General features: G+C 37.7%; 2 protein-coding genes and 2 pseudogenes across 2 annotated transcripts; 2 read left to right on the forward strand and 2 right to left on the reverse strand.

Moving 5' to 3' along the window:
* Positions 1-15,602: 15,602 nt before the first annotated feature.
* Positions 15,603-47,324, reverse strand: RASSF9 (Ras association domain family member 9). The gene is made up of 2 exons (XM_065934165.1): positions 47,033-47,324; positions 15,603-21,845 (listed from the first exon to the last, which is right to left on the reverse strand). The coding sequence occupies exons 1-2, from the start codon at positions 47,077-47,079 to the stop codon at positions 20,585-20,587; spliced, it is 1,308 nt and encodes a 435-aa protein (XP_065790237.1). The 5' UTR covers positions 47,080-47,324; the 3' UTR covers positions 15,603-20,584.
* Positions 47,086-86,519, forward strand: NTS (neurotensin). The gene is made up of 5 exons (XM_065934166.1): positions 47,086-47,125; positions 75,356-75,438; positions 77,209-77,270; positions 83,073-83,297; positions 85,776-86,519. Exons 2-5 carry the CDS (start codon positions 75,366-75,368, stop codon positions 85,926-85,928), a joined length of 513 nt encoding a protein of 170 aa, XP_065790238.1. The 5' UTR covers positions 47,086-47,125; positions 75,356-75,365; the 3' UTR covers positions 85,929-86,519.
* Positions 86,520-104,617: 18,098 nt separating this feature from the next.
* On the forward strand, positions 104,618-105,951 carry LOC136167511 (sal-like protein 4 pseudogene; annotated as a pseudogene).
* Positions 105,952-127,640: 21,689 nt separating this feature from the next.
* On the reverse strand, positions 127,641-128,198 carry LOC136167512 (protein lin-28 homolog A pseudogene; annotated as a pseudogene).
* Positions 128,199-144,179: the final 15,981 nt, after the last annotated feature.

The following is a 144,179-nucleotide window of genomic DNA, read 5'->3' on the forward strand; positions in this document are numbered from 1 at the left end:
TTGGTATGTGACAACCTCCTCAACCTTACACAGATATGTAACCTTACACAAAAAAATAAAAATAGTTTTATAGCATTTGCTTGGAATATTCAAGCAAAAGTAATTCAGTGAGTTAAATTAGATAAAATTACTTAGTCATCTTTACTAGTGCCATTGTTTTGTTAATTTTATTTATTGTTTCTGCTTTTAACAACAAATTTGCAAAGAATTAAAATTCTAGTCACTATAAAAAATAGATTTCTTTCCTTTTTGTGTACTTATGTTTATCCAACAGAGAGTAAATCAATAGTGAAAGAGAGTGAGTCTGTCAATATGACACTCCAGGATACATAATTGATTCTTAAGCTTTTGACATTTGCCCTAAGTATATATTGAGCATCATTCATCAAGACTTTTAAAATATTTTTTAGTTTATTATAAATAAACAGTGAAAGTTGAGATGAAGCAATCTTCCAAAATTTTCTCTGAGATAGGCTTCTCACAGATTACTTGGTGAGAAATGAAATATTTCAGAAATATTTGTAAATGTTTTAGTGTTAAAGCTATTAAAAATTCTACATCAGATAAAGCGCTTGTGAAATTTAAAAAGACAAAATTCTTTTTTTTCAGTAAAAAATATTATTTCCTTTAAGAAACCTAGTTTAAGCTGTTTATATGAAAATTTTATCAGTAATATTAGGGATTAATTTTATGTTTAATTAAGCATCTGCAAAAAAAGAAAAAACAAAACTTTCTTTGTTTTGCTTATACACCACATCTAATTTTTTAGTAAAAATTCACCACACATCAAAGTATACCCCAAATTTGGTCCCTTTTCACCACCTTCATTTCTGTCACCCTTGTTTAAGCCACTGTTTCCCACCTAAACTGTTTTGGTGGGTTTTTACTGTCCTGTATACCCCATGTCCAGCTTTCTGTTCTATATACAATATCCATAGGAAAAGCATAGCTTTAATTTTGTGCCTCCTATGTCTTCCCAGTTTACCCAGAGAAATGGTAACCTGGATAATGACCTACCAGGCTTACACAATACAGTAGCTTCCTCTCAGATTTCCTTCTCACCATGTTTCTAAGCATCCTCTCTTCTTTCTGTTCTATAAACACATCATATATGCCCGTAATTCAGGTCATGCACCTTCTCTTCCCTCTGAAGTGCTCTTCAACCTGTTATTTTATAATTCATTTTACTTATTTTCTTCCTTCAAGCATCTTCACAAATGTCACCTGTTCAGGGAGACGTGGATTGACCATTGTACATAAAGTTAGACATACTTTTATAACATGCATAGCAAGTTATGCCAGCTAATATATTGAATATTTTTCTATCTCTATTAACATAATATAAGTTGAATGAGCAGGGGGACATTGTTTTGTTCACTGATATATCCTCAGAAATAAGTGAGGGTTCAAAAATAGATTGTGAAAGAATAGGTAAAAAAATCAATGAATCAGTGAATGAACAGAGTAATAGCATCTAAAATGTTCTGTTTCTAACTATTGTCATTGCTTCAATCATTTTCATTTCAAAGTTTGCAATTTTTATTCCAGATAATTTGGACAGATTCTACAGTTGAAGTTAGATGTGTGACTTTAAGGTTACTATGACATGTATTTCTTCCAAGTTAGTGCTTGAGGTCATAATCCTTCCTAATTTGAGCCTTCAGATGAGACCACCTTGATCATAATCTTGTGAGAGTTTTTGAAGAAGACCTAGCTCAGCTATTTCTAGGCTGCCAACCTATAGACACTGTGAAATAGTAAATTTGTATTGTTTTTAGGTTGCTAAGCTTTGAGATAATTTATTATGTACCAATAGATAAATGATCATATTAGGTAATTTTACGTGAATTTCTTTGTGCATATAACTTGAAATATTAATATAAAGGTTTCTGGTGTGTTCTCTAGACATTTTTTGTTCTTTTGGCAACACGGTAATTTATCATTAGCTAAGTATAGCTTCTTCATCACTCAGGTATCATCACTGAAAGTGAAGTCTCTCAGTCGTGTCCAACTCTTTGTGACCCCATGGACAGTAGCCTGCACCAGGCTCCTCCATCCATGGGATTTTCTAGTCAAGAGTACTGGAGTGGGTTGCCACTTCCTTCTCCAGGGAATCTTCCTGACCCAGGGATCGAACCTGTCTCCTGCATTGTAGACAGATGCTTTACCATCTGAGTCACAAGGGTTAAGGTCTAAGAATAATCAAAACTTCTTGAAGCTTTTCATTTTTTTAGTAGAAAGGACCTATTAGAGATTTCCCCGGTGATCTAGTGGTTAAGACTCCACGCTTCCAAAGCAGGGAACACAGGTTTGATCCCTGGTTGGGGACTAAGGATCCCACATGCCTTAGGGTATGGCAAAAAACAAACAAAAAAGCTAAAAGTGATGTTAAAGAAATGATTTCATCTTATATTATATGTAAAGATTAAATGTACTCTGATTTATTTATTTTGCTTAGTTTGTTTCTCACATATTCTACTCTGTTGTTTCTAAGGAAAGCTGCTTACCTGTGCAACTTTCCATTCCATAGCTCTCGTAGAGTCTTGATTATTTGGCTTTTGATTTTGGCACGTCTCTGAGATTTCTCTCTGCCTGCATAATCTGTCACCTAATTTCATGACCAAGTTTTTCTTTGTGGCTCACTACCATTTTTTTTTATTTACTGTATTTTTTTTCTCACAGTGATATCTTAACATTTCTTTTTTTCACTCTATATAATTAAGAACTTGTATTCAAACACAACAAACCAAAACAAACAACAACTGAAACAAGCAAACAAAAACGCCGCAAAGGCTTTATGGGTTACTATTACACTTCAGCAAACCAGCTCAGTATATTTGTGTTACGACACAGTAGCAGATCATTTGTAAAAACAAGAGCAGCTTTAAAAAAAAAAAAGTTGAATGCAGCTAAAGTTAATAGAGTTTAGAAGTCATAAAACCAGCATTATTAACCTATAATTTCTGTCTCTAAACCTTCATGAAAGAAGTAGGTGGTCAATATCTTGACTAGGAAGAGGATCATGGGATTGAATAAAATATGCTTAGTTTTCAACAGGTGAGGATTGAAATCAGGGAGAATCTTATTGTTTTAAGACAACTTCATTCTAAAAAGAAAGCAATTGCTGTGCCCTTTTCTCCTGTTGGTGAGCTACATTATATCTCTATGTAATTAGACACTTACTGTAATTTGGCCTAAACCCTTCATCTCATTGTTTACTTAGGCGCTCAGTCATGCCTGACACTTTGTGACCCTGTGGATGGTAGCCCTCCAGGCTCTTATGTCCATGGGGATTCTCCAAGCAAGAATACTGGAGTGGGTTGCCATGCCTTCCCCCAGGAGATTGTCCCAACCCAGGCATCGAACCCAGGTTTCCCTCATTGCATGTAGACTCTTTACCATCTGTACCACCAGCAAAGGCTATCATTTCATTAGATTCCTGCCCATCACTTGTAACGTGTTTCTGTGTAGAGCTGCAACCTGTAGCTTAATTATGTGTCTTAAATACAGTACAAATCAAACTATTAATTATTTGCCCTTGGAAGTCCTTTCCATCAGATACAAGGAAATAAGAAAAGGAAAACATCAGAATGACTTTTCAATCCTAGTTTAATAACAGTAACTTTATATTGCTTTACCTACCTGGATACCTGAGGTTCAATAATTCTTTTAAGAAAGGTTAACCTGTGTTTGGATTATTGTTCACTTGAAAGGAGTTATTTTTTCCCACATTGTTTTTAAAATCCATTGAACACCTTTGCGTGTGAGATTTTATCTTTCCCACACTCATTTATAATCATATTTTTCAGCATAAGTCTAGATTTGAGACACCACAGTATTACATATAATACCACTAGATTACCTCTCGACCCAGGTGTGGACCTGCACTGGTGCAGGCTTACATTTGTGTTTCAGTTGTCTGTAACTTTCTATGAGAATGTGAATTAGCCTTTTAAAGCTCAAACTGAATTTTTCTTGTGATCAGTGGAGCATTTGGTCAAGGAGTTATTTTTTTTTTGGTAGATGTAGTATATGCTTATGATAAAAAAAATTAGAATATATAATTGGACCAAATGGAAAAAAATTGAAATCAGTTTCTCTAGAGTTTAGTCCAAGGGTTTGCAGAGAGTCAGACACTACTGGGTGACTGAGCGTGCACACACACACACACACACACACACACACACACACACTACTATTCTAACATATGTTCTTTTAATTTTTCTTAAGCCTATGTTATATTTACATGAATCAATATATACACTTTCATCATTATTTTTTGTATGTGCATGGCATGTATGTATATACAATTGCATGGAAAAAAATAAATGGTTGATGGATCTGTTAATATGTTCTTCTTATGAGTTTTTATTTTTGTAGTATCCTCTATTCCTCTGTATCTGCAAATATTTTGAGGCCAACACTAACATATTAGTAATAATAATTCTTTCATATTGTTTTAGAAATATGAGTATTTGTAGATTCCTATAACACCAGTACACAAATGTGTGCTCCAATTAATGTAAAATCAAATATTTGATAGAAGCATCAATAGAAATGAAGCTTTGTTTACTGAGTTAAAGATAAAAGAGAAATTAGTGGGCTACTTATTTCAATAAAGTAAAATTAGAAAAAGATTCCAGAATAATTTACTTTCCAATGAATGTGAAAAAATACTTGTTAAGACTACAATTTAATTTGTACTAGGCAAGCCAGTGTTTCCCCAAATGTCTCATAAAATGCTACTTTAGTGGATGCTTTGTAGGTGTAACAGAAAAAATAGAGTTCAGAAACCAAATAATCTTGGACTTAGTTGTCTTAAATGAAGCAGGTTGTTTGTTGTTGTGTTGTTTCTTATTGTGTATTTTTGTTTGTTTTTAACACAGATATTCTCAGATATTTTAGCATGCTAATATGCATTGCAAATATCCAATGATAGTAGGATACAACATTTCCCCAAATTTTGGACCATGGAATGCCCCCATTTCTTTTTTTTTTTTAAATAACTGGCAAGTGTTTTAGTGAAAAATCCCTGGTGAATGCTCGTGTAAAAAGATCAGAAATGATTTGTCTTGAATATTTAGCATGTTATTTCTTTTAGTAGCTTCCACTTTGTGCAATTTTTTTAGACAATAGCCTCACAAGGCTTCAGACTCTTTAAATTCAGTGATCTTTAACTCTTTTGACTCTTTAGTCCTCAAGATATTTAGATGTTAATTTCCACTTAAAAAAATTTTTTTTTGCTCATGCTCTGCAACATGTGAGATCTTAATTCCCTGATTAAGGCTCAAACTTGCATCCCTGGCCTTGAAAGTGCGGAGTATTAACCACTGGACACCCAGGGAAGTTCCTTCCATGGCTTAATCTTAAACTCTGAAATATTTTTCCCATCCAAGTACTAACCAGGCCTGACCCTGCTTAGCTTCTGAGATCAGACGAGATCTGGTGCGTTCAGGGTGATATGGCCGTAGACTGAAATATTTTTCTCTTCTCATCTCCTCTATTATATTTCTTTACTTACCTGAGCAAATTCCCATTTATTAAGCATCACAGTCAGTATTTCAATAAACCTCTTCCTCCTTTCTCCTACTTTGGTTTTATCAATATAATCATCAGAGCTCTTCTTAAAGTCATCATAAGGAATAGCCAAGGCTCAAGGTTTGGACTGCAAGGAGATCCAACCAGTCTAGCCTAAAGGAAATTGGTCCTAAATATTCATTGAAGGATTGATGCTGAAGCTGAAAATCCAATACTTTGGCCACCTGATGTGAAGAACTGACTCATTGGAAAAGATCCTGATGCTGGGAAAGATTGAAGGCAGGAGGAGAAGGGGATGACAGGATGAAATGGTTGGATGGCATCACCGACTCGATGGACATGAGTTTGAACAGACTCCGTGATGGACGAGGAGGCCTAGAATGCTGCAGTCCATGGGGTTGCAAAGGGTCAGACATGACTGAGCAACTGAATTGACTGAAGACCACTGCTCCCATGAATTTTCTCTTAGTGATAGCAACCAATTTTTAAATTTTAATGAAACCTCAAAATCAGCAAATCAGAATTTTAATTTTTTATCTACTCTTGGTTCTACTAAATCCTAATCAATTCACAATTTTTGTCTCCTTTCTCAACCATAACCATAACCATATTTCAAACACTTTCCTACAGTTAATATTCCTGAGTATCTCTCCTGTTTTTCCTTTTATAACCCCAATAGCAGCCACCCTTTAGTACCTCATTCCCTCCTAACCACATTTTGCTATACCATCTTTTCAGTTTATCCTTCCAGAATGGTAATCTAAAAACAGTTTTGATCATGTTAGTGCCAATTTATTAGTTATTTAAATTAAATACAAACAAACACAACAGTTGTTTATCACTCTCCCCAAGTCTGTTTCCTTTAGCTAGGCTAGACTATTCAGATCTCTTTCTCATTTGTTAATCTTTGTATTCCTTTGTTTACATTTTTTTCTCTCTACCAACTATCACCACTTCCCTAAGGGTAAAGAGTCCGCCTGCCAATGCAAGAGACCCTGATTTGATCTCTGGGTAGGGAAGATCCCCTGGAGAAGGACATGGCAGCCTATTAAGTATTTCTTGCTAGGGAAATCCATCCCTAGGGGAGCCTTGCAGGCCACAATCCATGGGGTCATAAAGAGTCAAACACAATTTAGCGACTAAATAACAACAACAACTTTCCAAGTCCTTCGGGGTCCAAAATAAGATCTTTGGCATCATGCAGTTAATTTCAAATCTGACTGTATTTTCATGGGAAATGCGCTTATCCTCTTTTAGTCTCAGGGTTTTTTGTTTTTTGTTTTGTTAATCTGGATGGTTGAGATGATAATATCTATCGCAGGCTTGTACAATTGAAATGAGATAATGATTGCAAAGTCCCTAGTTAAATATAGACCCTCAAAAATGTGAAGTTTCTTTCCTAACTGATTTTCCCTTCTCTACAGATTTTCCTTAAAATTCTGCCATGTTACTTTTTAATTATAATCATCACTTCCTCTCTTTTCATGGCTGTATGTCTGTCTTGCTTTGAGACTGCACCCGTCATGAATCATACTTCTTTTGTCTTCACCACAGTGCTAAGCATGTATTGCTTTCATTGTTAGGATCATCCAATATTAGTTGAATGGATTTTGCTAAATAAGTTATACATTCTTCCACTGAAATATAATCTAAAATCTTGAAAATTTAAATTGTGAAGAATTTCATGTGTGCTCCTAATTTGTAGATGGAAAAAAAAAAAAGCCATCTAACTTTTGGTATTTAAAAAAGAACACAAGAGAGGAAAGAAGGGAGGGAGGGAAGAAGAGAGGAAGGAAGGCCAAGAAGAGCAATTAAAATGTGGTTTTTTAAAAAGTAAAATGTGTGTACAGTTTAAGATAAGAAACTGATATGAGAGAACTAGAAGACAAGTTTTATTCTCTGCCTACCACCTTGGACGATAATGCTTGGAGAAAAATACTTTGATTTTGTTTTAGCATCTCTAAAATGCAGTAAATTCACTTAACTCTCTTCCATGTGAGTTATGATGGTAGGATAATGTCATATATGGAAATATTTTGAGATTTTTGGAAAGTTTCAATTACTGCTATTTATAAAGTGGGGTCATCATTGTGTACACTATAAATATTGTGTAGATGTAATTCTTCCAGATTTACAATATTAGTTTATCTTTATAATTTCTTCTTAGTGATGATTTCATGTTTACATAGCATTTGTTTTACCTGATATGATCTACACTTCCTTCCCTCCCTCTCTTGCTGAATATGCTCCCTGAAACTGGGACCTACCTAAGTTCAGCCTCTTCAGTCATCCCTAAAGGTTGTGTACCTTAAGTTTTAGGCTAAAGCTCAAAATGTTTGTTATTATAATTAGAGTACAGTAAGCTCTCAATTATCTATGATAATGGGTTACTGGGAGAGTCTATATAAACAGATTGGTTTGGAGATTTTTCACCTTGAATAAACTCTCCCAGGGTGTCCCCTGGGAGTGGCAAAAAGGGTAGGGTGAGAGGACCAGGCAGGCTGACTCCGCACAATGTCTGGAACTCCAGAGGGTGGCTTAACAGCTAACTTTGGGAATGTTCCTGTGTCATTTATCCCTGTAGGATGAAAGGACTGACAAAACTGAAAGCCTTTAGCAAGAAACATTTGTTGAGTAAATGAGTGAGTGAGAGGATTTACTTGGTGTGGCTCCAGCAGAGAAATCTCTTTTATTTCCATCACAAGTTTGGAGTAAATAAATGCATCCACGGAAGAAAGACTGTGGCTGTGCAAACTTTTGTCTCAGGAAGATAGACTTCAACAAGAGATACTCTGTCAGGCTTTCTGTAAAATATATTCATGGCAACAAAGCAACAAATAATAATGAACTATTTTTAAATCTGCTAAATATAAAATAGTAATTTTTAAAAGATTGTCTAATATTTATGACATTCAGAAACAACATTTGTTCTGCCCCTTTGGAAACTGCTGCTGATTTTCCTGTAGTTATTTTTATTCAGTCACTAAGTCATGTCCTACTCTTTGTGACCCAGTCGACCACAATAGCATGCCAGGCTTCCTCGTCCTTCACAATCTCTTAGAGTTTGCTCAAATTCATGTCCATTGAGTTGGTGATACCATCCAACCATCTCATCCTCTGTCACCCTCTTATCCTTCTGCCCTTAAGCTTTCCCAGTATCAAGGTCTTTTCCAACAAGTCAGCTCTTCGTACCAAGTGGGCAAAGTACTGGAGCTTCAGCGCCAGTGTCAGTTCATCGAATGAATATCCAAGGTTGATTTCCTTTAGGACTGACTGGTTTGACCCCCTTGCTTTCCAAGGGACTCTCAATAGTCCTGCAGTAGATACATGGAAAAACATTAACTGTTTATTGAGATAGGGAGAAGGTACATGTCTTGGAATTGTATAACCAGTTGTGTAAAATGACTAGTTCATTTGAATTCAACCAATATTCATGAAATACCTGTCAGGTCTAGCATTTTCTAGTAATTAAGGATGAAAAGGTAAATAAGACACTGCAGTTGTCTATTTGTTGCTTCTGTGAGTATGTGGTATGAGTTACAGAGGGCTTTGATCCCAGACTCTAGATCTTCCAGGACTTAATGAGACTTCTCTATCAATACTGTTTTTTGTTTTTGTTTTTTTTCCCCTCACAGAAGGAAAGGATACTAAGATAAATATTCTTAGAATATTAGAATTTGGACAGTAATTGGTAAGTTGATACAGAGACTGAATAATCCACTTTCCTAAAGGCAACATGAAGAAAGAGAGAAAAAAGAACTCTATTGGGAATTCAGAGGTCTGAATCTCAGTTATAATTCTGCCACTAACTGTTTTTAAAACATCAGGTGTCTGGAATTTTGTTCATAATATGAGAAACATGAAGCACAGGAACTCTTAAATTTGTCTCAGGCCCTAACTGCAATAAGACCATAATAAAGAAATATGGGATTTTTGAGAACTATGTGGATGACCAAAATAATGGATCATTTAATGTGAGGATTTGATATAGTGAAGAGTCTAAGGAGTTACTGAGGTTTCCAATTGGATAACCTATGTCTGGGTAAATGTTTTAGTTAGTTAGTTTAGTTAGTTAACTGTTAACTCCTTCCTGATACACCTGAAATGAGAAGGGTGATTCATATACTTGACAATTGAGCACTGATTGCCTAAGAAAACTATAATCAATCTTTTTTCTTTTCATTTCTGTGACTTGCATGTTCTTGTTCTACCCATCTAGAAAAATTCCCCTGGCATATGCATTAAAAATTCATTACTCACTTAGCATAGAGTAAGCATACACTCTTCAAGCTTCATTTAATTTGTATCTACAAGGAATGATGAATGCTAAGCATGGGCTGTAATTATAATTTTAAGATAGTGGAGTAAATTTTAAAGAAGTGACCACCCATGATCCCAGTTAATGGTGGTATTAAGTACAATAAGGTGGAGACGGAAACTTACAGAGCCAGTTTCAGCTGAGCTTCCATGGTGACTGAAGCCTTTGCACAGTGCTTGTAAAAGTCTATTCGGGATGACAAATCACTGCATCAAGACTTTAAAGTATTCAACTCACATCACATCCTTCAATTCCATTATAAAAAAAAAGTTGCTGACTTATTTATGTGTGTATTTATGAAAAGACAAGGTTTCAGTTCAAAATAAGTATATAGTTAATCTTTTTATAGCATTTGGGGATTCTTCATCTTTAATCATTATTGATACTTTGGTTATATTGTAATAGCCATGTAATTTTTTTCCTGTAGTATTTTCATTACTTGAATCTCGAAAAGAATTGTTACTAATTGCTAAAGTAGTCTTTTCTTTTTGTTAATGTGACATTGAGATAGAGGTCAGAGTTGGTCTCTTTCCAGCTGTTTCATAACTATCATCTATTTCCTCATGTGCCAAAGTCACATACGGCCTCCTCCCTAGCTCAACTACACTGAAGTAACACTAGAGAAGGATGGTCAGCAGCATTTTATTTCTTCAGAAATTGGGATTTTCTTTAGAAATTATGTCTTTCTTGATGTTATCTGTTATGAAATAATAGTGGTAAAATAAAATGTGCTATAGATAGAATAATGTGTATTTGCTCAGTAGTGTTTTTTGAGGAATAAAAGAAACACTACATGTTATAACATTTTGACCAACAATTGTATCACTAACTTTTCTGTTATAACAAAAGTGTAGGTCAGTCTTCCTCTTAAGAACTCCTAAATTGTTCTAAATCACAAAGTATTGACAATTATGACTACTTCATATGTACATAAAATGCTGGTTTCATAACAAATATTTATGACCTTGATCTCATTATCTTGAGAAACAGAGAATGTGTAATAGTTTGATTCCTTAACATAACAATATTATTGGAAATTAATTTTTTCATAACTGATGTTTTTGATAAATTGTCATTTGGTGTCTGAGAGATATTCTGCACCATACATGATTTACTCACACCAACATTTCTTAACTGAAAATTTTGTGGTCTATTTTCAGATTCTAGGCAATTTTTCTGCCTTTAATTGTCTGTTCTGTGAATACACAGTCCCTTCATAATTGTCTCAATGCCCAAGTATAGTGCAACTTTATCTTATTAATTTCATTGAAATTTTGGTCGTTGCTTCAAATTAAGTATAAACATAGTAATTCTCCAGGAAAGGATATATATATTGCTTATAAACTTGCATTTATATTTCAATTCATAGCTCTATATCCATTCTCTTTTTTTCCATACAAAATTTTAATTTTCATGCTGGATTGTAGTGAAGTATGTTAAGTGAAATTTTATGATGTAGTACAAACTGTGTAAATACATAGCTGAAATGGTAACGGGATGAATAGATAGACACTTTGTAAATAATGCCCCCAAACTGACAGCAAAAACTGTAACATAACCTATTCCTCAACCTGATGGGTATTTAAATTTTTTGACGTAAATGAAATGATATATGATTATTTCATTATCCTTAACATATTAAAAAGTAAAAAGATCGAGAACATATGTAGTAGCAATACTACAAGTAGTATACTTGCTGCAATTAAAAAAAGGCCTACAGGTACTATGCCAGGTATTTTTCATGCTACATCATTTATCCTTAAAGCGTTACAAAAATTCAGATACTGTTATCTCAATTTTTTAGTTGAGAAAATTCAAGCACAAAATGCTTGAACAGTTTGGCTAAAATCATGTAGGAAAACAGCCTGAAATCCAAACTGAACAGAATTGACCTGGCTTTTTGAGTGAAAACTCTTAGCGATTTTATGATAGAAGAAATCATATTTAATTTGAGCTAATAGAACACAACAGGTTGGATAGTTTATTATTCTCAGTGTGCAAGCCTCCTTACTCACCTCTTTGAGGAACAGAATATAAACACACAAAAAATACTGTTACATGTCAACAGTAGCCCCCACAGTAGTCTAATTTCTTCTATCATTTTTACCTCATTATGTGCTGTTTGAAAGTGATACAATAAAGGTTCTGTCTTTGGGCACCTGCCATCTCTGGAGCTGCCTTTTAACAAATTTAGTGTCTGTTTTCAGATTGCCTTTGGCTTCAGACCCTAGAACTGTTTGTATCTTTCCCAAGCCAATGATCTCTTAGTCAACACGAGAATTCTTGCTCTTCACATCCTTTATTTTAGCACAGTGAAGCCTTCAGTTACTCACCAGCTCTGCTAGAATTAATAAACCACAATTGAATGTTGTTGCTTTAGAAACATTGGAGTTACTCTTTAACAGCACAAAAGTTGGGGCTACAATCTAGATCTCCTTTAGTCCAGTTCTCCAGGGTGAAGTTTAGGAATTTTTAACAAGCACTCTTTGTGAGTCTGTTGTGGAGATAGGTTTAGGAATTACTGCAGAAAGCTTCACAGCTCAGAATGCCTAAAAATTTAACTCTCCAACCCAGGGCATGTTCCTCCCTAGTCTGACATACTTTTGAATTATAAATCCCAGTTAGCATTACCATGCTTCATCCCAAGGAAACTGCTGTTGCTCTCAGTATTGACATTTGTCATGATGTAGTCCTTTGGAAGATGACCTCAGGAGTGGATAGTGTGGGTAGATGCTGAAAAGGGGGTAGTTAGCTTTCCTGTCCATCTTTGGGCTCTTTCTCCTTAAGGTAGTTTAGCTTTTTGTCAATACTTGGAAAATCAGAAAAAATATTGGCAATCACTATGTCAAACACTCGCACTTGCTAGAGGAGTGATTCATGAAACTCACATACATAAAAGGTAAAGCTAAGAAGCATTTCAAAGCCTTAGTTTCAGTTCTGAAATGGTATGAAACTCTCTCCATTCTCATGTGAGGTATGACAAATGCTACTTAGAATGAAAAATAAACTTTAAAAATAGGACTCAGAAGGGAACAACCTTACCTTGAATGTGCCTCTGTATAAGTGCCAGTGTAGACAGTTATGATATAATCTTTCCAAGATACTTAAATTATAATCAGAAAATTATTGGATAGAAATTTCATTTTTTGCATTACTTACAAAATAATAGTTAACATGTATAAAACAGCTTTTATGGTCTAGGAACTATGTTAGAACTCTGTTAACAAATCTGATTTTACTAAAAATTTTTTGATAAATACTAGGTGCTAATATCTGTTAGACTCTGGAGCAATATAAATATAAATATAAATAATACAGGCTGTTTTTCTCTCCAACTCTATTTCCAGCATAGTTTTTCTGTTCTGGAAACATAAATGATGTTCTTTTTCCCTGGCCATGTATTGTTTAACTAAAATAACCATGACTCCTTTGTCTATCAAGGGCCAAGCTAGCTGCCCTACCACCCTGTCCTAACTAATTTGGAAAGAGATAAGAGTGAAAATGTTGGGAAAGGCGGAATTTTTAGTTTTAACTCCTCCTTTTGTCAGTGAGTTACTTTGATTTAACCTTGCATAGCTGCTGCCAGAGATAAAAGAAAAAGAACAGAGCCAAAAACAAGAAATATATCCAGTGTGTGTTGTCATTTACCAAATTCATTGAATGCACTATCTTACATAATTTAACCAAGCTAGGAAGAACCATCGCTCTTGTGGTTTTGTTGCTGTCATGTCCCACTCTGCAAAATGGACTCTGGCTCACCAGGCTCCTCTGTCCATAGGATTTCCCAGGCGAGAATACTGAAGTGGCTTGCAATTTCCTTCTCCAGGGGATCTTCCTGACCTAGTGTTCAAACCTGTGTCTCTTGATTTGGCAGGTGGATTCTTTACACTCAGCCATCAGGGAAGCCAAATGTGGATTAACTAACTTATTTTTTTTAATTTATTTTTCACTTTCCTTTAAAAAATTATTTTATAGGTAGGAATTTGGTATTCTGGGATTCAGATGGTTTGCTTATAGCATTCAGGCTTTCTGTTCCCAGTTGGTTAAACTTATCATTATTCATCATTCTAGCTGTTTGATGTACATGAAAGTCTCTAAAAAGTCTCAGAAAAAAATATTAAAAAGTCAGAGGGATATTCTATCATGCACAGAAAACACTTTTAAAGTCTTTAGGTTATGATATGTATATATGAAGTATATTGTGAACCAAATTTTCACATTAATATAAAAACTTAGCAAAACATATGCATCTTTTTTTTTTTTTGCATCTTCATTTTTATATGAATTTGCTATTTAGTATGTATTTTTTAAAAAACAGAATTGGTCAATATACATTTTGACAACATATTAAAAAACAGAGACATCACTTTGCCAACAGAGATCTGTATAGTCAAAGCTATGGTTTTTCAAGTAGTCATATATGGATGTGAGATTTGGACCATAAAAAAGGCTGAGTGCCAAAGAATTTATATTTTCAAATTGTGGTACTTGAGAAGACTCTTGAGAGTCCCTTGGATTGCAAGGAGATAAACCAGACATTCTAAAGGAAATCAACCCTGTATATTCATTGGAAGAACTGATATTGAAGTGGAAACTCCAATACTTTGGCCATGTGATGGGGAGAGCCAACTCATTGGAAAAGACCCTGATGCTGGGAAAGATTGAAGGCAAAAGAAGAGGGTGGCAAAGGATGAGATGGTTAGATAGTATCACCAACTCAGTGGACATGAATTTGAGCAAACTCTGGGAGATAGTGTAGGACAAGGGAGCCTGGCGTGCTGCGGTCCATTAGCTCACAAAGAGTTGGACATGTCTTAGCGACTGCAAGAACAACAACAATGGATGTTTGTTTTTTTTTTTTAAACAGAATTGGTCAATATACATTTGTAATTCCTTTCTTTCAAACTAGATTTCTCTGTTGTATGGTCTTATAAAAACATCAGTATTAACGTTTATAAATTTCTCACACAAATAACACCTCAGAATTTACTTAATTCCTATTATTGGGATTTTAATTTACTATTATTCATAAAAACTTGATAAATACCTGAATGCATATGTGTTTCCACAAATTTTGGAATACTTTCTTGCCATTTATTATGAAAAATAGGAGCACTGACTGAAAGCTGTGAATAATTGGAGTCGTTGATAGATACCAGTATTTCCAAGTTACTTTCTAATGTTAGTTATAGCAATCACCAGTACAAGGTAAAGCACAAATTCTAATAAAATACACGTCTAAATCAATGGAATGCTATACAAAGTCCAGAAGTAGACCTGAAATACATACCAGAGATTGGTTCACCAAAAAATGGTGGGATAGATTTATTTAGTAAGTGATGAGGGATAACTGGTAACTATCAAAAGAATTCTCTTTCTAATAACTATCAAAAAAATTGTCTTTCTACCTTTGAACATTGTAGTAAACTCAATTTCAAATAGTTCAGATGTTTAAAAATAAGACATGAAACAAATACAGCATACAGAAGACATGATAGAAACAGTTTTAAAATCACTTATCATGAAATGGAAAGGTGGTTTTAAAGAATCATCCCCCCCCAAAAAAATACTCATGTGTTATTAATGAGAAAAATCCATAAATTCAAAATAAAAAAATTTTTTTAATTTTTACATTCAAATAAACAAACAGCACACACTGTGGAAGGAATGAGTATGTTTCCAATTCAGTTCTTTTTTTTTTTTTTTCATTTAACTCCAATTCAGTTCTTAAAGAGTTAATTTCCTTAAAGAGTAATTAGCTATGTTCATTAAATTTTTAAAAATCCATTTTTCATTCTTTAACACAGTATTTCTATATCTAGCAATCTAGCCTAACAGAAATGCATTGATGAGATAACAGTAAATGACTGTTAATAATAATAAATGATTGGACTATACCTAAATGTCCATCAGAAGAGGACTAGTGAAATAAAATTATAACTGATATAGTGGAATTCCCTGCTACCATCAAACCTCTACATGAATAATGTAGGAATATATATATGTGTGTGTGTGTGTGTGTGTATGCATAGGTTATCTCTAAAACAATAAATAACAGTGATATTTCTGAGGAGGATATCTGGATAATTAAGTCATGGGATAGAAGGGAGACTTACTTTTCCTGGTACACATTTTTTGAATATTTGAATTATAGTAATAATAATAATTTGAGTATCGTGTGTGTATTTTACTTGAAAACAAACTCAGTGGTATTACACATACATTATATATATACATATGTGATGTAGGCAGAGACAGTAGTCTTCTATAAAAATGTGTCTGATATTTGTATGTAGGAAAAATTCAATAAATTCCTTTTTTAAAAAATATGAAGGCATTTGGTTTTTCATTTCCTTACATGAAACTATTCATTATGGACCTTACAAACTGTGATTCTCAATTCCAAGGGTTATTGAAAAACACAAATTAATTTTAGGTTAAGAAAATGACTACTGTGTATTTTCTCTCACTATTGAGATACACTGGCTAAGAAAACAATGTTGACTTATTTCTATGTGTCACTACTAAGTATTATATACAATCTTTTAAGAGCAATTTCATGGTCATTTATAGAATGAACAAATGAGTTTCCTTATTTTACAAATTGTTATTTCCTAAATTGAAGGTAATTAAAATTACTGCTTTTTGAGAAATAAGGGTAGTGGCAAGCTGAATAATAGCAGGGTAGATATATACTTGAGTATTTTTATTTTTAACCGGATTTCATTATAGAAAGCAAGATAGCCATCTAGTATCCATCTAGTGTAAAACCAGCCATCTAGTATAAAAGTGAGGACATTCTTTCATGATAAGTTGAAACAAATATGTATGAAACCCAACAAAAAGTTTTGTTAGATCATTTTGCTCTATATTAATATTGTCATGAAATGATGCCTGATATCAACTTGTGTGAGTTAGCATGACAACTATATAATTTCAACTGATAAAAATTTGTTTTTAATATAGACAGGTAACACACCCAAAAAGACAAACAATATCACATGAAAGTATACAACTATTCCTTTTATTATTTTGGACTGGTTACACTCGAAGAAATTGTTTGTATTTTGTACTTGTCACAACAAGTTATTAAACCAATCAGGTAGTATGAAAAGAAATAGTGTAATATTTAAAAGAAATCTATATCACATTAAAAGATATTCCTTTTGTCTCAAGAAAAATACATTTCAATTAAAATAATGATCCTACTTTGTAAAATTATAAAATGCAGCCACAGAAATCTATTTTGTCATGTACAGTAGATGTTTAAATAAATATAAAAATAAAATTTTAATGGATTAAAATAGCTTCTAACACCAATGAAAGGCCATTTATTTATATTTTTAGTGAAAAAGAGAAAATAAAATAGTTAAGATATTTCAAAGTTATTTTGTGTATTCCTTAAAACCTAGTTCTATAAAATATTTTTTATTAAATGCTTGGATGCAGTGAAAAACACCATAATTTAACCATTGATGAGCTTTTATAAAGAAAATATTCCCATTGTTTGTAATCGGTAACTCTGTGAATTAAAAATAAAATAGAAAATCGATACTACAGTAACAATTTTTCATAAGGACACTAAGACATAGTCTCTCTTCCAAAGGATTTATAAGTAGAATTGTAAATGTTTTAAGTTTGCTAAAATGCATATTTTATGTATAAAATGCACTGGTATCATTTACCAGGTATAGAAATATTTTTTTTTTAAGTTACAGTCTTCTAAAATTTAGCAATTCAATTCCAGAATTGAGTAGGGGCAAAATGATTGATTAGAGGCAGTAAGGTTAACAAGATAGACCAAGTAACAAGACAATAAAAATATGCTGAGGGAGGGAAGTTAGATAAGTACACAAATAAATATAAGCTAAACCAGAATATAAATGCTCCTTTATGAAAAATACACCTAAAATAATTGTGGGTTCAGAGATAAAGTATTACAGAGATAAAGTATCAGAGATAAAGTATTACAATGGTTGAATAGAAAAACATGTTTCATAGAAAGGGATAACACATTGAAAAGCTTCAAATGGATGGTATTTCAGTATACAGCAGATGGAAGAAAAAAAGAGACATTTCAAGTGGGAGAATGAACACAGTTCTGTGAAAATCTGTCTTGTTATAGGGGAAAATAGTCAGCTTTTGTTTGCTACTTCTAGCTTCATATAACAATTTCATAGTTAATCTGTTAGGTTACTCAAGAATTTATAAACACTTTATTTTAAAGCTTCTATAAATAATTAAAATACTAAAGTTTCTATCAAGTTCTAAATTTAGAATATACATTCTCATTTAATTTTGCATAGCTCAGTATCCAGAGATGAGGCCAATGCATTTTAGTATTTTTATTTGTATTAATATATTATTCTAAATTAGAGATTCACCATGGAAAATGATGATTTAATACTGCAATGAATCAAAGGGACAAATACATTTGTATAACAACAGAACAAGTTGAAATTCTAATGCTATTTTAAAACTCAATGGCCTTGCTTTCTGACAAGAGTTTTTAACATTATTTACTGTAAAAATAGAAGAATTGGCCCTTAGAATGCATCACTATACTTAATTGTATAAAATCAGACATTAATGCAAAGCTTCTAAAATGGCATTATCTAACTAGTTCTATTTCTTATCAGATTTGGATTCAGATAATCAAATTATATAGCAGATAACAATGTTCTTTTCTCACTAAAGAGTAATCCAAAGAGATCTAAAGAGATTACTTTTGAAAAACAACACTACAACTGTTTTATATTTGATGATGATCTTCTGAGTTTAATCCCCAGAAGAGAATAATAAATATGTCAATAGCTTTCCATAGTGCTGAATGATTAATGAGATATTAGGCAAATAAACTTCCCTTTCTTAAATGACTATTCAATTCCCTTCTTACTTCTTTTAAATTAAACCCATGTTTGTGTTATTATTTATTAGCATACTTTTCCCTACAGTGGAAATTCCTACTTTTCTTACCATGCAACTTCAGATAAGGTGTTTACCATGCAACTTAAAGTAAGGCCTTCAACAGTATCTTAGAATGAAAAATGGTAACATTAGATACTCCCCAAAACTGAAATATTAAGAAAATTTAAATATCTTCCCAAAGGTTGGCAAAATGTCTGGAGGATGGAGAAATTTTAAAAAAGATTAGGAAACTGAGTTAAAACATATAGTACAGTAAACATAAAGGTAAAAAGGGAAGAAATGAGAAATACTGAGACTCTTAACCAATATCCACATATTAAAGCTAAGTAAAATAATCATCAACTCACATGTGAGAAAGGTGTTAGCTAAAGGAAAAATGAACTGCAGCTGTATTCATGTAATAGTACAACAAAACAGTTTTTAATATGATTATGTCATGTATTCAATAGCAAGAAATAAGGCAGGGAAAGAAGGAGATAAGAGAGAGAAAGAGAAAAGAAAGGAACTTCCTAACTAAAAACCAAGCCAAACCAAGCCTCTTCTGGCTCTATAATGATTGTCAGTCAAGACAGAATCTAAATCATCTATTCAATTTGTTGGATATTTACTTTCATGCTTGAGAGTGGGATACAATAGAGCTACTTTTTTTTTTCAGTTTGCACCTTGGATGAAGGACCATAAAGACAATCTGAATTATAGTGTAGCAGAATAAAAGGTTTTTGTTCACATGAGTTCCTATCTCTATTTTCAGAAGAAAAATATTAATATTTATGGGTGTTTTTTCGTGTGTGCCAAGTTGCTTGTTGTGTCTGACCCTTTGTGACCCTATGAACTGTAGCCTTCCAAGTTCCTCTGTTCATGGGATTCTCCAGGCAAAAATACTGGAGTGGGTTGCCATGCCCTCCTCCCGGGGTACTTAAGGTACATGGAGCTCTATTTTACCCACACAAAGGACCCCAGGCTACATCCCTTCAACTTTTTTAGATAAGGTATAATCAAATAGGACTATGACCCTGTGATTCTTCTCTGTAACCCACACCATATCTCACTCGAAGAATGAACCTGCACAGATGACTGTTTTGATCTAAAGGTTTGCATATCAGATAGAGAAAGCACATACATATCTCTTATTAATTTTTAGCTTCTTTAGAAAAGTTGCTGTTGTCTGCAAAACTTGGCTTTTCTTATTTATACCCCTGTCTGATACACTGATGGTATTTGAACGTATCCCAGTAATGACCCTTCCATCTCCTGTAACCTAAACCTAAACAGGTAGAGGGGTTCAGGAAGTAACAGAGATGATGTACATTCTAAATAGCAAAGAAATGAACAAGGATTTGAATTAATACAGTTACAATATAAGAGTTATCATGTACTTTACAGATTATTAAATACCAATGATACAGTGTTGAAAACTCTATAACAATACATCTTAATTTTACTTGTTCACATATGTAGTTTCAATATATTGATGTCTAATATTAAGAATTGAAGTTTGAATAAATCACTTCTCATAGAAACAGATTAAAATTCACATCAAATTATTTCTCTGTTATATACCTACAAGCTATTTTTGCTGCATTCCTAATAAACAGCTCATTGTTTGAACTTGTAATAATTAGATAACACTGGAACTCTTAAATCAAAAACAAACCAACAAACAAGATTCTCTAGTTCTTATTAGCTACTGAATTCCTTAACATTATTTACATTTTTCTCCAGAGTGGAATATTTAAATTTTCCTATTAAATTAAACAAACACGAACAATATTAAAGTAGGTCAGAGTGAAGCCATTTAAATTACGTTGATAACAGCACCACATCTCCGGCAGTTGTTTCCGAATCCTGACTGTGGTTAGAGCTGATACCAGTGTCTGAGTCCGTGTCATTGGTATACATGTTAAATATTCTTTGAGTAAAAGGAGAAACCACTCCATTGCTGGTGGGCACCTCGGATTCCTTTCCTCTGGTTTCCTTCAGCTCGCATTCATCTGCATTGCTGATATGAAGGGAATTGAACTCCTTGGCGAGGAGCTCATATTCCTTAGCTTTCATCTGAAGCAATGAGTCACTGTATTTAATCTCTTTCTGGATGCCACTCAAGTGAGAGTGAATTTTCAAACCAGCTTTCATGCTTTTCTCCAAATCACACCTAACACTCTCTAAATTAGAGCTTTCAAGTTCACTGGCAGCTGCCCCTTCTGCATCTTCATTTATCTCCATGCAAACACTTTTTACCTCTTTTTCTATTTCGGCAGAGAGCTTATCAATGAGCTCTCTGTAATAGGTTAGTCGTTCCTCCAGCTGTACAATTCCATCACTTTCCCTCAGGTCCTCCAGAATCTGCCTTTCATCATATTCCAAGCCTAGTTTTTGTTCAACTTCCCTGAAACTGGGCATCATATATGCATCCTGGACATAATTTTCACCATTATTTTCCACCCGATCAAGATGAAATTTAGCTTCACACTTTTCAATTTCCAGATCCAGCTCTTTCATTCTCTTGACTTGTTGGTTAATAGTGTGATCCTGGGAAATAATCAGATGAACTAATGTCTCCATACTATCTCGCTCTTGGGAAACTGTGTCCTGCTTAATTTTAGCCAGTTTCCGGAAAGTTTTCCTGACAATTCTTTTTTGTTTATCTGGTGGTAATGTCTTCATGTAATTTGCTGGGCTGAGCTCCCACAGTTTTTCTGTATTTTGCACTAATTTGGTCTCAGCTGTCCGCCACAAGGGAACTGGAAGAAAAGCATCTGCTTTAACCAAAACAAACTGCATATTAGACTGCTCGTCTCCCCATGCTTTCCAAAGCTTCAGGATTCTGGTGAGGGGAGGAAGAACCCGTTCAGAGCCTCTCCACTTTTCTATGATGCAGTAATCACTGGGCTTTCCCAGAAGAAATCGTTTCTCCCCAAATGTAGTCTCGTGTTCCTCGAGCAAAGCCTGGATGACATCAGCAGAGGTGGTGCGTTTGGTTAGCCCACAGACAATCTTCTCTTCTTGGCAAACCCAAACCACAATTTCCTTCTCTTCTGGATCCATTTCTTTAGTTGGGGATCTAGAAGAAAACAAAGTGCATTATACTACTGTCATCACTTGTGTAAACTCAGAAAGATGGTTTAATTTTAATACCCTCTCTAAATTTTACCCTGAGTGAGAGATGCATTTTGAGGTGGGACTGCATAAGAATCAGACATTTTATGGTAATAAAGAAAATTTAAGACCATGAAAAATATCTTAGTTTTCTTTTTAACTCCTACTGGGCTCTGGAACAAGCAAATTGCAGTCAAAGATAATGAAGGCTATTTTATCTTTAGAAAGCCAGACACAATATAACTGGAGTTAGAATTGCCAGAGTTAAGACAATAATCAAAGTGGTGATGAATAAGAGGTAGAATAAGACTATTCTGAGGCTTCCCAGGGTGGTGCTAGTGGTAAAGAACCTGTCTGCCAATGCAGGAGATGTATGAGATGCCAGTTCAATCCCTGGGTCAGGAAGATTGCTTGGAGGAGCACGTGGCAACCTACTCCAGTATTCTAGCCTGGAGAATCCCATGGGCAGAAGAGCTACAGTTCATAGGGTCACAAAGAGGAGGACACAACTGAAGTGACTTAGCATGCACACACAAGACTATTTTGCTGGAGACATAGGGCTAGGAAATAACCATGAAAATGTAAATGGAATGTTATTAGAGTAAAAGAGTTGAAAATACTCCATTATTTGAAATTAGTGATTATTTCATCCTGCAAATATTTACTGTATGCCAACCACATGCCAGATATGTCTGAAGATGCTAGAGATATAGCAATAAGCAAAGGAGACAAGGATGTGGACATAAGTGTGTAATTAATGTAAGATAGCGGTAAATGCTAGGAAGAGAATTAAAGAGGGTGAAGTGATAGAGAATGACTTAGAAGAAGGAGAGGTCTACTTTATTTAGACAGCTCGGGAGGGACTTCTCTAAGAAGGTGACATGTGAATAGGAGCAAAGTCACACAGTTAGTAGTGACACAGTGAAGACTCAACCTAAGCAAAAAAGCTGACTGGAGAGTACTTTTAACTGATGCATTGTAAAAACAAGTTTACGAGTTTAATGGCTTAGACACATGGATTAAATTGGAAGAAAAATCAAAAACTACTTCTTAAAGAGGAACTTTATCATATAAATTCTTTGATAGCAGTGGAACCATAGTGCCTCATTACAGCACCCAACTGGTCAAGGAAGGACATTTCCCAATAGCCAGCCATGGAGAAAAGTATGTGGAAATGTATTACCTTCAATGCCTTTTTCTTAGTAATCTTGTTCCTGCTTTCATTCAGCAATAAAGGATTTTGACTGGCCTGGATGCCTCCCTCAGCTGACAAAACCCTCATAAATATAAAAGCCCTACTGCTAACTCCTTAGAGTAATCGTCACGTCCTGTTCCATTTTCTAGATGGGAAACATCAGTTCTGGGTCTGTAGCTAAGGATGACACAGGACTTATAAACGCTTCAGCTCTACACTGCAGCTGTGAAGAAGACTGGAAAACAGGGATGAGAGAGTCTTTATATACGCTAGAATAATAATGACGTACATGAGAAATCTCCAATTCTTCCATGATCCCTGCTCTAATTGGGATTCTCCTGTTTTGGAAGGAGCAAGTGTTTATATGTTATGGCTTCCACTAGACACCTGATAGTTTTCAACTCATGTGGATGATATAACCCTAACAGTCATTATGCACAATCAAGAAAGATAAATTATTTCCATATTACATATGAGAAATTGAGTGCCTTTATTAATAGTCTCACAGGCTAACTGGTTCCAAACACTTAAAAAAGTTTGCTCTAAATGTCCTTTTATTTTCTTGAGTCAATTATTCTCTAAATATTTTGAGGAATTTTTATTACCATCATTCAAACCAGGCAATTTTCAAAACTTTTACCACTTGCCTGAGCATGTTTTAAAGTAATGACCATTCTTCATTGAATGTAGGCAGTAAATCTTCCATATCTAGTTAACATAAGCTTCATTATGTTTAATTCTACTTTGTAGCAGGCTTAGGATTTTGCAAACTATGCTTATTTTATAGTATGGCTCCAATTGAGTTTCTATTTACTCATTCATTCAACAAATATTTGCTGAGCATCTCTTCAGTGGTTGATACCATCATGGAAACATGGATCACAGAAATATTTATATGATTTATAAAACATTTGCTGTTTAGTTACTAAGTCATGTCGGCCTCTTTTACCACCCATGGACTATAGCCCGCCAGGCTCCTCTGTCCATGGGATTTCCCAGCAAGAATACTGGAGTGGGTGGCCATTTCCTTCTCCAGGGGATATTCCTGATCCTGGGATAGACTTGTCTCGCATCTCCTGCATTGGCAGGTGGATTCTTTTACCAGTGAGTCCCCTGGGAAGCCCAATATATAGTATACTGCATCTATAATTATGTAGTATGAAAGTGTGTTAGTTGCTCAGTCACGTCAGACTCTTTGTGACCCCATGGACTGTAGCCTGCCAGGCTCCTCTGTCCATGGGATTTCCCAGGCAAGAATACTGGAGTGGATTGCCATTTCCTCCTCCAGAGGATCCTGACCCAGGACTGGAATCCAGGTTTCCTGTGTTGCAGGTGGATTCTTTACCATTCTTTAAGCCACCTAGGAAGTTCTTATTATATATACATAATATATACTACATAATTATTTAGTATATATTATGACATTTCCCATACATACACTTTAAAAAATTACATATGTATTTTATACTTTATTAAATTTGATATTATTCAATATATCCTAAGATTCTCATCAAGTATTGTTATGTTTGGGATCAAGATTGCTGGGAGGAATATCAATAATCTCAGATATGCAGATGACACTATCCTTATGGCAGAAAGTGAAGAGCCTCTTGATGAAGGTGAAAGAGAGTGAAAAAGCTGGCTTAAAACTCAACTTTCAAAAAACTTAGATCATGGCATCCAATCCCATCACTTCTTGGCAAACGGATGGAGAAACAATGAAAACAGTGACAGATTTTATTTTCTTGGGCTCCAAAATCACTGCAGATGGCGACTGCAGCCATGAAATTAAAAGACATTTGCTGCATGACCAACCTAGACAGCATATTAAAAAGCAGAGACATTACTTTGCCAACAAAGGTCCATACGGTCAAAGCTATGGTTTTTCCAGTAGTCATATTCTTGGCTGGAGAATCCCATGGATAGAGAAGCCTGGTAGGCTAAAGTACATGGGGTCACAAGAGTCAGACACGACTTAGAGGCTAAACCACCACCACCATGTTTGGATGTGAGAGCTGGACCATAAACAAGGCTGAGTGCCAAAGAATTGATGCTTTTGAACTGTGGTGTTGGAGAAGACTCTTGAGAGTCCCTTGGACTGCAGGGAGATCAAATCAGTCAATCCTAAAGGAAATCAGTCCTGAATATTCATTGGAAGGGCTGATACTGAAGCTGAAACTCCAATACTGTGGCCACCTGATGCAAAGAGCCGACTCATTAGAAAAGACCGGTGTTGCTGGGAAAGACTGAAGGCTGGAGGAGAAGGGGACGACAAAGGATGAGATGGTTCGATGGCATCACTGACTCAATGGACATGAGTTTGAGCAAGCTCCAGGAGATGGTGAAGGACAGGGAATCCTGGCGTGCTGCAGTCCATGGGGTTGCAAAGAGTTGGACAAGACTGAGACTGAATAAAAACAACATGCTCTGTTTATGTTTTCAAATAGTTTATAATCACAAAATATGCTTAAAAATTATTTACGTATATAAAAGAAAATAAAAAACACTCATAGTACCACAGTATCCATTTTTACTTGACGCTTTAAATTCTTTTTTGCCTTCTGAAACATTAACAAGATTTACTTGTAAAGATTTGCTAAAAAGGAATAGTAGGAACAATACTTGATATTTTAAAATATGATTCCATCTTAATTTTCACTAACAATTCATTTTCACTAACTAATTCTTCTTGAATTCTGAAAATTATTTTTTTTCTAATCTTCTGTACTCATCACTGTAATACTGCAATACACACACACACACACACACACACACATATATACACATCTGACACACATTTCTCACAAGATTGCTTCAAATATCAGATAAGAGAAAGAGGAAGAGTGCTTTGAAAATTGTGGAAAATGTACTGGGTAAATATAGGTTATTAACACTAATGGTAAAATTACTATTATTATTACTTACTGCTGAGAAGGGTATGGTATTATTCAGTAACATTATTGAGCTTGCTATAGTAGTTAACAGTATTATTTTCAAAATATTTTCCCATCTACCCCACAATATTTTTTCACCTGTTTTCAGCTGGTCAATATTTTTGCATGTACACTCCCAATATAATACAACTGTTTGTCTAATAGAAGATGTTTAAAAGGATCACTAATATAATATTTGGATCAGAGATGAGCTGAGAATCCTTTTAATCTTTCTCTGATTTATAGCTCTCTGATTTTAACACTGTGGTAATAAAGTTTATTACACTGAAAATAAATCTATACATATATTTATACTTTATCTGACTACTCTTCTATAACTATTTTATTATATTCAGTTTTTGCCTTTTAGAGTATCTTCTTCAAATAAGAAAATTTATATGCCAAATGAAACTCTTCAGTGACATGTGTTAGCCCCACAGGTACTTTTCCAGATTTATTCTGAAATAGAGTGAAAATTATATATGAGAATTTTTGCATTCACCCTGTATTCAATCATGAACTTAAAAATGTCTCCACTGATAATTAGTTTTAATACCACAAAACACACAGAATAAGATGAATTGACTTGGAATTACATATGGAAATTCATACAACTAAATATTTCTTCAACAAGTTTCCATTGAGTAACTATGGTGCATAAAGCAGTAGGGAATAAATCAACTATTTAAATATGGAAATCTTAAGTATTAAATAAGACATCTTAATGTCAACTTGAAGACCTACAGCATAAGCATTTACAGAAAAAGTAAATAGATAATATTTGGCTATCTTTATTAAGTTGTACAAAAAAAAAAAGAGAACTTGGAGCCCAGGAGAATAATTCAAAAAATGACATTTCTTCCTAGTATGGTAGACATTGAAGTTTAATCGAAATTTGATGTATAAAATTTATCAGGACAAATATTTCATAATGAGCCCTACTTTCAAAAAAAAAGAATCATTAAAATGAGAAATTATTAAGAATAATTACATTATAATATATGCTAAAACCATTGCTTAGTCATGTCCGACTCTGTGACCCTGTGGACAGTAGCCCACCAGGCTCCTCTGTCCATGGGATTGTCCAGGCAAGAATACAGAGTGGGTTGCCATTTACTCCTCCAGGGCATCTTTCCCACCCAGGGACTGAATCTGCATCTCCTGTGGCTCCTGAACTGCATGTGGATTCCTTACTATCGAGTCACTGAGGAAGCCCGTTGAGGAATCCTGATCCATATACACAACAAAATATACTTTCATCACAACTTTGTCTATTCCGTTTTTTCTTACATCTTGTGGGGAATCTAACAGTAAAATATATTAAAACAAAAATAACAAATAAGTGAGACATTTCCAAAATAAGTGATGCAAGTTGGCATTCTACTTAATGGATTGCCAATGGAACTTTTTCTCCTTTCACCCTCATGGCCAGTCTTTATGATTATTATTATTAATCCTGCCCAACTGGGCTTCCCTGTTAGTCCCAGAACTGGTCCTAAAGACTATTGATAGCTGCATTAAGATGCTATAGAAACACAAGTATTCAGAATAGGATTAATTTTAGTTCAGGGGGAAAAAAAAAACCTGCATTCATAGATTTCATTAAGAAATAGTAAATTTTCCTTCTTCATTAAGAAATAGTATTTGAATATCTGATCATTAAATGGGGACTGGACAGTGGGAAGAAAAGATGTAGGGAGGAAAACACAGGATAGAAGTGGCCAAGGAGACTAGGGCAGCGCCAGGGGCATGGTGAGGGTTGGAAGTCAGCAGAAAGGGTTTCACTGTATTTCTCCCTGACTCCTTCTTTGCAGGTTTATTCTGCCCTGTGACAGAGTAGACAACCAAAGACCAGAATTAGGAATGGAGGTTTTGAGACACCTTCAGTTTAGGAAAAGAAGTAGTCAAGATAATATCTGCAGTCTTTACAGGACCAAAGGAAAATTCCCGGAGATAACCAGGGGAAATGAGAAAAAAAAAAAAAAAAAATCTATCATTTAGTTAAGGTTGTGGACAGTACAGGCATGTACGACATTCCTAGACAAGTTAGAAAGTGTCTTTAAAAATACCTTAGCAATAAAACTACACTAAATATAACATTTTCTTGCTTTGGTTATTCAAAGGCACCCTGGAATATAATACTGTCTTGAAGTCACATTATTCAAATGAATTGGAATAAATACTGTATTTTTTAAAATCTGGTTATTTGTGTTTTTCTGATTGCTGAGTACAAAACAAGGGTTGCTATTATTCTAAATTCTATCAGACTTTTGGTCAAACTAAGATATTGTCAGTAATTTTTTTTTACATGCAGTTCAAATTAAATGAATGCTTTCCAGTCAAACTTCTCATTCTATAGAGAAGTATGAATTATCTCCTTAATATTTCTTAACACATAGTAAAATGAATTCCCTTTGAAATTTTGATTAAACCTCAAAATATATTTAAACTCCTCAAAAGACAAACATTTATTTTTCCCTGATATCATCATGCAGTTCAAAGCCACAGCAAGGACCACAACCAGAATTAATACAACATATGTTATTCATTTATGTATCCTGTAATAAAAATAAGAATACAGAAAAAAAAAAATACATGTTGCACTGAGATTCTGATCCAGCACAGAGAACAGATTTCAATGCCTCATAATAGTCAGATTTTTCCATGGAAAACATAGATGCCTGTGGAATTATAAAAAGCCTTCTTATGAAGTCTGTTCTCAAAATATCTTGACCAAATAAACTATCACAGGGAATTAGATCCAGTCTATAGAACTCCTCAGTGTATAACCCACTACATGTGGCACTCATATTTAAAACATGTCAGTAAATAACACTTGGAGACAGACTAACTCAACAATGCAAGATTCCGAACTAATGATTAGGGGTGAAAGCTATAATATAGTAATAAAAGAAATTCAATCTCAGGATATTTATCTCAGGCTCAAATCTAAAATTACCTTGTAGAAGTTTACACTGTCTTGAATAAAAGCATATAATTAAATAAAGAATAAAGATAGGTGATGATAAAGGGCAAGTTTACTAAATCACATTCCATACCAAAGATTATAAACTGGTATTTGAATTTATAAACCCAGCTCTATACCAATTATGAAGTTCAAAATACTGAGGATGCCATAAGTAACTAGTTTGCATAGTCAAGGTTTAAATTACATGACACATCTCTTTTCAAACTAAATGGTCAAGCTTCTAAATTTAATAGCATCTTTTCCCAATAATCAAAATTATCAGAGTACAAACACTGGCTTGGCCATAACATCTTACAGAAAAACTCAAACGAACGTTTTATCCAATCCAATACAATGAGTTTAGCTAATTAATTAGTTAACATCACTACTATTATGTAAGAGAAAAATTTATATTTTGTGTACTATAATTGGGTGACTTGTAATAAGAGAAAAAGAATGACCCAAACACAAATTGCAAGACAGACTCTGATAAAAAGTTTAAATATATGATTGAAAAAAGTTCTATGTAAATCAATTAAATCTATCCTAAGTTAGTTATCCCCCAAATAAATTGTCCATTTTTAATTATAGCATACATATTTTTATAGTTTGATTCAACATTCATTTCTTAACACATTACTGACCAGAGGCATTAGTTTCTGCAAAAAATCCCCCGGTCAATAATGTGTTAATAGAACTATGATTTTAGTAAATGTGAATAAATGATGAGGGTAAAATTCTATAGAAGATAAGATGATCTTTAAGTTCAGAAATGCGTTATATAGCTAGGAAGGAGAAAAGATATGTTTAGAGAGAAAGAGATTTTAAAAATTCAAGACCATCTTAAATATTATTGGAAATCATGAGGTATTAACACATTCTGTATAAAAGTGCTACAAAATTTTTTTAAAAAGCAATAATAATCAAAGCTAGGTAATATGTAATAAACCATAATAAGACATAGAAGTTGACCCCAATGTCTTCAAGACATTCTCAATTTCCATAACCCTTTAAAGTCAAATTAGGTAAAAGAGCCTCATGAGATTTCATTTGGGACAGGATCTTGGATCCTGGATCTAAGATCCTTGGATCTTATCTGTGAGGCGGACTCTTTCAGTTTATTACTTAATATGATGATGTTTAGGTTTGGTAGTTAAGGAACAGATACTTAGAAAATAAGTTAAGGTGACTGGGAAAAGAACAGTGGGGTGTGTGTAAAAGGAGACATTAGATAACAATAGCAAACATTTATTGCATGTTTAATATGTGCCAGGAACTGTTTTAAGTGCTTTATATATATCAACTCATATAATTTTCATCACAACCCTATCAGCTAGGTCCTATAATTCATTTCAAAGATTAAAAAACTGAAGCACAAGAAATTAAGAATTTGTTCAATACCACCCTCAGCTAGTAAGTGGGAGAAAATATGGATCATGTAGAAATAAGGAAAATAAGAATAATTTGGATTAAATGAATTAGAATTAAATCCATACTGATGAACTCCCTATTGTCTAATACAATAATCAACATATTTTATTAAGGTTTCCCTCTGGAAACAAGATACTAAATCTGAGTCAGATATAGTCATCTACTGAGGAGGGGAAAACAAAAAAAAAAAACCTTTTGTGATATTATGATAAAAGTATTTTATATACTTACTACCTGCTTCTATACATTGTCAATACATACAGGATCATTTATCAATGTGATATTTAATGACTGACTTTCTTGGAAATCTGGAGTCTTGTCAGTACACAGACTCCTAATTGTTTCATCTGTTTAAGAAGCAACTATAAAATTATTTTATAGTTCCTCTAGTAGACATCTGGATAAAATGCTGAATTGCCCATTGAATTCAGATTTTTTAAAAGTACTTTATTCATTCCAGCACCTAGAGATAATTAATATTTATATTTTTTCTATATACATACTACATTTTTAGTAAGTTCTAAAGGATGACATGGTCCCTAATCATTTAAAAGCTATACTGAGAACCTCCCTGGCGGTCCGCTTGTTAAGAATCCACCTGCCAACGCAGGGCACACAGGTTCAATCCCTGGTCTGGGAAGATCCCACATGCCACAGGGCAACGAAGACTGAGCCACAACTGCTGAACCGGCGCGCTAGAGCCCACACTCCAGGACACGGGGAGCCACCAGATGAGAAGCCCGCGACCGCAGCTAGAGAAAGTCTGTGCACAGCAGTGAAGACCCAGCGTGATCAAAAATAAACACATATTTTTAAAACTAAATTGACTTTCAAAATCGATTTTGTTTGGGCTATTTTCTGTACTTAAACACGGATCACCTTAATGCACCATGAAGACATGTGAAGTAAAGCAAATATACTATTGATGGGATTCAATACATGATACTCCAAAATATGGTACCTTGAGTATTTTAAGAGGAAAGAGTTCTAGAAAATGGGAGAAACGGGGAGTTCACGTGGATATTCCATCCAAGCCTCTCCCCTGAAAGTGATCCTAGGACCCTTGAGTGAGAGATGCCCTTCCTCTATCTGAAGGAAAGGAGCATTCTTATCTCTGAATACAAAGTGAAGAGGAGAATCTAAACAGACTCCATTAAATTTCTCCCAGTTTCGTATACTTAGTATCCTTTGACCTATCTACCACACTTCTCCATGACTGTGCATTCTTCATTAAACCTAGCATAAAACAATTGAGATTTAATCATTTCCTTAGATCTTCATTTCCTTAAGAAGGCTCCTGAGTCATGTAAAACTTACAATAAATCAATTTGAATGCTTTTCTCTTTTCAGTCTGTTTCCGTCAGTTTAATTTTCAGAACCAGGCATGGAACTTAACAGGGTCAAGGAAAACTTTATACTCCCCTACACAATACATAAAAAAAAAAAAATTTAGGTGACAATTTTGACTCTTTCTGTACTGTTTACACATTTAGACACACACAAAACAAAGTTTGAACACAATTAAAATGAATGAAGCAGACAAACGGTGAGGAATCTCTCTGCGTCCACAAGCTAAAATAACTCTGGTTATTCTACCCAGAGAATACCGCATGCCCTCTGAAGTAACATTTTTGCGATCATAGTACTGCAGTCTCAGGAAGAGATAATCACAGATCGTGTCAGTCACAAATAATACAAGTCTTTGCTTAGGCTGCTAAGCAAATTTGGATTACTGTTTTGATAGATGAAGCATGAAAATAGTGCTATCAAATAGTTTTCATTAAACACAAATTATTTATTTTATTCATATTTAATTCAAATAGTCTTAAAACAGGAGTCCTTCAGAAAATTAATCATTCTATGAAAAATAGGGGCAACAAAATATTAAAACTATCTTGAAAATTAAAATTTTATGCATACAAATACATAGAAAAAAATCACTAGTTCTATGCATTACTAATACCAGTTTAATTTTCTAGGGTGTAATAATATAAGCCAGTCATATAAGATAAGAAAAACCCTAAACATTCCATCACTGCAGGATGGAATGCTATACATAATTCCCATAAACAGAGAAAAGGGAAGGGGATGTGAAATGAATGTGTATTAGAGATTGGAGGGGGGGGTTAAGTAAACTAAGCTTATAGTTCAGATTCCGGAAGTTGATTATACTCACAATGTAAATATTAACATGCAGTGTTTACCAGATGAAATGCTGAAAAAATATCTAATCATATTGGAAATTCTAGGGCTTACTCCTAAGTGTCGCAAATACCTAAAGTTTCCTTATTGATTTGTACTTTGTAAAGAAATATTTCATAACAACGGAGCATATTCATTAAAGGAAAGTTACCCAGCCTGAATATTTTGTTTAGCAATAGCTGTAGTTATGTCAACTACTAACATTCATTTTCCTTTTTGCAGCTAAGCCCATAATTGGTATTGCCTTCTTAGTGGAAGCTGTTTTCTAATGACGGTGATTTTCAGCTTGTATTTGCCTGCAGCCACCTACTCGTCCCTCTCTAAATGTGTTCTGAAATATGCTGGCAGATGTGAATGGCACTAGAAACATGTAAGAATTTGAATTACCCAGTAGGATAGCTGAAAACATAAGAGGAGCTCCTTTATTCCTGATTTCTACATTCTGAACATGGTCTATAATAGACAGTAATAAACTGTGACTTCCAACTGGAAGTTTTATCTAAAATAATCATCTCTTCACATTAGTCACAAATCAATTAGCTAAAGAGCAACAACAAGTAAATTACTTGTAGAAATAAGAATATACCAGGGTCTCAAGGCATTTTTTAAAAGAGCTACTTGAAAACGTTATTGATAAAAGAAAAACATTGGTCATCTATATCAAAAGTATCTTACATCCATTTATCTTCTCAAAGTTTCTAACTCTTTAATAGCCAGCCTCTGAATGTCACTGCATCCACCTCCTCTAGGACTTTGCATCATAATTTATCCCTTCTTTTATAATGTTTTAAAATAATTCCATTCTTATTTGTTTATTTGGCTGAGTAGGGTCTCCGTTGCAGCATGTGGGACCTGCATTGCATTATGTGCGATCTTCTGTTGTGATGCACAGAATTCTCTAAATTGTGGAGCTCAGGCTAAGTAGCCATAGTGCAGGGGCTTAGCTGCTCCGGAGCATGTGGGATCTTAGTTCACCAACCAGGGATCAAACCCCTGTTTGATTGCAAGGTGAATTCTTAACCACTGGCCCACCAGGGAAGTCCCGGTTTATCCCTTCTTAAACTCATTATATCTTCTATCTTTACTTCTGGCCCTTCCTACAATCAGGTCACACAATTTGACCACATACACACCTCAACTATCTTTCCTTCAAAAACTCAAATAATAACCCACAGTCACTTTCTCCAGTTCATATCTTTCCAATAACAATCACTTTAAAGTGACTTCCACCACCACACACCCACAGCAGACACATTTCTTCCTAGCTTTATCAAAGATGTAATCTCTAAATCCAATTGCTATTTTTGGAACTGATCTGACTTGACCTCTTTATAAGATTTATGTTGTGACATTTTTCTCTCATTTTTGCAGTAGTCTGTTCCTTGACTTCATAACTTTACTCTTTCTTCCTTTCTCTTTCTAACTTCTTTTCAGTTCTGACATAGCCCTTGCTTCTGCATTCTGAATAAATGTAGATGTCATGCCGGGGTGGCCACTAATTCTTTGCAGCTTTTTCCATTGAAGGATGGAATCTATTTCCTTTTCCTTGAATATAGACCTTGGGATTAAGTATTGTCAATAGAATGCGATGAAAACCACATGTGCAAGTTCTAGAGTCCAGGCTTCAAGAAATCTTGCAACTTCTCCTTCTTCTTCCTGGAATGCTGTTCTGAGACTGCTGTTTGATGAAAAAACTTGAGATGAAAGACCACATAGACAGACAGAGATCCAGCCATCTCAGTTGACCAGTTGACCCACTGGACCCTAAGCCTGACTAACTCACTGCTCATGAGGGAGCTCAAGTGAAAACCAAAATAAGACCCCAGTTTACCCAGAAAATCAAAGCAAATAATGCATTGCTAGAACCTTCCTGGTAGTCCAATGGCTAAAACTCCATTCTCCCAATACAAGATGCCCAGGTTCGATCCTTGGTTGGGAAACTAGACCCCATGTGCTGCAACTAAGACCCCATATGGCCAAAAAGGAAAAAAAAATGTTGTTTTCAGCCACTAATTTTTATGATGCTTTTATTATCAGTAAATATGATAGGCATCTCCCAGGTTTTTATGACTCATTTCTTGTCTCACTATATACATTTTTTTTTTCATTTATTTTTATTAGTTGGAGGCTAATTACCTTACAATATTGTAGTGGTTTTTGCCATACATTGACATGAATCAGCCATGGATTTACATGTGTTCCCCATGCTGATTCACTATATACATCTTATGGGTGACTGTCATGTCAGCCACAACCTTATCAACCAACTGCATGGCGGTAGTTCCAAAATCTATTATTTTTCCCTTTGAGCCCTAGACTAATATTCCCAACTTTGTATTTGCATGTTTACTTGATCTTTATATTATAGCCACCTCAAACTTGGCCCATCAAAATGAATTCACCATTTCCTCTTCCACATCTCAAACTCTTCCCTCTCTTGATTTCCCATCCTATCAAACGGGACTCACTATCATTCTGCGCAAACTGGGAATCTTCCTAGATTGTTTTCTCCATCTCATCCCCCTTTAACACAGTCACCATCTCTACCTGTCTAAGTGTTCTTTTATTTTTTATTTTTTTGGAGCATGAGTGGTGGAAGGGTTTTGAGGGAGAAGTAAATAAAAGGAATTTTTCAGTAAACAAAATTTTGTTTATGTACAGTCACACCCACTTAATTCTGAATTGTCTATTTCATACCACATGGACAGAGTTGAGCGGTTGAGACATTATGGTGGGAATAACCTAAACATTTATTATATGACCTTTTACACAAAAAGTTTACCAACTCCTGACCTAGATGATTTACTTGCATCAAAAAATCTAGATTTTGTTTATTTAATTACTAAAATATTATTTGAACTCCAATATCTATACAATGGTTCTATGTATTATTCTTTAGCAGATAAGAAAGTAAAAATAGTGTGAGGGAGGTTCAAGAGGGAGGGGATATGTGTATATTTATAGCTGATTTATGTTGTTGTGCAGCAATTATCCTCCAATTAAAAATAAAAGAAAGTAAAAATAATCTGGTCAATAGAATGCAATTTCTTATGGAAGTCATGACCATGTTTGGAAGCAATTTCAAGCAAAGGCAATGAGTGAAGGCTCACTAAGATGATGGCAATGAAATGCTGTATGAAGAATGAGTGGGTTTAACATATGATTAGTCAGCGTGAAGGTCTTGGCTGGGAAACTAGTGTGTTTTGCCTTTAAAGTCCCATTCCAGGTGCAGTATGTTCCATATTAATCAGTCCCATATGGATGTCAGGATGGATGGGAGTAGGTTGGATGAAAGGCTGCTTTCAATGTGCAGTGTGTCCAAACACCAGGTGTTTGGAGGTGGAATATTTGGTAACGTTCAAATGACACCTTGAATTTTTTCACTCTTCACCCTCATGTTCTTCCCTCCCTCAAATTACTCTTGCCAGTTTTTCTTTTCTTTATGATGATACAACTATATTCCTATTTACTCAGAGCCCAAATTGTAGTTATCATTGATTGTTTTTTTCCCATCCTGATACTTCCTACCATGCCCTTCCACTCAGTTTTGAATTCTTATAAGTTCTGTCTCTATAGTGATTCCTATAACTGTAATCTCCACCTGAAATTTCTTGTTCATTTATTGTTTGCTTACTGTCTGCCTGTCCACCACGGCACTATAACCTCAATAAGAATAGAGAGCTTGACTGTCTTTCTCACGTTTTTATCTGCAACACATAGGAAAATGTGTGGCACACATCTAAAGGTAAATAAATATTTTTGTTGAAACCACAGATTTTATTATGATGTTTAAAAATACCTGCCTGTATTTTAATTATTTAAAGTATGTCTGTGTGTCTACCAAGCAACAGTTTCCTTAAAGTAAGGTCCATATTTGATTCACATTTAATCTCAATAATGCCCCCAAAAGTATGGGGTTCATTTGATATTCTTGAATTTTTAAAAATCATCAAATAACCATTATCTTGAGTCCAAACAAGGGAAATATATACAAGTAGATGCCAAATCTGATAGAGTGGCATAGTTGAGAATGTTTTATTTTCAGATGCTAAGGTAGATAAGAAAGCAATACTATTGTATGCTGAGACTACAGAAGGCATCGCATAGCAAAAGCTGCTATTTTACTTAATTCACTAAGCTGCGATTAAGCAAGTTCTCCTAACTAAAAGTAGAACCACTAAAAATGATCGTTAAAAAAAACAAACTAAGTCTAAGTTCCATGCTTCTTATTAATAATTCTAAGAAAAAGTTCTTTGACTTTCACTACCAAAGTAGAACAAGAAGCAGTCAAGAAATTAAATCTAATACTTTGTGGTTGCCTGCTATAAAATGCTTGACTGCCTGTGCATTAAAAATGATAGAACTCAAAGGTCCACTATCGTTTCATAAACGCTTTTGCTAATTGTGTACAATTCTTTTCTTCTTATGAGATTGTAGTTATTACATGTCTACTCCATGGAGACATCCATGGTTTTTCAATAGCATCTCTCATAGCTTCCAGACAAAGGTAATTATGTGCAGAGCTAAAATACACAAGTTCCACTCTCAAGGTCTGTGAGGGTGGAAGATTTTACTTAAAAATCTCATGCATTGCCACATAACTTCCACCAGTCATGTCTGACTCTTTGCTACCCTATAGACTGTAGCCCGCCAGGCTTGTCTGTCCATGGGATTCTCCAGGCAAGAATACTGGAGTGGGTTGCCATGTCCTCCTCCAGGGGATCGTCCCAGGGATCAAACTTATGTCTCTTATGTTGCCTGCGTTGGCAGATGGGTCCTTTAGCACTAGTGCCAGCTGGGAAGCCCAAGAAGGTCTGTGGTCTCCCCCAAACTGATTCACTGCTAATAGTTCTTATGTACCTCCAGTTAACCATAACTGCAGGGAATTCTAGAAGGACCGGAAAAAATCAGAGTAAATGAGGAGCATAAGAGTAACCAAAGGCATCTTAGGTGGCTATAAAATATTTCAGTCATTGGTTGAGACCAAGTATATACAGTGCAGTACAGTGGTAAAACCCAGACACAAAATTCCTACCAATTATACACCATAATTAGTGAGAATGAAAACTTTGAAATTGGACCACTATCCACATTAGTAGAGCTAAAATTTAAAAGATCCACAAAATAGTAGAACAACTCAATTCTATAAACTGCTAGACTGACCAGTTTAACATGATTATTAGAATAAACATCAATTAAAGTTGACTGTAAGCCTAATACTGTTATATAAACACATCCTTAACATTTTTCTCAATTGTAAAATATGGTTTTCACCAACCCAAGCAAGATTCTGGATTCTTGCCAAACTGACCCTATTTCTGCCTGCTTCCTGAATTCTTCTCTTTTGATCACCTGAGTCATTCCTAGCTTTGTATGATTCAGTCCCCTCCTACATCTCTTTATATGCCTTGTTGTGTTCCCTTCTCGTGTCCAAGCCTGTCACCTAACTGTGGGAGTTTAATAAACACTACCTAATTATGATGATGCTCCTTTTATTTCTATTTCTCTCCATTTACTTCTCTAGTATGTACTTCTACTTAGAGCCGATCAAAAACATTTAGAGAGCTGCTACTCTACAGAGGAACAGCCTTCCTCAACTCTACAAGACTATACTTTCATTTTTTAAAACTGTAGTATAAAGATTATGACTTTACTTACCCTGTCAACGATAGTTTCCCATGGAAGAGTGATTTTTAAAAAACAATTTCATGCATGAGCGACCATAGTGCTGTTTTCTCAATTAGGAGTTTAATCTCTTAGGAATGAGGTTGTGTCTTTGCATGTTGGTAGAATACAAAATACAGAGCTTACCAGTCCTAAAGAAATACAATAAAATGATAGCTATTCCTAACATTTTTACATTTGTGCTACTAAACTTAAAATTGTGCATAGCAAATACTCAATAATTCTTAGATATAATTTATAAACTAATCATGTCTCTTTATAATTGAAATTAAACCATTTGACTTTTACCATAATGTTATTTTTCATGATGGAGGTTATGTGGCAATGTATGAGATGTTTAAGTAAAATAAAATGACAAGAAAAAAATCTTTCTTTCAATTCCATTTTTAAAAGTTTTCTTGAAAAGGCATAAAAAGCAGAATAAGAGAATTGAATTATATTCTGCAGAGGGAATTTTAAAATCACAAAAGCTTGAAACATGAAAGACACCTTAAGTATCCAATTCAGTCTCTCATATTATTAAACAAAGATAATACTAAAATATTCAAATTATGTATCATTTTGTTTTAGTAAAAGTTCACAGAGGCACATAAAGAACTGTCTCTAAACTATGCTGAGCATTGCTGCATGCTGAGTCACTTCACTGGTGTCTGACTCCTTGCAACCCTATGAACTGTAGCCCACTAGGCTCCTCTGTCCATGGGATTCTCCAGGCAAGAATATTGGAGTGAATTGTCATGCCCTCCTCCACGGGATCTTCCCCACCCAGGGATGAAACTCATGTCTCACGTCTCCTGCATTGGTAGGAGGGCCTTTACCACTAGCGCCACCTGGGAAGTTCTATGCTATACATTGCAAAATCATTAATTGTCTCATAATTTTGCTCAGATGAGATGTGAGCATTAAAGATAAAAACTGTCAGAATTGAAATATTTCATCAAGATCCAAAGATAGTATTGTGCAACATTTATACGCTCATTTCTAATTACATTCGGTAATTTTTGATGTTCCCTCTTTGTATCTAAGGAGGAAAAGAGATCAGTGGTAAACAGGAAAAGAGACCAGAGTTCTAGTGAGTCAAGGTTGAAATTTTGAAGCCCAAGATATCATGTTTAGGTATTAAAGACTTAAGATATACTTCATAACATATTTAATCCAAGAGACTTGAACAAGGAGTGAGTATTTACTGAATTTTTACTGTCCGAGCACTGTGCTAAGTTTTTATTTATATTCAGATTTAATCCAAATTCTTGATGGTTTAGGATTAACTCTGTTTTAGAGATGAGAAAACTAAATACTAAATAAACCATGCAGAGTAATGGTTAAGAGGATGGATTCGAATTCTGTCTCTGCCGCTTATTAATTGTTGCACTACTCTGGGTCTTAACTGACTAATGTACGAAAAAGAGGAAAAAGTCGTGCCTTCTTCACAGGGCAATTTTAAGTATTATGTAAATTACTTAGTGCACATAGTAAGTGTTTTAAGATGTGTTATAAATGGATTTACTCTGAATCTAATGAAGTTGAGGCATAAGGGCTTCCTCATTTGCACAGTCACATTCCAAGTCCCCATAATGACTTTCATGTATTATTAATCATAATTGTGTATTTCCTCTACTTAAAGAGCAACCCCTTCAACTGTCAAACTTAAAAATTTGCCTTTGAAGGATAACTGCTTTACAGAATTTTTCTGTTTTCTGTTTAAAAAAAAATGCCTTTGATTGCTCTTGTTACTGTTATTGTTGTATTAGAAAGATAAAATAGGGAATGCCCAGACAGTACAGTAATTAAGACTTTGCTTCCAATGCAGAGGGTTTGGGTTCCATCCCTACTCAGAAGAGAAGATCCCAGGTGCCTTGGGGCCAAAAACCCAAAACACAAAACAGAAGCAATATTGTAACAAATCCAAGAAAGACTTTTAAAAAAAGATGCACACAACTAGTGATGGCAAACCCGAGATAAGACCTATACTCTAGGTGACTAAAGAACTGGAGTTCTCAATTAAGATTATTTTCTGCCTATTTCGAGCATTTTCCCTTTGTCTCATAACTGTAATTGTCTTATACAAAGAGAATAAATCCTCCTTTCATATAAGAAAACAAAGAGTTCCCCAATTATATTTCCCTCTTATCTCCATAGAAGGAAGAAATGTTCTACATTTAACAGTGGGGTCTAGAGTAGCCAGCTACCATCAACTGCCAAACCTAAGTCACAGACATACATGGCTACATTCAAGGAGCATGAACAGAAGTGAGAGCATCCCTAGAGAAGAACGAATCACCCTGTGCCTTGGTTTGTTTTTTTGCCAGGAGTCCAGTAAAAGTCTCTTACAGCATCTATTTCTCATATATGGCCCTTAACCATTTGAAAGCAAGGACTTGAGCCTAGAAGCAGGGATGATGAGGGGTCAGCCATGAATTTATGGGTTCATTCTTTGACTACCCATGACTCTGTTCACCACAAATGTATGACTCTGATGCAAATACTTTATGGGGACCAGCTGTATTTGGAGAGTATATGAATTCATTTATTCAATCAACAAGTTTTATTGAGCACCTACTCAACTTTATCTAGGACAAAACACGATACGAGAGGTCGCTGATCTCACTGGGTGTATACTCCATGAGAATTATCTTAAGTCACTTTACTTATAAAAACAGAGGGGATTCTAGTCTGCAGATATAAACCATTGAGAATAATTTGCCTTGTCAGTCAGCATATTTAATACCCATCACTCATTTTTGTTCTTGAAATAGTTTACTTATCACTGCCAATGCCAAACATCTCCCCAAGACACTATGTCCTTCACATAAGTAATTATTAAATACCTTGCTGTTGGGTGACCATTTGCATTAGTAATTTCTTTAAATTAAAATCAACAGATATGCAAACTTTCTCTAGAAGTTGTAGCCTTGCAATAGTCTCCACAATAATTGAATCACAATCCATTTTTTTAAAAAAGAGATAACTGACTCTAAAGAAATCAATGTTGTATGTGTTATGCATGTTTTGCCAAATGGATATCTTTTAAAAGTCCTAAGCAAGTATACACTAAAAACCATTATTACACAGAAGTATGCTGAATGTTTTCTGGTCACGTGTACACAGTGCAGATGGCATGTTGCCTTGTTTAAGAAAGTCAACATGTTACAGAGATTTCTTATCAAGGACTGGCATCCACATTTACCTGGAAGAGGTAAACTCATACTATACTTCAACATTCTTCCATTTTTAAAAATAAAATCAAAAGAAAAGAGCCATAGTTTTGTGAATTACTTAGAGCCATTATTAGATCTACCCAAATATATACCAATGAAATAACATCAAAATTTTCTAAGTCATACAGACTAACTAATAAAAAGGCCATATAAATAAAACTGTTAACCAGTTACAAACTTTTAAATACTTAAAAAAAATCCTTAAGATTTTCATCTTGACTTGTTTCACGAATTATATGGTGCATAATAAAGCATCTTATGTACTGGGTTTTAAGTTGGCTTATAGTTTTTTGAGTAACAGTTCAAGATTTAACCTAGGGCTCAATTTCACCGCAGCCACTGCACTCAGGATACTTTTGCCAGGGTTAGAGCATTCCAATCATTGTTCCAAATGCACTGTCTCTGCCAAGTAATAACTACTTAAGTTACCAGGTATCATCAGGGGAAATCTCTTTCAGGAACACCTGGGAACTGAAAAGATGTACATACTCAAGTATCTGGCATTTCTCAAGTCAGTTTCAGGGGCATTTCAAATATTTACTGGAGGTTAGACAAAATAATACATGATAATTTCCTTTCATACAGAATTCATAAATTACCATACGTCTAATTACAAAGAGAAAACATCTGGCTTGTCAGCAATTTCTATCATGAGCACAAAACTTAATTCTTCCTTCTGATGAAGTATTTGTGGCATGTGGTGGTTCAGAGAGCCATATGAGGCACCTGGTTTTAAAAAACTTGGTTAGATATGCTTTCATTCATTTAAAAGCAAATTTTAATGCAAATTATATGTCAATTATAAAACTATAGCTGTGTTATTTACTACTAATAATTTTTTTACAAAATGTTTGGAGACTTTTGATTTCAAGTTGATATTAGGACAAAGTTTGTTATCACCTCTGAAATAGGTATAGGAAAATGCCAAAGACAGGTTGGCTGAATACTCCATCCATGCATGCTAAGTCACTTCAGTCATGTCAGACTCTTTGCGACCCCAGGGACTGTAGCCCGCCAGCCTCCTCTGTCCGTGGGATTCTCCAGGCAAGAATACTGGGGTGAGTTGGCAAGGCTCCTCCAGGGGAATCTTCCCTACCCAGGGATGAAACACATGCCTTCTGCATTGGCATGAGGGTTCTTTACCATTGACCCCACCTTCGAAGCCCAGCTGAATGACCCCTAACGATAATTATAAGGTCTTATTCACACAATTAGACTCTTTCATAATCATTATTAATTTTCAGTGAATCACCTGAAAAAAAGTATTCTAATTTTATATTTCCAACAAACATACGAAGTACTGCTTTACAATGGCAATTTTTTTGCTTCTAGCAAGGTTTGGTAAAAAGTCCAACCAATTCTCTGCCCCCAAATTTTATTAAACACCAAGGAATTGTAGGGGTTTCCGAGGTGGGACTAGTGGGAAAGAACCCGCCTGCCAATTCAGGAGACATAAGAGAGCAGGTTTGATCCTGGGTGGGAAGATCCCCTGGAGGAGGGCATGGCAGCCCACTCCAGTATTCTTGCCCGGAGAATCCTGTGGACAGAGGAGTCTGGCAGACTACAGTCCACGGGGTCACAAAGAGTTGGACACGACTGAAGTGAATTAATACAATACAAAGATAGTCACACTCATGATGGAACTTATGTGAATACCTAAATATATTAATAATCTAAATTCAATCATTGAATGTCCATATGAATACCAATGAATTCACACTACATTATTTGGTTCTCTGGATTTTCTATGAGAAACAAAAGCCACCTAGAAACTTTTAAAAACATTTTCACAAACTTTAATTGTTCATTGAAAAGAAAATATCTAGACTCTCCAACATTGTTATTCTTCACGTGAACAAAAAGTTGCAGAAGAAGGTAGTCCTCAATCTTTGGGATTCAATCACAGAGCATTCTAATTGTTATGGAAACAAAGTAAACAATCCACTTCCTGAGACCAAAGGGTCTCCTGAAAATTGTACTCTTCCTGTTAAATGTTATAACGATCAAAAAGCCATAAAAATATTATTCTGACTGTAAGCAGAAAGACTTTAGACTGGCTCCATTTCTTTTAAATATTTACAGAAAGATAGAAATGAAAAGCATATAATGTTTATGTGTCCAAATAAAATTGTTTTCTGACCAAGCATTCCAAGCAAGGAATATCCTCAGTATTCCTGAAGACTATTTTCCAGTTTTTTGCATTGACTGATTCTTAACATTTAGAACATATGTTCTGGTAGGGTAGGATTAGCTTAGTATTCAAATCCATATAATTTTTCTGTCCATCTCCCTGGTTTTAGGATTGCATCAGATGTCAACCAATCCTTTATGGAGTATTCACATTTATGTAATACCAGCAGATATCAGATGATGACGAGAGAATAGAATGTTGCCGTGTTTTTTGAGTACAAGTTACAATTTTAGTTTATAAAACTATATAAACAACCGTACTGTATAGGTCCATCACATGTGGGCACTGTCCTGATAATTAGAACACAAGGGGGCTAGATAGTGGTGATGGCTGGTGATGGACAGGCCAGCCTGGCGTCCTGCGGTCCATGGGGTTGCAGAGTCGGACGCAGCTGAGCAACTGAACCGACTGGGGACTAGACGGATGTGGCTCTACCCTCATCAACATTTACAAGTTTTCTAAAAGTTTTCTAAAAGTTTTTTTGCTTCATACTTTGAAGCTTCATTTGTTTTTCATCTGTCTTTAAGACTCTCAAATATCCATGTATTATGAAACTACTTACAGAACTAGCTTAAGAGGTTCAATCTTGGGTGATTAAATATCATTCTATTAATAAGAGTGAACAAAACTGAAAGAGAGAGAACAGGATGCAGAAAACTTCAATAAACAAACCTTCTCCAAATTTTATGATCTCAAAAGCCTAATATTCTCTCCAAAATCCTCATTTTTTCCCTGCTGACAAAGATACAATAATCTTTTAACTGCATACAGTTTATATCACAGTGTATACAAATACATTACTCAAATTCTTCCTTTACTTTTTACAAGGAATTTTATACTATGTACTTGAAGAATGCATTGGCTGTTATCAGATAACTGTTTTATCATCAAAGAATGAATTGATCAAAGGATGAATCACCTGTCATTTAAGGCAAGTTATTTGGTTTCTATGTTTTGGAGTATAATTATTTAAATCATTATGGAACTCAGGAGCTGAAATTGATAAACTTAATCCTGTAACTAAATTTCACCTGTAGTTTCACCTTTGAGAATATGGAAAGACAAAACAGACAAAACAAACAAAAAAAAACTCATCTATAACAAAACTAAACCTTGAAGAAAACAAATATACATGAATTTTCTTTCAACACACCATGTGGCTTATTTACCTGCTTAGTTTAAAATACCCACAGTTTTATGTCCCAAGTCACCTCTGTGGTTTAAGTGTTTCTTAAGGATTGGAAAAATACAAATCTTTAATAACATAGTTATTACAGTCATTACACACTATTACCACTTTCACCAAAACACATGTTCATAATAAAGCATCACCTTCGGGGAATACCATTCCATTTTCTCAGAGCAATATAAAATACTTTTAAGCTTCCCCATCTTTCATTGTTTCCTTCCACTTTTTCATAATTTTGCATAGAAAAGGTCATATTAAACTGTTCATATACTCACCTCCCTGAACGAAAGCCAGTTGTATGGGTAGATGTTGAAGAGTCCATTTGAGGCAACGGAAGTAGTCATGGGAGGGAAACTCACAGGGGTGTACGCAGTTTTGTTGTACTGTTATTTGGCGTACCAATGACAGAATTCTTGAATTATTTAAAACACACACACACACACACACACACACACACACACAACTCTGATCTACAGGGGTGCTATTCAGAAAGATCACTATGCCAAAAACATAACTTGTTTCATAATACCATGAACTTTCCCAAAGTAATCTTTTATATATCTTTATAGCATTAAACAAGCACACTTCAGAAATAATGTTACTGAAATACCCTTCAAAAAGCAGTAAGGATTTTCTTTTGGCAAAAGGTAGTTTGAAATAATTTTTAATGCATCAGCAGTACTAAAGTACAAGCCTATTTTTGATAACTATCACTATCATATTTTTAAAGACTACCCTGGTAGCTCAGATGGTAAAAAAAATTCGCCTGCATGCTGTGAAGGAGACCTGGGTATGATGCCTGGATTGGGAAAATCACCTGGAGGAGGGAATGGCAACTCACTCCAGTATTCTTGTCTGGAGAATAACATGGACAGAGAAGCCTGGCGGGCTACAGTCCATGGGATTACAAAGAGTTGGACACAATTGAGTGACTAATGCTTTCACTTTTTTTTTTTCAGATATATTTAACATACGCATAGTCTCATTAACTATCAGAAATATTTGTGATATACATTCAAATTATTAGAAAATAAAACACATATTTGGAAAGTTTGGTAGTATTGATGATTGTTGCTTTCATTTCTTAGGTTAATTCAGTCAACTAAATCATAAAGACACTTGGAAAGAGATAATGACAGTGTTTTTCAAGTAGACATTCAGGCCCAAAATAAAGTCTAGAGATTGACTTTAAAGTTGTACCACTATAACGTCATGCAGACCCTCTAAAATAATCATATCATTTCCTGCCATGTAATTATATGCTTTCAAATCTACACTAAGTAAATTATGACAAGTACAAACAAGCATGTTTGAGAGAAAAGTTGTGGAAAAGCCCTTGTGCCAAAATATATTAAAAAAGTAAAGCCCATCTCTACAGTTACCTTCACATTCTTTTAGACATAAAAATGTGGTATTTGAGTTAATAAAATATTTAATAGGACTGACACACACATAAATACATATAAAGAAAAATTTGCATGTATGTGAAATACATTTATTTACACTATAGACATTGCTGGCTTGAAAAACAGCTAATCAAATCAAACAGTAATAAAGATTAAGGAGGACAGCTGTTTGAATCCTTTTTTAGTGCCTAAAATCACCTATCGTTCTCAAAGATTTTCGAAAGAATGAGTTTACAAAAAGTTTCTCTACAGAGTATTTTCACTTTGGGAACTTTCCAGATTTCAAGAATGCCCCACTCATAGGGGAGCCAAAGCATTGTTTCCAGACTGTATCAGCAGTTCTGTTTTTTTCTAATTAGTAGCTAATAAATTCTAATTCTATCTTCATCTAATACACTAAAATCCTGTCTGACACAAAAGAAAACTTGCCATTCCACTACTATCAAATAAGCAAGGCAACAGCACAAAGAGGGGGATGTTAGTGGTGGAACCAGAAGTGCCCAAAGGAAGAAAAAAGGGAGTTTAAAACATCATTCTTGATTTTCAGAGCTCCTTCAACTGCGGTCACTGCAGTCACTGTGGCTGGAACAACATCCTTACCAGTGGAATACAAATACAAGACCTAACTCTCCAGGACTTTATTCCCCCAAGAGCATTTTTAATCAGAATCTAACGACCACAGAACACATTCTTTCACACAGAAGCTTCCGAACACTCACACGCTGAACTTTTACCTGTTTTTATGCCGAGTCTTTAGCAAGTTTCTTCCAAAGGGAGCCATGGTCCGCCAGGCCAGCGAACAGCGAGGGTACCTTCCAGTTCTCGGGGTGAGTGGGCCGGGGGGTGTGCGGGGTTTGGAGGTGAGGGGGGAGCTTTGGGTTTGCGGAGTGGAGGCAGGAGAACTGGGAGCTTCCTCTTCACTCCGCAGATGCTCCTGCTTTCTTAGCTCATTAGTAGCCGCCTAAAGAGAGCGGCTGAGAGTTGTGCAACTTCTGTTTACCTTTGAACTGCGGGATTGTTGTGACTGCTGCACCTTTGGAGACCTGCCCAGCTTCAGCCTCCAAGAAGGCGTTAGGAGGCAGGAAAAGGAAAAAAACGAGAGGGAGAGAGAGAGAGGAAGGGAGGGGTGCCGTATTGTGTTCTGTAGTTATTTGCAGACTCGCTAAACTTTTAAGAACTGCCAACCCCACAGGCATGATAATACCCACGAACGGGGATTTCACTAGATTTGGAAACCCCCCTCCCCCGCTCTCCACTCCCAACCACACGAGGTGTAGTGAACACACATAAAAGGTTTAAAAGGAGGTACCCCACCTCCCAGCCGGCTCCGGTCTGTGAAAAGTAATCTGACCGAGGCCAGCAGGAGTGAGGGGCAAGAATTCTTTGCCTACCGATTCGCCACAAAAAGCCCTGCCTGGGGTTGCAGACTTCGAGGGGCGAAGCTGGAGGCTGGGTCCTGGTGGACTGGAAGACCACTTCGGATCTGAGCCCCCCGGGTTCAGGAGGTTAAGAGGCTCCCCCGGCTCCTCCACTCCTCCAGTTCATCTTTCAGAAGCTGGAGGACCCGCAGGACCTCCAGCACCGGCTCAGGCCCCAGCCGGGGTTTGGGGTCCCGCCCCCGCCCCATCTTTCTCATTGACTAGCCCTTTTAGAGTTTGACGGAAGAGCCAGCGGCGTGCTCTCACCCCTGGGCGGGTAAACTGAGATAGGACGCGCCGGGCCGCTCTCCGGGAACGGAAGTGTGTGGTGCGGGTCGAGGGCCTGCGGGCATCTCCTGGTCCCTCGTAGGCTCGAACCCGGGACCCCGGCAGCCCGCGGGTGCGGGGCGGGCGGAGCTCGCCCGCGTGGAGACGCCGTGAGAAATAAAGCGCTGTCCTGGGGCGAGGCCCTGCAGAATTTTCCCAAGATATGTTTTTCTCAGATTGCATTTCCACCCCTCTCTTCTGACTCCCCTCTCTTCTACCACCTCCTCGCGCCACCTCCTGCCCGCCCCCCGGCCCGCCGCTCTTCTGATCTTTGCTTAGAGAAAGGGAGGGGAAAAAATAATCAAAGGACTGTGGCTTCTATCTGAGTAACCCTTCAGGCTAGCGGATCTCTAGCCCTCAGCAAAGGACTTGAAAGGCTCATTCTTTCTTTGGAAGTACACTCCTGACCCTCAACAGAAGCACACCGAAAAAAGAGTGATCTCAAAGTTTTCTGTAATTCTTACATGCACTGATTTATACAAAATTCTACAGAGCTCAAAAAACTCATTTTTCCAAAATTTATTATCGTAATTCTTACCTAGTCCTCTGTGCTGTATATACATATATGTATTTTATATAGCATTATTATTTAAAATTTATTATTTGTAATTGTACATAAATATTACAAGCCACATATATATCCCTAATTGTTATAAGTTAGCTCATTTATTACAATAACCAGTGCTTTAATTCCATTCAGTTCAGTTCAGTCACTCAGTCGTGTCCAACTCTTTGTCACTCCATGGACTGAAGTACTGATAGGCTTCCCTTACCTTTTATCTACTCCTGGAAGATAGGATAATTTTTTAAAAATACAGTCATCTTTTAAATGTGTCTGTGGCAATGATGCCAGAGAAAATCTTTAAAATACTAAAAGTAGTAAATATTAATGACATATTTTGTCTTATATGTTTATATATATACATATTAATTTATATCTGTATGGGACTTCCCAGGTGGCTTAGTGATAAAACAATCTGCCAGCCAAGCAGTAGACTCAGGTTTATTCCCTGGGAAATGGCAACTCACTCCAGTATTCATGCCTGGGAAATCCCACGGACAGAGGAACTTGGCAGGCTACAGTTCATGGGCTCGCAAAGAGTCAGAAACGACTTAGCAACTAAACCACCACCACCATACGCATGTATGTGTGTATATATGTGTATATACACATACACACTTTACATGCAACATAAATAAAACAATTTTGGATATAATTCAGTTTCAGTCCTTGACTTTATTTTACAGGCACATCCCCCAAAAATGATACTGTCATGGAAACTTGCCCAGTTATTCTAAGTCATTCAAAATAGAATCCCCTAAAGCTATACTGCTCACTTATTAACATAATGACTGCAGCCAAGTTGGAAAGAATTTTGCATTTACAAATATCCCTGCGTTTCCTGAAGTTTCAGTCTTCGACCCTTATTAACATTATTTGTATATGTAGTTTTCATATAAAACAATTTTTAATAGAGCAGTTTAATGGAACAAGAGGAAACAACATGATATCTTTATTAGTGTAATCTTATGTTGAGTTTCAAGTTAGCACAAATGAACCTCATTTAGGATGTAATTATTCCTCACATAAAATATTCTATTAATACTATTTATGACAAGCTCTTTGATGTATGAGAATTAAACGCAAAGGATTAATATCTCTCAGATATTAAAAGCTGAAAGGAATTAAAAACATGGCCACTTTTATCTAAATAGAAATGCAAGCAAATAATAATTTGAAAGAAAATAACAAAACCATGTTTTAGAAAAACAGCAATTAATCAAATATTATGTAGATAAATTGAAATGAGATTTTATTTTTCATCTACCAAATTGTCTGATTTTTAAAATGATAATGCTCAACTCTGTCAGTATGATGGTCAGAGTATTCTACTCTACATGAATAGTACAGATTGTCATATCCCTGATAGAAATGAATTTGGCTACGTACATCAATAACCTTTAAAATATTTGAACTCTTTTATCCAAATTTTTTCTCATAAGAATTTTTCTTAAGGAAATGAATATTTCCTAAAAGAAATATTTTTATGAATATTTCATAAAAGGCTTATGCTTATTAATCATGTTGAGACCTAAATAAAAAATTACACATGAAGTGTTGGCACAGTATTAAACAAGGAATTGGGTATTTTTCTTTATAAGGTAGAAACTAGTATAACAATTATCTCACATTGAAAATAAGGCAAACTAATGACTACATGGCCTTTCAGTGATATAATGGAACTTTTTCTAACAGTTCATCTCAAAGACTATCCAATTCCCTGGAAGAATGAGATTTGTTGAACTTACTATTTACTACTGATTAGGCCCAAACTCTATGAAATAAGGGCTTAAGTTATATAGGAAAAAAGAAACAGACGGAAAAAAAGATGCAAGTAGAAAGATAACTCAAAAGATTATTGTTTTATTGCCCTGTGAGATATCAGCCAGTTTTACATCTAGCTTAGTTTTATTTCAACCTTCTTTCTTTAATTCACTAGCTATTAATATATATGGCAGACTTTCCTATCCTTTTTTGGACCGGCTTTACAATTCTGTTGAATTCCTCATTAATATGTCAATCATTGACACTTGCACATTATATATTAATATTTGTATGAGATTCATACACTTCAGGTTTTTGAATAATATACTTTGGAAAAACTCTGAGCATGCATCTGTCCTTTTCTGAACCAATGGGAAATCTTCATAGCAAAACTATGGTTAACTACCTATACAATCCCTATCTTTATTAAAAGATAAAATGTGTAAAATGTGTTTTGATGGTAGAAAATGGAATCTCCTTTCAATCATAGTTAAGTATGCAGTTCAGCCAAAATAAATAGAAATAGTATACTTCCTTATATATTTAAATTAAGATGAAAATCAATAAGGAAGATGGTACATTATACTTGATAATAGAAGAATGCATGTTCTTCTGAATCATATGAATGCTATCGAATCTGTGGTTCAGGTGTTATCAGAAGCTAAACAGTGTTAAAACATGTATTCTGATAGAAAGGCCTGTTTTAGAAGGAGGTATAACAAGATATATGTATGAATTTTGGGTCCAGTTTATTCAGAGCCTCTCTTCATATTAAGAAGTTTTATTTATTTATTTTTTTGGCTGCACCATGCAGAATCTTAGTTCCCTGACCAGGCATCTAACCTGTATTCCCTGAAGTGGAATCCTGCAGTCCTAACCATTGGACCACCAAGGAATTCCCTAGGGAGTCTTTGTTAAATTGAATTTTCCCAGTTTTATTGAGATATAATGGACACATATCACTGTGTAAGTTTAAGGGGGACGGCGTAATTGTTTGACTGACATGTGTTGTGAAGTGATTACTACAATAGGTTTAGCTAGCATCCATTTCATAGATGCAATAAAAAGAGAAAATGAAAAAAGAAAAAAAAAAATTCTTGTGAGAACTCTCAGGATTTACTCTCTTCAAGTTAGTATACCTTTTGAGAATGAAAGTGTTAATCGCTCAGTCATGTCCGACTCTTTGAGACCCCATGGACTGTAGACCACTAGGCTCCTCTGTCCATGGAATTCTCCAGGCAAGCATACTGAAGTGGGTTGCCTTTGCCTTCTCCAGGGGATCTTCTCGATCCAGGGACCAAACCTAGGACGCCTGCATGTGGGCAGATTCTTTACCACCTGCGCCACCAGGGAAGCCCAATGTGCATTATACACCAGTGTTAGCTATAGTTATCGTGCTGTTCATTGTATCCCCAACACTGATTTATCTTGTAACTAGAAGTTTGTACCACCGACCTTCAATTCCCCCCCCCCCAACCCTGTCCCCACTTCTGCTGATCTTTTTATTATACTAATTTGGCTGACTTTTAGCTTTAGCAGTGTTACTTCATGAAAAGGGTAGTAGACATGAGTACAGCCTTTCCAGGTGGCACTAGGGGTAAAGAAACTGGCTGCTAATGCAGGAGACATAAGAGAGGGGTTCAGTCCTGAAAGATCCCCTGGAGGAGGGCATTGCAACCCAGTCCAGTATTCTTGCCTGGAGAATCCCTTGGACAGAGGAGCCTGGTGGGCTGCCATCCATGTGGTCACATGAATGAGTGACTAATCACTCCACTCCATATGGTAATCTGTGAAGAAATAGCACACTATATGTTATTATATTTTACTAAGTATAACAGCTTGTTATAATCAATTAGTTTATCTGATTTACTGGAAACCCCACTTTCAATTAAGGGGAAAATAGTGAGATAGAGAGGGCTTCTCAGGTGGTGCTAGGTATAAAAAACACACTTGCCAATTCAGGAGATGTAAGAGACTCAGGTTTGATCCCCGGCTTGGGAAGATCCCTTGGAGGAGGTCACAGAAACCCACTGTGGTATTCTTGCCTAGAGAGTCCCGTGGACAGAGGACACGGACAGACTACAGTCGGTGGGGTCGCAAAGTTGGACACAACTGGAGTGACTGAGCACAGGGCAGTGAGACAGAGAACCTGTTTTATTTAGACGATGAAGAACTCAGAGAGAATTCAAACTAGCCAGAAGGGAGGAATCCGAACTTGAATGAGAATCTTTAGACGATCAAGATGTGGCAAAAGGGCACCATGTGGAACAGAACTGTTTAAAGCAAAAGGTAGAAAATCTAAAAAAAAAAGGTTAGTGGAAGATGTCTTTAAACTGAATTCCAGAGCTATTATTATTGTTATTATTATTCCAATAAGTGTCTATCTTCTAAAGTTCTTTCCTCTCTTAAGGGCACTCATGGAAATAGCACGTCTAAAAAGTCGAATGGATGTACTTTTTCCTCACAGAAAAAGTTATGAAATAACTTCTCTTAAAGTTTGAGCAAGGAAGAAATAACAATCTTGAATGGTTGAGGAAAAGCCCAGAAGCACAGGCTCATTTAGGTTCCAGGATTTTACAGTGGCAATGTTTTTTTGATTCTTCAAAAAGAAAAATTTTAGAATGGCACTTTGAAGTTTTTGAAGGTTTTACATAAGCACATGTATAGTTAGTCATATAGCTTCAGTAGCTGGCTTCAAGCTTTTAATTGATTAAACAGTATGTGAAAAGCCAGCTTGTTGAGTGTTGGCCAGATACCTTTGTCCTAAATAAAAGGCCAAATTTCTTCACTTAACAGCCATGGCTATTATTAACCCTAAATTAGATAAAGTGACAAATCCACATAACGAAGGCTGTTCCTAGAAATTGCTCAACTTCAATGATTATGTTGTGAAACACAGATACTTTAATAAAATAAAATGGGTGTATACATAAGCATATAAATGGGTGTATATATAAGCATCCTCAAATATACATCACCTGCTATATGAAATATAGCAGAATTATAACATTATGTTTTAGTGCTTTACACAAAGCATTTATGCGCTTGATATCTCGTTTGATCCCAGTATGTTCAGCAGAAGAGAAAATATTGTTTTAGTTTTATAAATAAGAAAAACTGGGGTGTAGAGCCATGTGATGGTTTAACTATTACTCAAAACAAAGAACAAAATGTGGAATCAAAGATGACTTTAGTATAGGTAAGAAGCATAGCTCTACCCTCTATTTCAAATCTCTCATTATGTAAATGAAGAAGACAAGACTCAGGTATAAATGCACTTGCTAAAAAACATGTGTTAGCATGAAGTAGAAGCAAGAACAGACCTTGTTGGCTCTACTAACAACTCAAATACAGCTTTTTAATTAACATTGAAATAGAACAAAATAAAAATATATAGCCTAAATAGCATAAATAAAAACACAGACCTTCGAATTCATCTGTGCAAGGGCTCATTTTACTGCTTAAGTACAGAAGAGAGTAGATTTCCAAATTTAATGCAGTAGTAGGCTTGAAAAACAGTTCTCCCAATTCAGCATTCTTGTAAAATTATATAACTGTATGTCCTTAATCTATTTGCAAGCATTTAAATGACCAGTTCAAATCTCATAGGCCTAAATGACCTCTATTTCATACTTAATAAAGAAGGAAAACAATTTTAACCCAGTGACAGGAATTTTTATAAACTAATGAAGCACTAACAGAGTTTTTGCTGCAGAAATTATATGTCTTATAGAGACATATGATGTGCTTATTATTAAAAATTTACTATTCAAGTTTTAATGTGCCAGAAACTAACAATTTTAACATTCAAAACTCTCCTTTAGCAAATATAATATGGAATGAATAAGAGAAGGTGACACTTTATGTTTTCTGTAAGGAAATTAAACACTACTTTAGGTAGTTCAAGATAAGTGAAGACTTGATGCAGTAAATTGGTTACAAAGGTGTTGGAAAGAATGGAGAAATATAAGCAGAATACCAGGAAGTTGCTACCAATATTGTACTAAAACCCATGAGCTAACACCAGATTCTCAGCTTCTGGAGAAACTTCTTCAACTTCTTCCACTTTTGTTTTAAGTATTCCTGGTGAAAATCCTGAAGTGTGCACTCCAATAGCACTGGGTCAATATTTGCAAATCTCTCAGCTTCTCCAACTTTCCAAACTCTGCCCACATTTCTTAATGTTAGAAATTAAGAGAAAGTTGACACTGAAGCCACTAGCTTGGCAAGTTCAGTTCAATCACTCAGTCGTGTCTGACATGACTGAGCTTGGCAAAGCATCTCATAAATATAGTTTGCAGGCTTCTAACCCTGTTGACGTGGGGAAATAGAATGATGTGGAGTCAAGAACGTCATACACAATTTGAAATTTGGTAAATAGTGTCTCAGTGTAGAGCAACCTGGAAGATTATAGAGACAAAAGACATGCTTTCTGTGTATGAACTAAATGGGTGAGAAAAAAAAATTCTAGAACATGGTACAAACAGCCTGAGTAAACAGCCAGACTGTTGGTATGTCCCATCTTATGACTGATGTAAATAGAACACTATACAGTGGGTGCTCAAGATTTGGTTCATACTGTTAATGGAAGCTCCCAGTCAACATTCCTTTTTCTTAGAAAAGGGTCAAATGTTCTAAGAGAGAGAACTATTGTCAGATAATATAATTTCCTAACTAATTTCAAATAGAATCCATACCTAAGGTGACTATTATGAAAATTAATATAGTAACAGAGATAACATTCTAAATACATTATACCTGACAATAAAAGTCAGCTCCATAACCCTGCAGTCCCTGCCACTCTGGGTGTGTATGTTCAGTTCAGTTTGGTTGCTCAGTCTTGTCTGACTTTTTGCGAATCCATGGGCTGCAGCATGCCAGGCCTCCCTATTCATCACCAGCTCCCTGAGTTTATCCAAACTCATGTCCGTTGAGTCAGTGATGACATCCAACCATCTCATCCTCTGTCATCCACTTCTCCTCCCTCCTTCAATCTTCCCCAGCATCAGGGTCTTTTCAAATGAGTCAGTTCTTCACATTAGGTGGCCAAAGTATTGGAGTTTCAGCATCAGTCCTTCCAATGAATATTCAGGACTGATTTTCTTTAGGATGGATTGGTTAGATCTCCTTGCAGTTCAAGGGACTCTAAAGAATCTTCTCCAACACCACAGTTGAAAAGCATCAGCTCTTTGGCGCTCAGATTTCTTCATAGTCCAACTTTCACATCCATACATGACTACTGGAAAAGCCATAGCTTTGACTAGATGGACCTTTGTTGAAAAAGTAATGTCTCTGCCTTTTAATATGCTGTCTAGGTTGGTCATAACTTTTCTTCCAAAGAGCAAGCATCTTTTAATTTCATGGCTGCAGTCACCATCTACAGTGAATCTGGAGTCTAAGAAAATGAAAGTCTCTCACTGTTTCCATTGTTTCCCCATCTATTTGCCATGAAGTGATGGGACAGATGCCATGATCTTAGTTTTCTGAATGCTGAGTTTTAAACCAACTTTTTCACTCTCCTCTTTCACTTTCATCAAGAAGCTCTTTAGTTCTTCGCTTTCTGCCATAAGGGTGGTGTCATCTGCATATCTGAGTTTATTGATATTTTTCCCGGCAATCTTGATTCCAGCTTGTGCTTCACCCAGTCCAGCATTTCTCATGATGTACGCTGCATATGAGTTAAATAAGCAGGGTGACAATATACAGCCTTGACATACTCCTTTCCCTATTTGGAACCAGTCTGTTGTTTCATGTCCAGTCCTAACTGTTGCTTCTTGACCTGCGTATAGATTTCTCAGGAGGAGGGTCAGGTGGTCTGGTATTCCCATATCTTTAAGAATTTTCTACAGTTTGTTGTGATCCAAAGGCTTTGGCGTAGTCCATAAATCAGAAGTAGATGTTTTTCTGGAACTCTCTTTCTTTTTCAACAATCCAACAGATGTTGGCAATTCGATCTCTGGTTCATCTGCCTTTTCTAAATCCAGCTTGAACATCTGGAAGTTCGTGGTTCACATACTAATGAAGCCTGGCTTGGAGAATTATGAGCATCATTTTGCTAGCGTGTGAGATAAGTGCAATTGTGCGGCAGTTTGAGCATCCTTTGGCATTGCCTTTCTTTGGGATTGGAATGAAAACTAACCATTTCCAGTCCTGTGGCCAATGCTGAGTTTTCCAAATTTTGTCACATATTGAATGCAGCACTTTCACAGCATCATCTTTTAGGATTTGAGATGACTCAATTGGAATTCCATCATCTCCACTAGTTTTGTTCATAGTGATGCTTCCTAAGGCCCACTTGACTTCGCATTTTAGGATGTCTTGCTCTAGGTGAGTGATCACACCATTGTGATTATCTGGGTCATGAAGATCTTTTTTGTATAGTTCTTCTGTGTATTCTTGCCACCTCTTCTTAATATCTTCTGCTTCTGTTAAGGCCATACCATTTCTGTCCTTTATTGTGCCCATCTTTGCATGAAATGTTCCCTTGGTATTTCTAATTTTCTTGAAGAGATCTCTAGTATTTCCCATTCTATTGTTTTCCTCTATTTCTTTGCATTGATCACTGAGGAAGGCTTTCTTATCTCTGCTTGCCCTTCTTTGGAATTCTGCATTCAAATGGGAATATCTTTCCTTTTCTCCTTTGCCTTTCACTTCTCTTCTTTTCACAGCTCTTTGTAAGGCCTCCTCAGACAGCCAGTTTGCCTTTTTGCATTTCTTTTTCTTGGAGATGTTTGATCACTGCCTGCTGTACAAGGTATGACTCAGGCTCAAATTATCCTGTTGGATGGACTGTTCTTGGACAAAATTGGGGTCACCTCTTCTCTTCTCAGTTCCTCAACCACTCACACATGAAACTGATAGAATTATTAGTAGTGAAAAATTAAAGTTGGTTGTCAACCTTCAGGTTTGACTCGATTATAGCTATTATCAGTAAATATTCAAAAGGAGTTAACTTTTGTATGCTGAAGTTAAGAAATAATTAGACTATTCTTCAATTCAGAGCTTTTAAAAATGTTACAAACGACAATCATCTATTGGTTTAAGATTCTTGGATTGCCTCAAAGATTATTAATACCCAAAATTAAAACCTTAAATCTGGTTTTCTTCTTTGAAATACATGTTGTGAGTAAGAAATTCAAATTAATTTGTGGTAATTTGCAGAGAATTTTAGAGAATAACAAATTTTGATGGTTTTTTGACAAAGGTTAAAGAAAGCTAAATTATTAGTGTTAAAAAGATACAAGCATAATCTTAATGCGTTTGCTAATTAGTGTTTCTTCTCATTTATGTTTGGTTCATATTTAACAAGCACATTGACTTGAGGCTAATAAGTTCTTTGACAGAATAAATGTTTATTAGACTGCTAGAGTATGCAAGGCACTGAATTAAAAGTCTGCTCTTAAAAGGTGAGAAGAGTTTGAGTTTAATGTGAAAAGCAATGGTAATATAAAGCATCATCCCTTGAATTAAGCTGTGCATAAAGCACAGTGGTGTTACAGGGGAGAAGCAAATAAATCTATGAAGGCCAGTTAGAGGAAAATCATAACAGCTCTGAGAAGTACGTATTATTATTTCCATTTTATGAATGTTTGCAACGATAATAATTTAGAATTATAATATAATCACGTATGTGATCTTTGGAAAATTTTCCCTGGTTGATATTTAATAGATATGTTATTAAGTAAATTTGGGACTGTTTCCTTTTTTAAACTTATTAAAGATTTTGTGAATGTAATTTTAGTCCACCACACTATCAGCCATCTTTCTTTATGATGTGGAAAAGGTACTAGCCTCATATGTGTCAAAGCACCAATTTCAATTGTTATGGGCAGAATTGTGTCCTCCCCAAATTAATAAGCTGAAGCTCTAACCCCCAATGTGACTGTATTTGAACAGAGGATATTTGGGGAATCACCAAAATGAGGTTAAATGAGATAAGTGTGGAGTGCTGCTCCCATAGGGCTGGTGTCCTTATAAGAGGAAGAGGCACCAGCACTTTCTCTCACTGTAGGCATAGAGAGGAAGGTCATGAGAACACAGAGAGAAGACAGCTATTTATGAGCCAGGATGAACATCCTCATCAGAAACTAAATTTGCCAGCACCTTGATTTTGAACTTCTAGCTTCCACAACTCTGAGAAAATGAACTTCTGTTGCTTAAGTAACCCAGTTTGTAATATTTTGTTATGACAGTCCAAGTAGACTAATATGCCAATAATATAAAGCAATACATTTGGACTAATCTTTCTTGGGGAAGAACAAACCAGAACCTTTTGTCCCATAGAAAAAAAGTCTTCTCTTTTAATATTCCTTGTGTTCTTGGAGAAGAGGTGGGGGAGTTTGCACTTTGATCTGGGAGCCTCCTGAGAAGTTCAGGGGTCTCAGTACACATCTTCCCTTTAAGATTTAATATTATAGAATTTCTCAGTGAATAAAGGTGCCATTCTGGACCAAAAAGATACCAAGGGTGATTCAAGTTCAACTTGAAGGAAATTTTCCAGGTTGTGTCTTTCTCACTAGTGTTCTATCAGAAAACTAGCCTGTGAGGGAAGACTTATTCTGGAAAACTGTCAAAACACAGCCACCATAGACTTTCCAATTCTACCTATGTTCGTTAGTGTAGGTTAGGAAGAAATGTGTGATGTTCCAAGTTGCCTTTTCTGCACTTGCTTTTTAGGGCAGTGGACACAGAACTGACTTTCTGGTTCCAGTTTCTGAGACTGAAACCTTGTGAAAGCGATAGGGACAAGGGCAGTTAAAAATCTAGACCTGCAAGTAAGCTGTTCACATTTGCAAAATTTCCTTACCAGTATTTTCTGTGAGCAGGATTGCTTTGCTGTTCCAAAGAAGGGAGAAAGTAAAGGAGAGAGAGAGAGGTGATACTAGATTTCCTCATAAATATAGGCATTTACTCAGGTGATTGATGGGAGAGATATGTTTTAAAATGTGACTCTGTTGCTACTCCAATCTTGTGGCCTACAATTTGTAGATTGTCAGATGTAGCAGAGCCCTAAAACCTATGACTTTTTAAAAAATGGTCATGTTTGTAAACAGAAAATTCACAGAAAGATTAGAGATATCTGGTGTTGAAGTGTTAAAAAAATTTCCACAAATAAAAATATTTCTTTGATGCTCCTTCCTTCAATAAGATGAAGCTTAATTCTCCTCCCCTTGTGTGTTGACAGGTCTTAGAAACACACTTAGTAGCCATAGGTTTGACTTAGTGACTTCCTTCAAACAGATAATGACAGAAGAGACCACACGACTGGTTTATTATAAAAGGATATAACTCAGGAACAGCCAGATGGAGAGGCATCCAAGGTCAGGGATGGGGAAAGGACGCAGAGCTTCCATACCCTCTCAGAGTGCTCCCCTCTCCTTCCAGTTCCGAGTGCAGTGCTCTCTGAACCCATCCTTTAAAAATGTTATGGAGGCACTGTTACACAGGCATGATTGATTTAATCATTAGCTATTTGTGACTGAACTCAACCTCCACCCCCTCTCCCCTCCCTGGAGCCGATGGGAGGCAGGGGACTGAGAAGTGTAACCTGGCAACCAGACCCCCCATCCAAAATTCACCTCATTTACATAAAAAAGACAGACATCTTTACCATTCTCACTTAGTAAATTCCAAGGGTTTTAAGACCTCTGTGCCAGAAATGGGGATGAAAATCAAATAAATGTTTCTTATTATAAATCGCAATATTATACAAGATTATATGGTTAAATAACTATTATAATGAGACTCACTAGATACCAGAGAAATGCTAAATAGAACAATAAAGTCAAGTAACTTTTTCAACATTACATTGGCCACATTTAAAAAATAATATTTACCAGGGTATACACTTTTTGTGGGTATTTAATCAAAATGATCTGTTTGAGGAATAACTTTCCAGTGTACACTCTATAAAAATGTAAAGTATACATGTCTTTGATTCAGTAGTTCTGCATCTAAAAATCTAACCTAAAGGAGTATTTGTAAGTGTCCAAATGGTGCACAATTGTATCATTGTGTGCAACAGTGAAAAACAAATTGTGTAACGATCACATTATATGTTAGCACTTTCCTTAATTCTTTTGAAAGTTTATGAGGTAAGGTCATTTTTTACATGATTCAGTTCAGTTGCTCAGTCGTGTCTGACTCTTTGCGACTTCATGAACCGCAGCACACCAGGCCTCCCTGACCATCACCAACTCCCAGAGTTTACCCAAACCCATGTCCATTGAGTTGGTGATGCCATCCAACCATCTCATCCTCTGTCGTCCCCTTCTCCTCCTGTCCTCAATCTCTCCCAGCATCAGGGTCTTTTCAAATGAATCAGCTCTTCGAATCAGGTTGCCAAAGTATTGGAGTTTCAGCTTCAACATTTATATAATTATGTCACAGATAAGGGAGACTGGAATGTGCAGAAGTGAAATAACTTCCTTGAGGTCGCAAAGCTACTAAACAGCAGGACAGAGAAGCAAAGCTATGCTCTTAGCAATTACAATAGGCTGCCTCTCATAGAAAGAAGCATTTGAATACAGTTTAATAAGAAAGTATTTAAATAAATAATATATCCAATTTTAGGCAACTCTATTAAAAGTAGTAAGTTAGATCTATATACAGTTTGATGAAATAATATCAGAAATGATTTCCTTCAAGCTAAGCTACATATCAAGGATTGCTAAGGAAAATACCTGAAGTTAACAGCTAATGAATGCAGTTCCCTAGACAGCTCTAGCAGATTGGAGCTATGTGGAATATGAGCCCATCGGAACTATGCTGCAGATGACTCTGTATTGCTCTGTAGCAAAGCAGTGGAGAACTTGGGCCCTTGAGGCAGATACCACGTTGAATGCCAACTCTACCACCTTCTGGGTGCTCAATCTTTCTGTGAGATAGTCCCTCTGTTTGTAAAACAGGGATCGTAATTGTATGTACCACTTCAAAATACTGTGAGAAAATAAAGCTGAATAAATATTAGCTATTATTACTCTGCAAGCATAGTATTAGATTACCAGAGCCTGGTGCCAGAAACCATTCTTATCATTTAGCAATCTTTGTCCTGATTTCATTCTCACAAAACAACTCTTGACTATAATAGACTTTTATAAAATGAAAGAATGTTTTGGTCTGAGGGTGTGTCAGCAGACTTTGAGGGTAGTTAGAGACCTCAGTATAAATTAAGAAATTGCTCTTTCAGAGTAAATTGCTGTTAACTCTCCAGTGAGTTCAGTTATCATGAATTAAGTTGTCTAGGATTTGATTATATCTAAAACTAAGACACGGTCAGTTTTCTGGATCCTAAATCATGGTGAATTCACTAATATAGATACTAACCAAAGAGAACTCATGGTATGTAGGCGGTTGAAATGTTCTTTTTTTTTTTTTTCCCACTGTGAGATTTTTCTTTCAGGCTTTCTGTCTTAAAATTGAAATAAAAAATTATGTCTCTCTTCCTCATTGTTTAATTCCCAATCTTTAACCCAGTGCTTGACAAAAAAATCACTGATCAATAAATATAAATGAAATGAATTATTTTAAAATGAATCAACAATTGAAAAACAATTTTCTTCGTATCAGATGGTTTGTTGCCAAAATCTTGTTTCAATCTAAGTGTTACTTTAGAGAATGATTTCTCCTGCATTGATGGTCCCTTTTAGTTGAGTTCCAAGTATTGAGTATTTTGCTGTGTCTTATACAATTGGAGCAGGAATTGGAGAGTGGAAAATGAGGAGTGGAAGAGAAGAAAAACAATGAGCTATTTGAGAGAACATCTTTCATTCCTTTGAGGGTAAGAGTTTGCGATAATGATTTATATACACAGCCAGTCCTGGCCACAGCAGAATACTGGATGTCAGGTTTATCTTCTTGCCATTAAAAATGAACAAAATAGAATAAAATATATGAAACACCTTTTTAAGCTTTGGGACAAAACACAGCATTTAACCATAATTCATGAAAGAAGGATAACTCCAGAATTGAGTCCCACATTCCCTTCGATTTTCTACCTGGGCACATTCAAACTGCTGCCTAAGGATAAAGAACTCCCAGAGAAGAGAGCAAACCTGCTGGTCAAAGAAAACAGGGATTCCATTTTGTTGCTGCTAAAGCTGCTATGTTCTGTGGCATAGGCTAGCAGAGATGAGGGAGTAGCATAGAGAAGGAGCCTCAGAAACATGCATAGTGGCCCCTCCAGACGTCCAACTAAACAAATGCATGGCAATATCCTGCAAGACGACGCCACACACAGGCACACAGTAATTGCTCGGAAAATGAGAACAGAGATTCTGGAAGTAGCCCAGTATCGGAAGAAATTGGGTTTCCAAACTGCTAGAGAGAAGAATCTTCAGAAAGGCCATCCTTGGAGAGTAAGAACCATGCCTGAGAGCAGCCTTAGCATTATTTGGGAATTTGTTGGAAATGCTGATTCTGTGACTCCAACCTGGTCTACACAGTAAGGACTTTCCAGGGTGGGATCCAGCACTCTGTGGATCAGAAAGAAAACCTGTGGGTAAATTAGAAAATGTTTTTAAATAAATGGTAGTAAAAATACACCTTAATCGGAATTAGTGAGTAACAGCTAAAACCATGATCTGATAAAACGATATATACGTTTAAATGTTTATATTGGGGAAAAAAAGGAAGAGGTTTGAAATTAATGTTCTAAACCTAACCTTAAAAAGATAGAGAAGGAAGAATAATTTAAGCCAAAAATAAGAAAAAGGAACTAGGAATAAAGGTAAGAGTGAAAATCAATAAAATGAAGATCAAATGATGGAAAAAATAAAGACTAAAGTAGTTTTTTTTGAAAGATGAATAAAACTAAAAAATCTGTCACAAAATTGATCAAGAAAAAATGAAAAAAGAGAAGCACAAGTAATATCAGCAATGAAAAAGAGAATGTTGCTGTAGAAACTCTCAGATGATAAAAAGATAGTAAAGAAATATTATTAGAAATGGTATATGAATAACTTTGATAACTTAGACAATTTAATAAAATTTATTGAATGATACCAACTACTGAAAAAAGATAATTCAATCAGATCACATACATGCATTTTAAAATAGTGAAATACTGAGATAGCATCTCAAACTGATATCGTGATCATGTTGTCAGATTAGTAGACAACTTCCTAAGATGATGTGATGAAAGACAGTTATTGAGAAATGTTGGGGTTAGCATTTATGTTCATTTAAATGGTTGGTTATCCATGCCTTAAATAATTTGTGACATCAGAGAAATTTACTGGGAATGTGTACGTGTACGTGCTAAATCACTTCAGTCATGTCTGACACTTTGCAACCCCATGGACTGTAGCCTGCCAGGCTCCTCTGTCCGTGGAATTCTCCAGGCAAGAATACTGAAGTGGGTTGCCAGTCCCTTCTACAGGGGATCTTCCCAACCGAGGGATCGAACCCAGGCCGATGTGGGAATATTGCAGGCAGATTCTTTACCATCTGCATCACCAGGGAAGACTGCAATTATTTTTAGTTTACAGATGATGATATAGGCCCAGAGAATTAAAGTCTAAAGCTACAGGGAGAAAGTTATTGGAATAGGACTAAAACCAGGGAGTGGCAGAATGGTAGATCTTGAGGCTGAATTCAGTACACAGACATTTCAGTTTGCTTGGTATTGCAAAAGAGAAAATTGAGGAAAATATTTGCATTTAAAGATTGTGACATTTCCATAAGAATCTAAAATTTTGGAAAATACTGAAAATATGGACAATTTGCCATTTGGGGTTTATGTTTCCATATGGAAAAAAATCATCTGAAGCTCAGTATCAAGCAGAAACTGAATGTTAATTGCTCAGTTGTGTCTGACTCTTTGTCACCACAGGGACTGTACCCCACAAGGCTAATCCATGGGATTCTCCAGGCCAGAATACTGGAGTGGGCTTCCATTCTTTTCTTCAAGGGATCTTCCCGACCCAGGGATTGAACCTGAGTGTCCTGTATTGCAAGTGAATTCTTTACCATCTGAACCAGCAGGGAAGCCCCAATATCAAAGAGATGGTCCCCTTAAACAGGACTTAAATAGGACATGTCACCTCCTTGACCCTAAAGGCATTTGAGGCTCAGTGGTAAAGAACCCACCTGCCAATGAAGAAGACAAAGGAGTCTCAGGTTTGATCCCTGAGTTGGGAAGATCCCCTGGAGGAGGAAATGGCAAGCCACTCCAGTATTCTTGCCTGGAAATTCCCATGGACAGAGGAGCGTGGCAGGCTATAGTTCATAGTGTCGCAGAGTGGGACATGACTGAGAAGGCATGCACACACCTAATTTATGACCATGTTTTTCTGAATTCAGGGCCAGAGAAGACATAGGGAAAAGGTCATATTACACTGTAAATGGGGGGGACAAAAGATCATATGAGTAAGGAATCTATGACTTAAAAGCTAAAGGATTTGTGTTTACTGAAAGATAGCAACAAAACCTGGTAATGCCCAAAGCAAGATATTATATAAAAGAACAAGACAAAAGCCCAAACCTGTCCAAAATAAAAGCCCATTCTACAGTGACTAATACCCACTGGATGCTTTCCAATTTGTTGTGGGGATGCTGTACTGTAACAGAGAGACTCATAGAAGATAAATTAATTTCTCAAAATCACTTGATTGATATTGAAGAATAGCCTTCCTGTGGGATAAGAAGTGAAGTTAGACTCTATGCAATCATGACCAATGTGATTAAGAGTTGGAAAATAGAGGAGATTTTTAACTCATTTAGGATATCTAGATCTGTATTCCCTTCTCTAAAATTTAAATACAAAACTGCTTATTCATAACAGCCTTTTTTCAGTTGTGACATTCTTTGGCTTCATGAATTAAGACGATACTAAAATATGACTTGATTCCCCAGTGTGCTTGTGTGGTATTTTCATACTATACATACAAGTGCCTCCACCCAGAGTCCGAAGGGGGAAGTGTCTCCTTTACAGATCACTCACTCCAACTTGCCACAAGCTGTAACCTCACTTAACTTCCTGATTCTTCTTCCATACTTTCTAATTTACTACCCCGGTTGAAGCAATTCAATGCATGTAGAGCCACTGAGATGCAACATAGCCCTTATAATGAACCCTGCTTCATAGTAGCCTATATTACATGAAATCAAATTAATTTGGCATAGTACTTGTCACAGAGTAGATTTTCAATAAATAAATTTCAAATTTAATCTTTAGATTATTCTGAGGTCTATAGTATTGGTTATGGTGGTTGTTTCTAGACTCAGAAGAAGAGGATTCTGAGGTTATTTTTATGATTATTTATTCATTTGTTTAATATGTGTAACACATCTAAATCTGGAAAGGGGGAAAAACAAGGCTAAGATGATGAATTAGAATCAATTTGAAAATAAAATCCAATCTGACTTTTACTAAATGTACTTTTAGGTTAAAAGTATTAGCCAGCCCTTTATTTGGCATAGTATTTTCTATAGCGTGTTAATACAAGATTTTCTTTGACTTGTACTTGGATCCAGCATTAATATTACAAAGATTACTTGTTGCTTTAGAAATGAAAGTCTTGTTCAGTCCTATCCAAGTTCTACTTAATATGTCTCCTTATCCTTATTTAAACTCACTGCAGCCTTAGTTTTTTTAAACCAACACAATGGGAATAAAATCCTGTGAACCCTGCTTCATAGTATGTTATGTTACATGAGATCAAATTATTATCACATAGTGTCTATCATAGTGTAGGTTTTCAATAAATGAATTTCAAATTTAATCTTTATATTACTCTGAGGACCGTGGTATTGGTTTCTAGATGCAGAATGCTATATTGTTGGCTCTAACAACTTGTGCCTCTATATACTTTCTGCACAAATTGACTCACCAAATTGGAAACAGCAACATGAGCCTTTAGGACCACCATACTCCCACTTTTCCTTAATGATAACTTGCAAAATATTAATTGCAATTAAAAATAACATGAAGATAGAATTGAAACATGTATATTATCATATGTGAAATAGATCGTCCGTTCAGGTTCAATGCATGAGACAGGGTGCTGGGGCTGGTGCCCTGGGATGACCCAGAGGGATGGGATGGGGAGGGAGGTGGGAGGGGGTTCAGGATGGGGAACACATGTATACCCGTGGCGGATTCATGTCAGTATATGGAAAAAACCAGGACAATGTTGTAATTAGCCTCCAATTAAATTTTTAAAAAATAAATAAAAATAAAAATAGCATTCAAGACTCCCCTGAAGGGAAGCATTCTCTTATATCACCTGACTAAAATTCTCTCCAAAAGAAATTTGCTTCCTGGGTTTCATTGTACACAGACTGCAGAGTGAAAATGTCTTTGTGAGAGATGAAGGAGAAATAGCCACCCTAAAACCATCAGGGACGGGTACTAAGAATTTTGTTAGTTCATTAATTCATCCAATTAGCAGTATTTACTGAGTCCCTACTATGGAAAAGCATTATTTCGTGTTCTAATAATATGAAAAATAAGACAAAAAAATTCCTGCTTTTATGCACAAAAGACAAAAATAAGTGGTCAAATAAAGACTATAGAGATTGAATCAAGTAGCAGCGGGATAAATTTTAAAATAGTTGCTTCAGTCAACCATTGCCATGAAAATGCTACATAACAAGCTACCCTAAAACTCAGTTACTTAAATAATTTAATTCTCTGTGTATAGCTGTGAGTTAGTCAGTGTGATCCTGCCTTAGGCTCAGGAAGCTCTGCTTCACCGTTGCAGCTTTGCAAGTTGACTAGTTCTACTTTGCTTGATGTTTTTTCTCATTTTGGGGCAAACCAGGGAAAGTTCTTGTGGCAACGGCAGAAGAGCAAGAGGGCAAGTCCCAAGATGCACACTGCTATCAAGTCTTTGGTCTCCTTATGTGTCCTGATATCTCCTGTCTACTAGTATCTCCTTGGCTAAAGCAAGCCTCATGGCCGAAGTCATAGGCAAGGGTGTGAAGTATATTCTACCCACCCTGGGAGGGTGCACAAGATGAGTATTTGCTGAATGAAGGTCACAAATATTCAGACAGAACTGAGTGACTAACACTTTCAGTTTCTTTCTATCTAATTTAAACATTTATTGAAGATCTCAGAAGGAAAATGTTGGCTTCTTTAGGGGAAAGTCAGAAGCCCATTGTGCTTGAAATATACAGACAGAGAGGGAATCAGAGGCCCATTCAGGATAATAAAGGTCACAGTCAGAAGTTCCTCCTAAATACAGCAGGAAACTTTTAGAGGGTTTTAAACATCGAGTAGTAAGAATAGATTTACCTAAGAAAGAAAGAAAACAAAAACAGAAAAAAAAACAAAAAACTTCTCTGGATGGTGACTAGATTGAAATGGATTAAGACTGTTGGTGAGTGGACTATGTAAGTGACTCAGAGGAGCAGGGGTGGTTCAGGCCTGAATGGTGATAAGAAGATGATAGCTTGGAGCTGAATGGTGATGATGGAGTCAGGAAAAGGACTGGGACTTGGAATATATTTGTGTGGCAGACCTGCACCCTAGGGAGATCTGACAACTTGGAAGTGATGAGGGCGCGGAAATTGTAAATGACTTCCAGTTTTTGGATCTGTGCAATTCAGTGAATGATGGTTCTAGTTGCTGAAATGGGGAACACTAAGGGAGGATAATATTTTTAGAAAGGTGTTCGGAGGATTCAAAAGTTTTATTTTGGGCACACCATGCCTTCAGTGTCAGGGTGGAAACCCTGACACCCTGGAAACAGAAGCAAGTCTGTCTGAAGGCCCTTGACTGGACACCGAGTCCTGGAGTGGGACTTATCTTCTTGGGCCAACAGAGGGTCAAGGGCAGGAGTGTCCTTTGTGAAGGGTCACAAGGGCAGCACCTGTGCATCACTGATGGTGCTCAGCTACCCTGAACTTGAGGTCCTCCAGGAAGCCTCCCTCATCCTGCAAGGCCAGGAGTCCTCCCAGTGTCCCCTCATTTCTCGTCATCACACTGGAGTGGAACTCACCCGTTCATCTCCCCTGCATGCTAAGTCGCTTCAGTCGTGTCTGACTCTTTGAAACCCCAGGGGCTGTAGCCCACCAGGCTCCGCTGCCCTTGGGATTCCCCAGGCAAGAATCCTGGAGTGGGTTGCCTTACCCTCCTACTGGGGATCTTCGTGGCCCAGGGGTTGAACCCGCGTCTCTTAGATCTCCTGCAATGGCAGGTGAGTTCTTCACCACTAGTGCCATCTGAGAAGCCCTCAGCTCCCCTACTAGAATAAAAACCCTATGATGGGTGATAGGAACCATGCTGTCTTGCCCACCAGTTGTAGCCTTGGCACCTAACACAATGCCTGGCACACAGAAGACACTCGAATAGACACACAATTCATGAACTTTGAAGTCAACAGCTCAGGGAGACTTGGCTAAAGAAGGGCTTGTGCAGGAAGCTTCTGCAGCTTCAGCGTTTCCCCATTCCTGCCCCCCTGCCTGCTACCAAAGCTGCCATCCTCCTGCCTCAGGGTCTTTGTGCTTTACTCAGAAGACACTTTAGTCAAAACTACACTAGCAGAAATGAATTGATACCCCACTGACAGTTTGGTGAGGATTAAATGAGGTCACACAGAACGCAGTTTAGCATAACGGGGCTGTGGTCAGCCCTCAATGAGTGAATGTACTGCTGCGGCTCACTCAGTCCTGCCTGACTCTTTGTGACCCCCTGGTGGACTGTAGCCCACCAGGCCCCTTTGTCCATGGGGTTTTCCAGGCAAGAATACTAGAGTGGGTTGCCATTTCCTCCTCCAGGGGATCTTCCTGACCCAGGGATCGAACCGGCATGACTTGCATCCCTGCACTGGGAGGCGGATTATTTACTACTTAGGCACCTGGGAAGCATGCAAATAAATGTAAACCCCTATTAATTCTGAAGGTGACTTCTTGCTTTTCAAGACACAATTCCCTTGTTCCTATCACTCTGTCCCTTTCTCTAGCAGCGGAATTAACCCCCTTGTCATCTGTGTCCTAGGCCTCTTTCTTACGTGCGTGCTATTACAGTACCTCTCACACTGTATTAAAGTTACTAGTTGAGGAGATACTTGCACACCTCATGACCTGTGATCAGAGCACTCTCCCTATTACAAGAGTCCTCCATTCCTGTAATAATTGCTTTCAGAAAAGTCTCTCCTTACCTCAAAAAACAAAAAAAAAAAAAAAAAGAAGAAGAAGAAGTTGTCTTTTGGGCAGCAAGTATACTTTAAGTAGAACTGCTGAAGATGTGATTAGATATGCAATTTGAGAAGTTGGAGATGCAAATTGAGGGGATATTAGGGAATTGATAGGATTCATAATCATGAGAATTAACAAGATCTGCAGGGAAAGAATCTAAGTTGAAAAAAATAGTAAGACCAAGGAGTAGTAATAATACAGACCATTACGTGCCAAATTGAGTGTCTAATATCATCTTCAGATAAAGAAGAAAAAAGTCACTGAATCTGCTTCTGCTAAATGGAGACTCAAGTACTTTTGTTCAGTTTTGTGTGTTACAGGTGATACAGAAATCTTAGATTTTATAATAAAAAAAAAAGAGAGAAATGCTTTTCTTTAAAATAAAACTCATTCATCTAATTTTTACTCAAAATAATTATACTCTAATTTGTAAAACTAAAAAAAAAAGAAGAAGAAGATTGTTAAGAGCTTTTCCTGTAATTCTTTCATTTTGATCTTGTCAGGCGAGAGCATTCTCCTTGTTCTGTCTCATCTCAACAAAGATTTGGAGTGATGGACATTAAAGCCCTTTGTATGTCATAGCTCTCGGGTCTTGGACAGACCGTGTTATAGCTCTCAGACAGATCAGGGCTACAGCTCCGTGTTACAGCTCAATTTTATTTAGAAAATAGCAGGAAAATCCATCCTCGAGGTGTGAGGGCATGCCCACCCAAAGACACAAAGAGAAGAGAGTGGGGGAGCGTGCCAGTGCGTGGGGGAGAGAGACCCCCGGCCCTTCAGCTCCTCTTTTTATATGTTTTTTTCTCCCCTGGGCCTGCCCTATGTAAATTGGGCTAGCCAGGAGTTCTGTTTGTTCTACCTGAGGTCCTCACTCTGGTCCTCGGACCTTCCTTTGTTCTATTTTCATGGGCTTTTCCCTTCCTTGTCTTTTAGCCGCCGCCATTCTGGACTCATCTTTCCTATTCTAACTACCTAACCATCTTACTCAAAAAGAGGGCTTATAAGGACAATTGCTGGAGCATCACATATAGAGGGGAGTGATTTTTGTGGACATATCAATGTTTTCTCTGATATGAGAAATGAGATTATGTGAGATCAGCAGAAACTACAATATGGAAAATCCTTAGTCAAATATGGCAACTCATTAACTTGTGAATCCCAGGCAAAGCTTGTGTTATAATTGGAGTTCAAGTTGCAAAATATGCTTTGGCTGCAGAACTCCATCGTCAAGTTTTCCAAGTTAATTACCTCTACGGATGCAAGAGCACAGACAGGAACAGCCAAGGGGAAAGAAGCTGGGAATTTACAGGGATTACGGGCAAAGCATGATTACACATAGATTGGAAAATTGAACATTTGGTTTACATTTACCTAACTCTCCAAGGACTGGATTATACCTGCTTTGTGTGTACTACAGTATATGTGGGTGTGGGTCTGTGAATGCATTTAATTGTCTGTTTGTTTAGAAAATGGACCTTAACGGAACAGAAAAATCAATTGAGTTTACAAAGAGATTGGCATCATTGTTTGTTCAGAGGAATCACAGTTCCAGTTCCAAACCAGACACTCACTTAGAGGAATGGAGTAAACCCGCAATTTATTCACTCAACTGGTGAATGCACATGATCCCAGGCTGTATTTCTTAAATATACTTTTAAAGTTGACTGCCCCAGTCAGGGAGGACAATAATGACTCGAGTGAAGTCTGAGAGGATTGACCTCATTATTAAAGACTCATATCAAATATTAAGATTAGTGATAACAAGAGTTCTCAGCCATTGAAATTAGAGATGTGGCTGAAAGAAATGTCACAAAGGGAAACATGGGAGAACAAGTTAGAAATTCAAAATAATCAGTATTTCAATTCAACTTAGCGATTACGTATTGAGCACTCACAGTTTGTAAACCTTGGAAGAAGGGAACATATAATAATGTGTGAGCATCCATTTTTTCTAGAAGCTTACAGTTTGAGTGTGTGTGCTTATTTGCTCAGTTGAGTCTGATTCCTTGTGATCTCATGAACTGTAGCCCGCCAGGCTCCTCTGTCTATGGGATTCTCCAGGCAAGAATACTGGAGAGGATTGTTGGTCCCTTCTCCAGAGGATCTTCCCAATCCAGGGATCAAACCCAGGTCTCCTGCCATCTCCTCAGATTCTTTACCATCTGAGCCACCAGTGAAGCCCTATTACAGTTGTAGGGGAGGGGAAAAAGTTTTTCTTCCCTCTACCCTTCCAGGTTTTCACTGAGATCCCCATCCCCACCCTCTGCACCACAGTAACTGATTAACAAACAGAAGTTTAATACCAGGCAGACTTCCTTATACATGGGAGATACCCAGGAAAACTGAGCTGCTCCCCAAAATGGTCCAAGCCACCACAATAAATATCATCCTCAGCTGAAAGCAAAAGAGAGATGTTGGGAAGGAGGTGGGGAAGGCCTGTTAATGGGAGATTATCAGGGAAAGCATAGTAAACCAGGGTATAATTGTTATGCAATTGGTGCCTTCTCCACTGGGGAGGGTTTTCAGAGGTTCAGTCATCCTTCCATTCCAGGCATAGTTTAGAGAGGAAGTTAACCTTATAAATGGAGATTCTCCTTATTAAAGTAAAGGTCCCTTAAAAACGGGGTAACTTCTCCTCAGTTTTCAGAACTTCCCTTGTCTCAGCTGTGTCTTAAAAATAACCAGCTCAAGATAATCAACACAGCAAAGAGGCATATTTTGGGAGTGTAAATTCTGCTTCCCTTCGCAGTTGACCACAAACAGCTAGCAGAAACTGGAAGGAGTAGAAACAGATGAGACTTTCAGGATTCAAACTTGGAAAAGTTTACTTTGATAAGGTCATAAAATGCAGCCTTTTTAAAATGAAAGATAATGTCGGAAAGTGAGAGAGAGGTCATAGAGAAGAAGGAAGGAAGATTCCAGATGGTAGAAATACTACAGGGTAAATTTGAGGTACTAAAGTATAAAAAGGTCCGAGAGTCCAGGAAGCTCTTTGTAAATGGGTTACTGGACCTCCAAAGGTAGAGGAAGAAATCGCCGGAAACTGAAGAAACTGTTTATTAAACAGTTCCTGAGCTTTCCCATCTCCAAATTAAATATATTTATAGACCACTCTTTGCAGTTGCCAATCCTTCAGGCATTTCTGTTGGTTTTTAAAAATCAATAATCAACTAATACAGGTCTGAATTAAGTCACAGGAGAAACTCAGAAATCTGCCTATAGTAGAGATATTAGCATCTGTGCTTAGTCGCTCAGTTGTTTCTGACTCTTTGAGACCCCATGGACTATAACCCACCAGGCTCCTCTGCCCATAGAATTTTCCAGGCAAGAATACTGGAGTGGGTTGCCATTTCTTATTCCAAGGGATATTCCCAACCCAGGGATTGAACCCTCGTCTCTTGCATTGGCAGGCAGATTCTTTTATCACTAGTGCCACCTGGAAAGCCCCTTAAACCTATTTAGATAAACCTATGGAAATGGCATTCCACTCCAGTATTCTTGCCTGGAGAATCCCATGGACAGAGGAGCCTGGTGGGCCAGTCCATGGGGTAGCAAAGAGTTGGACATGATTGAAGTGACTTAGCATTCAAGTATGCATGCATTCAGATAAATAGATAAAACCTGTTTTCAAGATCAGATAATGTTTATCTATATCATAATTTTACTATAAAAGTCACACACCTTCTTTTCCCCACAAAGAAAAATAGTGTATATAATCTGATTTTGAATCATTTGACATTTGTTTATACATTTCCCCCAATTCTTCCAGATTTGTCATATTTAAAATAATTTCTACACTGACAGCTAATATTAAAGTGGTACATTTAAAACAAATTGAATTCCCATTATCCATTCTCCCCCTTTTTCATCTAACTCATTAGGGATAAATTTTGCCAACATTTCCCTGAGCCTCATGTATTAAAGAAATCAGTTGAGATAAATAGGAATCACACTTACTTTTTACAATCTGGCTGCTATCACACATTTGAAAAGATTAGGTTTTATATTTGTAAGTCAGAAGCTCATAAAATGACTAATTTAAATGTGATGCAAAGAATATACAATTTCTTGTTATATTTATTGAAGTGCCCTTGAAGTATTCTGTCACAAAGATGCTCTAACAGTGAGAAGAAAGTAAGCATAATGCTCAGAATTCTATGATCAATTAAGTGAAAAGAAAGCATTTCAGACCTATATTGCGCCCCCTAGTGGCGGGAAAGCCAAACTTTAGAGTACATATTTCACATTTCTTTGCTAATTAATTACACTGTATACACAAAACTTTCCTAAAGTGAGTCATGTTCAATGCTGTGTGGCATGTAGGCCTGTAAAACAAACTAAACGTAGTAAAAATATCAGCCATTGGTAAATTCCTAAACATTAAATTACATGAATGACTGTCTTAAATTATTATTTAAAGATGGAAATTAGTCCCTCTTCTTATGTATAGGGTAAAATAGAGTAGCCAACCCCATAGACATATACTATAGGGAATAAATCAACTCTCTGTATTAATCAAGACTTCTCTTCTCGATTGTTACTATCTGATAGGTTTCAGAAGTGAGCAAGTCTCAGACCCTTTAACCTCAAATATTCACAATTCTAACAGCACCATCTTTTCAGATCATGTCATATATCCTGAAATACTTAATGAAAGAAGAAAACTTCACTCCAAAAAACATTTTGAGCAATTTTCTACTGAGAACCCTGAGAGGGAACGAGTGTCATTGTAACTCATGTGAAGACGCTGTCTTAGAAACAAGACCAGTGGACAGTGGTTATTTAGAATTGTCTCCTTTCGAGAAGTCTCATTTTTGTGACTGTCAAGGGGTAAGAGATCTGATACAATGGTGAGAGCCAGTGAGAAGGGGGTTGCAGACTGCACGGATGTGGCAGCAAGAATGAACGTAAAAGGCGCAGAGCAATGCAGACAGAAAGAGAGGAAAGTATCAGAAAACAGGAGTCAGTGATGCAGCAATACATATTTCTGCCTGCTAACACATAAATGATTTATAGTTGGGTTTTGTAAACATGAAACTATTTTTCTGAAACATTCAACCATAAGTCAGCATATGTAATTCAATCATCCTTCCAGTTACTTATATAGATTTTACGATTTGTTAGGAAATAATACTTTTAGAGCTACTAGTCTCCCTTAAAATTGGTTTTCTCTCCTTTCTCTAAATTCTCGTGCTTAACATAGTATTATAACTGCTTCTCTGCTTATCTTCGACCTCCTTTTTTCTTCCAGCATATTGGCAACGTATACAGAAGAACTATATTAGTCCTGAAACCACAAAACATTTGTTCAAAAGAATCCTAACTCTTTAACAACTTCCTAACCTAAGGAATTACTGACTTTAGGCATTCATCCTGGAGATTTTGCTCACATTAGAAATAACAGATCTTATGCTTCACAAAATCAGAATGACAACTTCACAGAGTCAGAGAATGAGAGGAAATGGGGGAAATAATAGTACTGGAAGTTCTTTTCCAGTATGCTCTATATGGAATTGCTTTTGAATGACTCCTTCTGTGCGTGATTAATCTGGAGCAGCAGTGGCAATTAGGGAAGATGTCACCGATCCTGGAGGTTCAGAAGTGGGGGTGAGGTGTGAGGGGACAAAGGAAAAGGGGAGGAGGAAGTGGGGTGGGTTGGAGATGAAGGGTACATCCTGAAGAGATAATCTCTCTATACTCATGACATCATCCCTGCGTATATATATAGGGAATGGTCACAGCATCTCTCATAGTTCAGTACCTCCAAAGTCAGCTGAAGGCAGGAGGAAGTGCTAGAGAGCCCCCTTCAGCCTCTCCTGACGTTTATGAACTTGGCTTGCTAGAAGGCTCAAGATGATGGCAGGAATGAAAATCCAGCTGGTGTGCATGATACTCCTGGCTTTCAGCTCCTGGAGTCTGTGCTCAGGTAAGCTCAGCTGCATTTCACAACTCCCTGAAATGATTTCTTTTTCCGTTTTTGCAATGTATTGTTACTAATGCTAATGTATCTGGGGAGAAGAGTTTCTCCCTTATTCTGATTTGCTTTTTAGTGGTAGAAACTGATATTTTCTTTCTCTGTCTTTATGATCGCAAGAACTGAAAATTTTCCTTTCCCTTTTAAAATTTCCTAGGTAGTAAAAGGGATTTCAATGAGACACTTCATGCTCCTGTGTGCAATGTAATCACTGGGGGAAAAAAATATGTAAACCTTAAATCAAGCTGATCTAGTGAAAAGTACAGAAGTGGTGCCTGTCAAAATGCAAACTCATAATTCAAACTGATTCTATTTGAAATGTTTTATCTCATCTTCATTCATTCTCTTAAGACATGGTGGTTTCTCCCTCTCAAAAATTATTTTCTTCATAGTGTGTAGATTAAGTTAAAATGAATATTGATGTTTAATGAATCAACTGAATAAAGCATTATTTGTAGAAAATGATCTCTAGGAAAACACAAAAAAATGCCAAGCTCTTTTAAGAATATATTTTAAGTAACTTTTTTCTGTGACAAGTAGACATATTACAAATTTCACTATTTTCTTGCATGTCATTTAAGTTAATACATAATGTAACTAGAATAATATGATTCTTATATTGATAAAAATTATTTCCCTATAGAGTATTTTGCATGTGATAATTAAGAAGAAATCATACATTGCTAAATATCTATCAATAGCTTACCTTGAAAATAAAGGTAAATAAATTTCAAATTTTAGAGAGCAATATGAAATATAATGATTGCAATATGCTCCAACTAATGTTTGAAAAATAATTGAATGATCATATCAAGGTGAAAAAAAACAAGGGATAAGGGTAGCAAAAATCATTTAACGTGTTTTATACTGTAATGTCATAAATATGACACTGAAATGTTAAATTCAAATTCCTGCTCTGATTTTCATTATAGTGTCCTGTAACTCTATTTCTATTATCTTATGTATTTTCCAAATTTTTCTTCTCTGTGAAATATTCCTTAGTGGAAACTGAAAGGATGTTCTAAAAAATATCAGAAGTCCATTTTCAACACTCTTGTACATGTATTGGTGGACATCTCTACTTTTGCTTAAATAATTTTTTAATAACCTGTGATAAAATTGCCAAGTATACATAATTCTAAATCCTTGTAGTTTAAAATAGAGAAAAGTAAAGTAGAGTTTAAGCAGTTTAATATAGAGAAACAAATCTTTCAAAGTGTGTTTTATAAAATAGCATCTCAAATAAAACAAATCTCAGTGTCTTTCTTATTCCAAAATTATCAATAAGTAGCTTCCTTTGGTTTTGTCTTTTAAAAAATGTCTTGTACTTACCTTTTCATTATGTTACTTTGAAAATAACAATATGTATATACTCTACCTATGTAAACTATTGCCAATAAAAATTAACCAGCATATTTGATGACATCTTTGTAGTATAATCACATTTATTATCCTGAGATTTAGAGATTAAACAACTCCAAATCATTGAGAGCTCTCTTGGCATAAAATCATTTTCTTAAAAGTGCTTCTATTGTTCTATTCTGTTAGCCTAAAATAAAACTGTATTATTTTTTTTCAAAATATTAATATAAGGAGAATAAATACATAGTAAAGACAATAAACTTCTAAAACAAAGTTTTTTGAGATTAATCTTATGTTATCCAAGTTATAATTATATGATATGTGGTTATATAGTAAACATGTGGTTTTGATTTTACTCAGATTCAGAAGAGGAAATGAAAGCGTTAGAAACAGATTTATTGACCAATATGCCTACATCAAAGGTAACTTTTTCTTTCTTTCTAAACCAAAGACTGAAAAACATATGAACTCTTGTTATAAACATGGTGTCCTTCTCCTATAGTAATAGCTTCCCATTGAGACTGAAAAGCTCATTGGGAGGCATTTCCTTCTGGGGGAAAATTTTCCTTAAGTTCAAAGGACTTAAAGGTATCGATGTGATAGGGACAGAAGTTTAGTGATATCAATCACTACATTGCAAATTTAATTTAGTCACATATTATTTATGTGGAAATCCTTTTTCCATTTCAATCACATTGTATGTGATGAAAGATACACTGACTTCAAGTTAAACACATAAATGAAAATTAAGTGACATTTATGCCTTTTGTTTTGATATTGGGGAGAGTGAAATGGAGTTCCTAAATTAAGAATGAAAGTTTGTGAAATCTGTAAAAGAGATGTGACAGGAAGTAAAGAGCAAAGATAAGCAAACAGCAACCTGGAGATCTAAGCCTACAAGTGTGACTTGTGAACAATTTGATCTTAAGCAAGGGGGTTAGTTAACAGTGCTTGCCTTTGTGTCCTCATTTTTAAATGTTGGGGTGGGAGTTTATGATCTCCTGGTTGTTGTTGATTAGTTGCTAAGTCATGTCCAATTCTTTTGCAACCCATAGGCTGTAGCCTGCTAGGCTCTTCTGTCCATGAGGTTTCCCGGGCAAGAATACTGGAGTGGGATATTTACATGAAGTCCTCCTCTTAATTTAAATTCTCCCCATAACAGAAATGTTATTGGAACCTGCTTAGTGTTTGTATTGAATCAGATAAAACTTTGTACTGGATCTTATTATTCCTCTCTTGGGATCTTGAAAGCAAGGTTTTTAGACTCCAGCCTATACATAAGAATAAAACTCAATTAGAATATACCCAGGTACCACGCTACTATATAATCTTGATTTACCCAGAATGAAATAATCAGAATATATCTAAATGTAGGGTTAGAGAACAGGGTTCCCAACCAAAGGATGTTTCTCAACAAAACAAAACAAAAAATCAAAAACATATTTTGAAGTGAGGCAGTCACCCTGTGTAATCACTGTGGTAACACGGGTCCCCAAGTTGAGGACTCCAGATTCCACAGATGCTGTGATAAGAAAGTAGGTGTTCAGAATTCCTCCTGCCACCTCAGGTCTTCCCTAATTAGATGATGAAAGATATACTGGGCAGATATCCAGGGCAATACCTCTAGCATATAAGTAGAATTATGTTCAGTAGTGGATGTGAAGGGGAAATACCCATTTGTGTGTGTGTTTAAGAGTGTGAGGCATTATTATCTGAAAGCTAACAGACATATTTTCTACTATGGTCCTTAAAAGACATTTGGTTATTTCCACAATTGCCCAGATCTATAAAAGTTGAACACATAGAAACCAAATTCTACCATAACTTGTTAGACTTCCTATCACAAATGATCAAATTTTATTTAGTCATTAAAACTCAGTGATCAAGTATATTTAACTTTAAGAAAATGGACCCTTTGTTTAATATACAATCAGAATATCCATGACTATGATCACTTCAACTCATAAATAGAAGAGAAGTGAAGTCAATAGTCTTATTTGAATAATGAAGCAGATTAGTATGCCTTAGTGTCTTGGCAGAGATTTTTACCTTTATGATTTCAAGTTTAAATTGATAAATAAAAGTCCTAAGTAATCTCCAAAATGTGTTATGGTTTGGGGAGTGCTAGCTACTTTGCAAAAATGTGGGAGTGCTTATGATTCCTTCCCTGATGAAGATACTGCAAGGGAAAAGCAATTCCAGTATATGGTGTGGTTTAGTTTTATTCTTAAGAAAAATACATAGCTAAAGTGTAAACACAATTATATATTTCTCTTTCATTCAGCTATTGAATATATCTCTAAAACAGATCATGTAAGAAAATTTGAATCCCATTGCCTCTTTGAAATAAGTAAAATACAGACTACTATGAGGAAGCACTCAGAAGCATAATTATCCCAGTTTTGGTGCTAAAATGGGAACAAAAACTCATTTCTTGCTTTGTACAAAACTACTACCACTTATTTCTCTCTGATTCAATTCATGTTTGGTGTGGGTATTTTATGCAAATAAAAACTCTAACCTTTGACCATTTTAAGCTAATTACTGTATTTCAATTTTTTAAAGGACAGTATTATTACTATTTATTAATTAGTAATACTATTAATAATCCCATTATTAAAAGCTTCCAAAAACTCCAGCTTTCTTCTTTCCACTGTAAAGGTAAAATATGTGAGCAGTTTCAATTTTAAAGTAAAACTGTTTAGACACTGAAATGTAGCAACAGAAAGTCAAGAGAAATGGCAAAGTTTGAAGAGAAGTGGAAGATAAAGGATTTTTTCTCACAATACAATTCTCTTCATTACCAATCCTAGTGCTTTGGTATAGTTTTATTAAGAAAGAGAACTATCTGCAGTATGTACAAAGGTCAAGTTCAACTCCAAAGACAACAAAGACAAGTGTGGATTTACAGCCAAGGAGCAGGGCTGGAGTGGGGGGAGGGGATCAGTGTATGGAAAATTACTGAAAGGAAACTCTAAATCTAGGAGGATTCTTGCTAGACTGCTCAGCAGAATTCTAGGATGATCAGATACCAACAGTGAGGCATTTTTACGAACTTGACTCCGAAGGATTCTTGCTAAAATTGGACTCAGTTGGATGAAGGACAAAGACCAAGTTCGGGACCTCATCAGGAAGAGGGTTCAGGGGAGACCGACTCAGATTTCATCAAAGAGAGAGTCTTTGTCATTTTCTTGAGTAAACTATTTAAACCTCATAAGAAATGTTCTCAAATATCAATGCGTGTCTATTTAGATACTGTATGGTCCAAAGCGCTCTCTCTGCTGTGCTTCCAGAGTGTGACAGGGGCTAAGGTGATATTAAATAGCACTGCTAAGTGATATCATGACTGTTTTAACTGGCAGAAGAGAGCAAGATACTTTATTGTTTTCTCAACCAAAAATTAATCAGACAACACAAGTCCTGACAAATAATTTATGAATAAAGCATTCTGTGACTAATTAGTTTAAGGAGCATTGGATATTATGCTGGCACCATTGAAAAGTTGGCTTCCCTGGGGGTTCAGATGGTAAAGAATGTGCTTTCAATGCAGGAGACCTGGGTCGGATCCCTGCAAGGGGAAGATCCCCTGGAGAAGGGAATGGCTACCCACTCCAGTATTCTTGCCTGGAGAAGTCCATGGACAGAGGAGCCTAGCTGGCTGCAGTCCATGGGGATGCAAACAGTCAGACATGACTGAATGACTAACATATACACATACTGAAAAGTTTTAATGAATATTTGCAAGCAAAAAAATCTGTGATACTGAATTCAAGAAGCTTTTAAGTTTCCTTTAAACTCAAGTTTTCCAATTTACTTGACAGGAAAACTCCTTTTTAAAAACAGTGAGTACAAAGCTAGTGTTCTAAGGAAAATATTTAGATGATCTCTAAAGATCTTTCTGAAAATAAAATTTTAGCATTGCCTTAATTGGCAAGACATAAGGTGTTGCTGCCACAGAATGAAGTATGTTGCCTCTTAAGTTTCCCATGGCAGAAAAATTGAAGCAACGGGCTAATAATCATGTTCCAGGGGCATAGTTGAAAGGATTTCCAAACTGGTTGAAAACATTATAGTGAATATCTTTGTACTTAGAGGTTTTCATGTCCCTAGGATAAACTCTTAATCAAAGGGTATGCACATTTACAATTTTAATACGTATAGCTAAAAACACTCTTCAAGAAGTTATTGCAAGGTTTACTCAAACCAACAAATATTTACAAGAGAAAGTATTGTTTCTCCATATCCTCATAAGTACATCGAGTGTACTTATACTCTTAGGATTCTTGATTTGCTAGTAGACAAGCTGAACGTCATTCCACATATTTCTGTGACATATTTCTTCTTTGATGAGTGATTCTGTGCCTGTCTGCTCATATTATTTGCCTGAGGTTTAATATTTTTTATGGAGTATTCCCCAGTTTCTTTTTGAAGAGCTCCTCCTGTGTTAAGTATACCAGCGTTTGTGACAGCTTTTACATTATAACTTGCTTTTGATGTTAGTTCAGGCTGTTAGTTTTCTAGAGACAATTTACAAATTTATGTATGTAAAATTATCTTTTTCTTTGTGGGTTCTGGTTTGGCTATTTGCTTAACAATATTTTTCCAAATTTATAAAATAAATTCTATATATTTACATATTTTTACTCATATTTAACCCATCTGGATATTGTTAGACAATAATATATCAATAAAAGTTATAACTAGATCTAAATCCAGATTTCCCCTGAGCCAACTGTCTCAAGGACTTCAAATGCAGACATTGCTATATGCTTTTCAATCATATGGACTTGGATCAAATTTTGGACATTATATTCTCTTTTGAGTTTAATATTTATTCTTGCTCTATTGACTTACTCTGATTCAGTCCAGTTCAGTTCAGTCGCTCAGTCGTGTCCAACTCTTTGCGACCCCATGGACTGCAGCACACCAGGCTTCCCTGTCCATCACCAACTCCCGGTTTACTCAAACTCACGTCCATTGAGTTAGTGATGCCATCCAACCATCTCATCCTCTGTCGTCCCCTTCTCCTCCTGCCCTCAATCTTTACCAGCATCAGGGTCTTTTCAAATGAGTCTGTTCTTCGCATCAAGTAGCCAAAGGATTAGAGTTTCAGTTTCAACATCAGTCCTTCCAGTGAATATTCAGGACTGATTTCCTTTAGGATGGACTGGTTAGATCTCCTTGCAGTCCAAGGGACTCTCAAGAGTCTTCTCCAACACCACAGTTCAAAAGCATCAATTCTTCGGTGCTCAGCTTTTTTGATTACCCTTCGATTACTACAGCTTTAAGATATCTTTCAATATCTGGCAGAGTAAGTCCTCCCTTGTGACCTTTTTCTTTTCCTAAATTTTCTTGGTTCTCACACATTCATACTTCGAAATTAACTTCATAATTATTTCCATCACTCCCTCTTCTTCCAGTTTCCCCATATTTTCCAGATTGGTACATTGATTTACAATTGCACTGCATTTGGAGAATAATTCAGAGAGAATTGACACCATTAGAATCGATACTAATGTTTCTGAGTCTTCTTATCACAGCTTTGTGTTCCTTACAAAAATTTTTTTTATATTCCTTAGAAAAAATTTATGCTTTTCTTCATCTGTGTCCTTTGAGGTTTATTAATTTTTATGTTATTTCACATTTAATTTCTCCTAAAATTGGCAAATGAGAAGGTTGTTTACTATGGTAATAATGATTTCATACAGGATCTTATTAGAAAAGGATAGTTATTTTAGAAAATATTATAATTTTCAGATAAATAAATTAGTCAGCTTTGATGCTACCTATGACAGCTATTAATGTGTGGAATAGATTTGTGGTCTCACAGTACTATAATTGCCATGTTTATTAGTATCATCATAGTTGCTGTTCCATTAGACACTAACCTGAAGTATAAAAAGAGAGAGTGGTATTTTAATATTTTCACCTGTGATGTATACATATATGTTTATGCATTTCTACACTGTAATTTCTATTTTCTTTCTTTCTGTGCTTGTGTATGTGTGTGTTTTTGTGTGTTAGCTTTTTTGCCTTTGTTAAATAGAGGATATGAAGTATTTGGAGCTATTCAATTTTGTGATATGAAGTTACTAAGTTAATAACAGTGTTAGGTTAGAGTAACAGTTAGGTCCTAAAAGGTAATGGCTTAGCACAGTAGAAATTTATTTCTAACTCATACAACACAAGGTTAATTACAACAGCTATTTCTTTCTACATTTCAGATCAGTAAGGCAAGTGTTCCCTCTTGGAAAATGAGCCTGCTGAATGTCTGCAGTCTTATAAATAACCTGAACAGCCAAACTGAGGAAACAGGAGAGTTTCATGAGGAGGAGCTTGTTACAAGAAGGAAATTTCCTGCTGCCTTAGATGGCTTTAGCTTGGAAGCAATGTTGACGATATACCAGCTCCGAAAAATCTGTCACAGCAGGGCCTTTCAACATTGGGAGGTAAAACAAAAGCAAAATATGAATATGATTATGGTTATACTAGTTAACTCTCATTTATACTGATTGTTTTAATCCTGATAATTATCATAACAGGAAGACTTACGAATATTAAGGAAGAATAAACCATGTGTTGAGGTTAACATTCCTTCAGATCTTCAAAGTGTTTTGCAAATATTTGAAGTTTAGCAAAATATCTTTTCTTTGGTCTCTAAAGGGGGATCTATCTTAAGGCAGATTTGATCCACATGCTTTTATTGTGGAAGGCGTGCTTAGGCAACTTTTGGTGCTGGTGGTGGTAGTGGCATACCAAAGAAATTTAGGAAACTCAAAATGTTTTCTTAGAAACACTCAGTCCTGTGTGTTTGTTTATAAATAAACACAGAACACAAAAGATTTCATTTGTATTTGAAAATATTAGGTAAACGAAACTGGAATGATAAGAATATATATTTGTATATTTCCATTTATACTTCTATTTCTATTTTAATTGAATGTGTGGATTGTGGATTTCAATCATCCTTAGAAGCTGAATTAGATTCACTATGGCTAGTAAAGCCAAATTTCACTCTACAGAACTACAACGAAGAAATGGATGTATATTATACACCACATGTGTAAAATAGACATCTAGTGGAAACCGTTATATAACACGGGGAGCCCAGCCAGTACTCTGTGATGACCTAGAGGGTGGGATGGGGGTGGGTGGGATGGAGGTTCTAAAGGGAGGGGATGTATGTATATACCTATGGCTGATTTGCATTGTTGTATGGCAGAAACCAATGCAAAATCATAAAGCAATTCTCCTCCAATTAAAAATTTAAAAATGAAATTAAAATTTTTAAAAATACTACACTGGTGATTCACCACCTTTGGTTTGAAAATACTTGAAGGAGAAAAGGCAGATGACAACGCTTCAAGAAAATTTATGATTTTCCCAACAACGGAAACATTTTTTTCAGATTAACCCCTAAGAGAAATTTACTTCATGTTTCATATTCACGGTTTACACCAACATTGGGGATCTGAGGGTGCCTTTCCTGCTAATATAACCATCTCTATCACACTATCACAGAGATACCCTGTAGAAAAGAAGAAATGCAGTGCAGAACTTCTAGAATTTATTCTAACTTGTAAACCAAAAAAAAAGATTTTCCAGATTAAAATAAAATGAAAAAACTGGTTTTAATTTTTCTTGCTGGACTCTTTATCCTCTAATTCCAAGTCCAGTTAAATGATTTTCTCTTTAAACTATTATGTCAGTAAAACATGGAAAATTGGGAAATGTCAATTATGTGCTGTTTATTCAGAAAATAAAAAAACCTTAGTAAACTATAATACACAAAAATCAGGTGCACATAAGATGAAAACTTTTGCTATTTGAAATGTTATAGAGTGATTTAAAATGAAATGATAATATTATTCAGAGTGTGGTACAAGTAATTACAGACTATGAGCACAGAGAAACAAAAGATTAAGAAACTAGATTGTCTGACAGTAGCTGTTTTTCCTTCTCTGAAATTGAATAGCTGTGGGTTGAAATAAAGTATTTGTGATATGATTTAATGCATACAGACTATGATTAAAAACAGTCTCCTATCAGTACTAGCTATAGTCACCCCAAAGTTTAGACAATCACAAATATGAATATAATTCTTATCTGGAGCATTAGCATTGACTTGTTTAAAAATGTTTTGTAAATCATGTGCAAAACTCTGGGAAGAGTTTCTAAATATTTTATGCTGGTTGAACATTTTGAATCAGAGCAGTACTATCTGAAAAGGTGTTTGGAACTAATTTTAGAATATAGCATGTTCAATGAGATATTAAGCACGATTCTACATGAAGATTAACTCCCTTGAGTTTTTGAATGTGAACTTGATTTTAATGATTAATTAAAGCAGCACAAATAAAAGATCTTTAACACTTAAACAGAGCTTTCACATGTTAATTCTAAAACAACTGAGCAAGTAGGCAGAACAAGCATTCCTCTCTCTATGACGGAGAAATGGATCTCTAGAATGACTTTCAATTCAAATCATTAACAATGGAATATAAATTTCTATTGACCTTTGAGGCCAAACTTGGTTCACTAAGTTCAAATCTCTATATTTGTTGTGATTTATGATATATTTCCACCTTTTGATCTATCATACATTGAAGAAAAACTGAAAGTAACATTAAGTGTATTTTTTTTTTTCATTTGGAGGTATTAATATGGCCTTGACAAATAAAAAAAAAGTTTAAAGCTAGCTTGATGAACTAGGGAGAACACTGAACCGAGAATCAAAAAATCATGTTTTCATCCTCTCAGCCACCTGATATCTACCTGTCCTTAAGCAAAACACTTAATTGCTATGAACCACATCATCCACATATGCCTTACTGTCTGAATGCAAATGAAATAAAAGGTAGATGAAACACTTTGAAATGGAAGACTTTATGCATGTAAGTTTGATTCATATTCTGTCTATCTTACAGTTGATTCAGGAAGACATTCTTGATGCTGGAAATGACAAAAATGAAAAGGAAGAAGTGATAAAGAGAAAAATTCCTTACATTCTGAAACGGCAGCTTTATGAGAATAAACCCAGAAGACCCTACATACTCAAAAGAGGTTCTTACTACTACTGAGAAGATAAATACTTTATTTACATGTGATTGTGATTTCTTTTAATGAAATATCAAATTATATTTGTGTGGAAATGTGACAGAGCACAATTGTTTTGTCTCTTCTACAGTTGTGGTTTATTAGATGTGATTTTTTTCCGCATTACTATAAATTGGACTAAATGTTTTAAAATAAATCTAGATCTTGAGCATGAAGTGTTGTGTATAATTGGAGTAGATATTAATTAAGTCACATAGAATGTTTTGTCATTTTGCAAAGCACTTAATGGGTTGTCAAAACAGTTAAAATTTTTGCCATTCTAAACCAAATTAAAAGAGATTAGAACAGTTGTACTGCAAAGTCTAGCCTACCTGTCATTAACCCAGAACAAAGTAATACCTGTTTTATTATTTGAATGTTTTATTGAACTGAAACACATGCTCTTTTCCAAGACTCACTCATTAATCTCAGCTATGGGGAAGGTAATAGAAGTAAAATAGGACCATCTTCAAAGAATGATTAATGAATTATTGTTAATTATGCTTATCTTAATGAATGATCTTAGACTGAATTTGTTTTTCTGTTAAATGAACTTAACAGCTAATAAAAAGACAACAGCCATCAGAACTATGCTTCTTTGCAAATTTACTTCCATTAGAATAGTTACTCTTATCCACTTTTCCCCCTCACATTCAGTAAATGATAGCTTTATTTTTAACCTCACTGTGGAATTTGTGTGACTAATATGTTCCTCACTTAGGAGAACATTTTTGAGGCAAAAGGAACACTTTAAATAACTCCTCATAAATTTCCTTTAAGACTGTATTATGGTCTCGTAAACCCTCATAGTCCTCTCAACCCACCATTAACAGTGGTCTCCTAGACTCCTGCTTTGACAGGAGACCTATGAGGACCTCTATTTACAGCACTGCAACCAAGTCCCATAGTCATCTATGAGGGAAGATAACCAGGTTTTGAGTTATTCTGGAATTAAGGAGTTTTGAGAACTCGATGTCCTTTAGTTGAGAGCACTCCCTGCTGTAGGCTAAACTCCACTTAGTAGGGTTTAAGTGTAGTCCACCAATCTCTGAGTTTTTTTCTGGGAAAATCATGATTTCTCATAACCACCTCCCTACCATCTTTTACAATCCTATCAGCTTCAACATTAAAAAGTGCCCAAGGAGCTGATCCTAAAAAGGAAACTTTTCCATAGTGATTAAGAGTGTCCACTCTGGAGTTGGAATGCCCAGATTCAGCCCCACTGTTCACTAGTAATCTTGGACACCTCTCTGTTCCCTCAGCTACAAAATGTCAGATCTGGGTGAAGGCAAAGTGGTCTGATATGGCATAAAATGCTTAGAACAGTGCCTGGAATATATTAACCACACTACATTTAACAGTTCTTCTAGCCACTTTCATACGGGTTTTCCTTTCTCCTTCAAAAAACCACAGAGCATAACACAATTTCATGGTTTAACCCTTAGCATTTTGAACAACGGCTTCTCTCCTATTACTTGCTTCATTCATTATCCAAGAGGAGTTTCACCTACATGGGCAAAATCCCTCCATAATCGCTCCCCTCAGTCCCTGACACCTTCACTTCCAATAATAAACGTTTTAACCATTTCATTTCATCCCATCATTTCCACAGTCATGCTATAGAACTTATACTCTCAATAAATTCATCTTCTCCAAAAATCTCAATTTCAAACACTCTGCTCCCTCTATCCATGTCATCTTCTCTTTTCCGTTCACATAATCTATGATTCTCACTCTACCATTTATGATCTCACTTAATCTATTGCCCACCTCTGTTCACTTTTCAACTAGTAATCACACTCTCACTTTGCACTTTACTTAGCTTAGATTCTATCATCCAAAACAAAAATCACTATCTTACTACACTCAACATCCTGTCCTTCTACCTTATATGAGCCTGTGGAAACACCATTAGTTAAACTGAAATCTCCCGTTGATTCTGACTTACCTGAGAAGCTGAACATAGCTGGAGAAAAAACCCCCAACTTGTACACCTAAAATTTGTGATCCCAAATCTCAAGCGGGTCCTTAGTACTACCCAATATCCCTATTTCATTTGCCTGATAAATTTTGCCTCTAATTTTCTCTCCTGGTTGTTTTATATCTTATCTTTTTCCTTGAATTGCAACTCTCTTCCTTCTCCTCACATTTGTCAGATGCCTTTCTAATGATCTCACCTAAAATTCAAAGCAATAAGGAGAAAATTATGTCATTTCCCTACAACTGAATATAACAATCCCCTAGCATTTACCCTTCGTTCCATTTCAATGGAGGAACAGTCTCTTCTCTTCTGAAGTTCACTGCTTCATTTCTGCTTGTCAGTAAATGGTCCTACCACCTGCTGAGGTTAAAAAAAATATCTAGTCATAATTCTTAACTCTTCTCTGTAACACACCACCACCCAAGTGGCTCAGAGGTAAAGAATCTGCCTGCCAAGCAGGAGACATAGGTTTGATCCCTGGGTTGGGAAGATCCCCTGGAGAAGGAAATGGCAACCCACTCCAGTATTCTTTCCTGGACAAGCCTGTGTTCAGAGGAGCCTAGTGGGCTATAGTCCATGGGGTCTCAAAGAGTCAGACACGACTTTGTGATTGAGCACGCACTCACACTCTAATACAAACCTGGGATTTCATCTATTAAGAACTTTTGCTGGCTTTGCCTTCAAAAGACATCTCAAATCTGTCTGCTTCTTGCCACATCATTCATCATTATTGCTTTAATTTGCAGAATTCCCCCTCTCGCAGGACTGTGACAATTTCTTCCTAGCCACTTTCTCATTGTCTTTCTATTTATCTACATCCATATAGTTGAACAAGGTTTTAAAAAATATTAGTTAGATTATATGCCATATGTCTCTTCTCAATCCCCCTCAATGTCTTTCCATTTCACTTTTTTTTTTTTTAATGTGGACCACTTTTTTCAGCCTTTATTGAATTTGTTACAATAATGCTTCTGTTTTATGCTTTGGTTTTTTTTTTTGGCCAAGAGGCATGTGGGATCTTAGCTCCCTGACCAGGGACTGAATCTGCACCCGCTGCACTGGAAAGTGAAGTCTTAACCTCTGGACTGCCAGGGAGGTCCCTCCATTTCACTTTGAATAAAATCATAGGTTGTCGTGAAAGGCCTGAACTGCTCTGGTATTTGTCTACTCTACTGAATTCTGCTCATCCTCCTCTGGCCTCAGGGCTTCCTGGGTGGCTCAGACAGTAAAGCATCTGCCTGCAATATGGGAGACCTAGGTTCGATCCCTGGGTTGGGAAGATCCCCTGGAGAAGGAAATGGCAACCCACTCCAGCACTCTTGCCTGGAAAATCCCACGGCGGAGGAGCCTGACAGGCTACAGCCCAAAGGGTCGCAAAGAGTCAGACATGACTGAGTGGTTTCACTTCCTCTGGTCACACTGGCCTTCTTGTCATTCCTTTGACATATCCAGTTTGTTCTGCTCCAGAGTTTTTACAGATGCTGAAACTTCTTTTCTGGAAAGCCCTTCTGGTTAAAAATCTTTTTTCCTGTACACAGGACACCCACTAAAAGACAAGCCTCCCTTTTCATAGGAATGCCTAAGGTAGAGTCAACAGATAATGGGTAGAAAAAATGTAAAAATATAACTTGTGGATCTATTATAACTTAAAGAGAAACTCCATTCCCTGAACTTTGACTTTTTCCTTATTTTGGGTTGTTTTTTTTTTTTTGGTCTTAAATGTGAATTTATTTTAACCACACAAATGAATACCATTCTCTTGAAGATGACATTGATTGATAGAGTTTAAATCCTTTAACAATGCTGTGGACCAAATCTGCCTCACCACCCTGGATCAACCAGACTGTTACTTGAAAGAGAAATGTATTGCTAACTTATTTCAGGCACTGCATTTTTCAGCCTCCTAGCTATGCCTCAACCATTATTTTAATTGCTACGGTCTTCTGCAGACCCTCTCATAGTTTATTTTTCACATCATTTAGATCTCTGCACACATGATATGCATACAGTGAGGACTTTTCTTAAATAACCTTCATCCCTGAGTCAACATCCATCTAACTTTCTTTATTGGTACACGGCCATACTTCCCTGAATGCGTTCCATCTCATTTCATCTAACTTACTTTATTTTCCTTCATATGTGAAAAATAAAAGAAAAGCAGCCACTGACAGCAATCAACTGGGAGTTGCCCTGGCACCAGCAGTGAGGCTACGGTGCCCTCCTGTTAAATGATTTCATAGTATAAGACTTCAGACAGGGTCATTCTAACCCTGATGGCAAAAGACAATAAAACAAGACCACTCTGTAATTGTGTCTGAGCAAAATCAAAAACAAGAACACCACAAACCACAGAAATGATCAAACATCTTCCTTTCCACATAATTTGATTGAGGCCCCTTTAACTAAGCTCTATTTTTCTACCTCTAGCGTAAAACCACCATCATATCTAGTCAAAAAATTATGCTCATTTTCTGAAAACACCCAAAGCAGAGTAAAACCACACTTTCAGAATACTCCTCAAATCACAAGTCTAAATCCTGTCTAAAAAGAAAGTGTTAGAACCTCAGTTGTGCCCGACTTTTTGCGACCCCATGGACTGTAGCCCGCCAGGCTCCTCTGTCCATGGAATTCTCCAGGCAATAATACAGGAGTGGGTTGCCATTCTCTTCTCCAGAGGATCTTCCCCACCCAGGGACTGAACCTGGGTCTCCTGCACTGCAGGCAGATTCTTGACCGTTTTAGCCACTAGGGCCCATACATATACTCTCTTATTGGGATCTATGATTTTCCATTGAACGAGGTTTCCAGCACTGGCAAACTCAATTTTGTGGGAGTGTGTTTTCTGTGGTCTTTGGCTGGTAGGCATCAGCAAAGCACATGTCATAGCTTGAAGTTCTATAGCCATTTCTTTGTTTACTGGTATATAATTTCTCAACCCCACCCAAATGTATAATCCTTGTGAGGACAGAGATTTTGCCTTTCTTATTCACAGTTGAATTCCCAAGGTTGAGCACCAGGCCTGCTAGGCATTATTAAAGATTTGTTAACAAATGAATAAATTGGCAGCAAGAGGGCTTTTCTCTGATAATACTGTGACCTAACTCAGGTCAGCTGCTCACCGCGCAAAAGCTAATAAAGAGGCCAAGCTGGTGGAAAGGGAAGTTTGCTTTATTTTGGATGCCAGCAACTAGGAGAGAGAGGGAGGCGGACCTCGGTCCAAAGGCCCACTCCCGCCAACTGACAATCAGTGGGCAAGAGCTTTTATAGTCTGAGGGAGGGGGATACATGCAGAGACAGCATAGTCAGCTCTGACAGTTATCTTGAAAGTGGTCATAGGTGGTCTGATCAGCATCATTTTATTTTAGGTGCACTTTATCTTCAGTTCCAGGGTCAGTGTGTTTCCATTTCTTTGAGGCCAGTTCTCAGAACTGTTGTAGCTTTTGTCATGGCCACATTCTGCTCATCGTGTAGTTAACTCCTCCACCTAGGGGGGTTTCAGTATCTATAAGATATAAGACAGCTCCCCAGTTACGGCTCAGAAGATTATCTATAGCACCTAAGAAGGAATAAAAGGTCCTTGATGATGCTTAATGACTACACTAATATTATTTGATCTTTTTTGACTGTTTTCCTTGTTTCTGCATGTTCTCATTTCTTTGATTAAACTCATTCTTTGGGTAAAGTTTTCCACAGACAAAAGGCAGGCTGAAGACATAGGGGGCAAGGACCACAGGGTCCTGCTCCATTTCAGTAAGAGGTTTTCCACATAGCTTCTACATATTTTTAAGCCCCAACTTAGTGATTCCACTTCAGAAGGATTGGTTATGAGCTCAGGTAACTACACAATGTCTCTGATTTCATGTGAAACAACACAGAATCTAGGTAAAAACTTACCTTCATCAGTTGCAGCCTGGGAGATTATGCCTCATTTTTTGTCTCTTAGATTCTGTTCTGAGAAGAAAACAAACAAAAATGCCAAGTGAAATTGACAATATTGTTGGTTTTTGAACAACATGGGGCTTAGGGGCACTGACTCCCCATGCAGTTGGAAACTCGTATATAACTTTACAGTCAGCTCCTTATTTATGGCTTTGCATCTTCAGGTTCAACCAACAAGGATTGTGTAGTACTGTAGTATATATTAATTTTAAAAAATCCATATGTAACTGGGTCTGTGAGGTTCAATCTCATGTCATTCAGGGTCAACTGTAGTTAAAATGGGAAAGAATAGATTTGTGAAATACAAAGAGAAAGAACTACTTGAATGTGGAGGAAATAATACAGGAATATTCTTGATTATTTTGAGACGTAAAGTCAGGAGCCTCGTTCTGTATTTGCACTTTCTGAGATTTCCCAATCACTTTTGGGTTAATTTGAGTTATGTGAGACTTCAACTTAAATCCATCCCCTGCCTGAGGTCCACCGTGATGACAGCATCGAAAGCTCCTGAACTCCTTCACTGGAAGGCATGCCAAATTTACAAGCATCCATGGAACCATTCCCTCTGAAAGAAATCAAGAAACTAGCTGAGCAACTCCTACACATTGGGCAAATGAGAATACACCACATTGAAAGGGGTAAGGAAAGCTGAGACACGCCTTGGCAATACAACCCAATCTCGGCACCATGGCATACAATTGGGAGGGAATACCCAACTCCCGGTGTCACCTTCAGAAGCAAAGGATTCGGACTGCACATCTGGTGCCCCTACTATTAACACTTCCACTTGAGGGGCAGGCCCCCCCACACTCAGTCCTGAAAGCCAACACGGTTTATGTCCATGAGACCTACAAGGCTACAGTAAACAAAGGAGCGCTTCTTAACAGGCATGCTCACACCTGTACACTGTTGGGTATTGGTTTGATATGATTCAAAATCCACTTGCTTTTTGTTCTAATGAAGTTGTTTATGTTGAGAAAACTGGGTCAGGATATCATCATTAGCATGAACACTCAGTAGATCAGCTATTGACAGGCCCAGCTGGGAGCTTATTGATAAATAAGCACTTTGGGGACTTCCCTAGTGGCCCAGTGGTTAAGAATCCATGTTGCAATGCAGGAGACACAGGTTTGATCCCTGGTCCAGGAAAATCCCACAGGCCATGGAGCAACGAAGCCCATACACCACAGCTACTACGCCAGCATTCTAGAGCCAGTGAGCCTCAACTACTGAGCCCATGTGCTGCAACTCCTGAAGCCTACCACCTAGAACCCATGCTCCACAATAAGAGAAGCCTGTGCACCATAATGAAGAGTAGCCCCCACTCACTGCAACTAGAGAAAGCCTGCAAGCAGCATCAAAGACCCACCACAACCAAAAAATTAAGTAAATAAATCAATTAAGTAAACAAATCTTTTTTTTAAATAAAAGAACTTTTGTGAAAGAGTGATTCTGGCTAGAGGATTTTAAGCTTTAAATATTAAGAGATTTGACCAGCAACTGAAAAGTGTTTAGCCTGGGGAAAGCAACTTTTCCTTGCTAATCGAAATAGCTTTCCAAAGACCTTGGGGCATTAGCTCCTGGCTGGGCAAGGTGATTCTTTGCCAGAAGTGGTGAAAAGCATGCAGAGGCCCCAAGAAGAAAATCATCTTTCCCATCAAAGCTGGCATCTTTGTACCCTAGCAACAACCCTAGCAACAACGGACTTTTGCTTTTGCACCAGGAGTTGGACATCAGCTCACGGTTAGCTAAGCCAACTCTCCCAAGAACAATGCCTAGAAAGGTACTCCTTCACTAAATTTGGGCTTTATTCCTTTTATCTCCCCTTGCCTGAAACAATATTGTGATTAGTCTGTTGATGGTTTGGAGTAGATTATTTCTTTATTGGCTTATTAAGAGATATTATCCCATATACTATTGGCTTGTAAAATTATTACAATTCCTGCAGTGAACCTGTGCTAGACAAATTATTGACAAAGCATTCTCTGTGTCTGAACATAATTTGCTGCCAGATGAAGCATGTATTAATACTACCATCCCCCAGGGCTCAGCAGAGAGAGAGCAAGCAAAACCTCTCATCTCTCAGCCGCTTCCTACAAGGGGTCTACCTTCATATCCTACAAGTTCTGCCTGAGGATCTGACTTCTAATTTTAGCACACATCTACGGGCTGTGATCTGCCCTGGAGAACAAGAAAATGTGGACATTTCCTCACCTTCTCCTTCTGGATTTCTATTATGATAAAACGAAGCTGCCAATATCTCCCTGGAAGGAGCTTACTAACACATCTGGTGCCCCAGACTTTGTAGCTGCTGCCTGAAGGATGGATTCCCCAAACCACACCCATGCCTATCTCTATTTTGAAAGTCAGAGATAATCTTCGACAAAGTTGATAAGCGTTCTTTTTCCTGTTTACCTTATGCCACCCAACTTGGTGGCACCCAAAGAGTTGGCAGCTCTCAGAAACATTTTCACATTTTCAACATGTATGATATTTATCTTTTCACTTTGATAAAATAAGAACGTTTCTAAAGCATAAAACTCTTTGCATATATCTAACCACTCGCTAAATAATTCCAACCAAAGCTTAACATACCCAAAGGCTAAAAATTCTAAGGAAATGATATAAGAATATAATTCAGTATGGAGACTGAATTAATGACCTAGTACTAGTAGATCGGGGGCTTCCCAGGTGGCACAGTGGTAAAGAATCTGCCTGTCAGTGCAGGAGATGCAAGAGATGCCGATTCAGTCTCTGGGTCAGGAAGATCACTTGGAGTAGGAAATGACAACCCGCACCAGTATTCTTGCCTGGATAATCCCGTGTACAGAGGAGCCTGGTGGGTTACAGACCATGGAGTCACAAAGAGTCGGACATGACTGAAGTCACTGAGCATGCATGCAATTTATTGATGGAGACTTATTTTCCACCTGACAATCTGTTTGATTAATTAGACATTTTTCTGTATCAAGTTCCAGGTTAAAAGTACTTCCGTGGTGGTCCAGTGATTAAGAATCCACCTTGCAGTGCAGGGAACACAAGTTTGATCCCTGGTTGGGGAACTAAGATCTCACATACTGGGAACTAGTGCACTCACATGCTCTGGAGCTTGCATGCCACAACTGGAGAGTCTGTGCATCACAAGGAAAGATCCCACATGCTGCAACTAAGACTGAATGCAGCCAGAAAAAGTTACAGGTTAAATTAAAAACTTACTATTACCTCAAGTAAGGAAACATGATAAACCAAAATTGTCTTAAAATTCCCTAGTCTGTCTTATAGGGTTATAAAAATATATATACTAGAAACTCTAAAATCACTAAATAAAGTTTTATTATGCTACCCTCCATTACTACTCATACATGTAAGTAAGTTGTGGAGGGAATGGAGGAACACATTTTAACTTATCTGCCCTGCCTTTTTACTCTGCCAAACTCCACCTCACACTAAGATGGAAAATCTGATGAGGTGCCACATCTGGGGCAGAATTTCTTTCTGGTAACTGATTCAGTTTTCATCTGAATGATTATTGATGGCATAGAAGTACTCCTGAAGTCAAAAGAACTTGATGTAATGAATCCTTCGTCTCACAGGATCAGAGTATTGCAAGGTTTTAAAGTTATGCCAGTGATAAAATTTAAAACTATATTGAAAATGTGTCTGAACTCTCCTTCTGCTCTGAATTCACTTAAGTGTAAACATACATCTAAATAAGCCATACCACATCCAACACGGCATACACTAACACTTAGTATATGGCCAATCTCTCTGCCTTCATCTTCCCTCACAGTCACACCTTGTGTGTTTACTTCAAACCACTTTGTGATTTGTGATTTTTCTTTTGTGCTCTTTGCTCCACACTTTCTCTTGCTATTTATTTTACTTAACATTTACCTCTTGGCTTGTCCAACTGATCATGTCCCATTCTTCTTGAGACTGGGATGAAATCCCACTTCTTGGAAATATTTTTAACCTACCAACTCACCACTCAAAACTCAGTTAGGTCTCCTCTGTGTTTGTCCCAATAATAAGGGATTACTGCGGTAATCCCTTGTGTATGATCCTGTTAGCACATTTCCTGCATGGTATAATAATAAATTGCATCCTTCTCTGAAAATAGCTCAAACTTCCTTAATTTAGATATTATGCTTTGTTCATATCTATATCCTGATACAGATCCTGGTACATTCAAGATCTTTGTTGATGAATAAGCCACTGTTTAGCTGAGATAGGCAGTGATTGTAATCTCTTACTCTCATCTCACTCCTTTGAGGATAACCCTCTAGAAAGATGCCCCCTAGAAAGAACCAAATCTATCCCCTTATGGATTCAACTATAACATTCTCTATGGATATAGAGATTCTACTTGTATCAGTCATCATGTTCTTATTTCACAAGGACAATGGAGCTCTCCCCAGATTTGGAGTGTCATTAGCCTCTTAATGAGCTAGTGGCTTCAGGGATTGACTTACTCAGCTCAGTGTGTGATAAGTGGCATACAAAATGAAGTCCTCGAGAGAGAGCAATCCTACCTGTCTGATGTTCATCTAGGAAGCACCTCTGAACCATCCAGGAATCATTGGATATCCTCTTATAGAGTCCAGCTACCCTGGACAACAAATTGGCTCCTCCCACCAGGCATTGCTACCCTGATCAAGACCAACACAAATCAGTTTTTCCTCTAATTAAGAACAGCAGCCTAAATAGAGTTAGGCTTTCTGTGATGGGAAATCTTTCAGTGCTTTGAAGATTTTTGCAAAGCTTCATTAGATTGCCTCTGATTTTACCTTATTCCAATTTAAATTACTTCAGACATTTATAGGACATTCAGTATATGGACTTTCACTTTAGGAGAATTCAGATGAATACTGAAATACTAGCAGCTGGAAATATGCGTAAATGAATCTAAGTAAGAGTTTTTGAGTGTTCTCAGCAAGGCCCTGGGGAAGAAGAAAGTGAGGGAATTTAAGCCATTTCTTGTGAATACTGGTAACTTTCTAAAGGAGGTGTGAAGTAACACAGTGTGTGACTGCATTTACCATGACACAGCCTCATGAAGACAACACATCTGGCATTTACAAGAGAAGACTATGTTTCTTGATTTAAATTCAGTAAGTGTTAAGATACCCTCTAGGTCGTGCTTGTAAAGCTTAATTTCTATTCATTTAAGAATTTCCCACTTCTTTAGAAGATAGAAGCCTGCTGTTTAACTGTCTTGAAGGAAGCAATCTGACTCACTGTTTCTAACCAATTTTTAATCAAGAGAAAGCTGCCTACAGACAGAGCAGTTCAGAGATGTTCCATATTTATTTCTTCCTGAAATGTCTTCCTGGTATCTAAAATGTGCCGAAATGAAACAGACATAGGGCTGCCAAAATATCTTCATGAAATACCTGGGAAACAGTCACAAAGATGCTAGAGTGAGTTCCAAGTTCATATCAGCTGTCTGAGACCATCTCTCTTTCAGATTTAAGTTCTTAGATTTTTTCAAAATTTTCCTCAAGATTTCTGATTCTTATTTTATCAGAGTTCAGTTGTTAATTTGGTTACTCTTTTTATTAACAAGTATTTCCTCAGTACATACTCCCTGAGGCGCTGTGCAAAGCATTGGGACACCAAGTTAAAATCATGCTTCCCATTGTGTACAAATACATGCATGTGTGCGTGTTCAGCCATGTCTGACTCTTTGCCACCCATGAACTGTAGCCCACCAGGCTCCTCTGTCCGTAGCCTATTCCAGGCAAGAATATTCGAGTGGGCTGTCATTTCCTCATCCAGGGAATCTCCCCTCCAGATCCAGGGACTAGATCCGCATCTCCTGTATTGGCAGGCAGAGTTCTTAACCACCTCACCACCGAGATACAAATAATATCTTCCCAAATCACATACTATGTCCATGTGACTGAGTTGGCCATTGGGATACAAGAGGAAGGCTTAACATGACAACTTCCTAGAATTTCCTTGAACATACAGCTGATACACAGTCTTTGTACCTTGTGTTTGATCTTTTCTCCATCCTGCCTCCTGGAATGTAAATACCATCTTGGACTTTAATATCTAGGGTAGTACACACAGTGTGGCATGGTGACCTAGAAGGAGCTTAAGTCCCTGAGAAACAGAGCCAGCTTCAGCTCAGTTAAGTTGTTCAGTCGTGTCCGACTCTTTGTGACCCCATGAACCGCAGCATGTCAGGCCTCCCTGTCCATCACCAACTCCCAGAGTCTACCCAAACCCATGTCCATCGAGTTAGTGATGCCATCCAAACATCTCATCCTCTGTTGTCCCCTTCTCCTCCTGCCCCCAATCCCTCCCAGCATCACGGTCTTTTTCAGTGAGTCAACTCTTCGCATGAGGTAGCCAAAGTATTGGAGTTTCAGCTTCAGCATCAGTCCTTCCAATGAACACCCAGGACTGATCTCCTTTAGGATGGACTGGTTGGATCTCCTTGCAGTCCAAGGGACTCTCAAGAGTCTTCTCCAACACCACAGTTCAAAAGCATCAATTTTTTGGCACTCAGCTTTCTTCACAGTCCAACTCTCACATCCATGCATGACCACTGGAAAAGCCATAGCCTTGACTAAACGGACCTTTGTTGGCAAAGTAATGTCTCTGCTTTTTAATATGCTGTCTAGGTTGGTCATAACTTTCTTTCCAAGGAGTAAGTGTCTTTTAATTTCATGGCTGCAATCACCATCTGCAGTGATTTGGGAGCCCCCCAAAATAAAGTCTGACACTGTTTCCAGTGTTTCCCCATCTTGGGATCAGACACCATGATCTTAGTTTTCTAAATGTTGATCTTTAAGCCAACTTTTTCACTCTCCTCCTTCACTTTCATCAAGAGGCTTTTTAGTTCCTCTTCACTTTCTGCGATAAGGGTGGTGGTGTCTGCATATCTGAGGTTATTGATATTTCTCTTGGCAATCTTGATTCCAGCTTGTGCTTCTTCCAGCCCAGCTCATGATATACTCTGCATATGTTAAATAAGCAGGGTGACAATATACAGCCTTGACGTACTCACCAGCATTGAACTGTGTACTTTCAAATTTGCAGGTGAGAAATGCTATGAACACTGGGGGTACATGCATGTTTTCATCTTTTTCAGATTTATGTCCAGGGATAGTATTGCTGCATCATATGGTAGATCTATTTCTAGTTTCTTGAGGAACCTCCATACTGTTTTCTAGTGGTTGAACCAATTTATATCCCCATCAACAATGTAGAAGTGCTCTTTTTTCTCCACATCCTCGTCAATATTTGTTCTGTGTGAACTTTTTGATAATTGCCATTCTGACAGGTGTGAGGTGATACCTCATTGTGGTTTTGATTCCCATTTCTCTTATGGTTAGTGACGTTGAATATCTTTTCATGTGCTTGTTGGCCATCTGTATATATTCTTTGGAAGAGTGTCAATTCAGGTCTTCTGTCCATTTCTTGGTTAGGTGGGGTTTTTTGATACTGAACTGTATGTGCTGTTTATATAGTTTGTATATTAATCCTTATTGGTAAAGTGATGCAAATATTGTCTCCCATTCAGTAGACTGCCTTTTATCAATGATTCTAATTAAGAACTTTAACAAACTAAAAAAAAAAAAAATTTTTTTTTACAAACGAGAATATATAATAGTGAAAATAAGAATAATAAGAGTGCTTTCAGAATGAGTCATAAGGAATTGGGGCTGCACATCTTTGAAAAAAGAAATTTTATTTTATTTATTTTTTTTTTATTCAAATGATCATTACCTTATTTTTAAAAAATTTTTTTCAATTATTTTTATTAGTTGGAGGCTAATTACTTCACAACAGAGAACAGCATATATATTATCTAGGCTGAAAAAAGAAATTTTAAATGGGGCATAAATTCTCAAATATGTGAGAGAATTTTATGCATAAGAAGTCTGGATTATCTTGATTCACTAGTAAGTGGAGAGAATGACTCCTAGGATTCCAGCCTGAGGAATTAAGATGCACTAAAAGACAGTGATGTTGTTTCCTATGTTTTCTGTTCAGCGGTTACTGTTGATTTTGGGGGCTGGGTAGGTAGATGTACTAGTTTCCCAGGGCTGCTAGAACAAAGTATCATGAATTAAATGGCTTAAAGAGCAGACATTTATCGTCTCACAGTCTGGAGGTTTGAAGTCTTAGCTCAAGATATCCGCAGGATACACACCTCCTGGGGCCTGTGAGGAAGAATCTGCCTCTTCTGTAACTTATAGTTGTTTGCTAGCAATTGCTGGCCCTCCTTGCCTCATGGAAACATCAGCTGAAGCTCTGCCTTCATCTTCACTGGCATTTTCCCTCTGTGTGTGTGTGGCCAAATGTCCCCATTTTATAAGGACACCATCACACTGGATGAGCGGTTCACCTTACCTCAGTATGACCTCATCGCAACTTAAAACAATTAAATGAAGTGTTAGTTGCTCAGTCATGTCCAACTCTTTGTGACCCCATGGGCTGTAGCCTGCCAGGTCCCTCTCTTCATGGAATTCTCCAGGCAAGAATACTGGAATCGGTTGTCAGTCTCTTCTCCAGGGTACCTTCCCAACCCAGGGATTGAACTGAGGTCTCTTGTATTGCAGGCGGACTGTTTACCACTAAACTACCTGGAGAGTTTATTGGCAATTGCCCTATCTCCAAATAAGCTCACATTCTGAGGTACTGTTGTTAGAACTTCCACATAGGATTTTTGAAGGGACACAATTCAACCCACAACAATAGGGAAGTCACAGTTCAGGAACTGACCTTGGCTTGTATTGGGTTTCATATATGTCTGAGACACCCTTTGATAATCCCAAATGTAAATTGTCTGGTAAGTGGTTGAATAAAGGAGATAGCGTTTTAAGGAGAGGTCAAGCTGGAGGTACAGATTATGAAATTAAAAATCATAATTATATAGATAGTATTTTATGGCCTATGCATTGTTGATATTAATTAGTGAAATAATGGAGAAGAGAACTTAGGACTGTATATTGAACTTTATTGAAGAAAAATGAGAAGAATCACATTCATTCATAATATTATTTAACTATCTGTAAGGGTATAGGGAAGTACTATATGGAAGGCAGGCATGAAACTCATTAAAGGAAATGCTATAACATCCTCACCTTTCAGAATAAAATATGAAAATGACAGAGGCTGACCTTCACCCTGTTATCATGTCACTCTATTTCTCTCTCATTCTTTCTCATTCCAATAACAATCAATTTAAAAATCCATTTCCTACATAACACAGTGTGCATATTTCTACGTCAGATTGACTGGAGTTATAGAGGGCAAGATTTGGAATAAGGGTATTTTGGATGGAAACTTTAAAAAAACCTTTAGATTGGAGAACTGATAGAGTTATTCCAAACTAATCTTGTTTTCCACCAGCCACCAAGGACCTTTTCATTTTTAGTTCAGTTTTTCAATCCTAGTTTGGAAAATCATGTAATAAGTTAACGTGCTGAGACCAGAGTCAGATTCTCTCTGTATTTATGGACAAAGAACCAACATATATTTTGGACATTTCTGTGAACTACAAAGGAGCATGATGACTTCAAAAAATCTGTGATTTGATGCAAAGGGACTACTGTGAATCTTATTTTGCCCGCTTCTCAGGAACCTAAACAGTCTTTGAAATAAGTACACAGGTCTATTTGGATCCTTCAACAAAATGCAAAGATGAAAAGTACCCAGTACATCGCTGCCTTGCTCTTTGAAAGGAATCTCTCATCTCTTTGTGGTGGGCTATACTTTGACCTGGGTCATTCCTGTGCTTTTGGCAATAGATGATTTCTGAGAATCATTCTCACTGTAGCTCTTATTGAAGCAATCAGCATGCTGCATCAATTCAGGGGAATTATCCGTAATGATGCAAAACCTTCCATTGCCACCATTATTTGTAACTAAAAGCTAGAGAAACTAGCCCCTAGAAGCATTCTGCCTCTGCAGCAAAGTTATACTCATTAACTAAAGCATAGAATAATAAGTTTAGCCAAATGCTCTGGCCTATGGGTCAGAAAGATTGCCATAAATACATAAAGGAAAATAGCCTCTGGGATTTCATAAGGGAGGAGAGAAATCAATGCCAATTTGGGAGTGATGGAATAAAGCCTTTCTCCTTCCTACAGCACAGTGACAGGAAGTGATGAAATGGCTCAATTTTGCAATATAAAAGGAAAAGTTAATGAAATCCAAAATTTTGTATATCTTGAAGATTTTTTTCCTCAAATAATAAAAAGTGATCCAATTTTTACTTCCAGGTCAGGATGACCTGAAAAGTATCAAGTTAATTGGCACTGATTACATTTACATGATATATCAGTGAAAATTGAGACACTGTCAATATATTTTCACCCAATATATTCAGTCAATGTATATACATTCATGGCATTGCCTAGCCAAGTGTTTTTAAAATATTTACATGTGACACTAGTTCCTTGGGATTTCCAAACATTCATAATGTTTGTTTTTTAAAAAAGGTTTTCAGACATTGTACATAAACAGTTGTGCATGTCCTGCAACTGCTCATTACACTCTAGGTTTAATGGAATGCCACAGTTTTGATGCCTGGTCATATTTATAAGCGGTTTGCTATGGATGGGGCTATGGGGAGCAATTTTATCCTAAGCCTGGATGTGAAATCCAGGAGCTTCAGCTTGCAAAAAGTAACTTTTGCACCAGGGTAAGGTGATTAGGCTGAGGTTTCATAGTGACATGTAAGAGGCTTGAAGAACACCAGAAAGACCCCTTCCAGGGTAAGCAGAATAGCAACATGGGCTATTCCATTGTGTCTCCCAGGAGGAACTGGAGACTTGGGAATTCAGGTCCACGAAACAGTTCCACAATCTGCTAAGGCCTGTATGTTTTGCTGAGTCTGCCATGACTTCTTTAGGATTTATTTGTCAGATTGCTCATTTTTGGCAAGACGCTGGCCTGTTACTCACAAGAAATGTTTGACACACAATTTGGAAAATGCTCTGCTAAGCAAAGTTAAACAACTCATTTTACTTCTGGATTCTGAGGGCATCTCTGGTAGCTCAGATGGTAAAAATTCTGTCTGCAATGCAGGAGACCCAGGTTCAATCCTGGGTCAGGAAGATCCCATGGAGAAGGGAATGGCTACCCTCTTTAGTATTCTTGCCTGAAGAAATCCATGGATAGAGGAACCTGGTGGGCTACAGTCTATGGGGTCACAAAGAGTTAAACACGACTGAGCAATCAACACACTCAGCTCTTAATAGGCTAAAGTACATTGTGTCACCATGAAGAAATGTAAGATATATGATTTCCTAAAGTTATTGAACCAGAGAACCTCCTTTCATATAATATTTCGTGACATTGTCCATGTACACATTTCAAAAAATATCAACTGCACCAACACTAACTTATTTCCTGTACTCCTACTACATGCCAGACAAGGTTGTTAAGTGCTAGAAATCCTAGGAGAATAGCTATCCAAGGCCACTGCTCTGAGAAGTCTCATTTCTAGACCCAGGTTCAGAGACAGTAATAAATAAGGAAAAAAATGAATGAACAAAAGAATTTAATTCAGTAAGCAGGACTATGAAACATATAAAACAAAATTACATGGAAAATTACATGCATAACTTTAGGATGGGTGGTCAGATACACAGAAAGACATGAAATGGCTGCTTCCTGGGTTAAAATTTCAACTTTAGATTCCCCATAGATTTGAATTAATTATTTAAATCTTTGAAAAATCTTTGGTAGAGTTTTTGAACAATTTCTATTTTTCTTGATAGGTGGAATAATATAAGAGCAAAATGAGAATAAATGTATTAACAACAACAAAAAGAGAACCATCGCAAATTCATCCTCTGACAGACAACACCAGCAGGTAAAAACTATAGGGATTTCTCTGTAAATCATACATTCACAAGACGTTATTAACTTAACAAGTGAGAAAGCTTCTGATGTATTTTCTGTAACAATAGCCACTTCACAGTGTGAATGGGGACTACCATTGTGTTCACTTACAATTCCAGAAGGAAAGGCACAACTTGGCAAAACAAAAAATTTCTTTGGATTCTAAAGTCAAGTGCCATTATTGAAAGACAGACTTGAGAACAGTCATGATCCACTCTTAAACACAGAGGGGTAAAGACTTCTCCACCCAGAAACATGAGTCTTTCTCCCTCCTTGTTAAATCCTCAAAAGTAATGCTTTGTTGTCTGCTTAATATCATCTGTATAGAAAAGGAATTAAGAAAAAAAGGAATTCACAACAATATCTTGAACCTCCAGCTGCTCCCACCAATATATCAACTCTTAGGTTTCCCACAGGGCCTAGGAGCAGTTCAGCAATCATCAAATAGGAAAACAGAGACTAATCGCTTAAAAAATGACACATGAATGAGGTAGATAAATTAAAGCTTTCACATCTAGTACTTGCCTGTTCCAACGTGGTAGCATTCATGCAATACCAGAAAAAAAAAATCTTCATAATCATTTGGCATTTAGTCACAATCAAGGGCATTTTGGTACAAATTAGTACATGTACTTACTAGTATGTATAGTAAGAAAAGACACTCTCCCTTGAGTTTCTTTCTTCAAGAATGGACACCCAGCTCTTCAACAGGGTAGGCACTGGTGAGCTAAGCTACGTCATCTGAGATTCTCTGCTCAGGTATTCACCTCTCCTGGTTTTAGGGAGAAGAAGGCATCTGGAAAGCATCTGGAAGATCTTGGCACTCTTGGGGCACCACCTGAACTGTGGTCAAATAAGCAGCAACACTCACGCATTGACTCTCTAATGACTAAAATCATTCTACTTGAAAGCATCCTATTTAAGATTCCAAGGCTGAAAAAAATTTGGAATTCTACAACCGTGGCTTTAAAAAAAAGTACTTTCAAAAAACAAAAGAAAACTGGGTTCTGGGTTGGGAGAATACAAAACAGGCCCCTAAATAGACCACAGACCTTGTGCATTTACCTGCATACCCATCACCGCAGAGGTAAGTATACAGTACCCCCAACTCAGCCCATTCCTCAGAATCTCTCTTCTGGGACTAACCCCAAGGATCTCATGGATGGCTCACTGCCTAACTGCCTGCACTCCAGGCCTTCTCCAGAAAGCGAGGATGGATTCGTCCTATCCGGGATGGAAGCAAACCATAATTCCCCAAGGGTTGGTGGCTTCCAAGGGAGTGGGACACTGGAGCTGGGGTCAGAGACCCTGAAACTGCAGCAGCTGGTAGAGAACATCCACAAGACCACCATCAACCCCAACGAATGTCTCATTTGCTACCCTGTCCTAAGCTGCGAAAGCTCCCTCGAGAGGCGTCACTGTACTCATAGCGGGGAGAGGCCGTTCCAGTGTAAGGTCTGTGATCAGCCTTCTCCACCAAAGGCAGCCTGAAGACGCACCTCGGGGTCTAGCCAACCAACACGCGGGCAAAGACACAGCATTCATGCCGGATCTGCCGAAAGAAGTTTACCAACATTTGAATGCACATGGGCGGTCAGATTCTCAGATGCCTCTGCCGGAATATCCCTGTAGCTTTATGGGTCCTGAGCCAAGGATGATCAGGGGAAATGGCGCCCTCTGTCACAGGGATGTTGTCGAAGTCATCGATGTAGATGAAGTCTGCGCCCAGGAGGCCCCCGGGAGCTCCTCCAAGGTCTCCGAGCGCTTCCCGGCACCCACTTGTCATCGCCTTCTCTAGGGTTGGCCACTCTGGCACCCCTAGATGTCCCAGTGAAGGCGGGTCTCACTACTCTTGTCCTGACGCTGCAGAGCAGCAGAGAAGTGGGTTCCGTGGAGCGCAATGGCTTAGCCAACGACTCTTCCTCCTCAGTGATGGGGGACACGGAGGATCCGGTATCTGAGCGGAAGTCCAAACACCCTGGAGACCACATACTTCCAGGAAGTCTTCCTCGCCAACAGCCAAGGGAAGGGTATCAAGTCCAAGTCTCCTGATGCTGGCGGCAAGGTGGACAGCTCTCAGAACAGCTGCACCGAGATGATGGAAGGTTGGAGTAGTGTCCCTTCGACATGTATCCAAGTCCAGCCAACCTATGTCAAAGTTGAAGTTCCTGGTGTTGCTCATTGGTCCTGAGACCATGTCTCCACGGATGACAACTTAGTTAGTGGCCCAGACAAGCAACAGGGCTCAGCACCCATGAAGTCACAGGGACTCTCTGGTAGAGGCATCTGGGATTCTGACGGACACAAATACCACCCACTCTCCGCTTGATGGGCATTTGGATTCTTTTGTTGTTGTTGTTTTTGCACTCTAATCTTAGGTTTATTCAACACAATTCTTTTACTCTACACAACAAAGCACAAACACAACATTATCTAAAATGCTACAAAGTTACAAAACTCAAAACAGAAAATTTATAGTACTGACTGCACATTAAAAGCCAAAAAAAGCAATGCACACGTTGCCAAGGTAACCTACAGGACCACTGTTAATATTAACACAACAAGGAGTTCTGTGATGACCCTACAGAGCTGTCACCTTACCGCTTTCAGGGAGGAAGGGAGACATGGGTGTGTGTTTGCGCGTGCACACGAGTACATGTGAAAGGAACCATTTGGGCAGGCTGGGACTGTATCACACCACCTGGAATCCTTTGCTTATCCCCAGTGGCTTTGCCACTCACCTGGCTCTCAGGAACTAGAAATATAGAAGCTTTCTAGCAGAAAACTGGAGGGCACCTTTGTAAGCAGGACTCCCAAACCAACACCTCCTGCAGTTGGAACTCTGCCGGCTTGAAAAGTGACAGAAGTGAGTTGGATGGGATACAAGTCACAGGGGCAGACCTCGGGAGGCCCTGCTCGTGGAGGGGAGGAGTTGGAGCTGGAGAGGCTCCTGTGCCGGTGACTGGGGGGACGGGAGTGGGATCAGCCCCCAGGGGACCTGTGCAACATGGGAAGCCGAGGCAGCTCTCTCCCAGCAGGGCTGAATCGCCTGGGGGGATGGGGAGGCAGGTAGGGTGGTGGCTGAGGCCGGGTGTCAGCACCTTGGTGGCAGTGATCTCCTGGCCATCGACTTGTCCTCCATCCCTGCGTTTCAGCACCTTCTGTGCCTCATCTGGATGCTCAAATTCCACATATGCGGAGGCTTTATAGACAGATGCAGGTTCATCCTTTCTACAGGCATGTCATTCATTTGAGTCTTCCTATAGGTAGAGCTACCAGGGCTTCCTTGGTGGCTGTCTGTAAAGACTCCACCTGCAGTGCAGGAGACTCGGGTTCGATATTTGGGTCGGGAAGATCCCCTGGAGAAGGAGGTGACAACCCACTTCAGTACGCTTGCTTGGAAAATCCCATGGACAGAGGAGCCTGGCGGGCTACATCCAGTCCATGGGATCGCAAGAGTCACACATGACTTAGCGACTAAACCACCAACAGGTGAAGAATATCTCTATGATGTGAACCTTGGTCACACTCCTGTTGAGCCTGCCAATGTGGGGAAGGGCTTGGCCTCTACCTTTCCTTATCTCTTTTGGGACCTAGGCCTGGGGCTGCTGTGCCTCTTTCAAGTTTTATCCCTGCCACTAGTCTTTTCGAATGACTCATTCTGTTCAGTAGCTCAGTCATGTCCGACTCTTTGCAATCCCATATCTGCAGCATGCCAGGCCTCCCTGTCTGTCACCAACACCCGGAGTTTACTCAAACTCACGTCCATTGAGTCAGTGATGCCATCCAACCATCTCATCCTCTGTCATCCCCTTCTCCTCCCTCCTTCAATCTTTCCTAGCATCAGGGTCTTTTCAAATGAGTCAGCTCTTCGAATCAGGTGGCCAAAGTATTGGAGTTGCAGTTTCAGCATCAGTCCTTCCAATGAATATTTAGGACTGATTTCCTTTAGGATGGACTGGTTGGATCTCCTTGCTGTCCAAGAGACTCTCAAGAGTCTTCTCCAATGCCACACTTCAAAAGCATCAATTATTCGGCACTCAGCTTTTTTTACAGTCCAGCTCTCACATCCATACATGACTACTGGAAAAACCATAGCCTTGACTAGATGGAGTTTGTTGGCAAAGCAATGTCTCTGCTGTTTAATATGCTGTCTAGGTTGGCCATAGCTTTTCTTCCAAGGAACAAGCCTGTTTTAATTTCATGGTTGCAGTCACCATCTGCAGTGATTTTGGAGCCCCCCAAAATAAAGTCTGTCACTGTTTCCACTGTTTTCCCATCTATTTGCCATGAAGTGATGGGACCAGATGACATAATCTTAGTTTTCTGAGGATTGAGTTTTAAGAAAACTTTTTCAGTCTCCTCTTTCACTTTCATCAAGAGCCTCTTTAGTACTTCTTCGCTTTCAGCCATAAGGGTGGTGTCGTCTGCATATTTGAGGTTATTGATATTCCTTCTGGCAATCTTGATTCCAGCTTGTGCTTCACCCAGCCCAGCATTTCTCATAATGTACTCTGTATATAAATAAAATAAACAGGGCGACAATATACAGCCTTGATGTACTCCTTTCCCTTTTGGAACCAGTCTGCTCTTCCATGTCCAATTCTAACTGCTGTTTCCTGACCTGCATACAGGTTTGTCAAGAGACAGGTCAGGTGGTCTGGTATTCCCATCTCTTTAAGAATTTTCCAGTTTGTTGTGCTACACACAGCCAAAGACTTTGGCATAGTCAATAAAGCAGAAATAGATGTTTTTCTGGAAATCTCTTGCTTTTTTGATGATCCAATGGATTTTGGCAATTTGATATCTGATTCCTCTGCCTTTTCTAAATCCAGCTTGAACATTTGGAAGTTCACAGTTCATGTACTGTTGAATCCTGGCTTGGAGAATTTTGAGCATTACTTTACTAGCATATGAGATGAGTGCAATTGTGTGGTAGTTTGAGCATTCTTTGGCATTGCCTTTCTTTGGGACTGGAATGAAAATTGACCTTTTCCAGTCCTGTGGCCACTGCTGAGTTTTCCAGATTTGCTGGCATATTAGGTGCAGCACTTTCACAGCATCATATTTTAGGATTTGAAATAGGTCAACTGGAATTCCACCACCTCCACTAGCTTTGTTCATAGTGATGCTTCCTAAGGCCCACTTGACTTTGCATTCCAGCTTGACTCATTGGTGGCCCCTTTCTCTTTAGAGTGATCCTTGGACATCTCATCAGAGTAGTGTTTTCATTTAATAGGAGAAGGAGCCCCAGTGCTGGACTTTTTATTATTTTCTTGGCCTCATAGCAAGCTCTTCTTTTTCTCTCCTGATAAATCTCTTCTCCCACCCTCTGGTGTTCAAAGCAGCAACGGCAGGCTCACTTATCTGAACTGTCATTTCTTTCTTGAGTTTGAGAAAGGATCCCTCATGAATTGCAATTTACCTCAAGTATAGCATCTTCCCATGGCCTTGACCTCCTACCACTCTCCTCCACTTTTGGACTTTTAAAAATTTTTATTGGGATTTTGCCAGTTAAGTGGTTAAGTGGCTAAGACTCCTGGCTTCCAATGCAGGGGACACAAGTTCCATCCCTGGCCAGGGGCCTGGAGATCCCACATGCCACAAATAAAGGTCCCACATGCCAGAGTGAAGATTCCCAGTGGGGCAGCTAATACCTGGCACGGCCAAATTAGTTAGTTAAAACATTAGAAAATAACAATAAAACCTTTGTTACTACAAAAAAATGCTGCTACAAATATTTTTAAATGTTTTTGGTGCACACACAGTTATATATTCATCTAGGCGACAGGAGTTACTGATTTCAGATTAACCCATTTCTTCAGTTTTCTATAGAAACCTGACTGCTTTCTAAAGATGTCATACCAATTTATTATTTTTATTTTATTTTATTTTATTTTTCCAGTGGGTTTTGTCATACATTGATATGAATCAGCCATAGAGTTACACGTATTCCCCATCCCGATCCCCCCTCCCACCTCCCTCTCCACCCGACTCCTCTGGGTCTTCCCAGTGCACCAGGCCCGAGCACTTGACTCATGCATCCCACCTGGGCTAGTGATCTAAAGATGTCATACCAATTTATAATCCCAACAGTAATGTATCAAAATTCTGCATTCTCACCAATGTTTATTAGCCTTGGTCTTTTTGATTTTTGCCATTGTAGTGTATACATGGTGATGCTACATTTTGCTTTTAGTGTGCAGTTCCCTGATGAATAATGAAATTGAAGACTTTTTATATCTTACTGACTATTAAAAAATCCTCATTTTGGCATTAATCAGCTATATATATGTTTGTGTGTATATATATTCATATATATATATATATATGGCATGGTACTGTATCTTTTTAGTAGAATTTCTTATAATAATTTCATTCTTAGAATAATTTCATTCTTATAATAGTGTTTTAGAAGAAATAACTATTTTTCATTAACTTTAAATTATTTTTATTAACTTTAATTTTATTATAGCTACAATTGTAAATATTTTCTTTACCATTAATCTTGCTTATGTTTAAGAAATAATTGACTTTCTTGCAAATTTTTTGGTAGTTTTCTCTTTTATATGGATATTCATTTTTCCTAACATTTATTGAATCTTTACTTCCCCTACTACTCTAAAGCACCAAATTTATTAAGAATTTAGTTTTCTCTCATGGTCTGAAATCTCTACTGTGTTCCTTCGGTCAATCTGTGGCCCTTGAAGCAATATCACACTGTCATAATTACTATAACTTTGTTATAGCTCATTAAGCAAGTCCTTATTTTTCCTCCTAAAGAGGTTTTAGAGTTTCCCACATATAATATCATGTTCTGTGCAATAGGATTGTGGAATCACAACAATTTACCCTAAACAATTTTCTCCAAAAAATTGGAGAAAATTTACCATTTTCTCCAATACTTTTCTAGCAGTGAAATTGGGCTAAAGTGAATATTCATGAACAATTTTAACCCTTTAATAATAAGTACTTAATAATTAAGTAAATAATTTAACAATAAATAAATAATCAAAGGTAATTTGAGGAATGTTGGTGGATGTGTGACAGGTTATCTAAATACATCTACCTAGTGGGTTTAGAGACTTAATGAGTTTAAAAGCTTTGAGTCTGGCCAATGAAATTCATCTGTGCTTCTCAGTTGATTGATGTTCTCAGTCATTGTTAATCTCAAGAACTAATTCTCATGTATCCTAGAAGGTCTCCAGGATCCTCTTTTATTTTTTTTAATTAAAAAATTAATTAATTAATTTATCTATTTTTTTTTGGCTGTGCTGGGTCTTCACTTCTGTGAGCCAGCTTTCCCTAGTTGTGGCGAGCAGGAACTACTCTCTAGTTGCAGTGCTTGGGTTTCTTATTGTGGTGGCTTCTCTTGATGTGGAGCATGAGTTCTAGGGCACATGGGCAGAGTAGTTGTGACATATGCGCCAGATGGCTTTTCTTCTACATTTCATAATTTTAAGAAGTGACAAGAGGAAAAAAGGTACAAAGATGGGTGCATAGATTATAGGAGCTTATTACTATTGAATTAAAGATAAACTGCAGGGAAGCTGAGGGACATATTTATGATTTTTTGTGAAAAAAGTGAATCTAGAAATTCCTTTTTAAACTATTTTTTATTTTTTGCCTTATAGTGTCACCTAATGGTGACAAGTGGTATGATGAGCAAAGTGCATTTATAACACCTAGATGTCTGGAAGCCTTATCATAGTCAATAAATATTGAAAAGGGACAAAAGGTAAATATAATATCAGTATCATTTGGTAGATTATTTTTAAATTAATTAAAGAGTGTTTATATATATATGCATACTGGTTGCAGGACTTCCCAGGTTGCTCAGTGGTAAGGAATACGCGTGCAATGCGGGAGATCTGGATTTGATCCCTGGGTTGGGGAGATCCCCTGGAGAAGGAAATGGCAACCCACTCCAGTATTCTTGCCTGGAGAACTCCATGACAGAGGGGACTGGCAGGCTACAATCCATGGGGTCGCAAAAGAGTCGAACACAGCTTAGTGACAAAACAGCAACAATATTGGTTGAAGCACTGTTTGATTTTAGGCCACACACATATTTATGAGTATGTTATTGTTCTCCTCATTCTTTACTGACACATTGTAAAACTGGGCCTTTAGAATCTTGACCAGGAAAGGGATAGAGGTATATTAGAGGAGCTGAAAACAGGGTCAACTTTAACACTTTTAGACTCTCTTGATCCTTCTGGAAAAAATCACTTTACTGAAAGATCACTAATCACTGAAAGAATTGCTGTCAACTCTTCTATATTTTGGTGAAGAATAAAATGCATTTTCAGAAGAACTCAAGCATTTGGTCGAAGAGCTTATGAAAATTAAAATTTGAATAATCAAAATTCTGTTAATTATTAATAATTGTATTATTTTTTTTCCTTTAAACCTCCTTTGGTACTACCAGGTTTTTAAAAAAATTTGTCATTTATGCATTATTGAATTTGGTATTTTTAGCTAAAATTAACTTTTATCCAAAGTTTTAAGACACTTTTTTTTTGTGTGCCACCCAAAGGTTTTCCCAGTTATCCTCAAGAGGAGACAAAAGAGGACATCAGAGAATGGGACTTAACAGTTTCCCAGGCAAGACATTCTTTCATCCTCTACTGGGGTTTCTGAGCTCCCCCAGGCTCCAGGAGGGGAGGTTCTGCCCAGCAGTCTCCCAGATGATGGAAGTGAGCACCGAGTCTGCCTGCCTCAAGCTCACCCACACACTGAACTCTGAAAGAGACAGAAAAAGTTCTTCAATGAAGGGTTAACTTGAGTACTCAAAAATCACCCGGAGTAGAAGTTACCATCATATTGAGAGCATGTATATGCTTGTGCTACATCAGTGTGTATAGGAGAGGGTAGGAGGAAGAAGTGATGCATGCTACTGATGAATGAATGGGGTTCATGTTTATGGATATTCCCTTGTTCCTTTAATTTTACCTCTCGTCCAAAATTCATTCAATAGCATTTCTCACAATTCTTTCTTTAATTCCATCATCATCCACCTGAAGACGTCATCACACTTCACATGACAGTGGAAATTGCCTCATGGCCCTTTTTGTCTCTTGCACATTTTATTGGTTTTTTTAAAAAAATAATTTATTTTTTAATTGAAGGATAATTGCTTTACAGAATTTTGTTGTTTTCTGACAAACCTCAACATGAATCAGCCATGAAAATGAAGTCGCTAATCATGTCCGACTCTTTGTGACCCCGTGGACTGGTAGCCTACCAGGCTCCTCCATCCATGGGATTCTCCAAGCAAGAATACTGGAGTGGGTTGCCATTTCCTTCTCTAGGGGATCTTCCCGACGCAGGGATCAAACCCGGGTCTCCCGCATTGCAGGCAGACGCTTTAGGTATCCATATATCCCCTCCCTTTTGAACCTCCCTCCCATCTCCCTCCCCACCCCATCCCTCTAGGTTGAGACAGAGCCCCTGTTTGAGTTTCCTGAGCCACACAGCAAATTCCCGTTGGCTGTCTATTTAACATGTGGGAATGTAGGTTTCCACGTTACTCTTTCTATACATCTCACCCTCTCCTCCCCTCTCCCCATGTTCATAAGTCTATTCTGTATGTCTGTTTCTCCTTTGCTGTCCTGCAAATAAATTCTTCAGTACTATTTTTCTAGATTCCGTATGTATGTGTTAGAAAACAATATTTATCTTTCTCCTTCTGACTTATTTCACACTGTATAATAGGCTCTAGGTTCATCCACCCCATCAGAACTGACTCAAATATGTTCCTTTTTGTGGCTGAGTAATACTCCATCGTGTATATGTACCACTTCTTTATCCATTCATTTGTTGATGGACATCTAGGTTGCTTCCATGTTCTAGCTATTGTAAATAGTGCTGCAATGAACAATGGGATACATGTGTCTTTTTCAACCCTGGTTTCCTCAGGGTATATGCCTAGGAGTGGGATTGTTGGGTCATATGGTGGTTTTATTCCTAGTTTTTAAAGGAATCTCCATGCCATCTTCCATAATGGATGTATCAATTTACATTCCCACCAACAGTGCAAGAGCATTCATTTTCTCAAAACCCTCTCCAGCATTTATTGTTTGTAGACTTTTTGATAATGGCCATTCTGACCAGTGTGAGGTAATATCTTATCATAGATTTGATTTGCATTTTTCTAATAATGAGCAATGTTGAGCATCTTTTCATGTGTTTGTTAACCATCTATATGTCTTCTTTAGAGAAATGTCTGTTTAGTTCTTTTCCTCATTTTTTGATTGGGTTGTTTGTTTTTCTAGAATTGAGTTGTATGAGCTGCTTGTATAGTTTGGAAATTAATTCTTTGTCAATTGCTTCATTTGTTATTATTTTCTCCCATCCTGAGGGTTGTCTTTTCATCTTGCTTATAGTTTCCTTTGCTGTGCAAAATCTTTTAAGTTTAATCAGGTCCCACTTTTTTACTTTTGTTTTTATTTCCATTGCTCTAGGAGGTGGGTCATAGAGGATCTTGCTTTGATTTATGTCATCAAGTGTTCTGCCTATATTTTCCTCTAAGAGTTTTACAGTTTCTGGTCTTACACTTAGATCTTTAATCCATTTTGAGTTTATCTTTGTGTATGGTGTTAGGAGGTGTTCCAACTTCATTCTTTTACATGTAGCTGTCCAGTTTTCCCAGCACTATTTATTGAAGAGGCTCTCTCTACCCCATTGTATATTCTTGCCTCCTTTGTCAAAAATAAGGTATCCATAGGTGCATGGGTTTTTTTCTGGGCTTTCTATCTTGTTCCATTGGTCTATATCTCTGTTTTTGTGCCAGTACCATACTGTCTTGATGACTGTAGCTTTGTAGTATAATCTGAAGTTAAGAAGGTTGATTCCTCCAGCTCCATTCTTCTTTCTCAAGACTGCTTTGTCTATTCAGGGTCTTTTGTGTTTCCATATGAATTGTGAATTTTTTTGTTCTCATTCTGTGAAAAATAACATTGATAATTTGATAGGGATCACATTGAATCTGTATATTGCATTTGGTACTATAGTCATTTTCACAATATTGATTCTTCCTACCCAGGATCAAGGAATCTCTCTCCATTTGTTTATGTCATCTTTGATTTCTTTCATCAGTGCTTTATAATTTTCTGTGTACAGTTCTTTTGTCTCCTTAAGTAAGTTTATTCCTAGATATTTTATTTATTTTGTTGCAATGGTAAATGGGATTAATCCCTTAATTCCTCTTTCTGATTTTTCATTGTTAGTATATAGAAATGCAAGTGATTTCTATATTTTGTATCCTGCAACTTTGCTAAATTCACTGATTAGCTGTAGTAGTTTTCTGACACTATCTTTAGGGTTTTTCTATGTCATGTCATCTGCAAATAGTGAGAGCTTTACTTTTTTTCTGATCTGGATTCCTTTTATTTCTTTTTATTCTCTGATTGCTACAGGTAGGACTTCCAAAACTATCCTGATCTAAGGGGGAATGCTTTCAGTTTTTCATCATTGAGAATAATGTTTGCTGTAGGCTTATCATATATGGCCTTTACTATGTTGAGGTAGGTTCCTTCTATGCACATTTTTTGAAGAGTTTTAATCATAAATGGGTGCTGAATTTTGTCAAAGGTTTTTTTTTTTTTTTGCATCTATTGAGATTGTCATATGGTTTTAATCTTTCAATTTGTTAATATGATGTATCACATTGATTGACTGACATATGTTGAAGAATCCTTGCATCCCTGGAGCAAACCCAACTTAATCATGGTGTGTGAGCTTTTTGATGTAATCCTGAATTCTGTTTGCTTAAATTTTGTTGAGGACTTTTGAATCTATGTTCATCAGTGTTATTGGCCTGTAGTTTTCTTTGTTGTGTTGTCTTTGTCTGGTTTTGGTATCAGGGTGATGGTGGCCTTGTAGAGTGAGTTTGGAAGTGTTCCTTCCTCTGCAATTTTTTGAAAGAGTTTTCGAAGGATTGGCATTAGCTCTTCTCTAAATATTTGATAGAATTCTCCTGTGAAGCCATCTGGTCCTGGGCTTTTGTTTTTTTGGGAGATTTTTGATCACAGCTTCAATTTCAGTGCTTGTAATTGGGTTGTTCATAATTTGTATTTCCTGGTTCAGTCTTGGAAGATTGCACTTTTCTAAGAATCTGTCCATTTCTTCCACACTATACATTTTATTGCCATATAGTTGTTCACAATAGTTTCTTAAAATCCTTTGTATTTCTACATTGTCTGTTGTAACCTCTCCTTTTTCATTTCTAATTCTGTTGATTTGACCCTTCTTTCTTTTTTCCATGATGAGTCTGACTAAAGGTTTGTCAATTTTGTTTATCTTCTCAAAGAACCAGGTTTTAGTTTTATTAATCTTTACTGTTTTTTCTTTAATTTCTTTTTCACTTATTTCTGCTCTGATATTTATGATTTCTTACCTTCTTACCTTCTTCCTTCTTCCTTCTTCCTTTAGGTGTAAAGTTAGGTTGTTGATTTGATGTTTTTCTTGTTTCTTGAGGTAGGATTGTATTGCCTTAAACTTCCCTCTTAGGACTGCTTTTGCTGCATCCCATAGGTTTTGAGTTGTCATGTTTTCATTGTCATTTGTTTCTAGAATTTTTTTGATTTCCCTTTTGATTTCTCCAGTAACCTGTTGGTTGTTTAGAAATGTATTGTTTAATCTCCATGTGTTTGTGTTTTGTACAGTATTTTTCTTGTAATTGATATCTAGTCTCCTAGCATTGTGTCATAGAAGATGCTTGATATGATTTCAATTTTCTCAAATTTACTGAGGTTTGATTTGTGACCCAAGATGTAATCTATCCTGGAGAATGTTCCATGTGCACTTGAGAAGAAGGTGTATTCTTTTGCTTTTGAATGGAATGTCCTAAAGTTATCAATGAGCTCATCTCATCTAGTGTATTCATTTAAGACTTATGTTTCCTCATTAATTTTCTGTTTAAGTGATCTATCGGTGTGAGTGTGGTGCTAAAATCTCCTACTATTATTGTGTTACTGTCAGTTTCTCCTTTTATGTCTGTTAGTGTTTGTCTCATATATTGAGGTGTTCCTATGTTGGGTGCATAGATATTTACAATTTTTACATCTTCCTCTTGGATTGATCCCTTGATCATCATGTAGCATCCTTCCTTATCTCTTTTAATATTCTTTATTTTAAGGTTTATTTTGTCTTATATGAAGATTGCTACTCCAGCTTTCTTTGGCTTTGCAGTTGAATGAAATATATTTTTCCATTCTTTCACTTTCAGTTTACTGTATCTTTAGATCTGAAGTGGCTTCCTTGTAGACAGCATACATATGGGTTTTGTTTTTGTATCCATTCAGCCAGTCTGTATCTTTTGGTTGGAGCATTTAATCCATTTACATTCAAAGTAATTATCAATATGTGTTCCTATTGCCATTTTCTTAATTGTTTTGGAGTTGATTTTGTAGATCTTTTTCTTCTCTTGTATTTCTTGACTATATAAATCTCTTTAACATTTGTTGTAAAGCTGGTTTGGTGGTACTGAATTCTTTTAACTTTTGCTTCTCTGAAGTTTTTGATTTCTCCATCAATTTTGAATGAGATCCTTGCTGGGTACAATAATCTTGGTTGTGGATTTTTCCCTTTCAGCACTTGAAATATATCCTGCCATTCCCTTCTGGCCTGCAGAGTTTCTGCTGAAAGATTAGCTGTTAAACTTATGGGGTTTCCCTTGTATGTTACTTGTTGTTTTTCCCTTGCTGCTTTTAATATTCTTTCTTTCTGTTGCATCTTTGTTAGTTTGATTAGTATGTGTCTTGCATGTTTCTCCTTGGGTTTATCCTGTATGGGAGTTTTTTTTCCACTTGGACTTGATTATTTCCTTTTCCAGGGAATTTTCAACTATAATGTCTTTAAAAATTTTCTCATACCCTTTCTTTGTCTCTTCTTCTTCTGGCACCCCTATAATTTGAATGTTGGTGGGTTTAATATTATCCCAGAGGTCTCAGAGACTATCCTCAATTCTTTTCATTCCTTTTACTTTTTTCTGTTCTTCAGAAATTATTTACAGCATTTTTCTTTCAGCTCACTGATTCATTCTTCTGTTTCAGATATTCTGGTATTGATTCCTTCTAGAGTATTTTTAATTTCAGTAATTGTGCTGTTTGTCTCTGTATGTTTAATTCTTCTAGGTCTTTGTTAATTGATTCTTGCATTTTCTCCATTATGTTCTCAAGGTTGCTTCATTTGTGTAGTATTTCTCTGCCTTGTCATTACTTTTTTTTTTTTTTTTTTTTTAACTTATTGTGTTTGAGGTCTCCTTTTCCCAGGCTTCAAGGTTGAATTATTTCTTTTTGGTTTCTTCCCTCCTAAGGTTGGTCCAGTGGTTTGTGTAAGTTTCGTATAGGGGAGATTTGTGCTGAGTTCTTCTTTTTTTTTCTCTGATGGGAAAGGCTGAGTGAGGTGGTAATCCTGTCTGCTGATGATTTGGTTTGTATTTCTGTTTTGTTTGTTGTTTAGATGAGGCATCCTGCACAGGGTGCTACTGGTGGTTGGGTGATGCAGGGTCTTGTATTCAAGTGGTTTCCTTTGTGTGAGTCCTCACTGTTTGATACTCCCTGGGGTTAGTTCTCTGGTAGTCTAGGGTCTTGGAGTCAGTGCTCACACTCCAAAGACCCAGGGCTTGATCTCTTCATCTAGGACTGATGAGATGAGAACGACCTCTTTGTTTTTCAGACCACCTGTTGTAGTTATTTCCAAAATCTGGCTGACTACATCTGGGAAATTCCATGGACAGAGGAGCCTGGCAGGATATAGTCTTCAGTTTCTCTGCATCCCAGGTCATCACGATCTTAACAGTGGTCTGGATAAACCTGCACTGGCCTAGTGTCCTCCTAGTATGAGTTTTCTAGGCCTGGTAGGCTTCCTTTGTCTCTCAGGCATCTCTGAGGAGACCGAGGCAGAGCACAGTGATAGTAGGCATGATGCCAGCAGTGATTTGCAAGAGGGCCCCATCCACGCTAGGGATCCCACTACTGGAATAACCCATACTGCCCTCTGCAGCAAGCTCCTTCTGCCCAGAGCTAGGATTTTGAGGGAGGAGTCTGTTCTTTTTTATTTTTTTCCATTCATCAGCTTATGGAGGTGAGTACTTGTCCTATGGAAGGCAGTAGGGGAAAGGGTTCAACCAGCTCACCAGCAGTGAATGTGGCTCAGCTTCTACTTAATTACTTCATTAAAATCACGCATATACTGTCACTGTGAATTTTAATGTCTTTACAGAGAATAGACAGTATTTAATAAATATATGTCTCCTATTAAATAATCCAGCTTTCTTGCTAATGGAGTATTTATCTTACTCATTACAAGAAACCTTCATATTGGCTGAGAATTCTGCTAGGATGCAAGAAGAAAAATGGTATTAATACCAAATAGTATACCCTGTCTTGCAATTTCTCAATTCATATGAGAAGAGGGGGATCTATCACATTCTGTTCAGTTCACTCAGTTGTGTCCGACTCTGCGACCCCATGAACCACAGCACGCCAGGCCTCCCTGTCCGTTACCAACTGCCAGAGTCCACCCAAACTCATGTCCATTGAGTTGGTGATGCCATCCAACCATCTCATCCTCTGTTGTCACCATCTCCTCCTGCCCCCAATTTTCCCCAGAATCAGGGTCTTTTCAAATGAGTCAGCTCTTTGCATCAGGTGGCCAAAGTATTGGAGTGTCAGCTTCAACATCAGTCCTTCCAATGAACACCCAGGACTGATCTCCTTTAGGATGGACTGGTTGGATCTCCTTGCAGTCCAAGGGACTCTCAAGAGTCTTCTCCAACACCACAGTTCAAAAGCACCAATTCTTTGGCACTCAGCTATAATATTATGGGAAACAAAATTTGAGTTGAATGTGTGCTGACTATAAATCACATGATATAGTTTACATTTTAAAAAATGAGTATTACTATTTGTTTCTTTCTTTGCATGGTTATCTCACATTTAAAATTAAAATAAATATTTTCATTTAATATAAGCTTTTGTATAAAATGCATTATAAAACCACCATCTTGGAGTTGTTAACTTGTTACCTAATAGTATATAAATTTCATGTATTTATGTATGATTCTCTGATGCTTAGTGGAGAAAGAAACCCTGGAAATTATGATATACCTAGAATACCTGGTATGTGTCCAGAGAAGTAGATCTTGGTAACACACAATGAGTCTCTATTATATATTTATTAAATAAGTGAAAGAATGACTAAATGAATAAATACAAGGCTGGCTGGCTGGGTGGAGTGGCAAATATCTTTAAAGACAGTCTTTCTCTCCAGGAATTTAAATAATAGGCATTTAAAAATTCTCATAACTTTCCCATGAGTGGAATAATTTTTTAAAAATTGCCCATGCTTCTATGAAAGTTCAATCGTGCCCCTCCTAAAAATTCTTCAGGAAGGGACTCCATTTAAAGTGGTAGTTGTCTCTAATAGCCCACCCTGATAATTCTCTGCATATCAGGCCACCTTGGAGATATGGCAGATTTCTCTTACAGACCACTGTGATAAGTCAAATATTGCAGTAAAGCAAATTATACAAGTGTTTTGGTTTCTCAGTGCATATAGAAGTTACGTTTACACTATGCTATAGTCTATTAAGTGTGCAATATAGTAGCATTATATCTAAGAAAAACTGTACATACCTTAATCTAAAAATGCTCTTGCTAAAAAATGCAAACCACCACCTGAGCCTTCAGTGAGTTACAGTGATAAAACCACACATCAGCCGTCACAGATCACCATCACACATGTAATAATAATGAAAACGCTTGAAATATTGGGAGAATTACTAAAGCGTTACACAGAGGCACAACATGAGCAAAATGCTTTTTGAACAATTGTGCCAGTGATGCTGGACACACTGCTGCCACAAACTCAACAAATAAAAACTCAGTATCTGTCAAGAGCAATAAAACAAAGTGCAATAAAACAAGGTATTTCCGCAATAACCCACTAGCCAAAGCAGCAATATATAGTTTACTATAAACATATATTTATAATTATGGATGCTATCCATATGAACCTCAGTGCAGTGAAATCCTCCCGTGACTGATTCTGTCCTGGGATGTGGGAGTCCCATGCCATCCACCTTGAGTCCTGGAGCAGAGCATGCAGGACTGACCTTTGGCACGGGAAGAGACTGATGTTCAGTACCCATTATTGGGACTTAGGATAAACATATTGATTAAAAGCCTTAAATACTGAAGTAAGACTGTACTGGTAAACATCTAAATTTTTGTAAGACAATTCTAAAAAGTAACAAAAGAACAAAAGAAAAGAAAAAGAAAGAACAAAAGCTCTCTCTGGGTGGTTGGCTTTATTAAATGGTCTTTGACCAGGGAGGTCATTATCGGTGCTCTACAAAAAATGAGGTATATAAATATCCAATGGCCTGCTTTGCTGAGAAGCATACAAAGAGAAAATTGTTGCAAGAGGTTTACGTTTCAAAGGTGACAGTGGTGGTATTGATGGTCTTGGTGATGGTGTGGGTGAACTTATAAGCTTCTTGATGACCTTTAGTCACTAAGTCGTGTCTGACTTGCTGGGACCCCGTGGACTGTAGCCTGCCAGCCACTTCTGTCCATGGAATTTCCCAGGCAAGAATACTGGAGTGGGTTGCCATTTCCTTCTCCAAGGGATCTTCCAGACCCAAGAATCAACCCCACATTTCCTGCATTAGCAGACAGATTCTTTACTGCTGAGCCTCTTCTTGCATCTTTCTTAAGACTATTTCACAGTACCCTCTTAATTTACTCTATTCTCTAATCTTGGCAAGCATTCGCAGTGTCCTGGTGCTCTCTTTATCCTTCTGAAAGTCTCTACTGATGAACTCTTGTTAACCTGTACATTTTTTTTTACAGGTGGACTACAGTATATAATAGAAAGTGAAAGTGATAGTCACTCAGTTGTGTCTGACTCTTTGTGATCCCATGGACTATACAGTCCATGGAATTCTCCAGGTCAGAATACTGGAGTGGGTAGGCTGTCCCTTCTCCAGGGGATCTTCCCAACCCAGGGACTGAACCCAGGTCTCCCACATTGCAGGCAGATCTTTACCAGCTGAGCCACATGGGAATATCACAGTATACAATAAAGGAAGGATAAAAACTGGCAACCCCACCATGGAAGGCAACCCCACCTCACCAGGGCAGGTGAGCTATTTCCAGTGGATACATGATGCTAGGAAATCATTTGGAGGCCCTCCCATCCCAGGGATCGAACCAGGGTCTCCTGCACTGTAGGCAGATTCTTTGCTATCTGGGCCACCTGGGAAGCCTGCCAAATGTACCTGGTCACAGCACCATGGAATTCTCCAGGCAAGAAGACTGGAGTGAGTAACCATTCCCTTCTGCAGGGGATCTTCCCAACTCAGAGATCAAACTTAGGTCTCCTGCACTGCAGGCAAATTCCTTATCTTCTGAGCCACCAGGGAAGCCCCCATGCTAATGAAGTGCTTTTAAGTAGCATGTGTGAAGATAACTCTAAGAGTTAAGTGGAAACTTCTGTCAACATTTCTTCTAATAAGTCACACTAATAGAGATCTAGAACTTCAACATTAAAAAAAAAAACTTTTTAGGAAAATGCTTAATAAATGTTTATTTTCTTAAGAATATTAATGACAAAGCATCAAGATCAATTCAGAACTAAAACCCTCACTGAAATCACAGGGCTATTCTGGCTCAAATGAAAACTGTCATTGCTGTATAAATCGCAATCTGTAGCAAAATATTTCCATAAGTTTTCTGTTGCTGCTGTAGCAAATGTCCATGAATTCAGTATCTTCAAACAGTACAATGGCTCCTTTAGTGGTTCAGTGGTTAAGAAACACTTAGGGGGACTGCAGGGGACGCAGGTTCAATCCTTGGTGGGGGAAGTTCCACCTGCCATGAGGTGTGGCCAAAGAAAAAGAGAAAGAAAAAAATAACCAAATTTGCAAACTTAAAAAAAACCCAACAAATTGTGTCTTTGTCTTTTCAGCTCCCAGTGGTGACTAATATTCCTTGTGTACAGTTCTGTAGCCCTTCCCCTTGTCTTCAAAGCTCGTCACCCCACCTTCTGTATCCCACATCATGTCACCATCTCTGCTGCCTCTTGCTTTACCTGTCACCCTCTTATGACAATTGTTGCAATGACGCTGGACTCACCCAGTTACTCCAAGAGGGTCTCTTGATGGTACAGTTGTTGACTTATTCCCCTCTGCAAAGTCCCACTTGCCATATAAAATAACATTTGCAAGTTCTGAGGTTATGACATGGACATATCTGGGAGGAATTTTTCAGCCTATCACTGTTCCCGGGTAGCTAAAGTAGATAGCTATGATTATTTATTTTAACAGCAATGATTTGGAGGTCCATTGACAACTTAATGATCATAGAGATATTCATGAAAATTGATAGTTATCAATATTAATCTCCTATTCAAATGCTCAAAAGTCAAACAATAGATGGTACTTACATTTCTATGCATTTTTTGTTTAATTCTTACTCTCTTTTACTTTTCATTTTTTTATTCTATCAAAATTAGCTAAACCATAGTGCAAATTAAAAATATTCAGTTGACTATTGAAAGACATGGATTTGAGCTACATGAATCCACTTATATACAGATTTGTTTTCAGCAGTAAATATGACTACTATTACTACATGATCTGTTAGATGAATACATGAATGCAGAAGTCTGGATACAGAGGAACTGAGCATATGGAGGCCAGCTATAAATTATACTAGGATTTTCAACTGTGTGGAGTGTCCATGTCCCTAACCCCCCACGTTGTTCAAGGTTAACTGTATAATGTTTTCACAAATTCTCTTGTATTTCTGCCATTTCATTTCTTGAGTAAATAAGCCCTCATGGGTTTAAAATACTTTACCCTTACTTTTATTGAAAATTCAAAACACTAAATGATAAAGAAAGACTATGCTCAAGGGAAATAAAATGAAGAAAGAAGGGGCAGATATGAAGCATCTACATTAAGGAACAATTAGGGAAGCGTACTGTTGGTGGTGATGTACACGGCTGAGCCACTGAAAACCAGCCCAGCATTGTTTTGTTGTGACTCAGCTGGCAAAGAATTCGCCTGCAATGCAGGAGACAAAGGAGATGCACGTTCGATCCCTGGGTTGGGAAGATCCCCTGCAGGAGAACAATGCAACCCACTTCAGTATTCCGTCCTGAAAAATCCCGTGGACAGGTGAGCCTGCTGGGCTACAGTTGTAAAGGGTCGGATACAACTGAACCACTAAGCCCACAACACATAGAGACAAGCATAAATATTTTTGACCACGAGATGGTGCTCTTAATCCACAGAACTATAATGAACTCGCTCTAATGATCTCATTCCTTTCAAAACTTTAGTGGTGGTGATTTAGTCGCTAAGTCATTTCCGACTCTTGCGACCCCATGGACTGTAGCCCGCCAGAACTTTAGCCGTTTTATTATCTGTGGCCTAATTTCTAATGAAAGATTTAGATCAATCAGTGGTTTCTGACATAGTACCTTGCCACTGAATTTCAATATCACTTGCATATATTTTACTTTATACAATCATGCTTTTAAGTGAAGGAATAGACCAGTTTATAGCTGATGTGCTTAGTCGCTCGGTCATGTCCGACTCTTTGCACCTCTATGGTCTGAAGCTCACCAGGCTCCTCTGTCCATGGGGATTCTCCTGGAAAGAATACTGGAGAAGGTTGCCATGCTCTCCTTTAGGGGATCTTCCCAACTCAGGGATCGAACCCAGGTCTCCCGCATTGCAGGCGAACTCCACCCTTCGAGCCACCAAGGAAGCCCTTACAGGTAATAGTTCGTCCATTTAAAAAATTAATATAGTTTCTGAATTGAAGTACCATAAAGTTGGTGCAAACCAAAAGATAGTTAGCTACTCTTTCCTTTGAGGATTCAACCAAGCATCAATACTGAAAAACTAGCCTTTTCAAAATAATAATATGTATTCTATATGTTCAGATTTCAATACAGTTAAATAATTGAACCACCACCTACTTTGGTGTTCCAGATAAATAATACTTTAAGCCAGATAATAAAATATATAATATATTCCTCCAGTATTTTCACAGCTCTAACATAATGCAGGGCCATCATATGCAACTGACCTTTGTGTTACTGCCAGAGCACTAAATATCACATTTATATACATACATCTCCAAAGTGTAAATTGCTACAGCAATGTCAGCACCACTACATTCTTTTTTTTTTCCAGTACCATTAAGTTTTTATTTATTTTATATCCCCAAGGAAAAGAAAGGGAAGGGAAAAGCATCAGGAAAAGAAAGGGAAGGGAAAAGCGTCAGCGTGTGTGTTACAAAATGATAGCAAATGAGAAAGGAAGTAACTGGCACAGCAAAATCAGCCATCAAAGAAACACTGCCCAGATGGGGTCGCCAAAGCCCAAGGGACTATGTCTCCCGCAGTTCAGGAATGAGAAGAAGGGATGAGGAAAAGAACAGATGGGTACACGCTTTTCTACCCTCCCTCCCTCCCCATAAATTCAAGATTTCATACAAAGCTTTGGTTTCTAGCAGTAAACATGGAGTTACATTCATCCATCTGCTATTAAACAATCTTGTGGCTACTTTGACATAAGTTTCTTGCACCTGCATAAAAGTTCCTGAGTGACGTGGATATACATTCATCCTTCCTTTCGTGGTCTCCCAGCCCCACCTTCTACATGGAAGGCCCCCTTCATTGCTCCTCTCTACCCCTGGATTAGAAATTAAAGTTGGTCTCGATCCATCCAAATACACCAGTCCGTTTAGCATGAATCACATCAAGGAATGGACATGACTCGAGACTGGGAACAAGGGATGGAGAGATCTTCTTCAGGATTTTTGCACAAATCACTTAATCACAGATACCCCACAAATTAAACGTATAAGTATATGGTCTATTTTGGGGGGCACAAACATGGAAGAGGGAGTAGGAATCTAGCTTTTAGGACAGATCTTGTTTGAAATAGGAAATAGAGGAAGGGGAACACAAAAGAAGGTGTAGTTCAAGATCCCCCCCCAACTTTAAGAAGAGGGGCCCCCAAACTTATGTTTCAGATCTTTTTGCCTGGTGCAGAACATTTTGTCAAAGATTCTTTGGCTATTTTTCTCAATATAAAAAGAAGTTTGTAAACAGTAAAACCCCAGAAGAACACGGAGAAGACCAACACATTATATTTACATAAACTAGGCCACCTAGCAATCACCAAATCAGCTACTTGTGAAGTCCTACAAAGCCCAGACAAATATAATAACTAGAGGGGGGCAGCAGTTGGGGGAGACAAGGATCAGACACACATCACCCAATGCATCGTATTGCATTTGCCCCGTGACAACACAGAGAGGTAGGTCTGCAGTGATCTCACAGCTTGTAAACGAACCTCCCCCCTCACCTGCCACTGCCCTTTCTCCTTTAGCTGCCATGATACTAATCACTGCTGCAGCAGGGTAGGACCCTGGCTCTGGGAACCACAAAGAAGCCATTGCTGATGGTCTCTCCAGAAGCCAAGGAGGAAAAGCCCAGAATCGTTAAAGATCTTGTCCTTGCTTCACATATCCATCCTTGGGCAGCTCAAGATGGATACAGAGCCATTGTTCTTAAAAACTTCTCCTTACCAACTTCCATATTTTATAAAACACTCCCCCCCCTCCCCCCCCCACTGTGTACGGTCAGCCTAGGCCAGTCAGGTGAAGGATGGATCTGGTATATAAAGCGAGTCCTGGGATTATAGATCTGGAACAGGAATCTTTTATCACACATACAGATGACCTTTGCCTAATCTTGGCTTTCTCTCTCTGCACTTCTTACCTGGCCCAGCCTCTCCTAACCTCTCTGCACCACATTTTTCTGTTCAGACCAACTCCAATCTTTCAGTAGGAAGGAGACCAAGTCATGGGGCAACCCAGTTAAAACCCAGTCTCTCATGAAACACTGAAGATGGAGGGGTTTCAAGAGGACACTGTGGCAGAAGAGCCAGCTCTAATTGGCAAAAATGAGGTAGTTCAATAGGCTATATACTCCAAATAGTTGTTCTCTCTGATGATACAGCAACAAAAAGCATTCCTGCCATGCAGACCTGGAGCTGCTGCTGACTTATCCTTGAGATTGCTCACGTACTTGAGAATACAGTGCAGGAATGAGGGCCTTAGATTAAAATACACAAAAATACAAAACCAGAATATTTATATTATGAAAAAAAAAAGCTAAAATGCACAAGATATGTCATTTGCACACAGCTAGTGCAGTTGGCATCCTGGAGAAAGTGGGACCCAAGGTATAGTCACTCAAGGCAGCAAATAAATAAAATTGAGTTGGCCAAGAATGGGGTGAGAGTGAGCTTAGAAGCAGCAAGTGTGCAGATGTTCCCTCGATCACCCCTTTATCTGTCATCATAATCCATTACTTGGGACAGTTCTTAGCGTTCTGTCCCAAGAGGGAGTTATAAGGAGAGAAGAGGAAAACGCTGCCGCCCCCCCTGAGATGTTTCCTCCCATGGAATGTAGTGGCTTGTTGGTTGGGTCCATCAATCTGTTCCTCTTAATCTTTACACTCTGTTATGGGAAATATTATTCCATATTCTTCTTTAAGAGTAAAACAACTTCCCTACCCAGGCCACTTTCAAAAGCTGGAGATTCTGGGGGTGGAGACTCATATAAAACATGCAGGGAGGGTTAACTCCCAAAGCCCTCACATGCATCTGGAAAGAGCTAATTGGAGTTTCTTTGCCTCACCCCTTCTTCCCACCAAGAGGGAAGAGGGGGTGATGCTGTGGACTCCAGCCTCAGATATATGGCAGTGCCAGCTGCCCCCTACCCACCCTGTCCCGACTTTCTCCACTCTGCCGATTGATGCCTGCTCTTCAAAGCTTTCTGATCACAAAAGGATAGCCTCCACCCACTGTGGCTCAATTCTGAGCTTCTGGGAGCATGGCAGAGCTATGGATCTCTTCTTCCTCCTCCGGAAAGGAGGCTGGCTTTCCCTGGGGGCTGGGAGCTTGCTGGGCCTTCAGTGGGCACGAGGCTACCATATGGCTGATGCTCTGGCAGAAATGGCACTTCTTGGGCTGGGGTGGCAGTTTGCATTCCTTGGCATGGTGGTCTAGACCTCTACAGTTGTAGCACCTGCCTCCCTTAGATCTGCGTTTCTGCATATTCTTCCCTTTGGGCCGCATTTCACTCCCAATACAGAACATCCCACCATTGCCGGTGACTCAGATAGATTCCAGGCCCTTGGATTTCTTCAAGGTGAACTCCACGGCCTCACCCTCCTTCAGGCTCCGGAAGCCCTCCATGTGCAGCTTACTCTGGCGCACAAAGGCATCCACCGGGGGGTCGGGCGCGACCCCTGCGCCGGCGGTCATGGACAGGAAGCCCAACCCCAAGCGCACGTTGGACCACTTACAGATGCCGGCGTCGTGCATCAGCGGCGGCTCCTCCGCCGCACGGGCCGCGTCCCCCCGCATCTTGGGGCAGCCACCTCTCTTTCATGTGGCTTCGGGGTGCCACAGCCGTCTAAGGTGTCCCTAGTAAGTCCCGAGGTCCAGCAGCACTACATTCTTTAGGCCATAGTGAGTGTTATCATCTTTGCCAGAAGTAAATACTTGTGAAAATACAATTACAGATGTTGTCTTCCTACTTTTTTTTTTGGCTGTGCAGAGTGGGATGCAGAATCTTAGTTGAGATCAGGGATTGTACTTGGGTCCCCCAAGCGGAAGCCTGGAGTCTAAACCTCTGGACCACCAGGGAAGTCCCCGTTTTTTCAATGATGTAAGGACATAAAATTTAAAAATCTTAAAAAAATTATGTGCTATTTTTTTCTGATTCAGTTTTGTCTTTTAAATACACTGAGATGTTTCCAGCTCAAGTAGGAGACCAACAAGGCAACTGTGACTGATCCTGTCCTGAAAATGATTAGAAACACTGGAACATGAAAACAAAAAGTGTGGAAGAGCTAATAGTTCAGTGACGGCTTACAACGATTCAGAAGAAAGAAACCCAGAGAAGTGAGCTTGATTTTGGAATTATTTCATTCTGGGGATCCCCCCCCCCTTTAATTGATACCCAGTCCTTGGTAAATATCCCAGACGTTTGTTACTCACCCTGAAGGACCACACACTGTAAGAGGAACTTACAAGTGAACTTGAAATAGACAGGCTCCCACAGGGATTGAAGCTGAGTTTAGAAACATCTTGGTGTCTTGTAGGTCTGAGAGCTAGGATTCAGAGACCATTATTTGCATTATAAAAACAAATACAAATCCTCTTTAGGGAAAGATAGTATCATTCTAGACCTCAAAATGTGAAGTGAGGTGAAAGTCCGTCAGTTGTGTCTGACTCTTTGTGACCCCATAGCCTGTAGCCTGTCAGGCTCCTGTGTCCATGGGGATTCTTCAGGCAAGAATTCTGGAGTGGGTAGCCATTCCCTTCTCCAGAGGATCTTCCCAATCAGGGATGGAACCAGTCTCCAGCATTGCAGGCAGATTCCTTACCATCTAAGCCCAGACCAGGGAAGCCCAGACCTCAAAATAGCTCTGGAATTTTTCATATTTGAGGCCTAGCATGTTGCATATTTTAAGAAAGCACAGAAAGAGGAGATCTGAATAATAACTACTAGAAGCAGAGACAAGGAACAGAGCCACAGCAGATCCTGATAATAGAACCATCACGGAAAGTTTGAAATAAATGTGTAAGTTCCAAAAATAATAAATGAGATTGAGAATTTCAGCTTGTTTTGTTGTTCAGTTGCTAAGTCATATCCAAATCTTTGTGACCCCATGGAATGCAAAATGCCAGGCTCCTCTGTCCTCCACTATCTCCGGGAATTTGCAAAAAAATTTATGTCCATTAGTCATAATGCTATTTAATCATCCCATCCTCTGTTGCCCCCTTCTTCTCCTGCCATCACTCTTTCCCAGCATCAGGGTCTTTTCTAATGAGCTGGCTCTTTGCAGTGTCAGAGTATTGGAGCTTCAGCTTCAGCAACAGTTTTCCCCATGACTATTCAGGGTTGATTTCCTTTGTGACTGACTGGTTTGATCTCCCTGCTGTCCAAGGGACTCTCAAGTCTTCTCCAGTACCACAAAAAGTCTGTAAAAAGAAGTTTTTGTAAAAAAAAAAAAAAAAGCAGTTAACAAACATGAAAAAATAGAACTCAAATTACAATAGGTGAAATAAAAATACAATAGATGGTTTGTAAAGTCGATTAGCAAAAGCTTTAGAGCGTAATCACAAAATTAAAGATGGTTCAGAAAAAAATATCCCGAATGAAGTACAGAGAAACAAAATTTGGAAAATTATAGAAAAGGGCAAAAGAGACACAGAGGCTACAGTGGATGTGTTTAAATATCTATTCACTAGGAGTCTTAGGAAGAGAATAGAGGAAATGGAAAAATACCAGAGCTCAATACAAGTGGTAATGCTCAATATTGTTTCAGGAAACTTGTGTTGCTGCTTCATGTGTCTGCTATCAATTCGCTCTATTGAGACAATAGATGATATTCTGAAAACTACTTTGTTAGATTATGTCATTCATGATAGCAGAGCCCAAATCTTTTCCAAAGAGATTGTTTTCATTCCTCTTGGAACGATTCATGCAGGAAGCATTTCCAGCCGACCTAAAATTCCTTCAATGTGAGGAAATGTGATACAATGTCAGGAAGACCATTTGAATATCCTGTATATTTGAAATGGAATAAAATGTAAATGTTTCCCAGATTAATAGCTGCATGTGTATCAACTTGCATTAATCCACAGATATACCACCCTAATAGCAATAACTTGTAATAGAGCCTAAAGAGATATTTCAGTTGTTATTTTAGCAGCAAGGTAGGCATCCTCAGACAAATTCATCACACAGACTTATCATTTGGTATAAGCGTGTGTGTGTGTCTGTGTGCCTGTGTTTGTGTGTGCTTTATTGATCAGTCATGTCCGACTCTGCAACCCCATGGGCTATAGCCCACCAGGCTCCTCTGTCCGAGGGGATTCTCCAGGCAAGAATACAGGAGTGGGTTGCCATGCCCTCCTCCAGGGAATCTTCCCAGTCCAGGGATCACACCCAGGTCTCCTACATTGCAGGTGGATTCTTTATGGTCTGAGCCACCAGGGAAGAGTGTGAGGTCCTGAGGATCAGGAGGCTGAGAAAACAACAAAATCATTCCTCAGTGGCAACTGCTCCATGTGTGCGCAGTCGCTCAGTCATGTCTGGCTCTTTGCAACTCTGTCCCGCGCCTCTTATGTCTCCTGCGTTGGCAGGCAGGCTCTTTACCACTAGCGCCATCTAGGAAGCCCGGTAATATCTGCTGCTGGATTTCAAATCTCTCACTCATCATCTTGAACAAATCGTAAGATTTTAGGTGTGACTTTTGCCCAGAATTATGAGTTTTCGTAGTTACAGTAATCAAAGATTACTAAAAAGATACAAGTGGCCCAAACTGGACTGCCTTTCAACAATAGAACTCTTTGACTCATAGCCATCTCTTTTCTATGGACCTGCAGGCACTTTTTATATGCCAATACTCTTTAACTTTGAGTTCCACTGTAGTCACTCACAACTGGAAAGGACACTAAGGATGGTCCATGGTTTCTCCTTCCCCGATGGTTTCCTTCACCAGAGGCATTTCTGGACCCACTTCTCCCCATAAGAGTCCACATTCTACCCACTGCATTCATTCCCCAAGATCTCTCACTGTCCTTGTGTAACTGATTCCTTTAGTTGGAACTTTTCCGTCATAGTCTAGTTTCCTAGAGCCAGCCCTAGATTCTTAGTGTACTTTTAATTTTTCATGGTTTTCTGGATTTTTCTATTTTTAACAAATGAAATTTTGGAATAAAGGTTTACTATTTTCTTTTAGATTTATTCTGCTTAAATATAAGCAAAATAAATTTTGTAGTTTTATGATAACTCTTTTTACAGAAAATGTGGTCACTAATCCTCATTGGATGATCTGATATGTAGATTTGTGCCTGCTTACTAATTAAAGTTAATTTCTAAATGTGGCCAGGGAAACTTCTCAATCTACTATAATATGGAGATAACAATGTCTTTATTTACAGGGCTATTGCAAAGTGGTATTATAAGGGCTTTGTTGGCCACAATTCTATGAAATTATATAAAAAATTATAGTAATTACAGAAGTACTATTCCTAGGTACACTGATTTGAGACTAGAGATAATAAAAATAGTTTTTCAACTGTACATTCTCCTTTGCTAGTACCAAATAAGATCACAGCGTGATACAACTAGAACAGATGTTATTTTCCAGATGGAAAGTGAGGCCCAAGGAGATAATATGACTTCCTCATAAGTGGCAAAGACAGAATTGGACTCAGATCATTAAATCCTGGAATGGGGAGGGGAAGTAAGGGGGGATTGTTTAGAATTTTCAGTAAGAATCCAGATTACTATTTAATAGTTATGACACTCTAAACCATTTTTCATTTGTAAAATTAGAACAACAATATTTTATACTAATGTTAAGAATTAAACAATAGTTCAAAAACAGAAAAATAAACATACAGGAAACAAAGACATTATCATCATATAATGTCTTTAAATAAATTAATTCTTTCCTCTTCTCCTTCCCTTCCCCCTTCTTTCCTCTCTCCCTCACCCCATCTTCTTCTCTTTTGCTATTTAATTTATATTGCATACTCTTAGTATCCTGTTTAGCCTACCACTTTCAAGGCAGACTTTGTTAATTTTCTCTGCTGAAACATTTGACAAAGTGATTAGGAATTCATTCTGAAAGCTGTCATGGGAGAATTTGGACAAATATTTCTGACTTGGGTGGGTTTCCTTTCATTGTGATGTAAATATGAATAAATCCTAAGTTCTTTCAAGCCCAGATAGCAAAATAATAGTAGCAAAAATAACCTGAAGCAAAATCATGTGGTAAAGTAATTCTTTTATTGGTTGACTGGTTAGTGAACCAGATAATTTTGCATCATAGGATGCTGTGGTGATCCTTTCTGTAATGCTATATTTTATTTAACAGCAAAATATTTGACTGTTTCCAGAGATATATGCAATCCTAGAGGAAATCAGTCCTGGATATTCATCGGAAGGACTGATGTTGAAACTGAAGCTCCAATACTTTGGCCACCTGATGCAAAGAGCTACTCATTGGAAAAGACCCTGATGCTGGGAAAGATTGAGGGCAGGAGTAGAAGGGGACGACAGAGGATGAGATAATTGGATGGCATCACTGACTCAATGGACGTGACTTTGAGTAGGCTTCGGGAGTTGGTGATGGATGGGGAAGCCTGGTGTTCTACAGTCCTTGGGGTTGCAAAGAATCGGATATGACTGAGCAACTGAGTTGAACTGATGCATTTGTGAAATACATAAAATATGTATTCTGTTTCTATTTATACAGAAGTAAATCAAGTTACTCCAATATAACTCCAAGGAGTTTCTTATGGTAAATTGGAAAGGAATATTTTTGTAGCTTCCTAAACATCACAAAACTTAGAATGAAAAACTGTGAGCAGATACTGGTCTTCTTGTTGATTTTCATTAGCATTTTAGTCTTGCTAAAGCTAGATTTAAAATAAAAAATGTGACATGTGGTATGTAACTCCACTATTTTACAATCATTTATGAAGCCAAGAACAGTATGGACCATATATAGCATCTTAGTATCACCCACCTCTCTTTTTAAAATCAGTCTTATTTTAGGAAGAAATAATATAAATGAGAAAATTCTCATTTTTAAATATATGACCTCAAATGAATATTCAGGCATGTTTCTTTTGTTACTTGCATTTATCAGGATTGTTGGAGATTTAAAGGACTAAAGGTTCAAGACTATGGATGGTGCTGGTGGATATGGGTGTAGTGGTCATCACTGGGGGCTTGAGCAGATATCTCATCTCCCAGATACTTGGGGCACAGGCAGGCTTCTGTCTGCCGACTGCCAGAGAGACCTGCTCTTGGTTAAATGACAGCATCCTTGCCTGGGAGCTCCATCATAACTCAAAGCCAGCTGGCAATGACTGATTGACATGGTGAGACCCACTTCCAGGTGTGATTTTTGCTAGAGCTCTCCCCCTGGGATCAAGCTGAGGCTCATTTTCATTTGAAATCATAAAGCCCATTTTTCCCGTTCTTCTCATTTTTTCATGAAATCACTTCTCAAATAAACTGCTTGCTCAAGCACCCCCATCTCTGCTTCTAGGAAACCTGACCTAAGACAGTGAGTACCAGGAATTGTTCTAAGAAGCAGAGTCTAAAGTTGGTATTCTGGAGAGGAATCAGGGGCTGGCCAAATGGTAAAAAGAACTCCCTTAAGGATAGTAGGTAGAGTATAGATAATCCAAAGCATGCTGCAGCAATGGAATTGATTGTTGCTGTTGTTTCGTCCCTAAGTCATGTCTGACTCTTCTGTGACCCGTGGACTGTGGTCCTCCTAGCTCCTCCTGTCTATGGGGTTTCCCAGGCAAGAATACTGGAGAGGGTTGCCATCTCCCGCCGGGGATCTTCTGCACCCAGAGACTGAACCTGTGTCCCCTGCGTTGGCAGGTGGGTCTTTACCACGGAGTCACTAGGGAAGCCCATTTATAAACAACCAAGCTCTCTAGATTATTTACCTTATGTGAGACACACCCTGGTAGAACAGTAAAGACAAAAGAGCCCTCCCAGGACAGAAGCAGGGAATCCACCAAAACTGTTGAAGTTTTCATTCTCCACCACTCCGCACACCTTTACATACATCCTCAGTACATCTACTAAGTTCTTCTTCTGTCACCGAAATGGTCCCTGGGCACCATGCCACTCTCTGGAAACTCTGCTGTATTTAAACATCGGTGAAGAGGAGCTAACAATGCCGGAAGTACTTTCCTGCCGGGTATGGCCTCTCCCTCTGCATGGTTATAAAGCTAGTGGTGGCCACTCTCTGAAATTCCCGTGCTGTCAAGCTGTCTTGAACATGAAATATGCCCAAAATCTGGAGGCAGATACTTCTATAATAGTCCTCTGCTGAACAAGACTGCTGGGGACCAGAGGCCGAAATCTTTGCAGTCAGGTCCCATGTCTTCCATTTGGCAGCTATGGCCTCAGCATCACTCTCACCAGGCTCCCCCACACCTTGCTCCTTCCAAAATGCCCCAGACTACTGCTGGAACACCACTGGGTCTTCTCAACCTTTCAGACAGGAGCCACTCACATAGACGTGGGCGCCAACCTGGGGCCTCGCCCCTAACTTGAGTCTTCCCATCAGTGCAGGACTTGGATGTTCCTCCCTGGAGGGTAAGTCATTCCTGGTTGGCCAGTGGTTGATACACTTGATCCAAGATGTCTCTCAGGGCCTTCCTTGATAGCGCTCTTTCCTCCTTAGTGAACACCTCTTCCTCAGGATTCCACCGTGTCCTCCTGGACCGTGTCCTTTGCAGAATCCCAGCTGGTACAGACCTACTGTAATAGCTGCAGAATGCGTGTATTCAGTCACGTCTGACTCTTGCAACCCCGTAGACTCCCGCCAGGCTCCTCTGGCCATGGGATTCTCCAGGCAAGAGTACTGGAGTGGGTTGCCATTTCCTTCTGCAGGGGATCTTCCCGACCCAGGGACTGAACCTGGGTCTCCTGCATTGCAGGCAGACTCTTTCCCGACTGAGCTGTGAGGGAAGCCCCCAAAGCAGCTTCCCCAGAGACACAGGCCGAGCGGCACTGAGGAGGACCTTGGAGCTCCTGTACAGTCCCTGGGTTGCGCTGAGGGCAGCACCGGAGACATCCCACGTCCTGAACGAGGGCTCCAAACTCAGCCCTGTGTCTCAAAGGGACTCCAACACCATGCAGGGGATGGGGCAGACCCCCAAGCTCACTGCAAACTGTGAAACTGATTGCACGGTCTTTCGCCGTGAGACACTCAGCATATCTGGGGTCAGGAGCAGCTTCTGGTCCCAGCTCGAGGCCTGAGTTTTCCCACAGCAAATGGTATATGAGTTCTCTCACCAGGGATGGAACCCACCTCCCCTGCATGACAAGGCAGATTCTTAGCCACTGAACCATCAAGGAAGTCTGGAGAAGGCATTCTTCCCTGAATTTCTACCACTGTTTCAAGTAGGCCTTCACACGTTTTGCCCTTTGATTTCAAAAGATTTCTTCGGATGTTTAAGGAGGGTCTCTGCTTCCCTTGTGGCTCAGCTGGTAAAGAGTCTGCCTGCCACGTGGGAGACCTGGGTTCGATCCCTGGGTTGGGAAGATCCCCTGGAGAATGGAAAGGCTACCTACTCCAGTATTCTGGCTTGTAGAATTCCATGGACTGTGTAGTCCATGGGGTCACAAAGAGTCAGACACAATTGAGCGACTTTCGCTTTTTTTTTCTGATTCTCAAAATTTGCTTAAATTGTTAGCAATGGGAATCTGTCATTTTATCTCTGTTTTGCAGCATGCCCCCAATCATGTAGTCTGTATAGTTACTCTTTCCTTCATGTCTATTAAATAGCAGGTGTTGCAGTGGTTAGTGCATTCCTTTCTACATTGTCAAAATTTCACCCCAAATGAAAGTCTTCCCAATATAAAAAGAGTGAAGGCCTGTTTGAGACAGTGGTAGAACTTCGGTGAAGAATGCATTCTTGGGATTTCCTTGGTGATCCAGTGGTTAAGAATCTGCCTTGCAATACAGGGGACTCGGGTTTGATCTCTCGCCAGGAAACTGAGATCCTACTTGCTACGGGGAGACTAAGCCCTCAACCTGGAGCCACTGAAGCCTGTACCCCTCAGCTAGAGTCCCTGAAATGCAAAAGATCCTGCAAAGCACAACTAAGACCCCATGAAGCCAAATAAACTCTTGGCAAGAATTCTCCTACCCCACAATTAGAGCTCTAAAAGGGAAGGATTGGAACCCTGAAACCTGGTTTGAACCTTGAAATCAAGTTGGTAGATGAACTTGAGATCTCTCAAATTCTTCTGAATCTTCCTGTCTGTGGAAGTGTCCAGTCTTCCTCTAAAAATACACTGCTGTTAGTCTATGCAGAGACCTCAAAAGTGACATGTGCCTTAGAAGGCATCCCTTCCTTCAGGATCTGTCCTAACCTCTTTTCTGACCATCAGGTCCATGTGAGCAAGCTCAGTTGCCTAGTTGTAACTGAACTGTTGAAACTCTGTGGACTGTCGCCCACCAGGCTCCTTTGTCCATGGGATTTTCCAGGCAAGAATAATGGACTGTGTTGCCATTTCCTCATCCAGGGGATCTTCCTGACCCAGGGATCAAACCCAAGTCTCCTACATTGGTAGGCAGATTCCTTATCACTGAGCCACCTGGGAAGCCCCATCAAGTCCATAACTCTGCTGAAAACTCAGCAAAGTCTAACTGGGAAAATGCCGAGCCTGCTAAAGGAGGGCAGGGATGTTACACCAGAGCGGCTGCGCTGTCTGACTCACAGTGCACAGGCAGGAGCTGGAGAATATGCCTAGCAGTGGTCCCTGGGGGTGTGGCATAAGGGGGGACATAATATAAAGCTGATGAGAGAGTTTAATTATGTAGGACTCTCCTGTGGCAGAATTAACATCTTGACGAGGGCCCCATAAGTTGCTTCTAATTTGTTGCTGGGATGGTTCTTAGAAGCACGGAAAAAGTGAAGGCTCACATAAATGAAGCACAGATGCCAGAACTGCCGTGACAGATTAAGCAGAAAGGGATGAAAAGGCTCCGAGAAGGGAGCATGCAGGAAGGAATCTACTCCCTATGATTAGAAAGCTCACCAGATGCTATATCCCTTGAGATGGTGCAGAGGAGACATATATTTTATCAAGAAGATAAGAGATATTGTGATTAGGGTGGCAGAACATTCTAGAAGAATCTTAGAAGTTCCGTGTCAGTGGTCCTCCATAAACTAGGGCTGATAGTAGGATGTGCTGCTACCTTATCTAGGCTCATGAATAGCAATGAGAATGAGAGGATCCAGGAATAAGAAGCCAGGTGGTACCACTTAAATATTAGCAAAATAGCTGAGTGAAATGCTCATAATAATCAGCAGCTTGGAGTGGTGCTCAGAGGGCCACATATCATGCCCATATATGAAATACATACAGAATGGGTACTTGTTCCTAGGGACAAGATAAATGAGCAGCCCAAATATGTTAACTTAAAATATGTAATCATGGGACTTCTGATGGTTAAGAATCTGCCTGCCAATGCAGGGGACATGGGTTTGATCCCTGATCCAGAAGATCCCTCGTGCCCCATAGCAGCTAAGCCTGGGAGCTGCAACTACTGAAGCCCATGTGCCTAGAGCCCATGCTCCTCAGGAGGAGCCACCACAGTGAGGAGCCTGAGCACCGCAGCTAGAGAGTAGCCCACTCACTGCGACTAGAGAAAGCCTGAGTGCAGTAATGAAGACCCAGCACAGCCAAAAAATAAATGAAATAAACAAGCAATTAAAAAATATATACATATAATAAAAAAAGATTCAAAAATAGATGAGAGCAGAGGCCTGAGGTAGGATTTCACAATAGAAAAAGTCATCTTCCCAATACCTAGTTTCTAGACCTGCATTAGTGATTGGACCCAGTTATCATAATCGGGCAACTGAATAAAAACTCTGCTGCAAATGGAAAATGTATATAGTGCATCCTCTTTTTCTCCAAAGGGCTTCCAGCCATTTGCTCAGACAACTGTATTCTGGGGAAATAGAATACTTGTCTTCTGAGGATGATGTGGCACAAGTTCTGATGTGATTATGTCCTGTGAGAATCCAAGGAACTATTACACTCTCCCTTGTTGGATTAGGGATGTGCAGAGATCAGGTGTAATTGGAGTCCTGGTCCAACACTGTCATAATGGACCCAGTAACTCCGTAGGGCTACCCAGTGGTCATTTCTTCAATTGCTTTTTGTAATGGATATACTGTATTGTTGGTGTAATTCTCACATTGGTCTCTTGCTCATTAGAGTGAGAGCTCTAATAGCAGTAAAACCCAATGCAAACTCCTGAGTCTGCAACCCCAAGTCAAGTTGGCAAATCAAAAACAATACTGGGTCCCAACAGGAATGACAAATGCCACCCTTAATATCATAAAGGATGCAAGAGTGGTTGTTCTCACTATGTGCGTGCATGCTAAGTTGCTTCAGTTGTGTCCAACTCGTTGCTACCTATGGACTATAAAAGCCTGCCAGGCTCTTCTGTCCATGGAATTCTCCAGGCAAGAACACTGGAGTGGGTTGCCATGCCCTCCTCCAGGGGATCTTTCTGACCCAGGGATCAAACCCCCATCTCTTAAGTTTCCTGAATTGGCAGGTGTGTTCTTTACCACCAGCACCACCCGGGAAGCCCAGTTCTTTTCATAACTTTCATTTAATTCACCAATTATATCCATGTAAAAACTGGATGGTTCATGGAATGTAACAATGAACTATCACAAACTCAACCAGTTTGTGATAACCTCAGCTGGAACTGCAGGGCTGGATGTGACATTGTTGTTGTTCAGTCCCTATGACTCTTTGCAACCCCATAAACCTCAGTATGCCAGGCTTCCCTGTCCTTCACTATCTCCTGGAGTCTGCTCAAACTCTTGTCCACCGAGTCAGTGATGCCATTCAACCATCTCATTCTCTGTCACCCCCTTCTCTTGCCCTCAATTTTCCCAGCATCAAGGTCTTCTCTTCACATTAGGTGACCAAAGTATTGGAGCTTCAGCTTTAGCATCAGTCTTTCCAATAAACATTCAGGGTTGATTTCCTTTAGGATTGACTGATTTGGTCTCCTTGTTGTCCAAGGGACTCTCAAGAGTCTTCTACAGCACCACAATTCAAAAGCATCAATTCTTCGGTGCTCAGCCTTGTTATGGCCCAACTCTCACATCTGTACATGACTACTGGAAAAACCGTAGTTTTGACTAGATGGACCTTTGTCAGCAAAGTAATGTCTCTGCTTTTTATATGCTGTCTAAGTTTGTCAAAGCTTTTCTTACAAGAAGCAAGCGTCTTTTAATTTTGTGACTGCAGTCACTGTGAAGCAGGTATTTGAGAAGAGTGTTTGTTTTATGTTTGTAGAACATTTGGACAATTTTATTCATCTAATCATGGATCAAAAGGAATGAGATGGAATTTTTAGCCATTGATGAAAAGTGTTATAATCCTATAAAGTGATATCAGGAGCAACATTATATGTCATTTTCTAGATTTCAAGATAAATATTAAGTTAGAAAATGCGTAGTAAACGATAGCACATGAGGCTCTACAAAACCATGTGCTTCCTCTTCTACACATGTATCATGGCATCTAAATGTCTGTTTCACTTTGCGTGTGTGTGCTCAGCAGTTTAGTCATGTCTGAATCTTTGTGATCTCTGGTTCCTTTATTATCCTTTACATTTGTGAGTGAGTGGTACAATTGTACAGATCTTTGAGGATTTCACAAACAACACTGGCTTAATAAAAAGAGTGATGAAGTGTTATACATGTAGATACATTTTTACCTTCTAAAAATGTATACTTCAGAAGCTACAGATTAAAAATTCTAAAATATTAGCATTATCATTTTCAAATTAGTCATATCTACCCAGTCATTGTGACTAAAAATGCATACTCTACATTTTTAATTTTTCTTTGATGTATACATGCTTGCTGAGGATATTTTTAAAGGAGTAATTTTAAACATGAGTTTTGTCAGTTTAAAATTATGAAAAGCAGAAATTGCTTAATAATAAAAATCTCTCATATATACCATTAACATAGATGACAACTCTTCATGTGTGCAGTGTCATTGTAAAGCGCTTTTAATTAGTATTAAAATTTAAAATACTATGCAAGAAAAAACGAAAAAAACAATAGAGATTTCAGTATTCTTTATTAACATGCTAAAGATCGCTAAGCTAAATAAGCTTCTTTTGCTCCATAGTGGGGAAATCAGATGCTTGGGTTTGAAATTTAAGCATCTCAGACAAAGAAAATACAACTTATGTCAATTCATAACGTTTAATTTGATTTTGCTTGTCTCATAGGAAAAGCCTTAATTATCAGGGATTTCTATTTTTTTGAGTTAAGAGAATCAACTTAAAAGAAAAGCACACATAGAAATGCCATTAGGTATATTTGTTTTTAATTCAACTGTCAAAAATATATTTAAGTTTGATTTGAAGGAATCAAATTTATGAGGAAGCATATTCTACATGGAAATTAAAGAGTGTTGTGTTGTAAATATCCGGCTTTCTGTTGATGCATTCAGAATACAAATTTTCTTGTGGCAGTCATTTTGAGGCAATTATCTAGGATTTACTAGATACAATAGTGGTTATCTGGAAGTATACACAAAAACAAACATAAAATAATGGGTCATATAAAATCTGGATTATGACAAGAATTCACATATTTAGACGGTCAATTGTATGTGAAAATTTATTGATAGCACAGGAAAACTGCCTTATGCAATTTCTTCCACATGTGTAGAACTTCATATAGCAAAAATAATCAAGGTAGGAATTTAAATAGATGCAATGTTTTTAGAGGTGTAAAGATCTGGAAGTTCAAGTATAATAGGAAATATTCTCCAAATAAAAATGAATGTTACCAGTCAATTGTAACTTTGATAGCAACACATGCCAAATATTTGTATTTAGTTTCTCGACACAATCCCCCACTGCATCTCCCTAATAACAAAACAGCTGGTTCCAAGGTGAAAATCAACCCTAAGGCATCTGAGTGTTTTCTCATTAGAGATGCCAAATAAACAGTTCGTTGTTTGCTGTGTGGTATTTTGAGTATTACTATTTTAATGTCTGTTTTGGATTATGAAAAACCTGTGGATAGAAGAAATTATTGAGAGTACAAAGGAGAAGCAGACCAGACTTCTGTTAACATTACATTATGGTCTAGTCTCTGCCAATAAATATTGCATGTACATTTATTTACACAACAAAGCATATGTTTAAGTTTGTGAGTAGAATTTCTATCCATCACCTTCAACTTTGCCTCCTCAATCAACGATAAGGATGGCTGTGATGTAATTAGGACATCATAAAGCCGTAGTCCTCAAAATTAACTTAGTAGGCTTGCTTCTTTGCTGACTTATGTATGTTACAGTGCATCATTTAGAATACTCAGGATTAATATAATACTCCATTCCATGATTCATTGAAGATTTATATTACTGCCCCCTGAAACTTTAACTTATTGCTGGAGACTAACGCAGCAACCAAAGAACAGAAATCACACAAGTCTATGGGGCCACAAAAATGCTAAGAAACAACCATGGGCCTGGGAATCAGGAATATCCTCCAGGCTCAGCCCTAAAAGAAATTTCTTTGCCTCTACACAAATGCACACTTCCTGTTCTTTTTTTTACTTTTTCTAGGGGATGTGGAGCACAGGCTTTGAATTAATTACCCATTTTACCTCCAATAAAATATAAAGTATCTCAAGATAATTTGAGTCATATAATCATATTAATATGAATACAAGACTAAAAGTCAGTGATGGTCTTAATAAAAAGTGTAAACATTTTCTGAAATAATTAGGTATGTATCAACTTTTAAAATTTTCCTGTATCTGTTGCAGGTAGCTAATTTAACCTCTTATTACGTTTTTCACAAAAGCTAAACTGACGAAGTGGGGATCATTTAAATGTTTTTAAAACTACACACAAATATCCATTTTTACACACCCATTTTATTATGTTCTGCTCTATTGAAGCAAATTGAAGCTTTGTGGTAACCCTGTATTGTCAGATGATGGTATCCTTAGTTATGGCATTCAAACTAATAGTCGCAGCATGTGGGGTCTATTTCCCTGACCAGTAATGGAACCCGGGCCCCCCTGCATTAGAAGAACAGAGTCTTAGCCAGTGGACCACCAAGGAAGTTCCAGTATTTCTAGCAATAATTATTTTAAAATTGGGTTTGCTTGGTGGCTCAGTGGTAAAGAATCTGGCTGACAATGCAGGAGATGCAAGAGACATGGGTTCAATCCCTGCATTGGGAAGATCCCCTGGAGAAGGAAATGGCAACCCATTCCAGTATCCTTGCCTGGGAAATCCCAGGGACAGAGGAGCCTGGCCGGCTACAGTCCATGGGGTCGCAAAAGAGTCGGACACTACTGAGCACAATGCACAAAGTACTCAGAAAATACTGTTATTGTGAATACAGACTAAAATAAAGAATAATTTTAATTAATTCAGAATAAGTTGTCCCCCTTATAAAAATCTTATTCTTTCATATTTTTTTTTAACTTAGTAAAAATACACAAAATTGAGTTCAGTTTTTAAAGAACAGAAGTAAATTTTCTTTATTTTTGAATAGGTTTCTTTGTTCAGTAATTTAGGGATATATGCCCACTACAGTCAGGGATTTATCATTCAGAAGAAATTCCATCAGAAGAATTGTACCATTAAAAGTTACTTTATATTAAGATGAAGTCTGATGCTTATAAAGGATAATAGAATTTACTTTTCTTACGGCTAGTTTCTACACTATTTTTATGTAGTATGCTCTTGGTGACTTTGGAGGCATAAATATTTCAGAAAGAAATCAATGTAGAGATTTTCCTGTAAATAAAGTTTCTTTGTGATTTGAAAATGTCCTATAAAGCAGAGTTTATAAGGATTGTAACTGTCTCATGAGCTTTTGTTCAATTTATTTATCAGATGTGATGTCATTTTTATCTCTATACTTAACCTGCAATAATTAAAAAAATATTTAAAAGGTCCAGATTATCTCTAGGTCATATATAATGCTTTTTATCTTTTAGGAAAAGACAGAGGAACATTGACTGACCACATTGATCTTATTGACCTGGTGGGTTTTTTATAGTACTTACCTGGATTGGGGAAAAAATGGGAAAATTAGAAATAAAAATCACCTTTGATCAGTTGCTCTAATGTGCTATCAGCATCTATAAATCATGGCTAGTAAAATTCTTTCAACATGTGCTAGTTTCAGTGACTATGAATTAACCGGCTTTTGATAATCACATGTAGGAGTCTTAAGATCAGTACCAAGGCATGGGAATTAGAGATACTACACAAGCATCACCAACTCAATGGGCATGAGTTTGAGGAAGCCTGGGGAGATGGTGAAGGACAGGGAAGCCTGGCATGCTGCAGTCCATGCGGTTGCAAAGAGTCAGATATGACTGAGCGACTGAACACCACCACCTAATACAAGCATTACTCAATAGAAAGGCCTAGATTGCAAGATTCAGGAATCTTAAAACTTACACTAACAAAGTGCATAGATAGCTTCAAGCAACCTTTCAGCCAGCAATTCCATTAGTGGGAGTTTCACAGCAGACAGAACAAAAGGACCCATTGAGATTTATATGATTGACCTGTGGTTAAACCTAATCTTTACAAAGACACATAAAATTGTGAATGGCACATAATAGATGCCTAGTAAGTATGTTTAATTAATAAATATAGATTCTTTACTGTCTGAGCCACCAGGGAAGCCCAAATAAAACATTAAGAAAAATCACAATATGACCTGCTTACCATTGCTTCATCACCACTACAAC

Source organism: Muntiacus reevesi, chromosome 4 (assembly GCF_963930625.1).
Source record: "Muntiacus reevesi chromosome 4, mMunRee1.1, whole genome shotgun sequence".
NCBI classification, from domain to species: domain Eukaryota; kingdom Metazoa; phylum Chordata; class Mammalia; order Artiodactyla; family Cervidae; genus Muntiacus; species Muntiacus reevesi.

Coding starts and splice junctions, on each gene's coding strand:
- RASSF9 (XM_065934165.1), bottom strand. CDS start 47,079: ATGGCTCCCTTTGGAAGAAACTTGCTAAAGACTCGGCATAAAAACAG. Junction 21,846..47,032: donor AAGACTCGGCATAAAAACAG/GTAAAAGTTCAG, acceptor GTTTTCTTCTAG/ATCCCCAACTAAAGAAATGG.
- NTS (XM_065934166.1), top strand. CDS start 75,366: ATGATGGCAGGAATGAAAATCCAGCTGGTGTGCATGATACTCCTGGCT. Junction 75,439..77,208: donor CTCCTGGAGTCTGTGCTCAG/GTAAGCTCAGCT, acceptor GATTTTACTCAG/ATTCAGAAGAGGAAATGAAA. Junction 77,271..83,072: donor CCAATATGCCTACATCAAAG/GTAACTTTTTCT, acceptor TCTACATTTCAG/ATCAGTAAGGCAAGTGTTCC.